At 39.2% G+C, this 144179-nt stretch overlaps 3 protein-coding genes and 1 long non-coding RNA gene across 4 annotated transcripts; 2 read left to right on the top strand and 2 right to left on the bottom strand.

The window, feature by feature from the left end:
* Window positions 1-27708: 27708 nt before the first annotated feature.
* On the bottom strand, window positions 27709-142749 carry ed (echinoid). Its single transcript, XM_064684747.1, has 8 exons — window positions 141273-142749; window positions 81800-82007; window positions 76510-76770; window positions 76203-76399; window positions 50271-52469; window positions 48938-49417; window positions 37012-37380; window positions 27709-28639 (listed from the first exon to the last, which is right to left on the bottom strand). Exons 1-8 carry the CDS (start codon window positions 141400-141402, stop codon window positions 28458-28460), a joined length of 4026 nt encoding a protein of 1341 aa, XP_064540817.1. The 5' UTR covers window positions 141403-142749; the 3' UTR covers window positions 27709-28457.
* On the bottom strand, window positions 41875-42603 carry LOC135430214 (protein lifeguard 1-like). Its single transcript, XM_064684783.1, has one exon. It carries the CDS (start codon window positions 42458-42460, stop codon window positions 41915-41917), a length of 546 nt encoding a protein of 181 aa, XP_064540853.1. The 5' UTR covers window positions 42461-42603; the 3' UTR covers window positions 41875-41914.
* Window positions 58964-59851, top strand: LOC135430211 (uncharacterized). The gene is made up of 2 exons (XR_010436579.1): window positions 58964-59247; window positions 59407-59851. It is a non-coding gene; the product is annotated as an uncharacterized LOC135430211 (long non-coding RNA).
* On the top strand, window positions 100328-101235 carry LOC135430209 (lysophospholipase-like protein 1). Its single transcript, XM_064684778.1, has one exon. It carries the CDS (start codon window positions 100403-100405, stop codon window positions 101054-101056), a length of 654 nt encoding a protein of 217 aa, XP_064540848.1. The 5' UTR covers window positions 100328-100402; the 3' UTR covers window positions 101057-101235.
* Window positions 142750-144179: the final 1430 nt, after the last annotated feature.

The following is a 144179-nucleotide window of genomic DNA, read 5'->3' as shown; positions in this document are numbered from 1 at the left end:
AATATCTCGGCCCAATAATGTCCGAATGGGAAATTTTATACCATTTTGGAGTCGTAAGGATCAGTACCATCGATTGGCATCAAAAGAATAAATATCTAAATTTTGGCGCAAATCAACAAAATGGCAAGGGGTTACATCACGTTTTTTCTCAAATTCGGGGTCGGTTCGAAAATCGAAACTTTTTTGATGATTTTTATTTAATATCTCGGGTAAATACTTTCAGATTTTGAAATGTTATACCTTTTTGAATTCGTAGGGATCCCTACTATCAATTGGCATTCAAACATTTTAAAAATCGATGGGTTAAAAAAAGTGGTTGACCAAAAACCGATTCGTTTGTAAAGTCAACCTTTTTTGATGATTTTTTGTAATATCTCGGCCCAATAATGACCGATTTGGAAATTTTATACCATTTTGGACTCGTAAGGATCAGCACCATCGATTGGCATCAAAAGAATAAAAATCAAAATTTTGGCCCAAATCAACAAAATGGCAAGGGGTTACATCACGTTTTTTCTCAAATTCGGGGTCGGTTCGAAAATCGAAACTTTTTTGATGATTTTTATTGAATATCTCGGGTAAATACTTTCAGATTTTGAAATGTTATACCTTTTTGAATTCGTAGGGATCCCTACTATCAATTGGCATTCAATTTTTTAAAAAATCGATGGAATAAAAAAAGTGGTTGACCAAAAACCGATTCGTTTGTAAAGTCAACCTTTTTTGATGATTTTTTGTAATATCTCGGCCCAATAATGTCCGATTTGGAAATTTTATACCATTTTGGACTCGTAAGGATCAGTACCATCGATTGGCATCAAAAGAATAAAAATCTAAATTTTGGCCCAAATCAACAAAATGGCAAGGGGTTACATCACGTTTTTTCTCAAATTCGGGGTCGGTTCGAAAATCAAAACTTTTTTGATGATTTTTATTTAATATCTCGGGTAAATACTTTCAGATTTTGAAATGTTATACCTTTTTGAATTCGTAGGGATCCCTACTATCCATTGGCATTCAATCATTTTCAAAATCGATGGGTTAAAAAAAGTGTTTGACCAAAAACCGATTCGTTTGTAAAGTCAACCTTTTTTGATGATTTTTTGTAATATCTCGGCCCAATAATGTCCGACTGGGAAATTTTATACCATTTTGGAGTCGTAAGGATCAGTACCATCGATTGGCATCAAAAGAATAAAAATCTAAATTCGGGGTCGGTTCGAAAATCGAAACTTTTTTGATGATTTTTATTGAATATCTCGGGTAAATACTTTCAGATTTTGAAATGTTATACCTTTTTGAATTCGTAGGGATCCCTATCCATTGGCATTTAATCATTTTCAAAATCGATGGAATAAAAAAAGTGGTTGACCAAAAACCGATTCGTTTGTAAAGTCAACCTTTTTTGATGATTTTTTGTAATATCTCGGCCCAATAATGTCCGATTTGCAAATTTTATACCATTTTGGACTCGTAAGGATCAGTACCATCGATTGGCATCAAAAGAATAAAAATCTAAACTTTGGCCCAAATCAACAAAATGGCAAGGGGTTACATCACGTTTTTTCTCAAATTCGGGGTCGGTTCGAAAATCAAAACTTTTTTGATGATTTTTATTTAATATCTCGGGTAAATACTTTCAGATTTTGAAATGTTATACCTTTTTGAATTCGTAGGGATCCCTACTATCCATTGGCATTCAATCATTTTCAAAATCGATGGGTTAAAAAAAGTGTTTGACCAAAAACCGATTCGTTTGTAAAGTCAACCTTTTTTGATGATTTTTTGTAATATCTCGGCCCAATAATGTCCGAATGGGAAATTTTATACCATTTTGGAGTCGTAAGGATCAGTACCATCGATTGGCATCAAAAGAATAAATATCTACATTTTGGCGCAAATCAACAAAATGGCAAGGGGTTACATCACGTTTTTTCTCAAATTCGGGGTCGGTTCGAAAATCGAAACTTTTTTGATGATTTTTATTGAATATCTCGGGTAAATACTTTCAGATTTTGAAATGTTATACCTTTTTGAATTCGTAGGGATCCCTACTATCCATTGGCATTTAATCATTTTCAAAATCGATGGGTTAAAAAAAGTGGTTGACCAAAAACCGATTCGTTTGTAAAGTCAACCTTTTTTGATGATTTTTTGTAATATCTCGGCCCAATAATGTCCGATTTGGAAATTTTATACCATTTTGGAATCGTAAGGATCAGTACCATCGATTGGCATCAAAAGAATAAAAATCAAAATTTTGGCCCAAATCAACAAAATGGCAAGGGGTAACATCACGTTTTTTCTCAAATTCGGGGTCGGTTCGAAAATCAAAACTTTGTTGATGATTTTTATTGAATATCTCGGGTAAATACTTTCAGATTTTGAAATGTTATACCTTTTTGAATTCGTAGGGATCCCTACTATCAACTGGCATTCAAACATTTTAAAAATCGATGGGTTAAAAAAAGTGGTTGACCAAAAACCGATTCGTTTGTAAAGTCAACCTTTTTTGATGATTTTTTGTAATATCTCGGCCCAATAATGTCCGATTTGGAAATTTTATACCATTTTGGACTCGTAAGGATCAGTACCATCGATTGGCATCAAAAGAATAAAAATCAAAATTTTGGCCCAAATCAACAAAATGGCAAGGGGCTACATCACGTTTTTTCTCAAATGCTGGGTCGGTTCGAAAATTGAAACTTTTTTGATGATTTTTGTTGAATATCTCGGGTAAATACTTTCATATTTTGAAATGTTATACCTTTTTGAATTCGTAGGGATCCCTACTATCAATTGGCATTCAAACATTTTAAAAATCGATGGGTTAAAAAAAGTGGTTGACCAAAAACCGATTCGTTTGTAAAGTCAACCTTTTTTGATGATTTTTTGTAATATCTCGGCCCAATAATGACCGATTTGGAAATTTTATACCATTTTGGACTCGTAAGGATCAGCACCATCGATTGGCATCAAAAGAATAAAAATCAAAATTTTGGCCCAAATCAACAAAATGGCAAGGGGTTACATCACGTTTTTTCTCAAATTCGGGGTCGGTTCGAAAATCGAAACTTTTTTGATGATTTTTATTGAATATCTCGGGTAAATACTTTCAGATTTTGAAATGTTATACCTTTTTGAATTCGTAGGGATCCCTACTATCAATTGGCATTCAATTTTTTAAAAAATCGATGGAATAAAAAAAGTGGTTGACCAAAAACCGATTCGTTTGTAAAGTCAACCTTTTTTGATGATTTTTTGTAATCAGAGAGAGTTCTCAGTTGAGAGTGATTGACGTGTTTTACTTGTGCTCCAAGATTTTTATATATTTTTGCGCTTAAATCCTGTTTTTTACTTCCAAATTTTGCATTTTTTGTGCTTTATTTAAAAAGCTTTTATAACTTGTGCAAAGTGTTATCTGTTGTGCAGCGTAAGTCTGTTAATTATTGCTTTTATTGAACGCGGCGTCAGTTCCGTATTGTTGTTATTGCCTGTTTTGATTCTTTTGCTTTGGTGCTCCCCTGTGCAAACACTTGTTTGTGCGTGTGTTCGCTGCTGCAAATTTATTCTTGTGCATCGCGCTCTCGCAAATTTTTGCTGTTGCTTTTCGCTCCAAACAATTTGTTTGTGTACGAATAGTATTTGTTGAGCGTTTACTTGCTCTATTCTTGTGCACTGTTTTTCGTTTCGCTCTGCGCTCTCGCAACTTTTGCTTATTCTTTTAACGCTGGTAGTAATTATGTCGTGCTGTAAGAAACCTTGCACGTTCAAGCAGGCTGATGATTCTGCATTGCCGCAATTTGTTAATTGCTGGCTGTGTGAGAATATAATGCATGCTAAATGTGCAGGTCTCACTGGGCGTGATTGCGACAAGATCGCTGCAATTGCCAAGAAGGGCTGCGGCGGCTTGCGTTGGTCGTGCCCAGAATGCATCGACAAGCAAATTGATTTCTCCAGAATGTATAAGTCTGTGAGAAATCAATTCTTAAAACTAAATAGCGTGGCTAAGCAGCTCTCGAGTAGTTTTGATTCGAGCTGTGAGTTGCTTAGCAAATATAAATTCGAGTCTCCAACCAATCGCCGGTTGGAGCCTCAATTTTTGCAGTTGCCCTCTCCGTCTGTCCAGACACCTTTGCCTGTGTTGTCCCTTCCGAGCAACTTGGATTCATCTCCAATGTTGTCATTATCGCCTTCTCCGAGCGACTACCCAAATATTACCCCAATTTTATCCCGTGAAATAGTCCCATTAGACCCTGTACCTGAACCTGTCCCAGTTAGCCAAACTGCCTCAGCCCCCTCAGCTCCTGGCCGCAAAGGTAGACCTGCGCGCAATCTTGCCCAGATTGTTAAAAACAATCATGGTGCCTCTTTAGCCCCACCAAATCCTGTTCTCCCTGCAGCCCCATCAGCGCCTACGTTAACTGTTGTTGCCCCTCGTAGGCAAGTTTTTGTGTCTCGGCTTTCGTCTGACACCACCTCTGAGTCATTGGCAGCCTATATTGCTAGCAAATCTTCTGCTAGCGTGTCAATTACTAAATTTAATTTCTCCACTCCTCGTGAAATATCATCATTCAAAATAAATGTTTCACATGATATGTTCCCAATCATTTGTGATCCCAAATTTTGGCCTCCACACATGATTGTTCACGAGTTCAAGCCAAAAAAGCGTAACCAGCCTGTCACCCTTCCAGTCCCTTCAATACAAGGTACCATTTCTGCCCCAAAAAACTAACTTCTTCTTCTGACCAAGTCTCTATTCATTATCAGAATGTCAGAGGTCTCATTTCAAAACTCAAAAATCTTTTCATGGCCAGCACTTCCTTCGATTCGGATATAATCGCATTTTCAGAAACATGGTTAAATTCAACCATATCTGATTTTGAGGTTTTTTCGAATAATTTTATTTTGCATAGAAATGATCGGCTGACTCGAGGTGGTGGGGTATTAATTGCCGTTAAAGCCACTCTCCAGTCAGAACTTTTCTGTTTTAGTACGCCTACTGACGCTGAGATTGTTTCAGTCAAGGTGTCTTTTCCTACACGGAATATTTATATTACATGCTCTTATGTTCCTCCTTCTTCTGATATTCAAGTTTATATGAAACATATTTCTTGTATTAAAGAAGTTTCTTCACACGTGCGTGATAATGACCTATTAATTGTGTTGGGTGATTTTAATTTGCCGAACATCTCTTGGTCACTTTTCACTGCCGAAAATTATTTAGTGCCCTCAGCACAGCATGACTTTATAGATTGCATGCTTGACCTTTCGTTGTTTCAAATCAATTCAATTTCTAATCATTTGAATAGAACACTTGATCTTGTATTTGTTAACGACTACCTTATTTCTAATGTATCTAGGTCCCCTCCTTTATCTCTTCCTGAGGATGTATATCATCCTACTTTAGAGGTTGCAATGTTCAATTGTAATCCTCATCATTTCGTGCTTATCAGCCAATAAGCCCCGCCGTAGCTTTCGCAAAGGAAACTATTCCTTGCTGAATCAGCTTATTTATGCAACCGATTGGTCTTTCTTATATGACTCGGTTGACATGAATACTGCTATTAACTTTTTTTATAACACCCTAAACTCCCTCTTAGATATGTGTATTCCCAAGTCAATTCCTTCGACTACCTCTTCAAAGCCACCTTGGTTTACTCCCAGATTAACGAATCTAAAAAATATAAAATCAAAATATTTTAAAAAGTTTAAAATGTCTGGTTCGTGTACTGACTTGGCTAAATATTCCATAGCCAAGTCGAATTTCTTTCTTCTGAATTCTCAATGCTATGAGAATTATCTAACTCGTTGCAAAAGGCAATTTGCCCTAAATCCAAGACAGTTTTACAATTTTGTAAACTCGAAGCGTAAATCTTCAAGTTTGCCATCTTCTTTTTCTCTCGGGATGGATAAAGCTAGCAATGACTCTGATTCTGCTAACCTCTTTGCTAATTTTTTTCAATCAACTTACTCTTCAGTTTGTCCTAATAATAATTCTTACCCTTATATTATTACTTCCTCTAGTTCTATACCTCCCCCTATTATTTCCCATTCCTCTCTCCTTTTAGCTTTAAATTCTTTAAAATCTTCTTTCTCTCCTGGGCCTGACAATATCCCTAGTTGTCTACTCAAGGAGTGTAGTTCTTCCCTTGTTTATCCATTGCTAAAGCTTTTTAATCTATCCCTCGATTCTTCTGTCTATCCATCTCTTTGGAAAGAATCTTATATCATTCCTCTCCACAAGAAAGGTGGAAAGACTGATATACTAAATTACAGGGGCATTGCAAAACTGTCCGCTATTCCTAAATTATTTGAAAAAATAATCACTTCGAATTTGCAGCATTTCTGCAAATCAGTTGTTTCCCCTGTTCAACATGGATTCGTAAAGAATCGGTCTACTACGACCAATCTGCTTGAGTTTACTTCCTTGGTAAATGATGCTTTCCTTTCGAAAATGCAAACTGATGTCATTTACACTGACTTCAGTAAGGCGTTTGACTCCGTGCACCATGACATTTTACTTTTTAAACTTGACCGAATAGGTTTCCCTCCGTCTCTATTGCTTTGGATTAGTTCTTATTTAAAAGGTAGGACCCAAAGAGTAATGCTGAGGCTGACTACCTCTAAACAGGTTCACGTTACTTCTGGTGTTCCTCAAGGTAGTCATCTTGGACCTTTACTCTTTACTCTTTTTATAAATGATCTTCCCTCTGTTATATCCCATGCCCGTGTACTCATGTATGCGGACGACGTGAAACTTATTTTATCATACACCAATCCCCTACATCATTCTCGTCTTCAAGACGATTTGAACGCTATGCAACTTTGGTGCTCGGCCAATCAATTGCATCTGAATTGTTCAAAGTGTATGTTTATGACATTTAATCGTACTACACCTTATCTGGTCAGTTATACAATCGACAATACTCCATTGCAACGTATACTAACAGTTAAGGATTTAGGCGTTCTTTTTGATTCTAAACTCTGTTTCAATCTTCACATAGATACCATCGTTAATGAGGCAAAAGGTGTACTTGGATTCATTAAACGATGGTCGAAAGAGTTTAACGATCCTTTTATAACGAAACTTCTGTACATCTCTCTTGTTCGCCCTATCCTTGAATACTGCTCTTGCATCTGGTCTCCGCAGTATAACAATAGCCAGGATCGTATTGAATCTGTTCAGAAGCAATTTCTGCTTTTTGCCTTACGAGGTTTAAATTGGGACCCTAATCTTCGGTTGCCATCCTATTCCAGCAGGCTGCTTCTGCTTAACCTTCCGTCGTTAACCAACCGTAGGACAATTCTCGGTGTTGTCTTTCTACATAAGTTGGTTGTTGGCGATATAGATACTCCTTTTCTGCTAGGGCGTCTTCAATTCTCTGTTCCGGCTAGACCAACCAGAAATTACCGCCCCTTATTCCTATCTACGTGCACAACAGACTACGCTATGCACAATCCTTTTCGCGTGCTATGTAAAAATTACAATAGTTTGCATCACGTTTTCTCTACCGAACTTTCTCTACCCCTAATAAAATCGTTGCTTTCAGGATACCTTCGGGAAGTCACTGACCATTCCCAGCTATGAGCAGGGGCATAGCTTGCCGGACAGGCTGCAAATTTTCCCCCACCGGGTCGGTGATTTCCCATTACTTTCCCAATACTATCTCTTTATCCTATCTACTTAACACTCTGTATATCTAGCATACAGTTCTTTATTTTATTAACAATCTTTTTACTTTCTTTTCTCCTATTTATGATATATTCTTAAATAATATAGCAAATTAAGATTATTTTTAATTTTACTTAAGAACACTTTTTCCTACTTACACCCTTCTTCTTAGATGTAGGCTCTAATAGCGTCACTGACAAAATTAGCTGTGAAAAGGGGCACAGCTGGCCGGACTGGCAAATAAAACACCTCCATCGGTCGGTGATGCTATTTGAAATTTGTGTTCTCTATCTAGGCTTTTAGCATCTAAATTTCATAATTGTAAATATAATGTATTGAATAATTAGGAAGACACTCGTTTTGTCGACCACTAATAAATAAATAAATAAATAAATAAATAAATATCTCGGCCCAATAATGTCCGATTTGGAAATTTTATACCATTTTGGACTCGTAAGGATCAGTACCATCGATTGGCATCAAAAGAATAAAAATCTAAATTTTGGCCCAAATCAACAAAATGGCAAGGGGTTACATCACGTTTTTTCTCAAATTCGGGGTCGGTTCGAAAATCAAAACTTTTTTGATGATTTTTATTTAATATCTCGGGTAAATACTTTCAGATTTTGAAATGTTATACCTTTTTGAATTCGTAGGGATCCCTACTATCCATTGGCATTCAATCATTTTCAAAATCGATGGGTTAAAAAAAGTGTTTGACCAAAAACCGATTCGTTTGTAAAGTCAACCTTTTTTGATGATTTTTTGTAATATCTCGGCCCAATAATGTCCGAATGGGAAATTTTATACCATTTTGGAGTCGTAAGGATCAGTACCATCGATTGGCATCAAAAGAATAAAAATCTAAATTCGGGGTCGGTTCGAAAATCGAAACTTTTTTGATGATTTTTATTGAATATCTCGGGTAAATACTTTCAGATTTTGAAATGTTATACCTTTTTGAATTCGTAGGGATCCCTATCCATTGGCATTTAATCATTTTCAAAATCGATGGAATAAAAAAAGTGGTTGACCAAAAACCGATTCGTTTGTAAAGTCAACCTTTTTTGATGATTTTTTGTAATATCTCGGCCCAATAATGTCCGATTTGCAAATTTTATACCATTTTGGACTCGTAAGGATCAGTACCATCGATTGGCATCAAAAGAATAAAAATCTAAACTTTGGCCCAAATCAACAAAATGGCAAGGGGTTACATCACGTTTTTTCTCAAATTCGGGGTCGGTTCGAAAATCAAAACTTTTTTGATGATTTTTATTTAATATCTCGGGTAAATACTTTCAGATTTTGAAATGTTATACCTTTTTGAATTCGTAGGGATCCCTACTATCCATTGGCATTCAATCATTTTCAAAATCGATGGGTTAAAAAAAGTGTTTGACCAAAAACCGATTCGTTTGTAAAGTCAACCTTTTTTGATGATTTTTTGTAATATCTCGGCCCAATAATGTCCGAATGGGAAATTTTATACCATTTTGGAGTCGTAAGGATCAGTACCATCGATTGGCATCAAAAGAATAAATATCTAAATTTTGGCGCAAATCAACAAAATGGCAAGGGGTTACATCACGTTTTTTCTCAAATTCGGGGTCGGTTCGAAAATCGAAACTTTTTTGATGATTTTTATTGAATATCTCGGGTAAATACTTTCAGATTTTGAAATGTTATACCTTTTTGAATTCGTAGGGATCCCTACTATCCATTGGCATTTAATCATTTTCAAAATCGATGGGTTAAAAAAAGTGGTTGACCAAAAACCGATTCGTTTGTAAAGTCAACCTTTTTTGATGATTTTTTGTAATATCTCGGCCCAATAATGTCCGATTTGGAAATTTTATACCATTTTGGAATCGTAAGGATCAGTACCATCGATTGGCATCAAAAGAATAAAAATCAAAATTTTGGCCCAAATCAACAAAATGGCAAGGGGTAACATCACGTTTTTTCTCAAATTCGGGGTCGGTTCGAAAATCAAAACTTTGTTGATGATTTTTATTGAATATCTCGGGTAAATACTTTCAGATTTTGAAATGTTATACCTTTTTGAATTCGTAGGGATCCCTACTATCAACTGGCATTCAAACATTTTAAAAATCGATGGGTTAAAAAAAGTGGTTGACCAAAAACCGATTCGTTTGTAAAGTCAACCTTTTTTGATGATTTTTTGTAATATCTCGGCCCAATAATGTCCGATTTGGAAATTTTATACCATTTTGGACTCGTAAGGATCAGTACCATCGATTGGCATCAAAAGAATAAAAATCAAAATTTTGGCCCAAATCAACAAAATGGCAAGGGGCTACATCACGTTTTTTCTCAAATGCTGGGTCGGTTCGAAAATTGAAACTTTTTTGATGATTTTTGTTGAATATCTCGGGTAAATACTTTCAGATTTTGAAATGTTATACCTTTTTGAATTCGTAGGGATCCCTACTATCAATTGGCATTCAAACATTTTAAAAATCGATGGGTTAAAAAAAGTGGTTGACCAAAAACCGATTCGTTTGTAAAGTCAACCTTTTTTGATGATTTTTTGTAATATCTCGGCCCAATAATGTCCGATTTGCAAATTTTATACCATTTTGGACTCGTAAGGATCAGTACCATCGATTGGCATCAAAAGAATAAAAATCTAAATTTTGGCCCAAATCAACAAAATGGCAAGGGGTTACATCACGTTTTTTCTCAAATTCGGGGTCGGGTCGAAAATCAAAACTTTGTTGATGATTTTTATTGAATATCTCGGGTAAATACTTTCAGATTTTGAAATGTTATACCTTTTTGAATTCGTAGGTATCCCTACTATCAATTGGCATTCAAACATTTTAAAAATCGATGGGTTAAAAACAGTGTTTGACCAAAAACCGATTCGTTTGTAAAGTCAACCTTTTTTTGATGATTTTTTGTAATATCTCGGCCCAATAATGTCCGATTTGGAAATTTTATACCATTTTGGACTCGAACGGATCAGTACCATCGATTGGCATCAAAAGAATAAAAATCTAAATTTTGGCCCAAATCAACAAAATGGCAAGGGGTTACATCACGTTTTTACTCAAATTCGGGGTCGGTTCGAAAATCGAAACTTTTTTGATGATTTTTATTGAATATCTCGGGTAAATACTTTCAGATTTTAAAATGTTATACCTTTTTGAATTCGTAGGGATCCCTACTATCAATTGGCATTCAAACTTTTAAAAAATCGATGGAATAAAAAAAGTGGTTGACCAAAAACCGATTCGTTTGTAAAGTCAACCTTTTTTGATGATTTTTTGTAATATCTCGGCCCAATAATGTCCGATTTGGAAATTTTATACCATTTTGGACTCGTAAGGATCAGTACCATCGATTGGCATCAAAAGAATAAAAATCTAAATTTTGGCCCAAATCAACAAAATGGCAAGGGGTTACATCACGTTTTTTCTCAAATTCGGGGTCGGTTCGAAAATCAAAACTTTTTTGATGATTTTTATTTAATATCTCGGGTAAATACTTTCAGATTTTGAAATGTTATACCTTTTTGAATTCGTAGGGATCCCTACTATCCATTGGCATTTAATCATTTTCAAAATCGATGGGTTAAAAAAAGTGTTTGACCAAAAACCGATTCGTTTGTAAAGTCAACCTTTTTTGATGATTTTTTGTAATATCTCGGCCCAATAATGTCCGATTTGAAAATTTTATACCATTTTGGAGTCGTAAGGATCAGTACCATCGATTGGCATCAAAAGAATAAAAATCTAAATTTTGGCCCAAATCAACAAAATGGCAAGGGGTTACATCACGTTTTTTCTCAAATTCGGGGTCGGGTCGAAAATCAAAACTTTGTTGATGATTTTTATTTAATATCTCGGGTAAATACTTTCAGATTTTGAAATGTTATACCTTTTTGAATTCGTAGGGATCCCTACTATCCATTGGCATTCAATCATTTTCAAAATCGATGGGTTAAAAAAAGTGTTTGACCAAAAACCGATTCGTTTGTAAAGTCAACCTTTTTTGATGATTTTTTGTAATATCTCGGCCCAATAATGTCCGATTTGCAAATTTTATACCATTTTGGACTCGTTAGGATCAGAACCATCGATTGGCATCAAAAGAATAAAAATCTAAATTTTTGCCCAAATCAACAAAATGGCAAGGGGTTACATCACGTTTTTTCTCAAATTCGGGGTCGGTTCGAAAATCAAAACTTTTTTGATGATTTTTATTTAATATCTCGGGTAAATACTTTCAGATCTTGAAATGTTATACCTTTTTGAATTCGTAGGGATCCCTACTATCAACTGGCATTCAAACATTTTAAAAATCGATGGGTTAAAAAAAGTGGTTGACCAAAAACCGATTCGTTTGTAAAGTCAACCTCTTTTGATGATTTTTTGTAATATCTCGGCCCAATAATGTCCGATTTGGAAATTTTATACCATTTTGGACTCGTAAGGATCAGTACCATCGATTGGCATCAAAAGAATAAAAATCTAAATTTTTGCCCAAATCAACAAAATGGCAAGGGGTTACATCACGTTTTTTCTCAAATTCGGGGTCGGTTCGAAAATCAAAACTTTTTTGATGATTTTTATTTAATATCTCGGGTAAATACTTTCAGATCTTGAAATGTTATACCTTTTTGAATTCGTAGGGATCCCTACTATCAACTGGCATTCAAACATTTTAAAAATCGATGGGTTAAAAAAAGTGGTTGACCAAAAACCGATTCGTTTGTAAAGTCAACCTTTTTTGATGATTTTTTGTAATATCTCGGCCCAATAATGTCCGATTTGGAAATTTTATACCATTTTGGACTCGTAAGGATCAGTACCATCGATTGGCATCAAAAGAATAAAAATCTAAATTTTTGCCCAAATCAACAAAATGGCAAGGGGTTACATCACGTTTTTTCTCAAATTCGGGGTCGGTTCGAAAATCAAAACTTTTTTGATGATTTTTATTGAATATCTCGGGTAAATACTTTCAGATTTTGAAATGTTATACCTTTTTGAATTCGTAGGGATCCCTACTATCCATTGGCATTTAATCATTTTCAAAATCGATGGAATAAAAAAAGTGGTTGACCAAAAACCGATTCGTTTGTAAAGTCAACCTTTTTTGATGATTTTTTGTAATATCTCGGCCCAATAATGTCCGATTTGCAAATTTTATACCATTTTGGACTCGTAAGGATCAGTACCATCGATTGGCATCAAAAGAATAAAAATCTAAATTTTGGCCCAAATCAACAAAATGGCAAGGGGTTACATCACGTTTTTTCTCAAATTCGGGGTCGGTTCGAAAATCAAAACTTTTTTGATGATTTTTATTTAATATCTCGGGTAAATACTTTCATATTTTGAAATGTTATACCTTTTTGAATTCGTAGGGATCCCTACTATCCATTGGCATTCAATCATTTTCAAAATCGATGGGTTAAAAAAAGTGTTTGACCAAAAACCGATTCGTTTGTAAAGTCAACCTTTTTTGATGATTTTTTGTAATATCTCGGCCCAATAATGTCCGAATGGGAAATTTTATACCATTTTGGAGTCGTAAGGATCAGTACCATCGATTGGCATCAAAAGAATAAAAATCTAAATTTTGGCGCAAATCAACAAAATGGCAAGGGGTTACATCACGTTTTTTCTCAAATTCGGGGTCGGTTCGAAAATCGAAACTTTTTTGATGATTTTTATTGAATATCTCGGGTAAATACTTTCAGATTTTGAAATGTTATACCTTTTTGAATTCGTAGGGATCCCTACTATCCATTGGCATTTAATCATTTTCAAAATCGATGGGTTAAAAAAAGTGGTTGACCAAAAACCGATTCGTTTGTAAAGTCAACCTTTTTTGATGATTTTTTGTAATATCTCGGCCCAATAATGTCCGATTTGCAAATTTTATACCATTTTGGACTCGTAAGGATCAGAACCATCGATTGGCATCAAAAGAATAAAAATCTAAATTTTTGCCCAAATCAACAAAATGGCAAGGGGTTACATCACGTTTTTTCTCAAATTCGGGGTCGGTTCGAAAATCAAAACTTTTTTGATGATTTTTATTTAATATCTCGGGTAAATACTTTCAGATCTTGAAATGTTATACCTTTTTGAATTCGTAGGTATCCCTACTATCAATTGGCATTCAAACATTTTAAAAATCGATGGGTTAAAAAAAGTGTTTGACCAAAAACCGATTCGTTTGTAAAGTCAACCTTTTTTGATGATTTTTTGTAATATCTCGGCCCAATAATGTCCGATTTGGAAATTTTATACCATTTTGGACTCGTAAGGATCAGTACCATCGATTGGCATCAAAAGAATAAAAATCAAAATTTTGGCCCAAATCAACAAAATGGCAAGGGGTTACATCACGTTTTTTCTCAAATTCGGGGTCGGGTCGAAAATTGAAACTTTGTTGATGATTTTTATTGAATATCTCGGATAAATACTTTCAGATTTTGAAATGTTATACCTTTTTGAATTCGTAGGGATCCCTACTATCAATTGGCATTCAAACATTTTAAAAATCGATGTGTTAAAAAAAGTGGTTGACCAAAAACCGATTCGTTTGTAAAGTCAACCTTTTTTGATGATTTTTTGTAATATCTCGGCCCAATAATGTCCGATTTGGAAATTTTATACCATTTTGGACTCGTAAGGATCAGTACCATCGATTGGCATCAAAAGAATAAAAATCTAAATTTTGGCCCAAATCAACAAAATGGCAAGGGGTTACATCACGTTTTTTCTCAAATTCGGGGTCTGTTCGAAAATTGAAACTTTTTTGATGATTTTTATTGAATATCTCGGGTAAATACTTTCAGATTTTGAAATGTTATACCTTTTTGAATTCGTAGGGATCCCTACTATCCATTGGCATTCAATAATTTTCAAAATCGATGGGTTAAAAAAAGTGTTTGACCAAAAACCGATTCGTTTGTAAAGTCAACCTTTTTTGATGATTTTTTGTAATATCTCGGCCCAATAATGTCCGATTTGGAAATTTTATACCATTTTGGACTCGTAAGGATCAGTACCATCGATTGGCATCAAAAGAATAAAAATCTAAATTTTGGCCCAAATCAACAAAATGGCAAGGGGTTACATCACGTTTTTTCTCAAATTCGGGGTCGGTTCGAAAATCAAAACTTTTTTGATGATTTTTATTGAATATCTCGGGTAAATACTTTCAGATTTTGAAATGTTATACCTTTTTGAATTCGTAGGGATCCCTACTATCCATTGGCATTCAATAATTTTCAAAATCGATGGGTTAAAAAAAGTGTTTGACCAAAAACCGATTCGTTTGTAAAGTCAACCTTTTTTGATGATTTTTTGTAATATCTCGGCCCAATAATGTCCGATTTGGAAATTTTATACCATTTTGGAATCGTAAGGATCAGTACCATCGATTGGCATCAAAAGAATAAAACTCTAAATTTTGGCCCAAATCAACAAAATGGCAAGGGGTTACATCACGTTTTTTCTCAAATTCGGGGTCTGTTCGAAAATTGAAACTTTTTTGATGATTTTTATTGAATATCTCGGGTAAATACTTTCAGATCTTGAAATGTTATACCTTTTTGAATTCGTAGGGATCCCTACTATCAATTGGCATTCAAACATTTTAAAAATCGATGGAATAAAAAAAGTGGTTGACCAAAAACCGATTCGTTTGTAAAGTCAACCTTTTTTGAGGATTTTTTGTAATATCTCGGCCCAATAATGTCCGATTTGGAAATTTTATACCATTTTGGACTCGTAAGGATCAGTACCATCGATTGGCATCAAAAGAATAAAAATCAAAATTTTGGCCCAAATCAACAAAATGGCAAGGGGTTACATCACGTTTTTTCTCAAATGCTGGGTCGGGTCGAAAATCAAAACTTTGTTGATGATTTTTATTGAATATCTCGGGTAAATACTTTCAGATTTTGAAATGTTATACCTTTTTGAATTCGTAGGTATCCCTACTATCAATTGGCATTCAAACATTTTAAAAATCGATGGGTTAAAAAAAGTGTTTGACCAAAAACCGATTCGTTTGTAAAGTCAACCTTTTTTTGATGATTTTTTGTAATATCTCGGCCCAATAATGTCCGATTTGGATATTTTATACCATTTTGGACTCGAACGGAACAGTACCATCGATTGGCATCAAAAGAATAAAAATCTAAATTTTGGCCCAAATCAACAAAATGGCAAGGGGTTACATCACGTTTTTACTCAAATTCGGGGTCGGTTCGAAAATCGAAACTTTTTTGATGATTTTTATTGAATATCTCGGGTAAATACTTTCAGATTTTAAAATGTTATACCTTTTTGAATTCGTAGGGATCCCTACTATCAATTGGCATTCAAACTTTTAAAAAATCGATGGAATAAAAAAAGTGGTTGACCAAAAACCGATTCGTTTGTAAAGTCAACCTTTTTTGATGATTTTTTGTAATATCTCGGCCCAATAATGTCCGATTTGGAAATTTTATACCATTTTGGACTCGTAAGGATCAGTACCATCGATTGGCATCAAAAGAATAAAAATCTAAATTTTGGCCCAAATCAACAAAATGGCAAGGGGTTACATCACGTTTTTACTCAAATTCGGGGTCGGTTCGAAAATCGAAACTTTTTTGATGATTTTTATTGAATATCTCGGGTAAATACTTTCAGATTTTGAAATGTTATACCTTTTTGAATTCGTAGGGATCCCTACTATTAACTGGCATTCAAACATTTTAAAAATCGATGGGTTAAAAAAAGTGGTTGACCAAAAACCGATTCGTTTGTAAAGTCAACCTTTTTTGATGATTTTTTGTAATATCTCGGCCCAAAATTGTCCGATTTGGAAATTTTATACCATTTTGGACTCGTAAGGATCAGTACCATCGATTGGCATCAAAAGAATAAAAATCAAAATTTTGGCCCAAATCAACAAAATGGCAAGGGGTTACATCACGTTTTTTCTCAAATTCGGGGTCGGTTCGAAAATCAAAACTTTTTTGATGATTTTTATTGAATATCTCGGGTAAATACTTTCAGATCTTGAAATGTTATACCTTTTTGAATTCGTAGGGATCCCTACTATCAACTGGCATTCAAACATTTTAAAAATCGATGGGTTAAAAAAAGTGGTTGACCAAAAACCGATTCGTTTGTAAAGTCAACCTTTTTTGATGATTTTTTGTAATATCTCGGCCCAATAATGTCCGATTTGGAAATTTTATACCATTTTGGACTCGTAAGGATCAGTACCATCGATTGGCATCAAAAGAATAAAAATCTAAATTTTTGCCCAAATCAACAAAATGGCAAGGGGTTACATCACGTTTTTTCTCAAATTCGGGGTCGGTTCGAAAATGAAAACTTTTTTGATGATTTTTATTGAATATCTCGGGTAAATACTTTCAGATCTTGAAATGTTATACCTTTTTGAATTCGTAGGGATCCCTACTATCCATTGGCATTCAATCATTTTCAAAATCGATGGTTTAAAAAAATTGGTTGACCAAAAACCGTTTCGTTTGTAAAGTCAACCTTTTTTGAGGATTTTTTGTAATATCTCGGCCCAATAATGTCCGATTTGGAAATTTTATACCATTTTGGACTCGTAAGGATCAGTACCATCGATTGGCATCAAAAGAATAAAAATCAAAATTTTGGCCCAAATCAACAAAATGGCAAGGGGTTACATCACGTTTTTTCTCAAATTCGGGGTCGGTTCGAAAATCAAAACTTTGTTGATGATTTTTATTGAATATCTCGGGTAAATACTTTCAGATTTTGAAATGTTATACCTTTTTGAATTCGTAGGGATCCCTACTATTAACTGGCATTCAAACATTTTAAAAATCGATGGGTTAAAAAAAGTGGTTGACCAAAAACCGATTCGTTTGTAAAGTCAACCTTTTTTGATGATTTTTTGTAATATCTCGGCCCAAAATTGTCCGATTTGGAAATTTTATACCATTTTGGACTCGTAAGGATCAGTACCATCGATTGGCATCAAAAGAATAAAAATCTAAATTTTTGCCCAAATCAACAAAATGGCAAGGGATTACATCACGCTTTTTCTCAAATTCGAGGTCGGTTCGAAAATCAAAACTTTTTTGATGATTTTTATTGAATATCTCGGGTAAATACTTTCAGATCTTGAAATGTTATACCTTTTTGAATTCGTAGGGATCCCTACTATCCATTGGCATTCAATCATTTTCAAAATCGATGGTTTAAAAAAATTGGTTGACCAAAAACCGTTTCGTTTGTAAAGTCAACCTTTTTTGAGGATTTTTTGTAATATCTCGGCCCAATAATGTCCGATTTGGAAATTTTATACAATTTTGGACTCGTAAGGATCAGTACCATCGATTGGCATCAAAAGAATAAAACTCTAAATTTTGGCCCAAATCAACAAAATGGCAAGGGGTTACATCACGTTTTTTCTCAAATTCGGGGTCGGTTCGAAAATCAAAACTTTTTTGATGATTTTTATTGAATATCTCGGGTAAATACTTTCAGATCTTGAAATGTTATACCTTTTTGAATTCGTAGGGATCCCTACTATCAACTGGCATTCAAACATTTTAAAAATCGATGGGTTAAAAAAAGTGGTTGACCAAAAACCGATTCGTTTGTAAAGTCAACCTTTTTTGATGATTTTTTGTAATATCTCGGCCCAATAATGTCCGATTTGGAAATTTTATACCATTTTGGACTCGTAAGGATCAGTACCATCGATTGGCATCAAAAGAATAAAAATCTAAATTTTTGCCCAAATCAACAAAATGGCAAGGGGTTACATCACGTTTTTTCTCAAATTCGGGGTCGGTTCGAAAATGAAAACTTTTTTGATGATTTTTATTGAATATCTCGGGTAAATACTTTCAGATCTTGAAATGTTATACCTTTTTGAATTCGTAGGGATCCCTACTATCCATTGGCATTCAATCATTTTCAAAATCGATGGTTTAAAAAAATTGGTTGACCAAAAACCGTTTCGTTTGTAAAGTCAACCTTTTTTGAGGATTTTTTGTAATATCTCGGCCCAATAATGTCCGATTTGGAAATTTTATACCATTTTGGACTCGTAAGGATCAGTACCATCGATTGGCATCAAAAGAACAAAAATCAAAATTTTGGCCCAAATCAACAAAATGGCAAGGGGTTACATCACGTTTTTTCTCAAATTCGGGGTCGGTTCGAAAATCAAAACTTTGTTGATGATTTTTATTGAATATCTCGGGTAAATACTTTCAGATTTTGAAATGTTATACCTTTTTGAATTCGTAGGGATCCCTACTATTAACTGGCATTCAAACATTTTAAAAATCGATGGGTTAAAAAAAGTGGTTGACCAAAAACCGATTCGTTTGTAAAGTCAACCTTTTTTGATGATTTTTTGTAATATCTCGGCCCAAAATTGTCCGATTTGGAAATTTTATACCATTTTGGACTCGTAAGGATCAGTACCATCGATTGGCATCAAAAGAATAAAAATCTAAATTTTTGCCCAAATCAACAAAATGGCAAGGGGTTACATCACGTTTTTTCTCAAATGCTGGGTCGGTTCGAAAATCGAAACTTTTTTGATGATTTTTATTGAATATCTCGGGTAAATACTTTCAGATTTTGAAATGTTATACCTTTTTGAATTCGTAGGGATCCCTACTATCAATTGGCATTCAAACATTTTCAAAATCGATGTGTTAACAAAAGTGGTTGTCCAAAAACCGATTCGTTTGTAAAGTCAACCTTTTTTGATGATTTTTTGTAATATCTCGGCCCAATAATGTCCGATTTGCAAATTTTATACCATTTTGGACTCGTAAGGATCAGTACCATCGATTGGCATCAAAATAATAAAAATCTAAATTTTGGCCCAAATCAACAAAATGGCAAGGGGTTACATCACGTTTTTACTCAAATTCGGGGTCGGTTCGAAAATCGAAACTTTTTTGATGATTTTTATTGAATATCTCGGGTAAATACTTTCAGATCTTGAAATGTTATACCTTTTTGAATTCGTAGGGATCCCTACTATCCATTGGCATTCTATAATTTTCAAAATCGATGGGTTAAAAAAAGTGGTTAACCAAAAACCGATTCGTTTGTAAAGTCAACCTTTTTTGATGATTTTTTGTAATATCTCGGCTCAATAATGTCCGATTTGGAAATTTTATACCATTTTGGAATCGTAAGGATCAGTACCATCGATTGGCATCAAAAGAATAAAAATCTAAATTTTGGCCCAAATCAACAAAATGGCAAGGGGTTACATCACGTTTTTTCTCAAATGCTGGGTCGGTTCGAAAATCGAAACTTTTTTGATGATTTTTATTGAATATCTCGGGTAAATACTTTCAGATCTTGAAATGTTATACCTTTTTGAATTCGTAGGTATCCCTACTATCAATTGGCATTCAAACATTTTCAAAATCGATGGGTTAAAAAAAGTGTTTGACCAAAAACCGATTCGTTTGTAAAGTCAACCTTTTTTTGATGATTTTTTGTAATATCTCGGCCCAATAATGTCCGATTTGGATATTTTATACCATTTTGGACTCGAACGGAACAGTACCATCGATTGGCATCAAAAGAATAAAAATCTAAATTTTGGCCCAAATCAACAAAATGGCAAGGGGTTACATCACGTTTTTACTCAAATTCGGGGTCGGTTCGAAAATCGAAACTTTTTTGATGATTTTTATTGAATATCTCGGGTAAATACTTTCAGATTTTGAAATGTTATACCTTTTTTAATTCGTAGGAATCCCTACTATCCATTGGCATTCAATCATTTTCAAAATCGATGGGTTAAAAAAAGTGTTTGACCAAAAACCGATTCGTTTGTAAAGTCAACTTTTTTTGATGATTTTTTGTAATATCTCGGCCCAATAATGTCCGAATGGGAAATTTTATACCATTTTGGAGTCGTAAGGATCAGTACCATCGATTGGCATCAAAAGAATAAAAATCTAAATTTTTGCCCAAATCAACAAAATGGCAAGGGGTTACATCACGCTTTTTCTTAAATTCGAGGTCGGTTCGAAAATCAAAACTTTGTTGATGATTTTTATTGAATATCTCGGGTAAATACTTTCAGATTTTGAAATGTTATACCTTTTTTAATTCGTAGGGATCCCTACTATCCATTGGCATTTAATCATTTTCAAAATCGATGGGTTAAAAAAAGTGGTTGACCAAAAACCGATTCGTTTGTAAAGTCAACCTTTTTTGATGATTTTTTGTAATATCTCGGCCCAATAATGTCCGATTTGGAAATTTTATACCATTTTGGAATCGTAAGGATCAGTACCATCGATTGGCATCAAAAGAATAAAAATCTAAATTTTGGCCCAAATCAACAAAATGGCAAGGGGTTACATCACGTTTTTACTCAAATTCGGGGTCGGTTCGAAAATCGAAACTTTTTTGATGATTTTTATTGAATATCTCGGGTAAATACTTTCAGATTTTGAAATGTTATACCTTTTTTAATTCGTAGGAATCCCTACTATCCATTGGCATTCAATCATTTTCAAAATCGATGGGTTAAAAAAAGTGTTTGACCAAAAACCGATTCGTTTGTAAAGTCAACCTTTTTTGATGATTTTTTGTAATATCTCGGCCCAATAATGTCCGATTTGGAAATTTTATACCATTTTGGAATCGTAAGGATCAGTACCATCGATTGGCATCAAAAGAATAAAACTCTAAATTTTGGCCCAAATAAACAAAATGGCAAGGGGTTACATCACGTTTTTTCTCAAATTCGGGGTCTGTTCGAAAATTGAAACTTTTTTGATGATTTTTATTGAATATCTCGGGTAAATAGTTTCAGATCTTGAAATATTATACCTTTTTGAATTCGTAGGGATCCCTACTATCCATTGGCATTCAATAATTTTCAAAATCGATGGGTTAAAAAAAGTGGTTGACCAAAAACCGATTCGATTCTAAAGCCAACCTTTTTTGATGATTTTTTGTAATATCTCGGCCAAATAATGTCCGATTTGAAAATTTTATACCATTTTGGACTCGTAAGGATCAGTACCATCGATTGGCATCAAAAGAATAAAAATCTAAATTTTTGCCCAAATCAACAAAATGGCAAGGGGTTACACCACATTTTTTCTCATTTTGGGGTCGGTTCGAAAATCGAACCAAAAACCGATTCGTTTGTAAAGTCAACCTTTTTTGATGATTTTTTGTAATATCTCGGCCCAATAATGTCCGATTTGGGAATTTTATACCATTTTGGACTCGTAAGGATCAGTACCATCGATTGGCATCAAAAGAATAAAAATCTAAATTTTGGCCCAAATCATCAAAATAGTAATGGGTTACACGACGTTTATTCTCAAATTCGGGATTGGTTCGAAAATCGAAACTTTTTTGATGATTTTTATTGAATATCTCGGGTAAATACTTTCAGAATTTGAAATGTTATACCTTTTTGAATTCGTAGGGATCCCTACTACCAACTGGCATTCAAACATTTTGAAAATCGTTTGGTTAAAAAAAGTGGTTGACCAAAAACCGATTCGTTTGTAAAGTCAACCTTTTTTGAAGATTTTTTGTAATATCTCGGCCCAATAATGTCCGATTTGGGAATTTTATACCATTTTGGACTCGTAAGGATCAGTACCATCGATTGGCATCAAAAGAATAAAAATCTAAATTTTGGCCCAAATCAAAAAAATGGCAAGGGGTTACATCACGTTTTTTCTCAAATTCGGGGTCGGTTCGAAAATCAAAACTTTTTTGATGATTTTTATTGAATATCTCGGGTAAATACTTTCAGATTTTGAAATGTTATACCTTTTTGAATTCGTAGGGATCCCTACTATCAATTGGCATTCAAACATTTTAAAAATCGATGGGTTAAAGTACCATTTTGGACTCGTAAGGATCAGTACCATCGATTGGCATCAAAAGAATAAAAATCTAAATTTTGGCCCAAATCAATAAAATGGCAAGGGGTTACATCACGTTTTTTCTCAAATTCGGGGTCGGTTCGAAAATAAAAACTTTTTTGATGATTTTTATTGAATATCTCGGGTAAATATCGGTATTACTGCTAAAAGAAACGAGCGTGTAGCGCAAGCTGAATTTGGTGTTTGTTAAAGTGGGTTCAGGGTATCCCCTAGTCGGGAACTTCCGACTAGAGAATCTTACTTGTTTGATTTTGTTTATGTTGTTAATGCATTCTCGGCAAAATAAAACCTTTTAATTTTGAGCGCACATTTATAGAGTTTTAATCGATGTTTAATTATATTATTTATTTTATGCTTCTTCTACTTTGATGCCCTTCAGCCGCTGTCTAATTCGTTTTCTTTAAGTCTTTTGTCGAAATGACCGCCGGCTGTTGAAGTTTCTCTAACTTTTCGTCTGGCTGTCAAGGACGGACACACGTACAGCTTGATGCGATTAGGAAAGGCGCCCTCAGTTGAAAGCCCCAACCTTTATGCAAAGCTGTACACATATGGAGACGCACACACACACGCATCCAGACACACAGACAACTTCAAAGATTACGCAGATAATTAATAAAATTAAACAGAAAAGCACTCAACGACGCCTCAAGCGCGACCGCATTTGAGGCAAGTCACAGTCACAGTCGCAGTCGCAGCCACGGTCACAGTTACAATCACAATCACAGTGACAGTCACAGTGACTGTGCGCTGCTGCGGGGCAATTGCTGACCAACATTAGGCAACCGCAGGCGAGTCAGGGATGGTTGTTGGTCAGCTCCTGGTCAGCTGCTGGTCGCATTAATTACAAACCAATGGCCGCAAAACTTGCACAAAGGATACGACTTGCAGATGTGTGTGTGCTAGTGTGTGTGTGTGTGTCTCTGTGTATTATAATGCCTGCCCTTTTGTGCCTATACGAGATTCAGACAAACCCTGTTAGTTCGTATAGGTAAATTACTTGTTCGCATCTTTAATTCGTGTTAATTTATGAAGCTCATTATGTGTCCACGGGCACAAGTTGCAAGTTGTGCGTGCCACAACGCAGAAACCGCAATAGAAATGCCCCCCAACCGCTCCGCACACTCGTGGCAGGCTGATCTCTTCAAAAAGTTGGCATTGCTGCGTCCGAAAGTTTTCGCGTAATTTCATTTTAAGTCCTCGAAAGTTGCTGGTACTCGCAACAACAACAACTTGCAATTGTTTTCGGCCATGTTTCACGTCGAGTTTCTGGCTCAACTAATGGCCTCGCTGCCACTGCTCCAACCCACTCTCCCCGCTCCGTGCTCTCTGCGCCGCTCATTATCCTGGTGATTTTTAGCACGAGTCTCGCTGCGCCGCAATTCCACGAATTTGCACCTACATATAAATGTGGCATAAATCCAATTAGGCGGCACCGGCAGCGCTTTAATTGACATACACCTCTGCCCTCCACTCACCCCCTCCGCACACCACGTGCGTGTGCGAGTGTGTGTGCTTGTGTGGGTGTGTGGTGGGCGTGGCCGAACAGCTGAAGTGGCGCTGCGGCTGGGCGTGGCACGTCTTCTGAATGGCAGCAAATGAATTGCATATGGACGCATTTGTTTGACTCTCTAATATATGAATGAATGCGACGCCGGGTTGCCAGGTCGCCAGGTTGCCAGGTCGTCGGGTCAGCAGTTCACCAGGTTCGAGTTTGGTTTGCCCACATATAACGTACAACTAAATATACATATATGCGTGTTTATTTAATGCAGCCACTGGCCTAGTTTTGTGACATATGGTGGGTCCAGCAGCTGCGGCACGTATTTTATCGACTCATTTTTGGCAATTTATTTTTATTTTTGTTTTTTTGTTTTTGGGAAATTTTTTGGCTGGATATTATTATTTTTTATTACATTTGTTTTGTTTGTGGCCAACATTGCTTGAATTTTTGTGGTTGCGTTGATTATTTAGTGCTAAAATTAATATCTGTGCGATTTCATTAAAAATCGCTTTCAAAAGAATGCACACCTGCATTTAATTATTACCTTTTAGCCAAATATTAACCATTTATTTATTTATTTAGATACTAGTGATTCCCAGCATTGTGCACATTACGTTTTCATTTTTAAGTAGGAAATTCCTTTCTACCCTGATCTTAAATTCAATCCGATATGCCCCAACTTCCCAATATCGAACTTTATTAAATGTTTTGTCTATGTTTGTTGTTTAATTCTAATATATGTTTATCGTTTCAGATTGAAGCAAAATTCGAATCGATTCTTTTTATTTACTTCCACGAGTATGCAAAAAGCCATATAAATTGAGGATCGCAGATCAACTACCCGAGATAGATTAAAGTCCGCCAAAAAAATCTAAAATAAGCAACCATTAAAAGTTCTTCTTGTATCTATATAATTTGAAGAGAAATAAATTACATGAAAAACATATCCAAATTCTTGTTTTTATTCCAACGGAAATTTTGTTAGATTTGGTCCTTGTGTCCTTTCCCAGCTCTCTATAAATAAAGATCAGGACCATCGATTGACATTAAAAATTCGATATACAAGACATTTCCAAAAATGACCGAAATGGCAAGGCATATTTGATTTTTAAATATCCAGAGTAAATATAGTCTGATTTCGGAATGATATACCTCTTCCAACTCGTACGGGTCCCGACTTTCGATTGGCATCCAAAAATCCGCATTCTAAGACTTGACCCAAAATGACAATTTTTGCTAAAATGGGGTCGGTTCTGAAATCTAATAATTTTGACTGCAATCGATTCTATAATATCTAATATCTCGAGTACATTAAGTCCGAAATTTGGGAATCTTGTTGTCAACTTATTGGCCATGTTCGATAACTTGATTGGCCACAGCTCGCATCAGTTTTATGTATAACTATTTCAGATGTGAATTTGTCAGCTAACAGCATTTGCTCATTGACATTAAATAAACAATAAGTTGCTGCTGTCAACTAAATATCCTCAGCTCTGCCTGATTGACATATTGTTATTATCATTTGTGTGGGCTCTGCCTCCCTGTAGGCTTTGTCGCATATTATTGCGTAAGCTAAGTAAAGAGAAGCTTAAATTGTGACATTATTTACTAATGAAATACCAGTTGAAATACTTGCTATTTTGACAAGGCAATTTCAGTCAGAAACTGAATTCTTATCATATGCACGAATGTACACATACATACATACATACATATATTGTTATAAAGCATCTGGCCATAAAGGTAACTAAGCAAATTGCTTTGCATCAGTAATTAATATGCTCGGATATGTCGCAATACACCTTGAATGTCTATAATAATAATCGATTTTATGTACTCATGAGTTAGCATTAAGGACACTTGTCCTTGCACCTCATCCTCCGCTTGGCCTGTCAGCTTGTTGTTGCTGTTGCTGCTGCTGCTTATGCAAACTGCAGCGTTGTCAGCGACGGCTGCGCTCGGCATTAAATTAAAATGTCAAGTGTCGTGTTACTTCCGGGCGCCAGAGTTGCCAACGTTGCCTGCCAGTGTTGCCGCTGGCGCTGCCACTTTCCGAGTCAAATTGCATGCAATAAATTTTATGCCAATCAAATGGGACGTGGCACATTATGCAGCCGGCAAATGTTGTTCTTGCAATTATTGTCGCTGGCTTTATTAATGTCGACACGCCCCCGAAGAAATCAAAAAAAGGGCTGGGCATTTCAATTCAATTTCTGCTGTTGTGTAACGATTATATTATTAAAAAGTGTATATAGATATTTAGGTATGTGTATAAACTAAAAATTTGTAAATTAAAAATGCGTACGAAATTGTTTATAAGCTAAATAGCCCAACTTCCCTGCCATTTCAAGATTTTTGTGGCATACAAAGAATGTAAGTTAGTTTTTTTATTTTTGGAAATATATTTTTAATGGATTTTTGTTTTGTTTTTGAAATTATAATAGATGTTTTTACTTATTTACAAATAATAAGTAGATGTATATATGTTATGTGTATATATAATGCTCGCATTTGCAGTGTATAATTTATATTTAATAAAGATTCTTCAAGGGATGTTCGCTCGTGATGCGGTTTTTGTTTTTATTTTTTTGTTTATTTATTATTTTTCTTTATTTTTAGATTTGTTGTGGCATTGCATTTGCTTTTAAACATGTTTCGCTTAATTAATTAGCTTACTAGTTAAATTCATGTTGAAATTGTTTAAAATTAACTACAATTTATATTTAAGTTTTGCTGCACGCTGCTTATTTACTTTGTATATCAAGTAAATATATACAAATTACACATGTATTTACAATTAATTCTTAGCTACAAAAAACGTTCTCTCTGCCTTTCTCTCTTTCATGCACTTTTTGCATTTCGTGTGCCAGCGTCAAAAAGTTGCAAAAACAAACAACGAAAAATATCGAACAACACGCGTTTAAAAACAGTTATAAAAATTTAAGCGCTAATTTAATATATATAAAAATATATTTCTATAACTTAATGTATGTAAATAGCTTTTGTTTTTTTTTATATAAAATAAAAATTTTGAATTTTAACAGAAAGCTCAGAGAACAAAACAAAATGAGTTTTTATAATTTTTTAAATTAATTTAAAGTTGTCAAGCTGCACAGTTGTCGGTTGTTTGTTTTTTTTTTCTTTTAATTTTTTTATTTAGTTTTTGAATTATTTGTAATAATTTTTGTAAAGTTTTTCTTGTTAATGATTTACTTAAAGCAATACTTTATTTTTATGTAATTCGAGTTTCTTTTTTTTTCTGTTTTATTTAAAATATTAAAACTAATGTTTAATGTAAATTAATGTAGATTTTTTTTGTGGCAGGTCGTACTGTTTTTGTTTTTTATATTTTTATATAATATATTTAATTTTTAACTAAAACATGCGTTGGAAATGCTTCTGAAGTTGTACTTTGAGGCTGAGCGCCAGCTAACACAGCTGCCAAGTAGGCGATAAAATGTATTCGCATGTTCAACTTTTATAGCCCACTCAGAAGCGCATCAAGTCAAAGCAACAATTCGCGGCCACAACTCTTAAATGATTACTTCTTATATGCTACGGTGAACGGTTGCGAAAAACACGTGAGATATATTTTTTTGTTTGTTTTCTATATATATTCTTTTTCCTTTTTTGTTTTTTTTTTTGAAATATGCTCATTTCAACATTTGATGCCTTAAACGTAAATTTCGTACCGTTTCTTGCGAATGCGACTGGGACCTAATAGCATAGGTTTTACTGTACTTAACTGTTCTATATAAGTAAGTAATTTAACATTTAGTGCATGTGTGTGAGTGTGTGGGAGACTGTGTGAGTGTGTGTGTGTGTGTGTGTGTCAACAAAGTGCTGCCACGACCTTAACTAGAGCTGTTTTGATAATGAGAAACTCGATGCCTTAACTATCGAAATATCGTATCGTATCATATCATATCATATATGTATATATCAATTCGTTGCCAATAAAACTCAACACACGTACCCTCAACTAAACTAGCATTTATCGTTATCGCATTCTTTCCCTTCGTTATCGATTTATCATACCTTCTTATATAAACAACAAAAACTCTATATAAGTATCAAAAAAATTCAAAAATGGCCACTTCTCAAATTGAGTAAAAAATTAAGTAAATAAAATTGAGATTTCGTTGTAATGCTGATGGGGAGATTTTTTTTTACCTTTGCATGATGTTGTATGATGATGGTGCATGATGTGGGGTGCGGGGCGTGTAAGGGTGTTGTATAGTTAGATAAAAGTGCCTGTTCTTCTTGTTGGTGTAGCTGTTGTTGTTGCTGCTGCTTTAGCTGTTTTCATTATTGTGTATCCGAGAGTTAGCTTAGACAATAATTTCGCGTATGACACGACGATTTCGAGCATTGGGCGTTGTCGAGTATTCGCCCTCGAAACTGTCATCGTAGCCGAGGGACATGTGCTGTTGGGGCGGCAGCACCTCATCCTGTTCCATGTGCTCCATGTTGTAGGGGTTCGGCAGGCCGCTTACGTCGTGATATGGTGAATCTGCAACGAAATTGTTCGAAATTAGTTTCAAGAACTGACCAAAAACTTGAGACTCATGCGCAAACAATTAAAAACAAAGCCAAACCGAACAGAAATACAAAATTATACCAAACAAATTATACATAATATATATATATACATATATATGTATATGCTAATCAAAAACTGTATTTTTGTTGTTGTTGGCATAAACAAACACACGATGAACTGAATTGTGGGCGGCTGTGTGGGCGTGTCGGTGTTTAAGGGACATGTAGCAAAAACTTCAACAGGCAAAAATGAAAGTTAGCAACAAAAAAAAATGCTTTTTTTTTTTGGTAAGTGGAACTCAAAATTCTTGAAAATCATCATGGGCATCATTGCGCAAGGATTCGCTGGCGTGTCCTTGGCATTAACTTACTTCAGCCTGCGCGCTCCGTTAGAGCGTAACATCCTGAATGATGTCCGCTGTGCGTAGAATTTATCAATTTAATGGTATTTGTTAATTTTATTTTTATTTTGTATATATATATATATATATTTTTGATGAGTTTTTGATGTGAGACAAAGTGGCAAAGACATGTGTGTGAGAAGAGAGAAAGCCAAATGGTTAGCGAAATTTGTTCGATTTGCATAGCTTAACTTAGGTCTAAAAGGCAGCTGTGTGTGTCTGTGTCTGTGTGTGTATGTGTGTGCTTACAGACTACAAGTGCGAGTATTTGGCCTAAAATGATTTCAAACACACGCTCAGTTTGCATACGCTCAGTTCGTTTAATCAATCAATATATGGCGTATACTTAATACCGCAGGGAAGAACATTAATAAATTATATGAGAGCATTTATCAGATCTCAAGAGAGATTAAAGTTGCAGCCTCTAATTATTTAACAACATTTTTTCTTTTCCAAGTTGAAAGATACAACTGCTCACTAAGTGTGTGAATTGGCAGCAAAACCTTAACTCAGTTTGCAGCCAGACGAATACAAATTTTATTCCAAGAATGTAGAAGATGGACTTGTTTTTAAGCTCTAGGCTTTTGTCTAATTGTGTATTGTTATATATTTCGCTTAAGCATACACGCTATCTCCAAATGATCTCTAGTTGTGAAGGGTTTATACTTTCTTTCTTTGCAGCGCTGTTTAAGGTCTGTTGGGCAATATCTCGTATTAATTAATGCTCTAATTAAAAGTAGATGAAGAGAAAGTATTACATAACTGCGAAATGCTTTATGAAATAATATGCAAGTCGTATATAGTATAGATGCAGTACTTATCAGATTACTCGAAGTGTCTTTCTAGATTAAAGATTAAAGACCCTTCGAATAATCTAATAAGTACTTCATCTATACTATATATGATTTGCACATTGTTTCTTCATGCATATACAGTTTAATACTATAAAAAAAAAGGAACTTTTGTATCGAACAGGCCTTTGCATAAGCAGCTTTTTACTTTTTTTTTTATTATTTAATTGCAGCTTTAATTTTCAGCTGGCCGCCTTTTACAATAGTTGTCGCATGCTGCATGCTGCATGTTGCATGTTGGGTTGACTAGCTACGGACAATTCCTTTAATTTGCCAGCTGACTGATTGCTGCGACGGCGGCTTTGCTGGTGGCTGTTAAAAAATTAATTACAGCTCGACGTTCGAGTTGTTGTTCGAGTTGTTGTTGTTGCTGCAACAATTGCAAATTGCAATTGAATGTCAACATTGGGCAGTCAGTGCCTGCGGCAGCTCAAAATTAATTTTCTGTACGCGGATCCTTGCCAAGTGCAGCTGCAATATGCCGCAGGCTGTTGACCGTAACTACTCCCCCACCCTACTCTCTCCATCTCCCTCTCGTTCTCTGTCTGACATCGCAATCCCGACACATGTGTAAACAGCGCATTAATTTTGAATCACAGCAGCTAGCCAGGATGACAACGGAATACATCTTTGTCTGCAAATTGTTGCATACTTAAGCGAGCGGCTGTCCTGAAAAGTTCTTTGCTCCATTGTAAATGCCACCCGTTGTGCCAAAACCAAATACTCGCCGCCAAAAGATTTGCCGAAAGAAATAAAGTTGGCGGGGGGAAAGTTCGTATAAGATCTCTGGCCTGGCTGGGCGCTTGGCATTGTGTGCCAAATCGTTGGAAAATTTATTAGAATTTGAATTTCAAAATCGAAATCGCCGCATTGCAAAGTGTTACGCTTCACCTAGCTACCGCCCTCCCCCTCTCTCCCTTTCTCTTGGCTTTTCTCTGCATCACTTTTGGCCAAATACCAATGCGTGCCAGCAGGCGCCCCGCTACCCCCATGCTTACCACTCACATGGCGCATACAAATATAAAACGGTAAATCCTTTTTAACAACTGCTCTTTAACATGCTGAAACCGACCCCGCCCCGCCCCGCTCCGCCGCCTCTTTTTGCAGCGGCGTGCGAAAATTTCTAAGCGCGTTTTTGTCGCCCATTCTGCACGGCTTTCGGCATCTGCATAAACTTGACCCAAAAAAGCAGAAAACCCGGCGGAGAAGAAAAACGAATGCTGGGATAAAAAGCAGGGCAAAAAGTCAGCCAAAGTAAAAAGCGAATCCGCTTTTCGTTTCAATGTTTTTCTTTTCTTGCCTGCCTTTTTTTTTGTATAAGAATATTCTTTAGATTTTCCAACTCTTTGGGATTTCCCTTTCGTTTTTTATTTTGGTTGTTGTTTTGTTCTCTATCGTATTTTATGGCCAATACGTGAGCTGTGCGTATTATGCGCATAACTTTATACATGCCACGCCTATCTAGACAACGCCCACATAGAGAGGTGGGCTTCAGCCGACTACTTTTTGCTGCTTTTCAATTTGCCCGTGCTTGAGCTGAGCTCTGGAATCGAATCGACTTGAAACAACTTAATCGTTTTTGCGTTAAGCATACGCACTGTTTGTCTATTTCGACATTCCCTGCAAATCATTCAAATGGGGTATATCCAGCAGGTGTGTAGTTAGGTAACAGGCGGAGTTTAGCAACTCTTATATATGCACTGTGATATACATATAGATACACGTGGTATCTGCCAGTCGGGCACTCTCGTCTGCATATATAGCCATGTGGGTCTAAGACTTAGCTATCATTCTCGTTGGCATTGCCAAAGTACAGGGTATCAGCCGGTTGAGCTCTCTCAGCTGAATCTAAAACCGAAGTTGTAGCATAATTGAATACATTTACAGGGTATCTCTAAGCACAGCTATCTGGCTCTTATTCAAATGCTTTTTTCTCGTTCGGTTTGGCCTTTTCATGCAAATTTGTTGCCCCGAGGGGCGGCCTGTCTCTCTGTTGCTGGACTCTAAGCTCGTAATAACCCATTTTTTAGTAAATTCCCCAAAAAATGTCGAAAGCAAACAAATTGCAGCCGAGTTTATCCACAAAACAAACACACACAGATAGAACAGTCGCTTATTATTGTTGCCCACCGCCCATATGCCCCTCCCCCCTCTTTGTTTGCTGCCTCACAAATCCACTTAGTGTGTGTTTAGTGCTACGCCTGGCAGTTGCCTCCTGCAGCAGCAACAGCAGCAGCTACTTGCCACACAGTCTCGACTCTCGAGTCTTTCGCCGACTCATGATTTATGCGACTCGACGCAGATACCCCAGGCAAGTGCTGGAGGGGAGGGGGAGGGGGGCTGCACTGGGCAGCTGTGTGATTTTATGGCGCTTTGAATAAGTTGTGCGTCATTCGGAGGCAACATTTATTGGCTGGCCTAAAAGAAAGCTGCACTATTTTACGGCCCACTATCAAGAGTGGAAAGTGTGGCACAACTCGAGCGAAGCGGCAAAGCAAATATATCTTTTAAGCTCATAAAGTCAAGAGTTATTGGCCATCCGATTAACCAGATTATAGGCTTAACTCTTACAATGTCTTCTTTACGCGTTTTAATACCTTGTTTGATGGCTACTTTGTGAGATTCTATGCGAAGTATAAATATATATCTTTCGTTGATATTTAGAAAGCATTTTTTTGCCACGCACAGCAGCAGGCTGCGGATAGTTTGCGAGAATCGTTATCTATATATTAGAAAGTCTTCACTTTTTACCTACTCTTAAGTTCAAATCATACCCATAGCTGTCTTTATAATCTATACTTCTTAAGGCTGCAGTTTTAGAGTCATAAAAAGCCCACAGCTAAGAAGATTTTGTTGCCTGTTTTTATATTTTGTCAGTTTATTAACAGAGTATTATTCAGTCGGTTGCAGTTTACAGAAAAAGGTTCAGTTGTTTTCTGAATACTTTTCAAAATAAGCTCTGAAAAATAGATTAAATCGCATTACTATATCGCAGCTGCTCTGTATATCAGCAAATAATCAAACGCAAACGAAAACTATTCTTTTTTTTTCTTTATGTAAACCAGCAGGATTCAGGACTTAATATAAGACACATACCTTCAGGAGTCTTGTCCTGAAATATATATTACATACAATTGTTATTTCACAGCTACAAAATCTGAATGCATACTCAAATTTGTCGCACAATCTATGCAAGCACACATCCTTTTACTTAATCACAGATCAGAAATTCTTTTGTTTTGCCAGATTTTAAACAAAATATTACTGCATTTCAACCCAAACGAGAGAGACAGGGCAGAGAGAGAGAGGGAGAGAGACTAAGAAAGAGAGAGAGGAGTAATATAAACTCTTGAAAAACTGTGTTTTCATTAGAAAAATCTCTGCTTGTTGCGTTCTCTGTGAAATCTCTTTGAAAACTTTGTGTTGAAAACTTGCTAGTGTTGGCTAACGTCACAATTGTCAGTGCAAGGGAGAGATTTATGTGTGGATATTGTTAAACTCTGGAAATATCAATATTCTAGAAAATTGTGTTTCTAATTCGAATAATTGTTGAGTAGCCTACGAAATGGACAAAGAAAAATTTTGTTTCATTCAAAGCAATGTTATCATAGCTTTAATTTATAATTTCTTTGGAATTTTAAATTATTTTCCGACGTAACGTTTTTAACTTCGACTGACATATATATTTTTTATTTGTAATAATATTAATATTTTTTTTTTAAATATTTCTCTCACAGCTTTTGGCTTTAAGTTTTTTAAGCACACAATACCAAAAAAAAAATAATATTATCATCCTTGGGGAATCATCTTTCCATCTGTTTTTTATCTTTTTTTTAATCCCCTTTTTTCGTTTTCTCCCTCTCTTGTGCTTCGCTGATTTAATGATGAATTAAGCTTCATGTGCGAAAATGCGCCAGCAACTGACACAAAAGTCTGCATAATCAATCAGCTCTACCCGCTACCCTTTTACCACCTCCCCACCCACCCCTGCACCTACCGACGGCTCCTGCTCTACAAAAATAATACAAGAAAACCGAAAACATTTTTTGCTTACGTCGCATTTGCCGCCTTTTGCTGCCGCAGAGACTTACTTCCGCCTGCTGGGCAGCACACCACCCACTGCCCCTCGCCATGGCCTCCCCCTCTCCCTCCCCCTCCACTACCTAACGCTTGATGCGGCAGCAGCAGCTGCTGTTGCAGTGCCACAAAAGTCAGTTCAGCTCAGCTGCAGCTTTGCAGCTTCAGTTGGCAAGTGTAAAAGCTTTTAAACATGTTGCCACACACTCACACACATACACGCATACACACACACATACACAAAGTCACAAACAGTTGTGCATAAGCTGACACATCAATGTAATGAAGATGTATTTGCATATTGTAGCACTGTCAATGTCCCTACACACAACAACCCAACCCCCCCCCCCCGTGCAACAACTCACCCACCCCCCCCTCCGCTATACCATCCAGCTAACAATCTCCCTTGCCCCTCCCACCTACAGACACAGCTTTTAGTTGCTTTGCTTTTGACGGCACTCGTGGGGCGTTTCCTGCTGTTGTTCTTGTTGTTTCTGGCTGCATTTTATTGACATGCATGTGGCTGTGTGCGTGTAAGAGTGTGTGCGTGTGTGTGTGTAAGTATGTGTGCGGACAACTGGGACGCTTATATGGCAGTGTGACATTTGCGAGTTGTTGTTCTTGTTGTTGCCCAATTCTTAGTTTAGCGCACAAAAATTTTTGCGTTTAACCGCCGAGTGGGCGGCTGACCTGGCAATGGGTTGGGGCGTGGTCAGTGTTTTGTTATGCAACATCAGCCGCAAAGTTGTTGTATTTGCGATACGTTTTTGCATTTTATACACACGCACGAACGCACACAGGCACACGCACATTACATTACAAATAACAAAATTTCAAGCGTGGACGCCAAAGCTGTAACAACAACAACAACAACAACACTTGCCACATCCTGTTTTGAGTCCTGTTTCGTCCTGCCGCAGGGACGCCGGGCAATAAAAACCCGCAACATAACGAAAAAAAGCCAATTTTTTTATATATACTTTTCGGGTGTGCTCGCTCATAAACCGTAAAGATAACACAAATACCGCACACACTCGGTTCACACACCCACACACACACGCACACACATACACACACAAACACCAACAAGCCGCATAGTTGCAACAACAACAAAAACATTGGCAGAAGCAATATCATCACGCATACGCCCCGCGGCCGTCCGATTGCAGTCAGCGTTCGTTTTGGCCCTTGTATTTGATACCCTGTACTCATCAAGCGCTCAACTGAAGGGTATACCGATTTTTTGCAATGAATGTTGCATACAGTATGGTAAATCTAACTGTGCCTGCATCTGAAAAGATTTATTACGAAGATCTTTAAAAATCAGTTCACATACTTTCCGACAGACAGGGAAACCTACGTAATGTTCAAATGTTTTTGAAGAAATTTCCAAAATTGAGGGATTTGTGGTATAAAAAGTTACCTTTGTATAAAAAATATTAATATATACATATGTACATTTTATATATATGTCTATTTACATATATATATATATATTAATTTTTAATATATTGGCTAGCCATAAAATCTTTCCTTTAAAGGATATCTCTTAGTTGCGCAGCATTTACTTCTTTTTGTTTTGCTTGTTTAAGCCAGAACATTTCGATTTCTCGCTTCGTTTTTTATTATTTAATATTTTAAAACACTTGCGGTCTTATTGGCAGTACAACAATAAGAAACATACACAATATAATACGCACACACACAAGCACACACACACACTGACAGCAACAGAGAGCTTCAAAAATTGTTGTTGCTTTTGCCTCGCTGAACTTTAAGCAAAAGTTGGCAAAGACTTTAAGCCGAGACCGTCAGATGTGCAGCAGACAGAAAAGAGCCAAAGAACCTAAAGGAACCTATCGCTAAAGCCTATTGCTGTGTCATGCTTTTGGATGGCGGTCTGCGTTGGGGGCGTGGCGGGCAGGCGCACTCACACACACAGAGAGACGCACATACATAATTAGCATGAGCCCGAGCAGGCGAGCCGGGTCGACGTCGGCGATATCCAAGTGCTTAACTTGTCATAACTGAAAGTCCGAGTGCAAACACACCCACACACAACACACGAAACACACACACTCAAACAACATAACACAACACACAAAACATAGTGGGTAAGTTTGACAGGCCAGGCAAGCCGAGAGGCGACCCTTAGCCAGTTGCTCGCATCCCCGCTGCAGCCACACCCCTTTTGCATGTTGCCCTACTCCAACTTTTAAGTTTGGAACTTTGGAAAGCAGTTGGTAGATAGCTCGACCCCTGTGCTTAATGTGTCATAAGTAGAACTGGAAGCGATGAAAGTTGTCAGATTTGTTTGCTCTTCCACCTTTTTTTCTTTCCCATTTGAGCTTAGCTCATCAGACAGCTTGTGCATATTATAGGGAGTCTTTACTGTTTACTCGTGAGAACTTTCATTCCTTACAAAACATATTCAGTATTATTTACTCGATAGCTTGACTAATATAAAATGGGAGTTGTAATAAAGGAAGGAATGATCTGCAACGCACGGTTTATTTGGGAATAATATTGGTTAAGATTTAGGTTCCATTTAATTTTGTTCTCTCTGTGCAACTATGTTTCTATGCCATTGTAAAGCTCTTTTTCTATATTTATATATATTTTTCTTTATATATATGTATAACCTTCTCCCTGTGTATCTTTCATTAAAGTCTTCGCTTTCTCATTGCTGCTCTCCTTTGATATATGCCTCTCTCTCTCTCTCGATCGGTATCCATTGATCATTATATATACTCTCATTATCTTTCTCACTCTATCAATCTATTAATTGTTTCCATTATTTTCATCATCATCATCAAACGATAGGATATTTCTCTCTCGCTCTCTTCCTCCACTTGAATTAACAGCTAGTCAAAATCAAATTAATTCAAGTTTTCAACCCTTTCACAGCTCTTTAAATGCTATCCAACCTCACTTATCGCACTTTCCGAGCAATTTCTTAGTATCGATAACATTGTGACACTTAAAAACGATAGCTGCTTTTATCGATAACTTACCTAAATGTTGATCGACACGTTTCTTGGGCTTCTGTACCGATGCATAGGGATCACAGCAGTAGTCCTGCCGGGACGGATTTTGACTGTTGCGCAAATTATGATATTCATCGCCCACCTGGCTGGGCGTGGCCGTCAAATGTGGATATGGTGCATAATCATCGACAGCCCCATAGCCGCCATGCGTAAGCGGATCGTAACCATAGGTGGGCTGCTGTTCCACATACTGATTGTGTGGCGCCTGGACGAGTGTCTGTTGATTTCCAACCGCAGCCGCGGACATTTTTACCTGCCAGAGCGAGTCCTGTGAGTTGACGCTGCCGCCATTATTCGAATTGGAATAATTGTTCTCCATGTAGCCCATGTTGACCCCTGTAAAAACGGATGAAGAAAAAACGAAAAATTCAATTGGGGTAAAATGCTGTAAAAACTGAACGCGAACAAGTGTCGCATAAATCTGCCACAGCATCGCATGGCTGACAGATAGATTTCTGGCGCCTGGCCAAATAAAATGCTTAATAAATAAAATTCACAGTTCAATGCAATCAGCGCGATAAAAAAAGGAAAGTTTCTTTTACAGCTTTTCATTGATTAGCACACAAAAATGATAGCAGAGTAAAAATAAAATAAATAAAATGAATTTATTAGCTGGGCGAAACAACAAGGCGTTATTAATTGTTCAAGAACATATTGCGCATACGCCACTTAAGACCTGCGTCAAAAGTCATCGTAAACTCACAAATCTATGCGGAGCACTGTCACGCCCCGCCCCACCCCTTACTCCCTCCCCTTTCAACCACTTCTCCACTGGTGCGCTGCCTTTTGTAGTTCTGAGAAAGTTTGTTGACAAATTTTTTACGAGCTACGCGAAAAAGTATCAAAGCAGGAGTCGCTCTCAATGGGCGGAGGTCCTTGTGTCCTTCTGGTGCTTGTTACGCGCCAGAACAAAGGCGTTGACAAGCAGCAATGCGCCTTGTTACAGGACCTGCCCGCGCGCCTGTCTTTGGCTTCTTTCATCCCATGCAGCAGCTCGTTACTTTGCCGGGCTGCCTGCCTGCCTGCCTGCCTGTGCGTGCGCCTTTGTTGCTCGCATTTATTATTATTTTTATATCGTGATAAATCACTCATAAATATTAAACGCACGCTTGCCAAGGAGTTCCAAAAAAAAAGCAAAGGAAAACTTTTTGAATTTTGAGTCGAAAACCGAATAATTGGTCACTGTTCTAAAAAACGTGTTCGCCAGAAATATGACATCATTTCGCCAAGTTTTACAATTGAAATGAAGAAATTTCTTTCCCATTTATTCGAGCTGATGAAGTTCCAGATTTCCTTTCGCCCTTATTTCGCCAAGTGTTTTTTTTCCTTTTTTTGGGAAATACATTTGTACCTGCCTGAATTTATAATTGAGTATAGATTTTTGTGATCAAAACGTTGCATTGATTTTAATTCAATTTTTTCTCACTTTTCAGCTCAAATTCACCTTGGATATATTTTAGTACAAAAAACCAAAGATAACAAATGTTGAATAGAATGGAATCATTTAACCCTCCACCTAAAACATTTGCTTTCAATAGCAAAGAACTCTCACTAGCTCTTTCGCCACGATTTCGCCAAAAATAGTTAAAATTTTATCACCTAAAACGTAGTTAAGTTTTTTCGTTTAACGTTGACGTTTTAAGTGCACAAATAAAAAGCTTAAAGTGGGGCCAACTTTTTGGTAACTCCTCAAAAATAAGGCCTGACCACAAATTGGCGAATTGCAGGCGAAATCGTTTTATGAGCTCATGTTCGTTGACGTGCGCCACAATTTAACGACAATTTGTGTGTTTTGTTAGCCAAAAACCAAAAGACATGCAAATATATATATGTACATAACATGTCTACGGAGTGTTCGAGTGTTGGACCGTTCCATTGCCAGCTGTTTCGCATTTCGTGTGCCATTTCCAGATTGCGTGTCGTTCTGCCGCTTTTTATGCGACATGGTGGGCGTGATAATTTTTATGATTAGCCATAAAACTAAAAACAGTAATAATATTAACTTCATTTTCATTTTCCATTCCCGAGAGCTCCCCGCTTCGTCTACTTTAACGTTCTTTGCATACATTTCCAATTGTAATTTTATGCGATATTTTGTTGCTTGTGTTCTAAAAGGCATGAAGCCCACAGAGAAGAGTAGGCAAAAAAAAGTAAATAATAAACTTTTCAATTTGATAAGCATCAAATCTGTTTGGCACAACTTTTGATTGCGCAAGTTTTCGGTTTGAATGGGCCCCAAAAATATTTGTGGACAACAAATTACAAATACAAAATAACAAATTCTGCCCAAAAATCTACTCTATACAGGAATTTTAATGCATTTCCATTGTTGTGGGGCGAAGTGGTTGTAGGCGCGAGGGGTGGGCAACGAGATGGGGGGAGGGCAATTTGTGTTGCCTACTTTTGCGGCGACGCGCAATTAAAGTTTAGGCGAAAAGTTTGCACATTGATTTGTGCAAATAACTGTTTTGTTGGTGGCATAGTTTACAAAACACGACCACGCCCACAACCGCAAGCAGTGGGTCAGTGGGCGGCTAGGGCTTATTAATCTCGCACAAGCTGCTCAAGTGTCTCTCTCGCTGGCAGTTCGGCTGCCTGAAATTCTTTTCACGTTAACGACTCTCGGCCAAGTGGCAAAGTTGCAATTGCCCCCCGCCGCAGACCGTGCCACTAATTCACTCTCTAGACAAAGTTTTCAACCGGAAGCGCTTATAATTATGCAACATTTTTGTGCAGCAGCAGCAGCGAGAGGCTGAGGCAGCCGCACAATAAAAACAGTTTCAAATGCCATTAACGGTTAACTAAACGGCAACGGGCAGGAGGCAGAGGGTAGAGGCTAGAGGGCTGGGTGCCAGTTCTTGGCCAAAGAGCGAGTTGAGCTGCCCAAAGTTGCCCCTCACTCCTTTTGAGCACCTCAAGCGCACAGGCGGCGTTAATGGCGCCACACTCCACAACTTGAAGCGCCCCCCCACGTGAACTCGACTCTAGGAGACGACCTTTGCCTGCCTCTTGTTGCACTTTTAATTAGCGTCGCGACGCAGGCTGCTCGGCATTTGGCCCCAAATGCGCTTAAATGCTGAAAGTAGTGGAACAGGAAGGGCGGGCAGTGCAGTTTAGAGCACTTGCCACCTGCGCACCCCTCTCTCCATCTCTCCATCGCCTCCTCTCTCTGCCTCTGGTTGCCTGCCTGACTGAGTTCCTGTGCTTGCACCATGTTGCAATTTCTGCTGCTGGCGGCCTTTTTGCTGTTGTAGCCAGCCTCAAGTTGGCAGAAAAGGAAAGTTTTCAGACAAGCTGCATTTTTGTGTGTGTTGCTCGGCTGCCGCTTTGCTGCGAGTTTCATAACTTTCCTGCTCCCAAGTCCTGCAGCTCGAAGCAGTGCACACAATAATAATAATTATTATTATTATAATAATAATATGCTCTGCTTGGCGCTTCTCATTCACGCAAGCAGGTCAAGTTGTGCCGAAACTTTTCATAGAATCGCCAACTTTACGGGATATTCATAATAAAAGATTATTAAATTCACTTGTAATCAACTTGGCTAAAGAAAGGCGCTTGGGGCGGCAACAGCTAAACAGGCATACAACTTTTTTTTTTACTATTTCTTTTCTTTGAGAAACGTATTGGGAATACCATTCACTTAAATTGTTTATATAGTTCCCTAATCTTTCAAAGAAATCTAGTTTGATTTCTATTTGAAAAATACATTTTCATTGAAAAGAAATGACTACAAAAGAAGAAGAAAAACTTGTTAGCGCAAGATTCGAACTAGCCAGCTTTAAATTGCCTGTCAGACAATCACATCATTATGATATTTGGGGCGTTTTTTAAGCCTGCTTTGTTTGGTTTATATCGCGAAAAACGTTCGTATACAACTTTTTAGTTGAACAACCAATCGGTTAAAAACTCATTTTCAAAGATCTTTGAAAGAATATATTTTAAACGTGCCACGAGCATGCCCTGCAACATTTTTCTTGGTCAAAATTCATGTGAAAATATATATATACATGCATGCATACATATATATACACACACACACATACACACACACACACACATACATACATAACGCCCCATTGGTGCTCCTCCGGCTCCTCAGCATCCAGCGTTCAAGCCACCTGCACCTAATTCATAGGTGAAACCCACAAGCCCTACTTACATTTTTGAGAATCGAGGAGAAGGGCAGCTTTAATAAATACGTTTTCTTATTTAAATTTGCACGACAAAGACCAATTGATCTGCTACTGGTATAGAAGACAATTTACATGCATACATACATCTATATATACGCACATACATACATATATAGACACACGCGCACACATACATACATACATACACATATTCATACATTCATTTATTCATTCATGCATGCATGCATATATATACACATGCATACATACATACATACATATATACAAAATCAATTAATCAAATATCCCATATAAACATAGGTCAAAAGTTCCCAACTCAATAACTTGGTCAAATCTCATCAGATTTGCACGAGGCTTGGCTCTTTGTTCATGGCTCTTGATCAATTTGAAGTCTTAAGCTGGCAACATTATTCTTTTAATTTATATTTCTAATATTTTGAAGAATCAAGTTCGTTTGACATCGTTGTACATTAAATTCTGTGTACTATGAACAATATATATATAGTGTATGCACATATTTGTACGCGAGATAACAGATCACAGTCGACACAATAAACCGAATATGAATATATACATACATATGTATGTTTGTCTATTCTATATACATTTATTTTATTTTGTTTAATTTTTTAGACCCACGAGTAATTTGCTGCCAAATCCACAAAAGAGTACATTTAGAAATGATATTTTTGTTATTTATAGCATTTCACATTTTAAATTCGATTATTTTCGACATTTTTGCTAAAATCCTCCTGATATTCTTTGTTAACTTTGAGCGAATGGTTGATAACGCTAGAAGCTGGTGGTGGCTGTTGCGGTGCAGGCGGATAGGCAGCTTGTGGTGCGGGGGGATACACAGCTTGTGGTGCGGGAGGATAGGGCGATTGTGGTGCCGGGGGATGGCCAGGTGGTCCATATTGAGGTGCTGGTGGTGCAAACTGGTTATAGGGTTGCTGATTGCCTGGATATGGACTCGGGTACTGGGGATTCATAGGAGCCGGCGGCGGCTGCGCATACGGATTATATGGCGGCTGCTGCTGGTTGTATGTGTAGGGAGTGTAGGGATACGGTGGATAGGCGTATGGCGGATAGCTGGGATACGCTGGATTATTGTATTTATGTTTATGCTTTCGGCCGTGACTGTGTCCACTATCATCACTGCTATCGCTGTCACTGCTGCTGTCGCTATCCGCCAGGACACTTCCGGCCTGCCAGCAAGCCAGCAGCAGGATGCCAACCAGCGTCAAGAATTTATTCATTATTTGGCAGACAGATTCAAATTACGATGCCGAGTAACCGAACAAGACTAAGTGCTTGAATTGAGATTAAGTTAAGCGAATGTCTGACGCAGACGACGCAGAATTCTATAAATTGATAAGCAGCACACGAGCATCTGAAAATGTTTGTGCTGCTTATCAATGCGAACATTTCACATACTGTCAACCAAATGTGACAGATTGTTGACATATGTTCATTCATAATCTAACGCGTACTTACAGCATCTACTAAATAGCGTCTATTCGTATGTGGTGCTTATAATAAAATTTAGTGGGTATTTACCGGGTTTGCAGAGTTCAAGTGGATTTTGATGATCAATTTAAAGGCTCCTCAGACTAGTTTTAGTTTTTTAAACTGTGATAAGTACAGCGAAACAATAATCAATGTTTTTGTTTTGCATACAATCCACGCAATTTGTATATTATACAACATATCTTATCAATTTTGTTGCCTTACGCAAACCTATAAACATTTACCATTGTCGACCTTAATGCAATTTTCAGAGTATGCCTATTAAATATTCTGTGAATAGGTGTACCCAGATCTTATTAGCTTCGAGATATACACAAAAAACAGCATTTATATATATCGATATTTATCGATTTCATGGAAACGGAGCTGTGCATCCGCCTATTTACCTAGTTAGAAGAGCTACATTCAAAATTTCAATTTCTCGAGTTCTTATAACGGACATGGCTAGATCAACTCTGCAGCTCATGCTGAGAGGGTATACATACCTAATGGGGTCGCATTTGCTTCCTTCTGCCTGTTACACACATTTGCACAAAACCTTTTCAACAATTTTGAATAAGTTCAAAGAAGGAAACCTAACCTAACAAATGGAATCTGCTCATAAATAGTTTCTTTTCTGACATTGCCAGATTTGTTGAGTGAAACAGCCCAAAAATGTGGAATAAGAAATTTAAAATTTTATATGAGAAATAAATACATCTTAATGGGCAAATCAATGCTATGGTAAACAACAAACTCTTAAGTCAGTTGCCTCAATTCTGAAAATGGGCAAAAATAAGTGAGAGCGAGAGGGAGAACACAGTGTTGCCAGACTTAAGACTGTGCATGTCAGCTGAGAAGCCCTTAAAATTTATCGCTTTAAGCCAATTGTAAAGCAGCCAAGTGAAAGTTTGTTTTTCATATTTGTTTGTACCCAGAGTTAAACTCAAAATTTGCTGACTCTGTTGGGTCTGGTCAGCTGCGGACAGGCAAGGGGGGCATGGGTACTGGGCTGAGCAACGCCTACGGCTAGACAAGCGCAGGATAACGACGACGACAACAACGAGTATGTCTAGAGGACATGTACTCCAAAAACCAAATAAATGCAAACAAATGTCGTTGTCGTTGTCCGGCTGCTGTTGCCGCCAGCCCCCAGCTCCAAATAAAAGGCAGCCAAACAAACAACACGCAAACCAAAAATAAAAAAAAATAAAAATCCAGAAGCTAAAAGCTAAAAAAGCCAAAAAAGAGGACAACAAAAAAAAGATGGCAGGAGCAAAAAATCTTTGGCGCGCTGAAATTTATGCGCTAAATAAATAAAGCCATGAACTCGATGCTACAAATGTTGTCTGGCTTGCCCGGGCGTTTGTTTCTGTGTATATGTTTCTGTGTATGTGTGTGTGTTCTGGTCTGGTTTAGAATGCAGCTAAGGCCCGCAAAGCAAACAGCCGCAAAATAGTTTTGCAAACGCCACCACGAGCACAACCATTGCCGCCACGCCCCCAAAAATGCAACCACAACCCCCGATTTGAACAACATTTTGCGCGGCAGCGTTTTAGGCGCGTGTCCAACATGTTTGTCTTGTAATTGTTGTTGTTGTTATTGCAATTGTTAATGTTGTTGTTGTTGTTTGAAGGCAGCCTTGGCCAGCTGACCGCACAATTCAATGACAAAATCTATGAGTTGCATTTGCCGGCTTTGGTTGTGCTTCAGCTTCTGCCTCTGTTTTTTTTTGTTTTGTATGCTTTGTATGCAGCGCTGTAAAACTAATTGGCTTTAAAATCTAAACACAGCTGCTGACATGGCACAGATTGCAGTTCATCGAAAGACCTGACAATATGCAATACACAATATGAAAGCCTTAACCGAAATTAATAAACTAAAAGGCGGTTTGGGTAAAGCAAAACAAGGCAGGAATAATAAGAGAAAAGGTCTAGTATACTAAAAGTTGCCTAAAGAAAGAACAACATGAACTTATATGGAGAATAACTAGAATATTTAATTTTTAAAAATTTGCATCAGAAGCTAAGCAGAAACCATAAGGTAAAATTAGAATTGATAGAAACGTTAATAGGCCTTTTAGTAATTATATTATAGCGCTCAAAACTTGAATAAAGAACTATTGTTCAAGCAGTGTTGCAAAATGCAGCACACATATTTGAGCACTGGATAAATGTGCGCTATTTTAGTAGTTTATACAGAATGTGTAAAACAGAAATTAAAAAATATATATATATTGCTAAATTTACATAATGTTTATGCAATATTTAAATTTTACAACACTAGTTGCTATCATTAGGCAAAACTGATAAAACACACATAAAAACAGGGCATAATTATTATTTTATATAATTCTGCTATTATTATTGCCTTAGCCTAAGCAATAGGTACACTCGCTAGTTATTTGAGTATAAGTTCTCGTTCTTCAGTTGCCTAATATAATATAATTATAATATCAAAAGCATAATGGGAATATATGTATATCTTTATTATAAGATATTCATAAACGTATTAAGTACAAGTACGATGCTATCAGGCGAACAATTTGCCATTAGCCTAGTGCAATTTGCAATTGGAAACGAAGCCCGCTCAGTGCTTGGTTTTCACCCCAGGTGGCAACGCCATTGTTTTTATTGTCGTCGTCATCGTCGCTGCCGCTTAACATGCAAAGTTCATTAGGTTTTTGGCCTATGCAACGATTGCGGCAATTTCGGTTGAGCTCTTAACGAGTCCAAAGTGCACAAGCGACAGCGACAAGAACAACAACAGGAACACACAACAACATCAACAACAACGACTAGAACAAAACACATTCAAATGGCATTTGCCAGGGGGGCAGCGGAGGGGGAGGGGCTTGTGGAAAATGAGAGCGCCAAAGGCAGCTTCTTATGCAGCAATTAGCGCTTACAATGAACTGCAAGCTGCAGCACCTGGAAATCTGATTGTGTGTGTGCGTGGTGTGTGTGTGTGTGTGTGTGTGTGTTGCACAGCTGTTGGCTGTCTGCGCTTTTTATTATTCATGCCACTTTTGCTGCCTGCCACTTTCACTAGCCAAATTAGCCGCTCGCGCATTTCTTTTTAAATGCAATTAAGTGCCAATGTTTGCCGGCAGGCAAACAAAAAAAAACACACCTACTTTCAGGGCGGGCACTTGAAAATTTTAATTGGCATTCGGCGAGCACTGGAAACTCGGCAACTTTTGAATGAGCCCACACAATGGCTGCCATTTGCAGCCCCCACCCTCCCCCCTCCCCTGCGGCGAGCTGTTTAGCAATTGCCAACTATCAGTTGCTACGCGAACTTGGACGTCGTTCGGCAAACAGGAAAATATTGCAATTAAATTTTTGTCCAGCAGCTTAAAATTCTATTGCCATTTAGCAAAGCACACAACAACAACAACAGACACATACACCCAAACAAACACACACACAAAAAGGAATTTTTAATTTGCACGTCATTACCAAATACACCCGGCAAAAAAAATTGTACAAAAAACAATTGGAAAGTTGTACTTAGACGAAGAACGAATATCCTTCCATGCATAAATAGACTGAATATTTTAGGAACAAATTTGGAAAAAGAAATTGAAATAGTTGAAGAACTTATATATATAACATATGTCTGGATCAAGCAAAGAAAGGGAAAGATAGAAAGCGGGATGGAGACATCGGAAAGCTACAACCTCGTGAAGTAGTCCAATTTCTAGTGCTTGTCGTTTTAAAACAAAAATTGCTTTTGTTTAAATTTTGCACCATATAATCCCAAAAGACTGTTAAGCTTAAATGTCAAATAATTAAGTTTCAAACAGATTTTGATATATATATATATATTTTTAAGTTTGGGAAGATAGATAGATTATTTAAATTAACTAGAATTCTTTGCCGGCAACTATAATAACGATCTCCAATGGTTATCATAGATCGATCTTTAAATAAATCCTAATATTTTATAGATCTGTTCAAAGAAATCGAAACCGACGAATATAAAGGCTTCCTTTATATGCGATTTTTTCTCAAAACAATATAAGATCCGTTTCAGATTTTAATAATGCTTAAATGAACAAGAAAAGGTTATGATCTACAATCGTAGCTTTGCAGAGCAAGAAGGAATTGAATATATGCTTATGTAGGGTCTTAGTTTGATATTCCTGATCGCAGTGCACAAATCTTAAAGGCTTTCTTCAGTGCGTTACACACCTTTCAGCATAATTAGAATACCCCGACTGCAGGGCTATAAAAAGCAGAGAACCTGTCCAATTTGTGCGCACCAAGTTAAAGGTTAATACCTCTTATGGGGACCCTCCTCTCCAAAAAAAATAACACAAACACACACACAAGGGATGCGTGGGATTGGGTAAGTTAAAAATAAAAGTAAACCACAACAACAATTAATAATGAATTGTGTATTGCGTATTGCGGGCAACCGCAGAGGGACCGAACGGACAGGGCTGTGGGGCAGCGATGGCGGGTCCAGTTTACGCATTCATTTTGTGCGCAATTTTCATTTGTTGTGGTGAGGGTGGGTAGCGGTTGGAAGAGAGAAGAGGCGTCACTTGAAACGACGACAAGGACGCGCAGCCAGGATGAATGGACGTGAGCGTCAAGCAGCAGCAACAACAGCAACAACAACAACAATAAATGGCAAGTATATTACAAAATGCTTCGGCGAGGACGTAAAACGTTTAGGGAAAAAATTGCTGTTTCAACAAATTTACAACGGAAGTTGAAGTGTTTTGTCGTTGTGTGTGTGTGTGGGTATGTGTTTGTGCCGCAGGTGTGTGTGTGTGTTTGTGTTTTTGCGGCTTGCACACCTCCCTAGCCTTGGTGTGTGTGTGTGTGTGTGCCCGCAGAGGCGCGTGATGAATGCGCATGGCCATCGATTTGCACTCAACTCCATTTTGCACTTTCACATTTCATGGGCTACATAATTTGTGTGCACCACTCTCCCCGCACCCACCACCTGCGCACCACATCCCGCACCTCTACTTGACCCATGGCCGTGGCGCGTCAGCACGGATTTCATTTTGTTTTGTGATGTGTTTTGCGGTGGACAATGAAAAATCACCCAAAACATTTTGCCACCAGCTTTCAGGGAGTGAGAAAGAGATGAAGAGAGAGAGAGGGGGCGGGGTTGAACGGGGAGAGTGACGGACATGGTCCGACGGAAGTATTTCGCACTTTGGCAGTGGTCTAGGTTTAGCTACACCCTCTCCACACTTTTGACTGAGTGTGTGTGTGTGTGAGTGCGAGTGTTGAAAGGGTATCAGGAATTTGTCATCAGTTTGGCACTTTGTATAAATGTTCAGAGTTTGCTGAAGAACTTGATATTAAGATATCGATATAAAATTTATAAAATTCACAGATTTAATTCAAAACAGATCAGTGATGCTTTTGCTTAGAATATTCACTGGCATTTCAGCTGCAATTAGTTGCATCTCAATTAATAAATAAATAATTACTATTATTATATTCTCTAGCTTTGCTGAATATGAAGATATGCTCATTTAAGATTTGATCAAAGTAAATTTATGCATAACTATTTGCATTTGAAATCTTTACAAATGTTTTCCTAATATTCTCTCATCATTTTCTGGTTTAATTTAGGGCATTTTATATTTTAAGCATATTTATATTCAATTTCGAAGAAATTTTTATGTTAAAATAGATCGTATTATATTCCATTATATTATATTCTGTACGTATTCGGTTCTCTCTGACTTTTTAAGTGAGCTTCAATATATTGCAGACATTCGGGCAGTCAACATTCAGAAATAAGAATTGTTATGTTGTTTTATTAAAATATTCCTATTTTATTTTAAGTTCCCATTTTTAAACAACTTTCAAGTTAAATATTTGAATCAGTTTGATATAGGTCAGTTATATATAGGTCAATGTTAAGGTTTATAATATTTTCAATTAAACGTTAGAAAAATGTCATAAAAAAATTAATAATATCCCGAATAAGTTCAAATTTCTTTAGGAATATAGAAATATATTATATTTACCCCAATTATGAAATATTGAAAATATTTATATTAAAAAAATTAGTTATTATATATCGTACAAATCTCCATTCCCATAAGAAAAGAGCGAGGCTCTTTGTTAGGGAAATTCACTTTGGGCTATCCATCAATATGTTGCTCGCCACCTCAAAACTGTTGCCCAATTTCAGCTTACTTTCTACGTATGCATGTATAGATGTATATGTGTATGTGTGTGTGTACTTACATTCATTTCCTGGCAACGTGTGTCCTGTCAAACCGGGTATGCCGGTCACACCAACAACGCCGCCGCCACCGATGCTGCCAACACCGCCGCCGACACCAACAACACTGCCACCCACATTGACGCCGACGACTCCGCTGCCCGGATGATAGCTGTAGCCATTTTGGGTCGCATAGAGAGCTGTCTTTTGGTCCTCCATGTTGAGGGCCAGATCCATCGAGTGCTCGAGGGCCTTGTTGTCCAGACCGCTGGCCGGGTAGTAGGGTGGCGGTGCCTGATTTTGTTGGGCAGCCACAATCGAGGGCCGCACCGAGTCCATTTCGTAGTCCTTGGCGGCGGCGCTCTTCTTCGACTGATTGCGCTTGCAGCGGCAGAACATGAGCAGCAGGCCGGCGAACAGTGTGAATACAATGCACGACACGATTATCGCAATCAGTGTGGGCGTGGCCAGGGCGCTAGCCTCCGCGATATACGGACGTCCAACTGCAATGAGGAGCGAGAAAGAGAGGGCGGAGCGTCAGTTGAGATGAATGAAATGAAGCCATGAAAAATGCAACGCCACTCAAGTGAATGGATGGTTGGCTGAATGCTTGGACGGATGCCTGGCTGGCTGGATGGATGGATGGATGGTTGCCAGCCAGGTTGCCTGACGATGGATGAGTGATTGATTGTCCAAGCTATTCAAGTGGCGCAATTGCTCGTAATGGCTTTGCATATAATGGAAATCGGTGCGTTCCACAGCGAGTTCAACTCGTGAATTCCATTATTCCTGATCGTGTACAACGCCCGCCAACTGAACTGAACAGTGAATAATTGTGAATGCTTCTACAGGACTTTTGACCAATGACACATTAGCTAATCGCATCTTCCACGGCCCTTTATTCGCGTCAATTGGGTCGCAGCTGAAATGTTGGCAGCTGCTCAAATGCCAGTGTTGTATAATTGACTCAATTGTGTTATTTGCGCCTTTGAATTTGGAATCAATGGATTTGAGAAGCAGACATACAATGCATAATTTACGTACAACAAATAATTGCAAATGATGTTCATTAACGTTGATCTACCGGTTCTATCATCAGCAGACCTTGCCATCGATTCTACGATTATTCCCCATAAAAGCTGTAACTTGTTGCGAATTGCAAGCGTCTATCAGCGAGTGTTGGAAACTGACTCTGTAGTCCAAATGATTCAACTTCACATTCATATTCATATTGCACTCGTTTTTCTAGCTTTCTAGAAAACTACTATTCACATAATCATTCACTGCTTATCTATTTAGCCCCTTTTCTAATCTATCCAATCTCAGTTAAGTTCAAACACAATCTCTTCTACTTACTCTCGGCATCCGTGTAGTCGCCGCAATGCTCGTGATTATTGCGCAGGCAGAGTTTCACCCGCACCACGGGACTGTTGTCGTCCTGCTCCAGCGCCAAGTTATTCAGTCCCGCATCATGTTCCTCGTCATCGTCGTTGATGGTGTGACCCAGAGCCCGTCCGCCGCCGCTGCGACGTGGCCCAATTAGGCGATCGATGACCTTCTCCTTGTGCGTGGGTCCATTGCCAGATAACTGAAGGTTGTCGACAATATCCACCAGATCCCAGGCGGCCATGGGTGTGTCGCCGTGCAGCATGGTCTCGACAACAGCGACAAGATTGAGGCAAGTGGCGCCCACATCGATGCCCAGGGTGCGTGTGCTCGGCTCGTAGGTGACCTGCAGGGGTGGCGGTATGCGGCTCACTTTAGTGGTCGTCGTGATCTCATTGGAGTAGGGTGAGCCGTTCTTGGGGTTCAGCGCCTTCACCTTGAACGCATAGCTCTGGTGCTGATCAAGCGAGGTGACCTTGCAGGGTATATCCCGCTGGCAGTCGACCTCCACCCAATCGGAATTGGCATTCGCAAGCGTTGCACAGTCCGGTATCAATTGCTCCTCTCGGGGCATGGCCACGCGTCGATAGCTGACAAAGAACTTGGTCTTGCTCAAGCCACCATCAAAGCCCGGATCCCAGCTGAGTGTCACATAATTGTGGCCCACATCCACGGCACGCAAGTTCGTGGGCTTCTCCGGCGGACCCTTCTGCTGCAGCCTGATGGGCGCGCGTATGGTGTTCAGAGAGTTGACCACACGGCACGTGTACTCGCCGTAATCCGAGTGGGTCAGCGAATTGATGCGCAACACCGAGGTGTAGATATCATTGTTATCCGTTGTGGTGCTAATCTCGTAGTGACCATCGGAAGACATCGTCAGGGGTGAGGGATTGTTGCCGAATTGCCACTGGAACTCGGGCTTGGGATAGGCTTGAACCTTGCAGACCACCTCGGCAGTTTCGCGTATATCAAAGGCCACCTTGTTGTACTGATGGAGCACAATGGGCTCGTGTTCGATGCGTAGCTGCATGGAGGAATTGGCGGAGTTCACCTCGTTCTGGTAGAGACACGTGTAGAGGCCACGATCTCCGGGCACCAGCTGATTGCCGCCGGGACGCGCCGTGCCGCGGAACTTGAGCATGCTCTGGACGGTGACCATGCCATTGGGACCCTGATCGGGATTCGTTTTGACCTCGTATAGATTCAGTTCGGGCAGTATTTCGACGCCATCCTTGAGCCATTTAATACTAGGTGCCGGCTTGCCCTTGGCACTGCACGTAACCGCATAGTCATTGTCCGCGACGCGACGGGTCATGTGCTGCTGCAGCTTGGCCAGGAATTGCGGCGGCTGATGGATCTCCAGCACAATGGTGGCCATTTTGCCAATGCCCAGTTCGTTGACCGCATGACAATGGTACTTGCCCTCATTGCCGAGATGCGCCTTCGGTATGGAGTACTGCGGACCCTGTGCCAGAATCTTTTGCCGGGAAGAGAATTCGCCATCCATGTCGCGGAACCAGCGATACTGTGGCACCGGCCAGCCGGGCGGATTGGCCGAGCAGGTTAGGGTAACGCCATTGCCGACATGCACCACAGGCTTGTTGGGCGTTATGTATGCCTGGCCGGGACGATGACGCACGAGGAGTGCCACGGTCGAGTTGCCAACGCGTTCGCTGCGCTCCTGGCCCTGACTCTGCATAATGTTGACGGCGCGGCAAATGTAATTGCCCGCGTGCTCGGCGCGCACAGAGTTGAGGGTCAAGACATCGCCATTATAGCGAAATTCTGGAGCATTCTCCTTTAACCATTCGATGGTGACGGGCGCCGGATTGGCGGTCACATTGCAGCGTATGTTAACGGTTTCGCCCTCTTCGGCCTCGCGCGTCTTTGACTCAATGACAACGGTGGGCGGATAGAGTATATCGAGTATGAGCTCCTGCTCGCCGGCCTTGCCCAGACCATTATCGGCGCTGCACGTATACTTGCCCGCATCCTGCACGCTCACCCTGTGAATGGTGTGCACCAGCGAGGAGCTAATGAAGCTGCCGTTGCGTGTCCAGCGGACATTCGGCACCTTCGGCTTGGCGTCCACATTACACTCCAATTTGGCAGTGCGGTCACGTTCCACGCGCAGCGGATTCTCTGGTCCAACCTCGACGCGGGCATAGTCTGCAAAAACGGTACGAAAAACAGGACGTGAAATTAGCAAGGATATTTATTTTGGTTTTTCTGTGGTGTGGTGGGGGTAGATTTTCTTATTTTGGCTGGCATAAATCACAGCTACGCCGGAGACGGCGCTCCAAATGATGAAAATTAATAAACACAAAGCATTTTACTCAGAGGGGGCGAGCTTAATCAGCGGCATCCAAACTTGTAATTGAATTAGCTTCAGCGGGGGCAGCGGGGCAGGCTGTAGGGATTAGGGTGTCTTCGGTCTGATTAGACACAAGAATTTGTCAATTATTAATTAAGCTAATCAAGTGTCGGAGCACTCAACTTGGCTAATGCCGCACGGCTTAGAATCATTAGCAATTCGAGAATCTGAACTCTGACATTAATTGCCGAAAGAAGAGCTTAAATTGAATTAACGCGTTGCGCAACACTAGAAGTACGTGTTGTATTACAGTTTAGAGTAATTGTTGGCTTTTTCGGACATATGCCTCAATTGACGCACTTAACAAATTATGCGACACTACTTTTCTGCTGTAACTGGAACTTATAGCTCATTATGAAGATCTTTCGTAACACTTTTTAATTTTTTTAAGCTATAATTTTGTTGGCAACACTGAATTGGCTCTAAAATAACAATAACGTTTCATGCAACACTGTTTTATAATGCAACACTTTTAATTGTAAATTGCTTACTATGTTCCCTCACCCCTTTTCTTAGCACTGAACGTGCTTTAATATAAACCAACTAACGCTTTATGCATTTTGCAACACTATTAATCGTAAATTGCTTTCATTTCATGCCCTCTCCCTGCACACCAGATAAACCGTATATCTAATCTGTGCCCTGCACTTGACTGTCATGCCATTTGCTCGACTGCAAGTCATCGTCCCTTGCATTAGCGGCTCTTAATGCACCGCAAATGCTGCAAAATTATGTGGTTTATACTCTAAAAGACCCGGCACAGACACTCCACCTCCCTTGAAAGTTGTGAGTTTAACCCTCACTTAGCTCTCTGCTCTTTGTAATTAACTGAGCCGGCTAAGTGTTGACTGCCGTCTGCCTAATGACTGTCCATAAAGTCACCAAGTCGTCGTCGTCGTCGTCGTCGCATTGACAGCCACAAACTCAAGAAAGTGGAGCAAATGCCCCTCACTGTCCCATTACTAACCGTTTAACCTACCACTGCAAAAATTATAGTAAATTGCGTGATTCTTGGCTACCTTTTCATCTACCTTTTCGAGTTAGCTACAGATGTTCTTCATTTTTAACCCCTCCCCCAAACTTGGCTCTTTGCGTGTTTATGTGCGTGTAATTACATTTGATTGTCTACCTTTGCCGTGGCCTCTCGAGAACGTCGAACCCGTTGAACGCCCCGCAATCGGAGAACCCTAGCACCGAACCGGACAAACCCACAGACGAACCATTAAGAAATTGTTGTTGTTGTTGTTGGGAATTGGTGGCCTGTGGTAAATGGCTTCAAATTGGCTTAATTGTCACTTTGTGAACCATGTTTTACACATTTGGGCCGCAAGCCCAAGTTTTCAGGCTCAATTGCATTCCGCGCATTTCACAAAGCTCATGTTGTGCAAACATTACCCAACAAATGACCTAAAAAAAAAAGAAACAAAGTAGAGCCCGGACCCGAGCCGGAGCCAGAGCCGAAGCCCGGTTGGTGTTCCTGCCTGGCGACCCGAGTTCAGAAACCGTCAACTGTTGATTACTTTAAAATGGGCAGCGGCTGCCTTCAATTATTCTGTGTAGCCACTTTTCGTGTTCATAAATAATGAACCTGCAAACCAATGCTAAGAAAGAAAAAGCGCAAATAGAAAATAGCGAACGGGAGGGAAAACAATTTTATGCGTGTTTTGCATATAAATTTCATGCTTTTGGCCGAACCTTAAATTATGCGAGCAAATAATTGAATTAGTTTTACATTCAGGACTTTTCCCCCTCGCACACACACACACACACGCCCTCAGCAAATCGTGTTACAAATATTTTCCAATCAATTGCCAAATTGTAGGCCGAGACCAGCCCCCACCCGTTCATAGGTTGCGCTTTAAAGCCCGCGCATAAAAGTCTGCTTCAATAAATGTTTATGGCCATTGTCGCTAATGTGCCATAGATGGCGCTAACGTTCAATAGCCAGTGGATAAAGTGAAAAATAAAATAAAATTAACAATTTTTAGTCGATGCTGCTGCTGCTGCCGCTCAGCATTATAAAACAGTTTATGGCTAATCCCCACGTTCAATGGCGAATGAAAATGAAATTTTCAATTTTCGCTTGGGCCCTACTAACTCAATTTTCTACTCAGTTCTGGCCACTTAATACTAACGCAATTTACAGACAGACAGAACACAGCACAGCGAACGCCTCTGCAGCTGCTGCTAAGCAACAATTAGTTATTAGCCAGTAGCTCCTCTTTTTTATTTTTGGCAGAGGGGGCGTGTCTAATTTCGTTATAGCCACGCGCAGCACGTGGCATAAAAGGGCCAAAAGGGCAACGGTTTAAGCCATGCGCTAACACCAGCCAGCTTTGCATCTCAGCCTAAGTTGATTTCGGGCAATTAATTTAATACAGCAGGTTGACTGAGACCCAAAAGAAAAAAAGGGCACACAACCAAGTAAAACAATGAAAAGTGCACTAAAAATTAGCGCTAATATTAATTTTAATTTTAATTTTAATTAGAGCAACGCGCAAAAAATAAATGCTTTTTGGCTAAAACGTTATGCGCGCGCGCTTAACTTGGCTTACAGCTGCGTGCCAAGTCCAATTTTAATGTGCGGCCAAAAATGTTGGGATAGTTGTTTGAAATTGGGCGTGGCACGCGCAGCCACAGGCCACAAATGCCAAAGTCAAAGCCAAGTTGAAAGCGAATTGATATGGCCAAGTGCCCAGACACAGCCGGAGAGAAGCAAACAACTTAACCCAGAGCCACTTGGCCAACAAAGATAAATGATAAGGCAAATGAGAGCAGAGTTCTTCTCAGACCGACTGGAGGCAGCTCCTCTTGTAACTAATGAACGCGAAATTAAAAAGTACTGAATTGAGCCGGAAACTTAACACGGAAATACAATAAATTATAGAACCACAGAATCCAATATAAGCGCATTAACCACCCAACATAAACCTTAAACAAGGTTAAGAGAGTTTATGTCGACTTGGAGTTATCCTATACCTAACAAGGTCTTATCTCGGAATTGTTAAAAATCGATATTTATCGATTATTAAAAGAAGATCTCAAAACACTGCACAAAACTGTCTTAGGTGTTTAGTCCCCTTCAGCCTATTTGACACTAAACTTTAATAAAACTATTTATAAACAGAATTCGGACATCGATATTTATCGTTTTTTGAAAAAGATTTTAGCAATCGCTTGGTAAGCAATCGCTTGGTAGACCTTGGTTTTAGTTTGAGTATTTATATAACCAATTTATTGTGCTTAACCTTATAATCTGCTTACACCACGTGATTTGCGTTCAACTAATCGGACTGATTATCGATATTAATCGATTTTCGGTCACAAACGGAAAACGTCATCATAAATTATGCTGATATTTATACAAATTTTAATTATTCTCAAAGCACACCCATTTCAAGAGCTATCCTCAACAAATATGGAAAGCAATCGATATTTATCGGTTTTAATTTGGTGATGAAACCAATTTTAAAATTATATTGAAACATGTGCCTCGACTGTCTTTAATGGTCCTGCATAAAGCATATATATAAATATTTTTACTCGATCTAAGACAGCAGATGCCTGCTCTCGCCCACAACCCCTTTGAGTACTTTTTATGAGGCACAGGGTATAAAAACCACTCGAAGAACATCTAAGAAACACCAACAAACACACAGAGAATACAACAACTACACACAATTAATGCTTTAATTCGTTTGCTTGGCAGCTGCGTTTGCCTCTAAAATGTTATTGACCTGGTTTGTCTTGAGGCTGACAGTTGGCTGGCTGCTGGCTGCCTGTGCCTGGTTTGAGGCCAGTTCCTTAGTTGGGTTTTTGGCTGGGTTTCCTTATCATGGCCAAATCGGTCGTCAACGCATCGCAACGCAACGTTGTGTGTCTCTCGTTTTGCTACTGCTACTGCTACTGCTTTCAGTTGATGTTGCCATGATTTTCATCATCTACTAAATGTTTTTCTTGGCTTTCAAGTTCTTCTTGTTCTTGCGAAATGTGTGCGAGTGTGTGTGTGTGCGTGTGTATGTGTGTGTATTTGTTAGCCAGCTGGCTTTGCCATTTTGCTGGTCTGTGCTTCAGCTCCCTACCCGTCTCTTCCATCTCAGCACAGCTCTCTTTGGCTTTTGTAACTTGTTAGTTTTCTTTAGTGCTCTCCACAAGTTCTGTTCAACTGGCCCCCGCACCCGACAGCCACTCTCTCGACGCACCGTTGGCTCGCTTCATGTTCTTGTCTTGTTTTCCTATTAAGTCAAGAATTTTTATAGCATTTAGTTGGAAAAGCTCAACATATTTTTTACCCCTACTCTCATGCCCATGCCCATGCCCATCTCCCCCCGCCATGTGCCTTGCCTGAGATATGTACGTACGCATAACTCGTGCCTGCTGTCAGCGCATTTGAGCTATGAGCTCTTGTGGTTTTTGCTTTGGCTTTTTATTAGTTTCTTGTTGGTTTTCTTCAGCTTCATCTGCCCTCCACCATCGCCGTGGCATGTCGCAAGTGGTTTAGGAACTTGGCTCTTTCTTCTATGGTCTCTAGGCCTTCCTGCCTGCTGGTCAGCTTTGACCATGGGTCATTCCCTGTCCGCCTGCCCACTATTTCAGGCTAACTAGTTACTAAATTGAGCGCATAAACTAAAACAAAATCAAGAACAGAAGGAAAGAAGCAGATGGATGATGAAGAAATGGAAACTAGTTGGTTTTGCAGCTCATAAATTACAGGAAAACATGTTCGCAGCGAGTAGCGCAAGTAGTAAACAAGCATCCAAATAGTGAGTGGCTGAGTGGCTATTTCGATAGTGTTTAGTAGGCACATTAACTCAAAAGCAAAGACAAAAGACATCAAAGGGCAAGTGCGACGACAAATAAGCAGAAGTCAAAGGGAAGTGTGTGGAAAGCTCTTGACAACACTAACAGTTAATGTTTTGCTAAAACTACTTGCGAATTATAAGTCAAAAGCAACTATGAGAAGCTTCCTGCAAGAGCAGCCTGACCGGAAGCTTTACGTTCAGCTTTCATTTGCTGCAAGTACTTACTTGAATCTAAGGAACTTTTGATTAAGATTTGACAAAGCTTTAAATTTGAGTGTCCAGCTTTAAGAACTAGTTCTATTTGATCTAGATTTAAGCTGGTGACTTTTTTAAGATTTGGTGGGGACTTCTGAGCTACGCAAGCGTTATTTCTTAGCGAAATCATGAAGATAATATATTTATGTTAAGGTTAAGACCTCAAACTAGTTTCTGAAGTTTTTAAAGCTATGCAGCTCACTCTGCCTTAAGCAATATCTCCCCAATAGGATTCCTTAATTTAAAAGATTATCTTCTAGTTTAGCTCAAAGGTTATATCTATGACAATTTTCTGCTAAAGTGCCATGATTTTCATGCTCTTTAAGCTGTGCTTTATTTGCTTTTCTCAATTTAAATGGACTTGCCTTTATCGATAATAAAGACGAACAGACCACTTAATTAATTTTGAGCAGCTTTTCTGGCTTTTGAGGCAATATCTCTTTGCCAAATATAACAGATGCAAAATTCCTTAAAAACGGGCAGATGCTGTTTAAAGATTTGTGGCAGATAAAATGTATTCAATTGGCAATCCTCAACGGAAGATAAACTACAAAGCAAATGTCTAGAAAAATAAACATTGTGCCAAAACTAAGAGAGCAAAAGAGATTTTTATCTGTGCAAGTATCCAAGCAATTTTAAAGTGGCTTTTTTTGTGTGTGCTTTACAGCATGGGCCAAAATCAAAATAAAAAAATCAATTAAATCGACTCTGCACACATATGTAAATGAAATGTGGCAAAGCTTTTAAAAAAAAAAAACAAAAAAATAAACAGCATGGAAGCCAATTCTGATAAACGCCCAAAATGCTTATTGTGCTACAATTTTTATTAGCCACAGATACAGAGAGAGAGATACAGAGATACAGATACAGATACGTAGATGGAGGCGACAATGGGGCAGGGACATAAAATGAAATCAAAAATTTGTGCCGGCCACAGCAAATATTTGGCTAGAAATGATTTATGAAATGTTTGGCTGCATATGGGCATAAATTTGGTTGTCGTTTCAGGTCATTTCGACAGGACCAGGTCCGAAATAAAAATAAATAAAAATACAAACATATGAACAACTCAGATGTAAACAAATTGTACTGTATCTGTGAGCTACAAATGAACAAATACGAGGCACAAATTGCGCTGCGAGTTTATTTTTATGCCACAATTTGTGGCAAATCAATGGACAAAAGGAAAAAATATAAGGAAAACTTTTCTACAAACTAATTTTATATGCTCCGCTTTTTCGGTCATGTTAAAAGCATAAACATTTTACAAATTTCAGTAACGACCTGGGAAAACGAGAAAAAAGGAAGCAGCAGCAGCAGTGGCAGCAGCAGCAGCGGCAGCCGCAGTCAGTGCAATCAAAGCTGCCCCAAATTAATTTAAAAAGGCAGCCACACACACACACGCACACACACACACACACACACACACACACACAAGACTCACAGAAAAAGTTGTTGCTGCCGCGCTATTTAAACAACACAAATTTTTGTAAATTGTCTGGCTGGAATTTTAATGGTAAACAAAAAAAAAATAGAACAAAAAAAACATACTAGACAAATTTTGTTGGCCCATCAACTTTGCCCATTTGGGCAGAGGCTGCTTTAAATAGGCGGCCAAATTATTGACAAAGTTTTCTTCTTTTTTTTCCACTCATTTGGTTTCTTCTTTTTTGAGCTATGCGCACACATGGAGCTGGGCACACTGGAGAGCTGAGGAACTACTGGATGCCATAGAGCAGTTGCCAGATGGTGGTTGATTCCTGACAATATGGACGTTCGCAACGAATTCATTTACATTGTTATTGTTGCTATCTTTGTGGTAGTTGTTTTTGCTGCGGCTGCTTATTTTTTTGTTAAAACTGATTCGGATCCTGAAGACATGGCATGAGCGAGAGAGAGAGAGCAACAACAACCATCCTGTCGGGCGAAACTTTTGCTTTTATTTATTTAGCTGCAGACCAGAAACAACAAAAAGCAGCCAAAGGCAAGGCGAATCGGTTGATGCACTCCCTAATCATATGTGCAATTCGTTTTTAGGGAGCTTATTTTTTGTAATTATTTACAACGAGAGTTTATACATTTTCAGAGAGCCTATAAAAGTAGCGTGTCACAATTTGTAAGAGACAAATCTTTTCATTTATTTTATTTTGTTGCAGTAATAGTTCCTATGAACAGGTTCACTTTGAGCAAGTTGACTTTATCAGGTTGAGAATTACATGCGAAGTAATTCAACAGCTAAAAATTATAATCAAATTCAATCTGAAAGCAATCTTTGTTTCGAGTGGCAAAGCTCATAACATATTCAGCATGCTTCAAACGCAAAGTCTAGGCCAAAAATGGGCCAGCGAATTTTCAGAGCCTGAGCTAGAAAAATAAAAAGCGAAAACTCGGGCAACACGTAAAGCAAATTTTTGAATGGCGTAATTTTCCAGCGAAACGAGACGTGTAGCTGTGCCAGGGCTGATGATCAGGGGGTAAGGGGGCGGCGGGCATTCAAAATGGGCAGCCACACACAGATGGTAGAAATTGCTGAAACGGTTGAAACAGTTGAGCAATTGCAGCAGTAGCAGCAGCAAATTTTTGATGCTTTGTTTAACTTTGGCATGGAGTGAAAAGAGTGGCAGAGCGAGTGTGGCATAGACTGTGCGAGCGAGACAGCAAGTTGTAGCACAGAATTAGGCGCAATACGGAATTACTTGCACAGAAATAAAGCAAATAAAACAAAAGTTTTCCACGTGCCCCCAGAGAGTTTGATAAGAGAGGCCACTACACTGCCCCCTGTCAGTCCCTTGGTCTATGTCTATAATAAACTCAATTCGCTTTTCATTTTTTTTTTTTTTTGTGGGGTGTGGCGTCTGCGCCTATCTATGCTACCGGTGGGCGGCAGTGCGTAGGCGTGGTCTGGACAAACAGTAAGTGGCATTGTCTTGGCAACTGGCGCGACAGCGTCCTTTGACCCAAATAATTAAATTCAGTGGAAGGGCGACGGAGGCGACATCCAAAGAAAGAAGACAACATAACAACAATAACAAAAACTTTGCTTTTAGCGCACGAACTTGCGTTGTCCTTGGTCTTCTTGAGCTAAACTTGTTCCCTCCAGTGCAGCAGGCAGCCAGCTGCCGTTTGCCGTCTGCCCGGGCTGGGCTGCTCTCCTGCAGCAGTGCATTTCATTTAATTTGATGTTAAATTAATTTGCTCCATTGCAGCTCTAACCAGCTCGGAGAGCAACTGAAACAACCAAAGCACTTTATGCAGATTTCATTGCCTTTGTAAATATTTAGTCAATTTGAAAAGATTTCTACCCCATCATCACCTTGTTACATTTAAGCAGCAGCTGTCTAATTTTAGTTGCTTAAACTTTTGTACCCAAGCCGACACCAGACAGCTGATTGGTTAGTTTGTGTGGCAGAGTCAGAGTCGGGGCTGTCAGTGCAGAGATACTTGAATTTAACCTAACCAGACCTGAGCCTCAGGTGAGTTGCAGACGAACACACTCGAGCGGGTGGCAGGGGGCGGCCAGAGCCAACACCTTGACAAGCTGTTTATCAAAGATTTCTCAAGAGCTCAAATGTATACAGCTATCAAATAGAAGAAATAGTTCAAACTGTTGAGAAATCATTAAACATCTTCGCTCAACACAAGTATTTAAGAAACTATTAAAGTGTAAAAAGTTCATTTCAAATATGCGTAATATGCAAAGAATATTCGTTGAATATTTTAGATGAATTTTCTATTTACGTACTTTAAGCTACACTTAAAAACTATTCGAGTTTTAGCAGTGTCCGCTTTAAGCTATTTCTGTGCAAGAAATTTGTTTATAATTTCTCCACAATAATGTTTTATACAAAGGTTTATCCTATACATTTTTACTATCAAGATTTCACTTAATTTGCACCCAAAGTGCTGCATTTGTGCCTTGACATTTACTTATTCATTTATCATAAAAGTCTAAATAAGTTATTTAACATACATAATTAGCAGCATTTTCTTTTACCTGGCAACATTCGCAACGCTGGGGCTAATGAATTTGCAAGCAGCTCTCATAATTTTGGGCATGAAAACTTTATTAATTATTTCATTCCAGCAAACTATCTAATTTTGCAACTTTTCTAATTGAATTTGTGCCCTGCTGCGCTTTTTCAACTTTTATTTTTTCAAGTGTATTTGAAAAATACAAAGTTTATCAAATATTTCCATTTCTAGTTACGGTTACCATTTTTGGTTAGACGACAGGACAAACGAGTTGTTGCTACTGTTGCTGCTGCTGCTGCATAACTCTAGGCACTTGCAACCATTCCGAACAACATGATGATGTTAAAGATGATCAACATCATGAACTTGTAGTCATCAGCATCAGCATCAAGCGTCATGTGTGGCTGCCAGAGGGCAACAATAAAAACACATCGCAGGTTGGCCCGTTGGCTGCTGTTTTTGTTATGGCAGCAACAGCAGCAGCAGCAACAGCAGCAGCAGCAACAGCAGCAGCAGCAGCGGCCGCCCCCAGCAGCACTCAAGTCAGAGCCGCGATGGTCTAACCCCACCCAATCGACCCCCCCCCCCCCCCGGCGTAGCCCCAAGCGGCGTCAGCTGCTGCTTTATAGTCACTCGCTCGCTCAATGTTATTGTTGTTGTTGTTGCTATAGTTGGAGTTGTAGCTGCTGCTGTTGCTATTTGTTGCTGCAAGTCAAGTAGAAGCTGCTGCAAATGTAAACAATGCAAACGGCAGCAGCAACAACAACAAGCAAAAGCCGCTCGCCAGCAGGCGAAATGTAAATAAAATTTTTTTTAAATTAACTGCCAGCCACGTGGCACTCACACACACATCTCCACCCCCGCTGCAGCTGCAGGAAATGTATCTACATATGTAACGTGCAATATTCAAGATTGTTGTTCATATTGCTGCCAGGGCCGAATTGTTCTTGTTGCTGTTGTTGCTGCTGCTGCTGCTGTTCGGTTGGCATTTTAGCTTTTGTAACTTGTTCCATTTGTTCTGCACTTTTGCCGTAGTTTTCACTGCACTCGCATTCGCATTCACAATATTCTTTTTGGCTTTTCCAAGAGAGAAAACTCTACAGCTACAGCAGCAGCAGCAGCTGTTGCTACTGCCGCATCCTCGTCAATAGTTTTGCGCTGCCCTGTTGCAAGTTGCGCGCCCCGCTGCCGTTCGCCAGGTTCGTTCTGCCACATTTGCCGCCTTTTTATTTGCTCTCCTCTGAGCAGCACTCGCATGAGTTGAGGACTATAGTGGCTCTATAGTCGTTATATAGCCAGTACTTATGTGCAATGTAAGTGAATGCGAAATGCGAATACCAACGCGAACAACTGCCGGCTGCTGCTGCTGCAGCAGCTACTGCTGCTGTCAATTGGCATACACTAGCGGAAGGAATAGACATCATAGCTATCTAATGTGATTGGACATAATGCAATACTGGTTGAGCAGAGGCAAGCATATGGGTACAATAAGTAAAGCTGTAAGTGCAGATCAGTTAGCAAACTCAAGAATGTATAAAGGAAGTTCAATAGTTACGCAAAAGACAATGATCTCTAAGCGCATACGTAAAAGATATATAAAATAATATATATAAGTATACTAAATATAGATCGATATTCGCTTTCGTTCTCTGAATGCTGGATTATTTAAATATCGATAAGTGTTAACTTATGTGCCAGTGCACGCTCCCCAAAGTATCTATTAATTGTAATCCCTAACCAACACTGGCTAAAAGCGTTACCAGACGTGGGCGAAACTATCAAAACCAGCTCCAAGAAGGAACATATGACTCCTGACTCACAGAATGTTAACTTTAAATCCGCATCTACTTTCAACTCAATCAAATATTTATTTAATATTCCTTCACTGAAAGAGCATAGCAAGTTCGTTAAGCACTGCGTTAAAATAAATAACATTTTATGCGCTTTTCTATTGGTTTTGCTGTTGTATCTGTGCAGCAAGCAGCTGAAAGGGGGCATGCTATGGCATGCTTGGTTGTTGGGAGCTTGAGTTCATATAGTCCGTGCAACATGTGTGCTGTAAAACTTTATAACGCCAAAAACGCAGCAAGAGGAATGTTTTTTTTTACCCTCTCCCCAACCCAAGTCCGCCGCGCGCCACTGTTTATGCAGCTCCCTTTACAGGCATAATAAATTTATATGTATACGCTGATATGCTGTAAATATTTTTCCAGTTGCCGCCCGCTGGCCAACAACAACAATGCTCAGGAATGTGCAAATTTATATTTTACTATATTTCATATTATTTTTCCTATTTTTTTCCCATTCTATATTTTATGCTGCGCTGAAAAGCGTAACCTGCGGGCATAGTTTGGCTTGGTGCAAACATTTTTGATATTTGTGCAAATAAATAGTTGAAAATAAGTTTTATATGCACACAAGTTTTAATTAGCCGGCAATTGCGAGGGCCAACAAGTTCGAATGCAATTATAACTATGCAATTAACAGGAAATGGAAGTGCAAAAAAAAAATAGGTAAAAACCAAAGTATTATAAATATTTAATGGAAAATGTTTTGCATGAAATTTACAAAATGCATTTAATATTTCAACATGAACTGAGGCGGGGGCTGCGCAAGAGCTTTAGTTAAATGTCAGTTGCATATATACAGATACATACATATATATAGACTGGGATAGAAAAGTGAAATCAAAGAAAAGCGCATTCAATTGCTGGCATAAAGTTTGCTATTGAAAAAAAAGCCCAACAGAAAATTCATTGAAAACAAACAATAACAAGCGTTAAATTGAACAACACAACAACAACTCAACTTGAATAAATATAAACAACAAAAACACGTAATCGCACTTGCTGCAGACTCAATAAAGAAACGAAGTTGTTCAGAGTTTTTCCACATTTATCAACTGTTTACACATTTTAACACTTTTGTGCGTACTTCGCTTTGTTGAATGAACTTATTAGAAGTTTATTTGAAATATTCTGGCTGGGCAAACATGGATCGTGTGTGACGACACCATGAATGGATTATCCGAGGCGCCTTTGATTGAATATTAAATATATGCTAACAAGGGTTTAGCAATATGACATTTGTAAAGGTTATCAAAGTTATGCAGCAGAAAGTTTTCAATTTGATTGCTGACGATTTATGGCAAACAGGATTGTTGACGATTGTTAGCTTACAAAATGTTTGCAAATCATTTAAAAGAAATTTAACAATTGAAAAGAGAACTTAAATTTATAAAAGCATCAAGCTGCAACCATATAAAAGACTTTTTTATATAGAATATTGAGAGCTTTTTTTGTTTATATTAAAATTTTCAGGATTTCATGGAACTGAATTATAGAAACAAAGTTTTGCATAGTTCCACATTTCTGTGGAACTCATTAACAATAAACAGAAATTAGAACAAAAACTTTTTGTCTTAAAGCCTTTGCTGTTGAATTTCTTATTTATTGAAAATTTTTTATTTGAATTTTTGTATGATACGCATATTGAAATATCCTATTAAATCTAAGGCGAACAATGTTCACGAAATTCGAGTGCCAGCTCAACATTTCGTCCAATTTGCAAAATCACGGATATAGTGCAGAGCTGCTGACTGCTGACAGGGTGGAAGGGTGGGGCATGCAGGGCGAGCAGTGGCAGCTCAGGGGAGGGTCACGCGCATTTGCGGTCAATCTTTGGGCGCCTCTCAGGTTGCACGAATGCGCCAGCTGATTTGTTGCACGCACCGCAGCAGCAGCTCGTCGACGCGTTGCGTTTCATTAGGCGCAGGGCGCAACACAAATTGGCGAGTGAATATGAAAGAAGAGGAAAAACTATTGAAATTCAAAAAGCGCTACAAGCTCCGAAATATGCCGTTGCAACGCGCGTGCCAAATGTCTATGTACGTATGTAGGTGTTTGTGGCATGTGTGTGTCTGTCGAGTCAAATGTGGCAGCAAATTTCTGTAAATAAAGCATTTTTGAGCGGCTTGTGCAAATTTGTGCAGATTGCGCAAATTGCATTGCGCTCCACATTGGGCCATATGTACATATATTTGCAGCAGTCTAAACACAGTGAAACCCCCCCTCCCCATCCCTCAAAACACACCATCCGACTCCGCGCACTCCCTCGCAGGCGCTCGCTAAAATCAAACAAATGCGCAAAATTAGCATTTTGACATTTCAATTTTGAATAGTATTGACATGTTTATGCGGTGGCGCGGGTTCTTGGCTGCCCAGAAATGTGAGGGGGGGGGGGGGGTATACATATGAAAGGGGGCCTATGGGTTTTGGCCGACTCCGATATTTGTGCAATTTGTAGCGCTTTTATTGATTTACAAAATTTACTTTAATTAGCAGCTGATATGTGATGCGACGACGGCACAGCTCGGATATGGATATGGACGTGTGTGTGTTCAGCGAGTGGGCGTGGCAGCAGCCAGGTTTACTTAGTCAATTGAAGCAATGCCGAGTTATTGCGAGTGCCGCATGCAGCAGCATTGTTGTTGAGCCAAGGCAACGCGTGCTGCTGTTTACCCTATTGACATCATCGTCAGCAACAACAACAACAACAACAAGAACAACAACAATGGCAACATCATGATCAAGCTCAATCCTCATCATCTCTGTCAATAACAATAGAGCTAAAATGTTGGCCGTGACTAACAATGCAAAGTTTGTCATGGGTTGGCTGCATATATTTATGCCTTTGCGTGTGTGTGGGTGTATTTTTGCGTATATATATGTGTGTGTGACACTGACACATCAAATAGAAGTGTACACTCGGTTGTCGTCTACCTCTGTCACACCTAACAATTTAGATATCTGGGGATTAGCTATATCTATGTTTATTAATTTTTAAGGAATACCGTAAACACTCGGGAAATGAGAACTTAATCATTTTAAATGGATTATTAAAGTGTAAGCTAAAGTACACAAGATTCATACTATTGGGAAACATTTTATAAAGAGAAATAAAAATGGAATATTCCGAAATTTTATATAAAAAACCAAGCCTTCCACTTTTTATTCGGGCTATGAATTTGCATCTGGTTTGTTATTGTGCATATCTCCAAATTACTTAAAAATTTCATTACATTTTACTCATTTAAGCTCAATATAAGCTTTAGCATTTCTTGCTTTATCAACTTCTTAGTTTATATAGAGAATTTCTTTCCTTATAGCTGCTTCATTAGCTTGTTACTTTTTATTCTTGCAAGTTTTTCTCTCCTTGAATACATTAAATTGCACTAATATTGACTTATAGCACAGCTTTACTTTTATCATGTCATGGTTTGTGATTGCAACTTTTTAAATGATCAATTTTAGACTTGTTTTATTTTCTTAAATATTTGTCGAGCTTATTCAGAGAACTCCGATTTACATTCTCTTTCTCAAATATTTAAGCATATTTGTCGCATATCTTGAAATCTTTGCTATTTGTTAATTTTTTCCATCTTTAATCTAATAAATGCTTTTATTTCAGTATGAGTCCAATTAGCTGCCCCTCCTATCGCTTAAAGTTTTCTCTTCCTTTTGCAACCTTTCCCACATTCCTCTAGAACAATTAGGTGCTGTGTTCTTGTTATATGATAACTTCCGCAACTTTTATTAGCTTATTCTCTCACATTCTCTATATATTACCTCCACCCCAATCTATTTCATTTAATTTGCTGTGTGCTCCTAAAATAGCCTTGACCCTTTGCAATTTGATTCCTTGCGGCGTCAATCAAGCAAAGTCCTGTTCTCGCACCTGCTCACCGCCCACTTCCATTAACCGAATCCGACCAGTTAATATCGAAATTAAAGCCGCCCTCAAGGCTGCATTTCGGAAATTCGCTAATGTATATAATTATTGTATTTCAATTAATTTGCTTAACACAATAGGCGAGAGAGAGAGAGAGAGAGAGAACTGAGAGCTCGGTGCGGTGTGCGGCGTGTGGCTGAATGCTGCGTAACTGTTATCGACATATCCATTTGGGCACGCCCCCTGCCCACTGCCGACTGCCCACTGCTGACTGGATGAATGGCTAATGACGAATGTCCTGGGCAACATGCGAACCGCAATTCGACCCAAGCTGACCTCAGCACGCAAGACGCCTGCCAAAATGCTTAAGCCTGGGGGCGTGTCTTGGGTTCGTTTTGCTACATTTTCTTTCAATTCGGATTTTACATGCGGATGCCAAAGTTAAACCTTTAGAATGTGACAGCCTGTGAATGCCGCAGCCATACCAACACGCCCCACTAATATGCTCAGGCCTCGGGGCCAATGCACGATTATGCGTAAGGGGCGGCGGGGGCGGGGCTGCGAGACGGGGGTCTTGAAAAAGCATCCTTTTGTTTCAGTCCCGGGATTTTAACTTTGGGGAGCGTCTGCTGGCGCTGCTCGGTTTCAGCTCACATAATGTGGCCAAACAATAAATGAAAATTGTGTGCAATTGTCGTGCCTTCATCCGTGCCACTGGGCAACAAACCCTACAACAAATTCCCAGCCCAAAGCCCCAAACCCAACAACAAGCCCCGAAAGCCCCACTCCCCTTGCCAACTCACAAAGTACTTTCTATGCTCTTACAGTCCAAGTTGTTGCCATTGTTGATTGACGCTCATTTTGTGTGTCTGTCTGCTGTTTGGGTAGTAGTATACGTTTCCTGATACCCTGCACATATAACTTTGTAAATAGATCAGATATTATTGATTGCAAAATTATTTCTCAATGCCTGTTAAATGTTTGTGTAATAAACAAACTTTGTGAAATCTTTAAGAAACTTTCAATTTCTATATCTAGAAATGCCTTTTACAATCCTTATCTTTTTTCATATATTTGGGATAAATTAAATTTGCATTTATATGCCATTTTTTGTATACTACGAGACAGAGTACAGGGTATCTTTCAGTAGTATAAACATATTAGTTCCTGAAACAACTAAAATATCATGTTAGCGAATCTGAAGAAGTGTATATGATACAGATACAGGGTATCTACGAATGTGTCCATTGTAATATGCTCTTTATATTGCGTGCTCATATGAGAGAACAAATTTGGGATGATATAAGGCCAGTCTTACCATTTGGATTTTGTTTTACATAGCACCAACTACAGGTCATATTTAGGTCTAAATACTTAATATTATGAAGAATCTGAATCTGAAGAAGTGCGCATTATAAACATAGCTCATGTGCACTTCTTCAGATCCGCACACAGGGTATCCTTAAGCGTCTCCCCTGTCATGTATCTTCTTTTTGGGAGTACCATCCATTATATCCATTGTGAGTTGCATGCATGTCTCGTGACACTTCTTAATGTTAGTGTCACGATAGAAAGCACTACATCGGACAACGAAAAAATATACAGCAAAAAATATGACGAATATAAAGTGGAATTACTGAAAAAACCATTGCTAATATTCAAAATTTGTGCAAGGGTTTCCAGTACATCGAAGTATACAATTTGTTCTTGCTTCACTTATCTTTTTCTCTGGAGATTAGCATCAGGTAATGGTAAAGTCTCAAACGTTAAAATGGATGAGTCTCATACACACAATTACACAAAAGAAAGAAGAGTCTAGGTATGGCACCAGTATATAGGTTATCGATATTGGCTATGTGTCTGTTAAAATAGTGTTGCCAGATGGAAATTGTATTTTATTTTCGCAATTTAACGAATACCAATCCTTATATTAATTTCATAAATGAAAATAAATAGATTTAATGGTTCTCTCAAGAGTTACGCAATTAAAATGGCAGAATATTAAAAAAAAAAATATATTGCTTAGTTTTCACATTTAGCATGCCCCACTGAATACCCTTTAAAAGTAGCTGATTTTTGTCCTAACATTTTCCCATTTTGTACCAGTGTCCATTATTAGTTCCTCGCGTGTCTCGTTATCCTTTTTATTTGAGGTTTGCTTAATGTCAACTAAATAGCAAAGAAACACACACACACACACACACACAGACACACACAAACACATTGAGTGAGATGACAGTCATGCTTAGATGGGCATTGACATTGGGGTTAGGGGTATTCCGTTCATTGTTTCATTTTTGCCAAGCCACAAATGACTGAGGCCAGCTGCTGTGTGTGGGTAAGTTTGTTGGCTTGTTCAGATGCCACACACACCCGCACACACATACTCACACTCAGCCGGACTCATTTCATGGCTTGTTGCCGACTATTTTGCCGTATTATTGGCGTTAAGTTGCCAGTTACCTATGAACCCGGCTACTCCGACGGAGTTGCGGCTGCTGCTGTGCTCCATCTGGTCGCTGGCTCTTATCTGGTCGCATTATCATCATCATCTTCAATTTAATGCGTGGCAGACGACGAGGACACTCGACAATTTTTGTTGTTTGTTCTTTTTGTCTTCCTGCTGCAGCGCTTTGTTTTTGCGGCTATGTCCTGGCAGTCACTTCCTGCTGCCATTTGCCAGTTGGTGCTTCTATTCTGCTGCTGCTGCTTCTTTTTTGTTTTTTTTTTTTTTTGTACTCTATGTAATGCCACTTTATATGCCGCAGTTGATGCCTTTAGAGGCTTTTGTGTTTACGCCATGTTAAGCCCGGGAATCCCTAATGCCAAAGGACATCGCCAGCCACTCACGGCCTCCATCACCTCGCCCCTAACTCGCTGTCACCCTGTCTATTGGCACATGTGTATTGGCATTTGCTTCGTTGATTTTCCACAACATGCTGTGCCTATTTGCCTAGTTGGCCTGTCTTCTAACCCCCCTCCCAGCCTCTCTCGCTCACGCCGCGCTGCTCAGCCTGGTGTTAAGGTTCAAACATGGCGCAAGGTCGTTTCAACCAACCGAAGCGGGCAACATTTACATTTACATTTCCATCTCCCGCTCTACAGCATCAGCTTCAGTTCCATTTCCATCTCTATCCGGAACGTGCCCGGGCTGCCTTTTTATGCATGATCTCATCGCTGACTGGCAGCGGAGGGCTGCTCGGCGGGTCAACGGAGCGTTCGACATTTCTCCTAGGGCCCCCCCCCCCCTTCCCCACCTCTACTGCTGGTTTCTGCACTTCCCTCTTATCCCGATGTAAATGCTTTTGGGCTCTTGTGAGGCAGGCCAGACAAAAGTTAATTGCCTGACATTAAACTATGAAAATGATAGGCGCCAGGACACAAAACATGTCCTCCGGGAGCTGACACAAACGCATTGTCAATATTTTCCCATGTGTCTGACTGTAAAATTTTTGCTAAGCTTCGCGCGACTTTAAGCACCTTCAAGTCCTCGCCAAAACAAAAAAAAAAACAGAAAACATTTGACAGCAACAACAACAACATTCAGTGGCAGGGTTGTCGGCTTAGAATCAAATCTAAAGTCATGCAGGCAAGCCTCCTCCTCTACCACTGACCCAATCCTCGCCGGCAGCTGTCTGGTGCTTGCCCGCTTTGCAGCGCTTGAAGGTGGGTTAAGGTGCGCCCAGGTGAGATCCGATTAGGCTCATCAGCAGCATGCGCGAGGGCAGGACAATAAATTAGCGTTTCACAGCTTAAGCCTGGAGCAAATGCGCACTGGGTAAATTCTAATGCCAGCGGGCAAGCACGTAAAACACCCTAAACTCTGAACCCAGTAATGTGATTTTTTTCTTACACCCGAGGCTAAATCGAAATAAACGTGGTTTAAAGCAGTCTGTCGACCAGGGATTGGCCTCTTGGCAATTGTAGATTTACTCTGATTGAAGATGTACTTCTGAGCACCTAGTTGAACTCTAAGCGATGCAAATCAAGCTTAATTTGTGAAAGGAAATATAATAATAAGGTCTATGCTGTTAGAGCCAAGCAGCGCGTGCGACGTTTACGAATGCCGCAGAAAAGGAAAATCACAAATTTGTATGCCACTCATGCAGAACGAGACGGAGAGAGTGAGAGATGGACAGAGAGTGAAATAAAATATGTTAGCCCAGGCGATTGTAGTCTATCATAGCCTAGCCAATTTAATATATTATAATGATATATCTATTCTTATCGATAGTCGATTCTTATCTTCTGTTTGTCCTACTATCTGACTGTAAATTTCTTCACTTTTCTTCAATATATATCCTAACCACACTTTTCTATTACGAACTTGTACATGCACCTAATATATCAGCAAAAACTTTTTCTATCAGTTTAAAACTTGTAAAATATAATTGTTGCGACAATTAATGCATATTCGTTGTGCCGAACTCTAAATCAGATGAAAATGAAAAACTAAATTCTACAGATATAAATTGGAAATATAAACCTACTCCATTTAAAACATTCGACAAACACACCCACTGAGCCACATATACCCGCACTAAGTACCCTTTAAAGTTTCAATTTTTCGCGACATTTTGTCATTTTGTGGTTATTAGCAGAGACTGCTTAAGATTTGCCACGGACGCCTGCAATTTATTGCCCGCAATTTGGGCAATTTGACTTATTGCAGGCGATTAGACAAGGAGTTGGTGAAAGGCGCGTTGCCAGACTGTGTAAAGAAGGGCAGACTGTGTTGCCAGAGTTGATGTAGGTAAAGTCTCGTGCAGCTGACTAATTTGTGTGTGAATTCTTATTGTCGAACGTAAATCAGAAAATGGCAACTGTTAAACGAAGCAAAATAAGGGAAAATGGCGAAATGGGTAAATTGGAAAATCGAAAAACATTTCCTGTTGAAACTAACAATTAAATTGTTTTTGATTTAATTTGCCAGGCAAATGCTGAAAATTCTGTTGACTAAGCAAACACAACCGCAGAGGCTACCTACGAAAGGATGCTCCTGGATAAATTGAACAGGAGGAGCCGCAGGCTGTTTGTGTGCTGCTTTTGGCCCGCAGCACACAGAAACCGCAAATGCTAGACATCCTGCCTGTGGGCGAGGACTTTTGCTTTTGATCAGCTTCCCGAGGCTTGCTTAAAAATGCATTACTTTGCACGTCCCTTAACCTTAGGTGGAGGTTGACCGCAAGTGGAAAATCATAGCCCACATATCGGACATTGGCTGGACATTGCCAACCCTCGACCCCCCCCCCCTTTTCTTTCACCGCCTCTGCCACGCCCCTGTTTGCTGTAATTACTTGTGGCACCTCTGCGGTTTGCCTTTGTCAGCATCTTTTTGGGTTTCTGCTGCAGCCTTGAGTATTTTTTATTTTTTGGCTATAGGCAGTCGAATTTATGTAGGCCAATTGACCTATGACCCCCCGCAGCCCCGCAGCCGAGCAAAACACCCTTAAATGCCAATTAATAAACATTCGAATTACAAATCGTTGCGTTTACTTTGCGGTTGGCGCTTATTGCAAAATATTTCTAATTATACATTGTGTTCAACAATCTAAACATAACAAATAACAACAACAACAACCAATATAAAATATAATGCGGCTTATAAATGCAAATTAGCTGTCGGGCATTGCATGTGGGCGTGGCATGCGGTTGGGCGTTTGTGTTTTAATTAAACCGCAGTCGCATCATTTTAAAATGCGCCCACTGAATAAATTCATGTATTTATTCACATACACTCATACAACACTCATATAAACACTCATATGCTTCAATTAGCTCAATCAGTGTGAGGGCGTGTGCGGTGTAGGCGATAGAGGGGCGGGGGTGGCGACATATGGCTGGCGACAGCCAGTGTGGGCGTGGTCCAGTTCTCAAAAAGAGTTATGCACGTAACGGCGGCTAATTAGCGACATTTATGCGACAGGTCAGACAGTTGCCCGTTGTTGTAGTTGTTGACATTGTTGTTTTTTATATGGCATTGCGCATACGACACGTGGGAGCTGGCCGTTGAAGATTGCGTGTCGGCGTTTTAGCTATGCATAAACCCATTTAAAGTTCTACAACTACAACTTTTTTATAAAGATATTAATTGGTTTATAAAACGAGCGCAGTCATAAAAAAGAGAGACATTAAAACTTGAGCTGTTAACAAACGGCTGACGTGACCAAAATGCAAGTTGAACAAGTATTGAAAAGTTCCCAAAACCAGTGTTGCAAACTATACAAAAGAACTCTACAATGCGACAAAGTGCCTTAGAGATGATATAGACAAACCATGCGAGTTGTTTGTTAAAGAGAAATGTGTTTGTTATTTAGCATAGGATTAAACAAACGCAACAATTACCAATTACTTAGGCATACCCTAAATATGTTTGCCAAATCTGAACAACTTTGAATCATATCGTATCGTATAGCTCACAGAGGAACAAATGGCTGTAAATTGTGTTTGATGAACAGGCCAAGTAATGAATCATTTACCACATCTGACATATAGGCTTCGGTAACCCGCAAATAGCTCTTCTCGCCTATACACTTTCTCGAAACGAATTGAGTTTTATTTCAGGTCACAGTCCCTGAATGGTTAATCAATGCCTCGTCGTTCTGCTCTACGGTTCAGGCCCAAAATGCATGCAAATGCAATTAGCGCGCAGAATAAGCCACAGCAGACAGTCAGAGAGGAAGGGACAGAAGGGGAGGGGCACCACCCCATGCACCAGCAGTGGAAGCATCGGCGGGACAGCTTTAAACCTGGCTAACTGGCTAATTACCATGTGCGATGTTCTTGTGGTTTTGTATTTGAATTAATTACACATTTGATGGTTGACCTCAGATGTGTTGTTCTCGTTGCTGCTGCTGCTGCTGGCTGCGATTGTCGTGGCAATATTTTAGGTTTTGGCTTTTGATTAGCTCTAATAGCGCGATGGGCGTAGTGTGCCGGCTAATGCGACGTTTAACTGCCACTTGTTGCAACAACAACGATAACTTTGTTAACCACACATAAATTTCTGTTCTAATTACTTGTGTTCGCAGTCAGCAGGTCAACAACGTCAGCTTCGGTTTATTTATGTTGGCTTTACTTAAAGTTTTACACTTGGAGATAAACAGATAAACGGCGTAGAAAAAAACATGAAAATTAATATTAAAGCTAAGCACGAACTTTCGTTCAAGAACTTTTTGAAGCTAGATATGTTTCACTTGCTTTAAGAACGATTCACGATTCAATTCAAGCATTTGAATTCTTGTTTTAAGTATTTATGTATTTATTTTCTATTTTCTATTCTTTCCTTCGAAATCAAGACATTTTTTCTTTTAACTTAACAGCAATTGATGGCAACAAGAGCCTGAATTCCAGCCCGTTCATACTAGTATTTAGAATAGAGCTTTTCTCTAAGTGTACATATACATTTGATTACATATACAACATATCTTAATGTGTATACATTAGCCCGTGTTGTTGTTTAGGGACTCATCTAAATGGCTGCGGCTGCTGCTGTTCTCCGGCAGTTTTAACAACGCTCTAACAAATGTGTCAGCATTTGTCGAGCAGCTCGTTGCAGCCGTAACAAATGAGTAGTAAGTGGGAGTTGTGGTGGGTGGGTCGCTAAATGAGGGGCAAGCCGGGGCGGGGCGGGGCGAGGCAGGGCATGGCTGCAATGTCAGTGGTCATGTCTGGTGGTCACTTCATTATGCAGCTATTTATTTAGTTGTTGCTCATTGTAATTGCCGAGCAATGCTAATTAGACGTTCCCCAACGTTGGCCACAGAGGTCAACTAATGTGACACGCCCCCAGCCAACAGCCAGGCAGCTGCCACTTCCACTCAAAAGACAAACTGCAATACCATAATGAATAGCGCAGCAAGGGCAGGGGCGAGTGCGGGGGCAGGGTTTACCCGGGAGGCAGTTTGCAAGTTAACAATTAGCTGCCTTTGCTATATTTAGAAGCAATTGCAAGCCGAGTTCAAGTTAGTTGAAATAATGTCAAAGGCATTTGTCAGCATAACAGATCATAGTTTTTAATCAAAGAAAATGAGAATGGGCTGGAGCAGAGTGTGAGAAAATGGGGAGAAAACAAGTGAAGAATCGGCAACAAAATTAATTCATTTCGTCAAGCTTTGCTCTTTGAAGTTCCGCTTAGCTTTTAAGTATTGATAATTAATATTAAAATGGAAATCAATATTGGCATGCATTAAGATTCTCAAGAACCAATTAAGTTTATTTTTAAAGAAATGCATAACACCTTAAACATGTAAGCGAACCTGCGTAATTTTTAAAAATTAAGGACTTTACGAAAAACTAAGCTTTGAAAGCACATGAAAGCTTTTTTTAATTAAGCCAATAAAAATAAAAGCAATGAAAAATAAAAAATTACCATTACTGCGATGGCGTTTTTTTGAAAGCTTTAAAATAATTAAAAAGCTTCTAGGAATCCAAATTAGATTGATTAAAGCTTAAAGCTCTTGAAGATCATTCTCGCTATATTGAGTCTTTAAAGAATGTTTTAACTTTTCTTCGGACTCAAGACATCCAAGGCTTAAGGTTTAAAGTCTTCGCAAATATAATCTTGTAAAATATCAAGCTGCATGAACTGATTTATGATGGGGTAAAAGTAATTAATTTAGGCAACTCGAGTTTTTTATATTGCCAAATATTATTCTATTCCCAGTGTACAATTTTAAATATTGACAAGTTTGGTCTGCCGCTGATTAAGCCTCATTTAGAAGTTGGAGGATATAAGGTATATGCAGATAGAATTAAATCGGTACTCACAGTTAACATTCAATGTGGTTGTCGCCTCCAGGCGTTTGCCCTCGTTCATGGCGCGATTGCGCACCACACACTTGTACTTGGCGCCATCGTCTTCGCGACGTGGTGTAATCGACAGCGTGGCATTGGTGGGTTGATCCTTGGTGCCACCGCGCAGCACAGTGGCGGGCAGCGGCGAGTTTGAACCCTCGCGGTACCAGCTAAATGAGTGAAAGAAGCAGAGAAATAGAGATTGAAAGGTTGGTTCAGGCAGTCATATAAACCTATATACATATATATAGAGCTTATGTAGATAATCCCCAAAACGTACGTTATGGTGGGATCCGGTGAGCCGCCAATGCTGCTGCATGTCAGCTCCATGGGTTTGTCCTCGGTGGCAACGGCAATGCTGCCGGGCGAGATGACGGGCGGATGTGGGGGCGTTAGGACGGTGAGATTATGAAATTCCTGATGCACATCGGCACCGGTGCCTTTGGCCTTGATGCGGCACTCGAAGCGTCCATTGTCCCGATTATAGGAGACATTCTTGATCTGCAGATCATAAATGCCGCGCTCCGGTTGAAAGTCGAGTCTGCAAATGATACAGAAAATAATAGAAAATGAATTAATTAAAAATATTTGTATATACACCAATTTTATAAGTATTTTTTCCGGGAATCAAACGGCGATTCCATTTGAAAATTCAATTTATTTTATTTAAAAACTTGGCCAGTGCTCGCCATGGGCGCACACACCTCGCCCATATCGGCTGCCCTTTAAGAGCCACAACACTAATTGTGCTAATATTGAGTTTTTTGCTGATGTCCTGCTGCGGGTCCTGACTGCTGACGACTGCTGCCGTACGGGCCCGCAGGTGGTTCAACTTTAAACGATTCGCAATATAAATAAATAGCAAATGTTAATATTTGAGCTGGGGCTGTCAATGGCAGGGGCAAGGGGCGTAAGGCGGGGCGTGTGACAGCAACATAAATAAAATCAACGTTCAATAAATGTTTGCATATTTTCCTAGACGATGACTTCGATTGACGATAACGATGACAACGGTGAAAAGTTGGAAGGTTTGGCAATTGCGGAGGGTTGCCAGACGTTAGCAACCGATTGGTAAACAAAATGTCAACATTTCTGCAGTTGTAATTGTTGTTGCTGCTGCTGTTGTCGTTGGGCTTGAAGTGTTTTCTTTCTGCTGTCAATTTAATTGCCAAGGCAGAAATTTAAGTCCACATTTTAATTGTAAATTTTGTAACTTTTCTTATTCCTAATTGAATTTCTATATTTGCTAAATGCTTGGGAAAAACAAACTCCCCCATAGCCGGATAATCAAGAGAAAATCAATCCAATTTCCCAAAAGTTGTCTCAATTTTTAGCTGCTTCAATTTGTTGTAGTTGCCAAATGTACTTATTCTGAAGAAATCCATTTAAGTTCAACAGCTTCGGGTATTATGATGCGATGAACACAATTGGGACGCATAAAAATGTGAGGTGTATGGAATATGTACTGGAGTGGATGATAGGAAACAGAGTTCGTCTTGACCTGGCAAGGTTTTCAGTTCAAAACCTACTATATTGTGAATTTAGTTGAAGCAAAGTTAGCCATATAAATATTTAACAAATTTATTAATATTAAATATTAATTGGGCGTCGTCAGATGAGAATTCTACTAAACAGATAGCAGATTATTTTTCAACTAAAGCGGCTCCTACACATTTACTATTTTTATATAGTTTTGTTTAACTTTTATTATATTATAATTTATAAATAAATATATTTTTTTTATAGTTTCAATGCTGTATTCTATATTACATAGAGCTTTGTAAGTACGCGTAATAAGCTCTATATTCTTTGAATCTCTCGTATTTATTTGAAATTTAAACATATTTCAATTATTCCTTTTCCTATGTGCTTTATATGTATTTGTGTTAATATTCAAGTTTTCCCAAAGAACTTGTTAAACATGTTTTTCTGCTAGTGTATTTAGTCTTCGGATAATTTATCGCTTTTACTGTGAACTGCTCTTGAATTTTATTTTACTTGATATATATTTTGGCAATTTTTTTTTTACAATTTCCCCAGCACGCTGATTATTTCGTTGGTTGTCCTGGACAACTACTGAAAATTGATACGCAGCTGAGGAGCTGCCACCGTCCACTTGGCTGGTCAATGGATCGATGGCTGCGACGCAGCGACTACGCAGCAGTTTATTAAATTGGCAAACAAGATGCTGACCCCTCCAGAGCCCCCTTTCCCATTGGCGAACTATGAACTTCATTTGTCAAGCACAGCTCAAAGGCAGCGAAGTGGTGTTTGCCAAGTGCCAAGGCGTGACTGGACATTGAGGACACTTGATAGCAGCTCGACACATCTCATTTGGCGTCTAGACGCATTTTATGGCTTTAATTGACAATTCACTCAGCAACACAGCAGCCGCTCCGCACTCCCCCCTTCTCGTACTGCGCCCCACGCTAATTGCTGCAAGCCGCAAAAACACGCGTCAGCGGAAAAAGAATTTAATTTGTTAGACGAACGCGTTTACCGTACAGTAAAACCACAGCAGAGCGTGGCTGGCAATTTGGCCAAAAAACTCACAAAAAAAAAATAAGGAATTAAACTATGGAAAAAACCTCTAAATAGAGAATATGCAAGAAGAAAAAAAGAACTCAAAAAACAATGTTGACCCATAAAAAAAAAAGGGAAAAAATTATTGTAGCCAGGCAAATTGACTCAATTCTCTGCAGGCTCTAGCTCGTGCGTCCTTCGTCTAGTTGAATCTATTTTTCAACTTTTTTTTTGTATTATTATTTTTCTATTTGCCGCGTCGTCTCCAGCGGCCGCCATAGCTGCTCATTTGCAGCCTGAGCTTGGGGACAGGACAACGGGCCAACAGGATACAGATAAAGTAGAAAAAAAGAAAAAAAATGGTGCAAATTATAAAAATTGCTGGCAAAGCGCAGTTCTCCACTCATCGCCTGCCTCTTGGGGAAAAACGCGAATCTTTCGTAGAATGCAGCAAGCGTTCGCTTAAAGCATTTAAAAAAAAAAATGGCGCGCGTGTCGCACGTCCTTGAGCGCCAAAAGCTCCTGCGGGATTTGTAGTATAGCCCCTGTATTATTATTTAATTTTTTTTTGTTTTTCGAAATAACCGCCCCATTCTCCTGGCCCACGGCAGGCGGAGAGCTGTTGCTGCAATTTTCTAGTGTGCCATTGCCGGAGGCGTACTCTGTCTGGGATTCGGTTCGTTGTGCTCGGAATTCCAATTCGTTTAGCAGATTCCAATGCAGATTCGCTTCATCTCTATATATATATATATATATATATATATATATATATATATCTCACGCCCATATCTCTTTTGCTTTTCTGGCCGTCTATTCGTTTGGCGCTAAACGTTAAACGGCCATTGCCGCAGCCAATTATTTGGCAATGGGACATTCCGGTACATGTTTTGGTTTCAGCTTTCAACTCAATTTTAATGTGTGTGTTGTCTACATTTTGGATTGTGCAGCAAAAAGGATGTTCCAGCAAGTGAAAACGACTGCATTTCGAGAAGCTGACAAGAGTTCTAATAGAGCGAAAATATCATATGTTTTTCAGAGCTAGTTCTAATTTTTAACTATTTCCAAAGGATGTTTCAGAAATAAAAAATTTCTTTATTTGAAAAATCGATTTGAGATCGATAAAATATAGTTGCTAGCAATAACAGAGCTATAAAAGAGTATAGGCATCATGTGCATATCAGATCTAAATCTAGCATATGATTTATTCTCAACTGTTTTCGAAGGATGTTCCAATTTAAAACGTTCCGAAATTGTTAAACAGTAGCTCAAAAATGTATCGTAGATGTTTCAAAAAGAGGAACCTGCGAGAAGTCAGGCAGATAATTGTATTAAAGAAATCTAAATAAAGAACTTTGCCTATATAAAGAACTTTTCGCTGCGCATAGATGTTATTTAAGCGATCTTTACTTGCAGTTCCATATATTGAAAATGCCTGAAATTAAGATAAGACCGATCCTATACCATGAACAAGTAAATACATATATATATATATAGCATGTGTATACATATATATATAGAGGCATATCTATATTTGCATTCTATTTTAAAGTGCCACCCACACTTGATTTACTTAAAATGATTGAAATTTTAAGCAAATTGTTGGCGTTTTTATGGAGATTTGTTGCGATTTACTGAGAATCACCAATTGGCAGCATGACTTGCATTCCGAAATGGTCGGCCAAAAATTTGTGTCTGCGTCTGGCTCGTTAAATGAAATGTTTAACGATATATTAGCTTCGGGCTCCCTGAGCTGCTATGCTCTGCTCTCCAGTTTCTCTGCGCTGCCTGTGGGTCTTTATTTTGTTATGCCATTTTGGAGTTTCGTTGAACCCAGAAATCGCAGCGGCCTTTTTGGCTAGCTGCGAAATTTGCAGTAATTTCACTTTTGCAGCGACAGATACACAGATACGGATACAGATACATTAAACAGATACAGATACAATTGGCGAAATATAGAGGTATATGGGGAATGCCTTGGTTAGGACGCGGTTTGTATTATGTTTGGTTGTTCTTATTGTTGCTGCTGCTGCTTGTTAGCTTTCGGCACAAATTGCAGTAAAAATGTATTTTACAATTTGCCTGGGAACTGGGCCTCGACCCAGCGAGTACTACGTTAGCATTGCTTGCGCTTTTTTTATGTTTTGGATTTCTATTTGCTGTTTTGTTGATTTGCTTTTATTGTGCGAGTGTACACACACTCACACACACTCGCACACACACATATAGCTGGCAAAATGTCCGACAGCGCTGCCTGCTGTTGGGCATTTCATTTGGCAGGCAAACGCGATGCATTTTGTGGCCTCGACTGGGCACTTAAAATTTATGCGTTGCCACATAAAGAAGGCAAAAGAAGCGGCAGCAGCGGAAGCAGGAGAAAAACAGAAAACGAGTCAAACCAAGCGATACATTAAAAACAGGCCGAGTGCGCAACGAGAGCCGGAAGCGGAAGTCGAGGCACGAAGCAAATAAAAATACAATTGCAAAATGGCGCGAACGAGCGGACGAGCAGGCGCGCGGGCAATGAAAATGAAACATAAACAGACACATATGAGTGAGTGTGTGTGTGTGAGTGGATGTGTGAGTGAGTGTGAGTGTGTGTGGATGTGAATGTGCGAGTGTGTGTACCTCATAACTGTGCGAATGTTTAACACGCGTCGGCATTGACATTAAGGATTAAGGATATGGCCAGAACAGTTGGCTGGCCAACTGAGCCGCTGTTGCGACCCGTTTAAATAGCCAAGAACTTGATTTTAATTAAGTTCCCAGACACAGAGTCACATGCATAAATCGCATTACATATATGTATTTGTGTGTATGTGTGTGTGTGTGTGTGTGTGTGTGTGGGGATGTGCGACATTTAATTAACTTAACAAATGGCAAAGGCTGACATAACAGGATAACTGCAAACAGCAACAGGAACAGGAACTGGCACAGCAATTTCCACAGATTTTCATTGCTGCAGTTAACTACGGGCTTGACGCACATCATCGTTTTATGCGCGTGTGTGAGTGGATGTGTGTGTGGTTGTTAGAGCGGGTTTTACTCACCTATAGCCGGAACTCAACTGCACTTCACCAATGGCTACGTTGTCAAATTGCGCCGGATTCGATATCGAACGCGTCCAAAAGAATGAGAAATCGTTTGCCTCATATTTCTCGGTGAAGCGACACTTCAACACGAGATCCGCGTTCTCGCGGGTGTCGATGGACTCATCGGCCAGGACCAGACAGCAGCCGCTCAACGTTGTTAACAGGACTGCAAAAATAGACAAATTGATAGAAAATATAATTAAAATGTTGGTTTAAAACGTTTACTTGCTAATTTATAAATGAGCAGCAGAAGAGGACAACAACTAAAATAATATTTACAGCTTTACTGAGAGTGCAAAATTGAAATAAGCTACATTTTTTATATTTAAAGGTAATTAACAGTAAAATAAGAAAAAATTTTACGGCTGCTTTTTATGCATTTTATATATTTATAAATTTCCTTTTATGAAAATATTTTCTTCTATAAGTGTAGCTGTAAATTTTATAATGAATATTTTTGTCATTCAACTAAAACATTTCATTTAAATTTAATTATTTTATAATATTAATTTACATAATAAATTTAATTTATATATAATTTTAGATATTATCATTCAATAATGTTTAACATATCTTTATAAAATTATAAATTATTTTATGACCTCAAAACTACGAAAACTTTTCAATAATCTTTTAATCTTTTAATAAATATGCCAGAATTTATTTAAATAAAATTCACTAGGCTCAGCACATTAAATTAATATTATTTTATTACCTCATAATTTATATACATGTATATAATTTAATAAACCCAACATATAAATATGATTAACATTTAAAATCTCTTCGAATGTTTAATTCCTAACGTACAATATTAAACTATGTATTATACCATTTTTAAAATTCCTTTTTTTCTGGAAATTTTTGTATGCATATTTAAAACTTTATTTTATATTTTTTGATGGGCGCCACAAGAGATTGACAACTTTTCAATTTTGTCGAACATAAGAAGCTTTCCTGCTGGCCCCCACACACTCCCACTGGTCCCTTTTCAAGCTGTTATTACCGGCGACTTTCAGAACCACAATATTTATTTAATTTTTAATAAACCATTATAGGTAAGCCTCAAACGCAGTCGCTCAACTTGTCAATGCCGTCAAGGTAAAGTACAACAACAGCAACAAAATAAATAAAAAAAGAAGTAAAAGAAAATAAAATAAACAATTTTCGGTGCAACTTTCTTTTTGTATGATGACGACTAAGCTCCGCCAGCCCCAAAAGTCTCTGTCCTTCACATTACAAAACAAAAAAAAAAAAGAATGGAAAGGAAAATAAGAAATCAAACGACAAAGTTCTCAAGTCCCCAGCACTCGGTACATACATACATAGGTGCGTGCGTGGCCCCGTTCTGGCCTTCTTTTCAGGCATTACTTTTACTTTGCTGCGTAAATTTCGAGTTGAATTTATGTCCGCTTTATATTTGGCATCAAATATGCATGAGCCAGCGTTTAAGCCAGTTCCAGTACCAATTTCAAGTAGCGGCGGGCAATAAATTTGTGCATTTGCTGCCGACTGTCGCCGGCATGTGCTAAATTTAAAGATTGTTTCAATTGGGTGGCAAACTGGCAGTCAGGCAGGCAGCTAGTCAGGCAGACGGACGAGCGGGCGGTCTGGCAACTCTAGGACGCGCTGTTCGCGTGTCGAGTGTATCTGCGGGCTTGCATTCACATTAGGGCCAATAATCGTTAAAATCCGCAAAAGTTATGCGAGACACAGCCATGAAAATCGCATTAAAATTAATTTGACAGTCGTCTGGCAGCGTCTTAGCGAATTGTATCTAAGTAACATGCCGCCAAGGTGGCAACTCTCACGCCATATATCTGGCTGGACGCATCAGTTCTCATTTTTTGGCGCTACGAATTTATGTCAAAAGTTTGGTGTGCCACATAAAATTGTGCGCTCTGCCATCTTTTTTTCCTCCTTTTTTTTTGCCCATTCATTTATTCTTACCATTGCCATTAAAGTTACTTTTTGGCGCTGGCCTCGTTGAGATTCGCTGCCGCTGCCGCAGCCGCTGCCTTTGCCGTTGTTCCTTTCACATCGTCTGTCAACGCATTTTGTCTGCTCATTTCGCTTGACTGCCTGCTGCACTGCCCTCTTAGTCCTTTAGTCTTCCATTTTGCAGTTGCGTTTCTAATTAAAACTTTCAAGTCGACAGCGGCGTCCAGGCGTCCATTCGCTTGCACTTAGGCAAATTGCCAGAATTACAACGACAAACGAATTGTTGGCGCTCAGCAAGTGCACTCGTTGCTGGACGATGCTCACTACTCTTTGTCTATCATTCGCATTATTGACATTCGCTGCGTGCAACTAGTTACATTTCTCTCGCTACTCAGTTCTGGTCTTATACTGCTCGCTGTTATACAAAGTTACTCGTTGCTAACTACTTCACCCTTGTTGCTTGGCACTCGTTACTAGCTGCTTACCTCTCGCTGCTCAGTACTCGCTGCTCAGTACACGCTACTTTCTACTCGCTGCCTGCACACATTTCTGCACTCGCTCTTTGTTCTTCGTTTACCACTAGTTGCCTTGCATTCGCTCTTTTGCTTTGCACTCGCTGCGTTCTCCGTTGCTTTGTAATCCCTGTTGTACTTGTTTATTATTACTCGTTGCTTAATACCCGTTCTTAAAAAGCCTCTTTAGTGATCTGCTTGTTTCGTGCATAAACGCTCGCTGCTTTCAACTCGCTGCTCTGTATACACTGACAGCTCTAATTTTTTTTTTATTTTTCGCTGTTTAGCAACCATAGCTTTTCCTATTCGAGGCCATCATACGCATCACTCGCTAATCTGAACGCTCGCTACTCCTCGCTCGTTGTTATATATATCCATAGCCTACGCTTTTGATTGCTCAGCTGACTGATTACACATACGCCACGTGTATGCGCGCACAAATATTTACGCAAAAAAATAATAGGACCAAACACAATTCTGTTTGCACATAAATTTCGCGGCTGACTGCAGTTTGGCATGTAAATATTGACATATGCAAAAATATAAGTAAATTTCCCGAATGCTATCAATTTCACATTAATTGACATGTACATATATAGCGATACACAATGCCAGCCCAGTCCTGCCGACCAGCCAACCAGCCAGCCAGCCTGCCAGTTTGTGTTGTTGTGAATGACAGATCTCCCGAGGCGTAAAGAAGCCCGGGGTGGATGGTTTGTTGGATGAGGACGAGGCATGGAACGTTTGGCCTGTCATTAAAAATTCACGAAAAGTCGTCGGGCGCCAGTTAAGTGCAGTTAATGAGCTGGCAAACGGTAAAAAGGCACTTGCAGCTAATTAAATTATCATTATACAAAATGAAGTCGAAGAAAAATTTCTTATAATTGCTGACGGGGAAATTAAAAATAATAAAATACCAAGAGGCGCGCTGGCAAAAGATGGCGACCAAATGGCTGCGCAGGATACGCAAATGAAAAATTCAATTTCCGGTGCAAATTTGCAAAATTCTCATAATAGAAAGCACAATATAAAAAAAATGATGAAGAAAGGATGTGCCCTTTGTACATAAAAAACAAGTAGACTGAGGGGGCTGAAACGTAACTAGAAGATATCCGCATTAAGCTGCCTTTTTTCTATTTTCGAGCTTTCGAAGGCATTTCTTTACAGAAATACACAGGAATGTGAAATATGAATAACAAGTAGAAATTCTTAAAGCTCTCATGCAGAAATCAATTTAAGTTCTGCAAAAAGCTGACAACGAGCCAGCTAAAGGAACTCCACAAAGGACACAGAAAGAATGTTGCCAATTACCTAAATAGAATAGAATACATAATTCAAGAACTTAATAAAAGTTGTCTAGATTGTTTTCTATGAATACTAGAGCTCCAGGCTGGCTTATTTAAAAAGAAAACTCAATATCCTTAGAATCAATCAACTTTTGTCCCAGACATTTTTTTAATGCTTTCTACATTAATAAGTGTATTTTAAAATGTCTGCTTGTATTGTGCTTCCCAGTATTTTGCGTGGCAGAAAATTGTAGTATACTTTTAGGCGTTTTCGTAGTAAATATAATAAAAACTTGTGTAGACAACATTTTGAAACTTTGTTGAACTTTCATCAAGATTTTGCTTAATAATTTTAGAAGTTTTATAAACCAAATTGATTTTTTGTAACCCTGCAGAGCATATTGCAATATAATTCACCACAGATAGTTCCCATGAGAACTATATCAAGTAGATTACTACATATCAAATAGTGTCTATGGGAGCCATAAGTTAAATCCGATGAATCCCAAAAGTAAATAATCCTTATCAATGTTTACCAAACAAGAGCCTACCTACCAAGTTTGGTGTATCTAGCTAATATAATCTACGAGTTATGCTTGGTGTATCTAGCTAATATAATCTACGAGTTATGCTTAATAAAACATATCTTGAAATATTTATCGATATTATGCAAATGGAGGCAGGCATAGGAGAATATATCTGTACCATAATGGCCATTATGGCCAGTAAGAAGACCTGAAAAGCTTAATCGAAATGCAGATTTAAAAAAGGCCTCAATAACAAATTTTACACAAAATCGCTTCATTTCTCAATGAATTTGGCTTGACTCTCAAAGTCGGTCAGCAGTGGGGAGACGCTGCAACGGACAGTTGTGTCGAAGGGGGTCTGCCAAAGATCAGAGTCTACAGTTTAGAGTCTAGAGGCTAGAGTCTTCCTTTCACACGTCTGCTTTTGTTGGCATAGTTTGACACTGCTCAAACGCAATTATTACGTGAGAATTATATTAAAATGGAAACAATGGAAGGAGGCGGGCGAACAGGCCACTGCGGTGCGGTGGGGCAAGCTGGCTAACCAAATTGCAGCTGCCAAGATTGCCAGCAGCAGCTAAAAGTGGGCGTCTCGTGCTGTGCCGGCTGCAGTGTGTGTGCGAGTGTGTGTGTATGTGTGTGGCTGCCTTCAGGCAAAAAAGAGCAGAAGGCAACACGACACGAGGCAAGCGAGTCGAGCTGAGGCGAGGCAGAGCTTGTAGCTGCAGGCACACACGCGCACACACACGCTGGCACAACAACAGGCACACATACACATACACGCAGGCGGCACTGAGTGAGTCGAGTGAATTTGCTCTTGTTAATTGCATGTTCTGCATATCACTTATAAATGCACCCACACACTTGCTGTGTGGCAACACTTTACACTTGCAAGTTTATACACACACCCACACACACACACACACGCATACATACAGACCCACACACAAACTCTGGTAAAAGTTTTGCCATAATTGGATTTTCAAAGTTAATTACCAGCATTGAATTTGGCCGTAAAACGTAAGAACACACCAAACAGTGATTGTGTGTGTGTACGCGTGTGTGTGTGTGTGCGTCTTGTGTGTTTGAGCTGCGCTCGATTACAATGTAATTTGGCATAGATTTTTGCCTTTTAATGGCCCCCAGGCTCATGCATTGTCTTTGATCTAAGCGAAAATAAACCCAATCAATGGGCAGCTGCAAAATTTGAATGCCAGGATGGACGCCTGTCTGTCTATGTGGTGCATGCAACGTTATCCTTGAAGAAAGCAGCACGCAATACACAAAAGCAAATGGGATTATGTCTTATTATTATTTGGCCAGCGGCAATAAATCTCTCTTCGACTTGGGCAATGCGCCAAAAACTTTGCCAATTCAAATCTCTGCTTAGACCGAGTGAGAGTGTGTGTGGGTGGGTGTGTGTGTGTGTTTGGGGTGTCTTTAATGTCTTTTTATATGTATGCAGCTGCCTTTTGGCCAGGCACAAAGCGACTCAAGTCCCGGCGAATCGAGTCGATAAAAACTGCACTGCAATGGCGCGCACATAAAATGCAACATAATTTTCTTATGAGCTAGGTATGTGTGTGGGTGGGTATGTGTGTTTGTAGGTGTATGTGCCTGTGTGGGTGTAACAATGAATGTTATCTGTTTAAGCTGCGCCCGTTTATCCTGGCAGCAGTCGCAGTCACAGACCCAAGGAGCTGTCTGCCGAGGCAGCAAAAGTCAACGAAACGGAAGAAGATTGCAATTTAAAGGCCATGGCTAATGCGGGGGAGACAAGCAGCAGCAGGGTAGTTTTAGGGTGCAGCAAACGTGTTTTTTTGTTCTGTGTGTGTCTGCAGCAGCAGTAGAAACAGCAGCAGCAGCAGCAGCAGCAAAAATATTGATGGCCATGTTGTAAGTTCGCTTTGGCAAAAGTAAAAGCCAAGAAGAAGCTGAGCAACTGGCAAAAGGTGCGACCAACTTCAAGCATAGGAGGCAGGAAAAGGGGCGGGGGTAAGAGAAAGAGCGAGTGGTGCGGTGGGAAAGAAGTCGGGGCGGGAACAAAACTGACAACGTTTAAACGAAGATGCATTTTAACCTATTAGGCGACAGACGTCAAGCGAGATATAGTCAGGAATTTCTTCTCTTTTTAACTGTCCAAGGGAAAATATTTAGTTATAAATGTGAGAAATATGTATTTCTTAAAATTTTTTATTATTGTATTATCGAATGTCATATAATAACTTTATTAAACTTAGTTGATGTTAATTGGCAAAGTGAAATAAGGTTTTAGGACTTTTCTTGGAATTGTGAGAACAATTTCATATTAGAATTGTCAGTTAAAGAAATACGAAAATATTTATTCAGACAGAGTTGGATATAAAAAGTAAGAGAGTAAGATAGATAGATAGAGGGTAAAGATTGGATGATGAAAAGAAAGAGCGGACAAAAATATATCTTCCAGAAAGATATTATAGGAAATCAGAAATCAATAATTACGATATTAACGACAACTGTTAGAGAGATTTATGGAACTTGTTTCTTATAAAATTTGTAACAAAATTACATAATATAATCCATTTCGAATCAAAGCAACCGACAATAATGTTAAATCAACTTCTGCACAAATTTCCACTTACATGTCAAAGCAATATCATGAAAAATCCTGAATCTGAGAATTTCAATTTTCAACCTCATTGATTGACATTGGAATCTCAAATACAATTGAAATTTCGCAAGAAAAATGAAAAATTGATTGCAGTTTGTTAATTTAACTAAAAACTTTAAAACCTTAATTAATTCGGTTGGAACAACAGCAGCTGCTTTTGAGAAGTGAACTTTTAGTCTGATTTTCAGCTGACAACAGCAGCTGAGAAATTGTTCGTTCGCTCGACTATCTGCTCTCGCATTATCAAAACTATTTCGCAAGTGTAAACAAACAAAAGTTTTGCATCTGTGGACGCGGTCTCGCACCCTCGCACCCTTGCACTCTGGCATTCAATGGGTTAAAGTGGGGAGGCGGAATCTGCCAGATTGCGGTGCCCAGATCTTTAGATGCATTGCGTCTGGGCCTGGGTCTGGTTAGGGCATGAACTGTGCTGGGTTGCGGCTGGTTGTTCTGCTAGCTAGCTAGGTGCCGTTATTTCATTACCACTTTTGCATGACAATGCAGAAAAAAAACAGCGGCAGGCAGGGTGTGGGGGGGGGGGTTGAGAAAGCTGGCGTCCCTCGTCGAACTGCGCACTGATGTGCTTTGCTCTGGGCACCCAAAAAACTCAAGACTCAAGACTCGTGTGTCGTGTCGAGAGTCAAGAGTCGAGTCGAGACTTGAAAACTTTGCAACATTGCAGCAGCAGCGCGTTTTTCCTCTTCTTTTTTTGTATGCAGCGCCGAAACGGGCCCAAATTGCTTTGGCAAAAGTGGAAAAACCGGTCCAAGTTGCAGCAAAGATACACACATGATTTCAAGCACACACACACCACACACACATACACCCATTGCTGTTGTTGATAGTGCGAATGTGTGCGGTTAACATGGCTTAAGAAACTTTTGTGGGCTGCACTCCGTACTCCGCCGGTTGGAAAAGTTTTTCTCTGCTGGCCGCCTGAGTAGCAACAACAGATAAGTTGCAACTTTCAAAACTTGCCCCCAAAAAATGTTTTCTGTTTTCTTTACATTTTCGAATTGTTGTTTTTTCGTTTACTTTTTCGCTTTTTGGTTGTTTTTTTTCCTTTTTTCGTGCCATGTTTACAAGACGCCCTCTTTTACAGTGGCAACAACAAAGCAAATGCAATTTTTTGGGTTTTTTTTTTTGTATTTACTCGGGCAAAAAGTTTTTGCCACCAACACTTGTTGAGTGGCGCGAACCACGAGGACGACTAACGATGCAATTTTTGTTTTGTAAATTAACTGCAATTTTTTTTATTTATTTTCTTCTTTTTTTTAGTTTTTGGCAATTTTTGGCCATTTTTGCGTAAAGTTAAGCCGCTCAAAGGCGCAGCTCACGTTGAAATTTTTATGCAGTTCGCAGGTAGTATATGTATATTCTGTCAAGAGAGCTATAAAAAGTATTTTATTGTAGCACAAACAGCAGGAATTTGCTAAATATACGACTTTGCATACACTGTCATTTAATAAAATTAAGAAAATGTCTTTGCTAAACGAAATATTTATAGTTTTGTATGTGCATTTTTTATGCCAATTAATTAAATGAAATGAATGAAGTGCTTGAAGTATTTTTTAAATATTTGACTTACATATTTCATATTTTACATCCTCATTCAAATAAATATTCGGAATATCCATTACATATACAAATTAATTCAGTTAGTATTCAAAGTATTCATTAATTATTCGGACTAACCAATTCATACTCAAATTAATTTAACAAATATTTTAAGTACTCACAACATTTGTTATATATGTTTTATGAATATTAGATAATTCCATTACATATTTTTTATGTTTATTCTTTCTATAGGGTTTAATGTAATATTTACAATTTTCGAAATATTTCAAATATAAATTCAACATTCAAAATATTATAATACAATTAATTATTTTAATAAATATTCAAAGTTATTTTTGTATACATTTTTTTTAATATTCTGAGTAATCGCGATGTATTTGAAATTTTCCGGTCATTCATATTTATAAGATTTCTTCTACAATTACAAATAATGTCTAATTGGAATTCTTGATTCGTATTCATTTAAGTCGAACAGCATTTTATAGAGCATTTGACAGTCGAATGGGGTCAATGGTAGCGCGCTTTGGCAGCTTTTCGTTTATTATCCCGAGTGTATTTGCCCGGAATTCCACTTGGTTGTGGCATCCACATGCATGCTTATGCTTGCAACCGCACCACCCTGCCACGCAACATCAAACACCACCCAAAACCGTCTCCCTGCAGTCCAAACTTTTGCACTCAACGGCAAGCCGCCAAAAAAAGACAAACAAAATAAATAAAAAAAAAGGAGTGAAAAACGCAGTCAAAGAACTTTTTCAAACGCTTTAGCTGTTGATTTGTCTTCTTTTTTTTTTTTTTTTTTTGGTCAGAGACTTGCCCAACTCATATGCCACGCCCACCAATCCTGCAGTCCCTATTCCCACCGCTGCTGTGTCTTTTTGCGCTCCTCAGCTGTATCACTCGATCAACAGCGCAAAATTCAATTTCACTTTTGGCACGCAAAAAACTTTTGACTTTTGGCGCTTCTCGCTGGGGCAGGCGGCACATCACTTATCATATTCCAATTGCCCGCCCCAGAACCATCAACCCCTCGCAACCCCCCTGGCCCAACCAAGCAGGTGGCGCGCAAAAGTTTTGCTTCAAATAAACTTTAGACTTTAAGACCAAAAACCGCGTCGAAATTTCATTTATAAAAATTGCATTGCAGCTTCTGCACAAAATTAACCAAAAAAAAAAAAAGAGGATAAAAAAATAGTGTTAGAGGAGTGGGATTAGATTGGCAGGGTGCGGGGGTAGCTGAAGGCCTTACAGTTTATTACAATGTGCTGCTGGCGTTGCAAATCCCCTGATGCGCACATACAGCATGCAGCATGGAGTGGAGACAAATTTACTCAGTGAAAACACCCAAAGGCAATCTGTAAGATACAAAAGTATCTTTTGCCAGCTGCGGCGACGCATTGCTCGCCTGGCCCAAAGTAATGACCAAAGCACGAGCTACAAAAACAAGTTGGCTGTTGCTGTTTTCTTTTTTCTTTACGCCCGCTGGCCACTTGAGAGGAAATATCTGAGCATTTCGAACATTTACGCTTCATCGATTGTGGACCAAGTTGCGCCGGCTAAGAAACAAGAAAAAAAAATAGCCAGTAAAGTATCTGCCAGATAGAACCGAGTGCGCACAAGGTAGCAAAGTTTGCTGGCCAAACAAATAAACCACAGAGCTACAGAGCTACAGAGCTGTCCCTCCCGTCAACCGCCCGACCCGCTACTGTCGTCGTGGCTAAAACTTTTGTTTGCCCAAGTGCAGCGGGCAAAGCGATAAAAAGCCACAGCACGAAACCTAGTTGAGCCACTGAAGAGGAATTGGACGGGACGGGCGGACGGACGGGTTAGCCGGGCAGGCTGGAAAACTCGTTGGGCTGACCGGGCCAAGTTTACGAGCAGCTTCAATAGCCACACATTTGTTGACAGATCAGCGGGGCCGGCAGCGGGTGTGGTTACCGTGCTGCGGGTGGCCGGGGGGGAAGGCGGTTGGCAGACAATTTTCTCATTAGCAGCTGGCAAGACAGTTGAGCAATTGACACACGGCTAATTCAAATATATTTGCAACATCGATTTGATTGATAACAAGCAGCAACAAAGAATGAAAAGACGAGCAAAACAAGCCAAAGCGTAGTCGGGTGTGCGCGACTGGAAGATGCCCTGTACACAGCGCTTGACTTGTGTATGCTATAAAAGATACTTCATACAAATGTTTGTTGTCCAGCTAATCAACGAGTTATTTAAGAAGAAAATCGATATTTATCGATGATTTGTGTATGGAAGAACATATCGATAAGAATAATGATACATTTCTTTAGACTATATACTTCATATTTCATCTCTCTTATAGTTACCTGAGACGGAAAGACGGACTTGTCTCGACTTAGCTCAACAGGCCTTCTTCTGCCTGTTACATACACGTGCACACAGCTAATATCTCCTTCTTTCTTAAACATTTTAAATTCTCATAGAAAATAGCAAGCAGAGTACAAAGCTGTTTGGCAGCGCAAAAGTTCACTTCAGCTGCCAATTTGGCAATTTGTTTGTTCGAAAATAATTTGCAATACTCATCGCAGCGTCACCAAGGACGGACCATGCCCCATGCGCCACACTTGCTTGCAACTTCATTTTTCATATGCTCAATGGGGCATGCTGTTAATTGGCAGCTTAAGCAAGGCGCTGAGCTGCAGCTGAGCTCTGCTGAGCTGCAAATGAAGCAAGCGATAATCGACAAGAAGAAGCAGCAGCAGCAGCCAGTTGAGCTTAATGAGTGCCCGAGTCAGAGCGAATGGCATTTATAATATTAAGCATTAAGTGTAACTAAATTGTGCAAGTGCTGTTCTACAAGTTGTTCATGAATTAAAAACTAATCCAAAGATGAAGGAATGTTAATAATCGTTTACAGACTAAAATATAAAACGAGCAAGAAAGGCTACATTCGGCACGCCGAATATTTAATACACTTGTGGACATTTGCCACCGATCTTTCCTATATCAGCTATATGATATAGTTCTCCGATGTCTCCTTCTGTGCGTTGCACATTTCATATCAATATAAAGAGTAAAATATAAAAGCTGTAAACAGTCTCCGCCCAAGTTTATAAAGAGATATCGATTTGCCGCAAAAAACCCTAAAATAATGCATATCAAACATTTTTTATCGGCTTTCAAGCTGCTTTATAAAGTGCTTTGAGTAATTGTTAAACTGAATAATAGGATAATTAAATATGCTAAATTACGCAACATTTTTTAAGTACGATTTTGCACACATATAATAGCAATATGCTAATGAGCTCTGTAAAAAAAAAAATGAACGAAATTTCGCGGAGGAAAATGTCAGTAGTTCGCTTAGCCGGAAAATGTGCAAATTGTGTTTTTATGACATTTACAAAATTTATGTTAAAAATTGTTTTTTTAAAGAACTTTTTTTTTTTATTACTTTGGAATTGTTTTCTGGATATTTAATGCTGAAAAATTGCACAAAAAATATACAATTTATTTTTTATAAATATAAATTGTTCTTCTTCTTTTAGGCCATCTCATGTTTCGTAACGCGATTGTCCCGCTGCGACAATAATAATAAATATGTGAATAATATTAATAATAATATATGCATTCATCTGTTTCGCATTGCTTGGCGCATCTGTTTTTCGGTTTGCATTAATTTGATAAACGTTGCGCAAATAAATTATCTACACACTTATTTCTTCTTCTTTTCATTTGATAATTTATGCATATAACAAGAATTTCTCTGCTTTCAATTAAAATGTTTAGCGCGAACCCCCGAAATTTTTGCAGCTGTTAATATTATAATAATTTTATGTTTCTTTTTTGTGGGCATGTTTCAATTTTTTTTTATTGCGGCAATTGGCAAAAATCAACAACAAAAGCGCCAGACGAAAAAAAAAACAGCTTAGAATATGCGTGTCTCACAATTTTTCTTTTTGCGTATGTTACACGAGAATTTTCCAATGTTTTGCGTTGGCTGCTTTGTGCTGGGTTTTTCAAGCTTTTCTCTTTATGCTTTGTCGGCCACAAAGGACACGAGACACGTCGTGTGCTAAGCAGCAGCAGCAGCAGCAGAAGAATCAGCAGCAGCACAGGAAACAGGAAAAAGGAAAAATCACTGGCAATTTGCATAAGATACAATTGAGTGAGTGTCGTCGGCGTTTTTCTTTTTTATTTTTTATTTTCCTGCGCATTATTTTGCCTTTGTACGCTCGTGTAATGAATTATCATATTTCATGTGGCTGCCACACAAACACACACAGCACACTCACACACACACACACGCACACTCCGAATGTTTGCATTCAAATTTGTGACCCATTCAAGGAATATATGTATATACGTATGTATTTACGAAGCCGAATGTAACATTGGGTAACATGGCGCCCAAGCCGCAAAAAATGAGTTACACAAACGAAATGCCGCAAAGTATGCAATAAAAAATACAGCAAGATGTGTTAGATCTGCTTTGTGCGGGTTAGTGTTGACCGAGAGCTACCCTGTAATGCATTCAAGCTAGCAACTTGAGAGCTAACACTTGAGTTGAGTTCCTGTTCTTTTTATTTACCAAAAATGTCTTATGGCCCCGCATGACCGTTTGCAAATTTAGTGCAGGGTATCGCAAAACAAAAAGAGCAGCACCAAGAAAATACACAGCTACACTACAGAGTCACAGATGATGTAAAAGAGCAGATGGGCTGGCGGCGTAAATATAATTCATGAAAATAAACGTATATCTAAAATAAAGCGTCGCGGCGAGCAAAGTCGAGTGTTGAGATTGAGCAAGGAGCAAAAGGCGCAAAAGGAGCCGAAATGGAGTTGTTTTGGGTGCGGTTCGTGTCGGGCTGGCTGTTGATTTGGGTCGCGGCAAGGACTTAGCAGCTAAGTCCACAGTATGGCTGATGCAGTTGCTGCTGTTGTTGTCCAGTTTCTGCGGCATCTTGGCAAGAAATGACAGTAAAAATATGTCGGCCAGCTGCCCCAATAAAGCAACAAAAGCAAAAAAAAAAAACCCCACAACAACTGTCCATCTGTTTGTCGCCATTCTCAGCTCTTTCACTGTCGCTGTCACTTTGTCTGTGGCTCTTTCTCTTGAAATATGCTTTGCAGCAGCTTTTATAAACTGAATGTCCACTGTCCACTGTTTGTTGTTACTGTTGCAGTAAGCGCTTGTCGCTGAGCATTTCATTCATTTGTTTTGCGGTTTTGTTCAGCTGACGGCTTTCGAGCTGCACTTTTCCTTTTGCTGGCTTTTCCATTATTGTTATTATGATTTCTTTTCTTTTTGCTACAACGCGATTTTAATTTTTGTACAGCTGCCACGCCCACGCTGCTCCAGCGCTGTTGCCCTCATGTTTTGTTAGCATTTTCATAAATTTTCACAGCTCTCTCAGAGAACCAAAGCCTGACTCTGACACTGGACAGAGATGGGGGAGGACGGACGTGGCGCAGACCACAAAGCATAGCCCAAGCGGCGTGGGTTACTCATGTGTCATGAGCGCTGACTGGCTGGACCGCCCCCCCCCCCCCTTCCTCAACCATCCACTCCCTTTACTGACTACCCCTCAACTGCAGCTGGCTTGGAATTACACGCTTGTTACTCATGCAACGGCGCTGTTTGCCTCGTGTTCACCTCGCGATTCTGGTGAACAATTGCCAAGTCTCAAAAACGTAAAACCCATGTGCGCGCGCGGTCTGACAAAGAACAGAGCCAAGAGCGAAGCTCAGTGGCGTGCGGGGCAGGGGATTGGCTTGTCGCGGAGTTGAAAGCCGCAGCGGCAGTTGCAGTTGCAGTCACTCGTTTGCAGCCTTTCGATTTGCAAATTGCATAACAATTCGCCAGTTGCCAGTTGGAAAAACTTTTCAAGTGAGTCGCTGCCATGTGTTGGCCAAGTGGGTGGGCCGCTGTAGATGGGAGGGAAGTGGGTGGCACGGCACGGCTCATAAAGCCACAGACTTTTAGTTTAAATCTGGTTGAATTAACGCTTCAAGAAGTTTAGCTTTAAACTAAAGCAAGTTTAAACTGAGAAGAAATTAGATCTAACTTAAGCTGAATTTAAAGTGGTTCGGTTCCAGAACCAGTTCGGCTTATAAACTGGTTTGAATTGATGCAAGCTTTAAATAAAAGGCTAAACAAATGTGTATTCATGCAACAAAAAAAAAAACTGACATGTTACGGTTCAGGTTCAGGTTCAACTGGAGTGCAAACTCGTTCAGGTTCTGAACTAGGTTTAGGTTCAACTGAAGTGCAAGATTGTTCAGGTTCAGAACTAGTTTAAAAGAATGCTTTGTGAGAATAATTTGGTAAAAAGAAAGGGAAATATACGGTACGCTTATATCAGAATAGTGAAAGATCAACTGGAACCGGTTCATTTGAATCTTTTAGAAAACAAAACAATGTTTCATTTCAAGAACCAGTTCAATTATGGTCTACAAGCATCAAAGATGCTCGCGTTTTTTTAAAAGTAGCCACGTTCAAATTGATAAAGAGGACAAAATAAAATGAACTGGATCATGAGCCGGTATATTTCCACTCAACTATTTGCGGCATGCGCATTGAATTGCCAGATAAATTGTATTGAAAACAAATCAAACTGAAGCAAATTTCTATCAGCTTCGGTTCAACTGAACTAGTTCAGCAGAGTCACTTGGCATTGCGCTGGCATTTTGAAGCAGTATAAAAGCAGCGACATAATCAAAAATAAACACGCCACGCTGCACATTGCGTATACGCAATGTTGCCCCATTTTGCAGCACAATTTTTCATCATCTCAACTTAACTAGGTGCAACCCCGACCCAATACGCCGCAACCTCTCGCTCGTACACCCCCGTTGCATTTTTATGTTAATTTTAAGTATTATTGCATTGCAATTTTAAATGGCAAACATTTTGTAGCTGTCAGCGGAACAGTAGAACTACTTTTATTTAGGGGGTACCGCTGTTAACACCACCAACCCCCCGCGGCCCGTGCTGTGCTGGTTTGCCCAGTCTCCAGCTTGACTTTTATTATATTGTACAATATTTTAATGCAAAATGGAAAAAATTACTTTCATTTTCCTCGGAATTGGTTTTACAAGCAGCAGCAGCAGCAAAAGCCAAGTTAAAAAACTTTGAGCCAAAACAAGCAAACGGCGAAAACAGCGCGCAAAAGTTTTTCTGCTTCTTCGTCCTTTCCTTTTTTTTTAAGCAAGTGAAAAATGCAACAGTAACCCAGCAATGCCCCCGGTGCGCCGGAGTCCCTTACTCCAGCTGCATTACAACGCTCAGCTGGGATTGCTTTAGTCCCCCCAGCTCCTATTGTGAATCCGCCCGCGCTCTCCGTCGCTCTCTCGTGCAATATATGCAATGCAAAAGTTTTTAATTTAGCGCCAACTTAACGCTGAGACTTACAACGCAAAGCAGCTGGAAGAGAAATGACACAGGCAAGGGGAGGGAGGTGGTGTAGTTGTTGCTAAAATATGCTTTAAAAAATAATCAACTTGCTCAGATTGCAGCCAGCTGGTTCTGCTTACGCCCAAGAAATGGTCCATTTCCTTGGCCCAACTAATTCCCCAGCTGCCTGACGAGCTTAGCCCAGCCAAACCTCTGCCCACGCCGCGCAATTTCGATAGCCCCCTTTTAGCTGGCGCCTCTGATGGACTGGATGCAGTGATGCCTAAGAAGCAGCCAAGCGCATTTCGTGCGTAAATCTGCCTGGCCAGAAATGGACAGCGCCAACGGCTTAAGCCCACGTCAGTGCTGCTCGCCTCTACTGCCACCCAAAGGACCCCCAGACGGCGGCCATCAATAGCTTAGGATACGGCAAAAGGCATTTCGAAATCCGAGTGGCAGGCAACATGAGGCAGCTGCTGCCTGCCTGCTGACTGCCCGCTACTTGCCCCAGCATGAAACAGCAGCTTGAAGCTCACTGAACCAGCCACGCATCAGCTTTTGGTTACAATTCTCAACAATGTGTGAGCTTTGTGTCAGGCTGCACCCTTAAATAATCATAAGAGCGTCTTTGACCCTTTTACAATAAATAATATATACAAATATGTATATATAATAATAATGTAGGCTTTTGCATTAAGTGGAGCCGAAGGATTTGCAAAGTCAGACTGAAAGTTATTTCTGCTATTTAAGCTTAATTACTTATAATTACATAAGTGTTTCCATTTGTCGGTAACAATTGAAAGGTATTCCTTTTATTTAAGCCTAATTACTTTTAATTACTTAAGTCCGTTACAATTAAACAAAGTATTGAATCCCAAATGAATTACTCAAAAAAAATTACAGGCACATAACTCTGCTTTAATTACTTGAGTAATTACATTATTCCATTGTATTTCCTCAATTTATTATATTTATATTATTTAGAATTATATGTAATTGAATTGTTGCGGAACAATATTTATTACAGACAATTACTTCTATAAAATAAATATATGTATATATATATATATTTTTCAGATTTATGTTCTTTAGCCTTTAGACAATTACTGAATTAATTTCATACTAATTACAAGTATTGAAGTAGAAAATGAACAACCCTTAGTTCATATATATAAAATAAAGCCAATTAAGTTTTGACGTTTAACTTTAACTCTAACTTTTAACTCTTGCATTTAGAGGTCGGCAAGCTTATGAACTTTGTAATCAAGGGAATACCTATTGTTTTGATATTCTTAAAGTTAGAGTGAGAGTTGCTTGATAATAATCAAAGGTGAGTTGTTTTTGCCCGCTACTCCTTATAAGCCCCGTATGCTCAACTTGTATCCTTTCACACTTCCTTTCAGTTTGCAACAAACATAAATCGCTCAACTCAAATCGAGTTGAGTTTTCGTTTAGTTTTTGCGCACCTTTAAACTTTAACTAGTTCAGATGGCGTGAGTTTTTTAACGCCCGCAATATGAACACAGACACTGCAGTGGGGGTTGGGCGGACAGCGGGGACAGTTCGGGTCAGCGGATCGTGTAGTGTACAAGCTGGACGGGTCAGTTGGTCAGAGGCGGCGGCGGCGGGGGTTCTGTGTGTGTGTGTGTGGGGTGAAATGCAGCCAACTTTTATTTTGTTACATCGCAGAGCGACTCGCGTGTTGTTGTTCGTCGTGTTGTTGTTGCTGGTCATGTTTTTCTACAATGTTTTTTTTTTTTTTTTTTGTTATTGTTATTTAACCCTTGTCAAGTCGCGCAGCGGCCCCAAAAAAATGTGGGTCACTTGACGCACAGCAACAGCAGCGAGCAGCAGAAGAGCTGCAAACAGGAGCTGGAAAATTTATTGTGCGTCGTTGTCGCCGCCAGTTTTTAGTTTTGGTCAGAGCTTTGGCTGCCAAAAACTGGGCAACAACAACCAGAACAACCAGAACAACAACAGCAGCAGCAATGTTGATGTTGTCGTGCATTTGCTCCAGTTTTAGCTCGATTCCACCCCCCCCCCCCCTCACACACACAAGTCCCCCCCGCTGCTGTTTTATTGAGTGTCTGCGTTTTGGGGTTTCCAGGCAAATAGGAAGTTTATATAGGTTGACAGCTATTCGGTCTATTCCCGAGCCGAATTCTATTTTGTTTTAATTTATTGAAGCACTTTTGAAAAGCGCGACATTGTTGACCGGCTATATAGATAATATTAATAGCTCCAACTGGTCAGCCAAAAGGTGATCGCCTCTAATGGGCCCCCTTCGCATCGGGACGCACTGATAGCCCCTCGAAAAACATTTGCGTGAAAGATGTCACGCCGTAAACATTGTTTATTGAACCATTAGGAAAGCGATAGCCTACCCTCAGACAATCTCGGTAAGGCTGGCCCAATAAAATGCTGTGACAAATGCTCAGCCGAGCCGTTGATAATATTCGGGCCCAAAGTGCACTCAATAATTCTTAGCCAATCGCAATCTTTGCCTAAAAAAGGTCCAGGCAAATGATATGCAAGTGTCGCATGATCATAACTCAGCAACTACTTGGTTATTTGGCTTAAATTTGGTATGTAGATTGGCTAAGTAAATACTCGACTTAAATTCAGTATAAGTCCTTGCTCTTACTGTCATACTTATGAGAAATAGAGAAGTTGAGTAACTTTATCCATATTAACACAAGCTCCAATGGCTTCGATAATGCGCAAGCCCAGCGCTAGTGTTATATTCTTTCATGGCTCGGGCGATACGGGCCCCAATGTGCTGGAATGGGTGCGCGGTTTGATTGGCAGAGACTTCAACGGCTCGCATATTAAATATGTATTTCCCACGGCGCCCATGCAAGAGTATACGCCCTTTGATGGCGAGATGTCTACGGTGTGGTTCAATCGCGAATCCGTTGATATTGCCGCCGGGGAGGATCGGAGCAGCATGTCGCAGAGTTACGATATAGCCAAGCAATTAATACAGCATGAAGTCGATCAAGGCATACCACACAGTCGCATTATTGTCGGTGGTTTTTCGATGGGTGGCGCCTTGGCGCTGCACACGGGCTACCACGTGACCCGGAATTTGGCTGGCGTATTTGCACATTCCTCCTTCCTCAATCGCAAATCGGTGGTCTATGAGTCGGTCGAGGCGGGATCTACGCTTCCAGAGCTTTGCATGTTTCATGGCGAGGATGACAAAGTTGTCGAGTTTCAATGGGGTCGCGAGACGTTTGACAGATTGCAAGAATTGGGCGTTATTGGCACATTTACGAGCTTGAATGATACGGCACATGAGCTGAAGAAGAGTTCAATTCTGGAGGTTGAGCAGTGGATTCTTAAGAAGTTGCCCTAAGAAGCTAGCATTTCAATATAAATCACTTTTTCAACACTGTTCTTCTAATTTCGCCTGGGTTATTTGTTGGCTTACGGTCAATGATCCGTATATGGAATTTGTTTCAATAGAAATTGTTAATAAAGCACCTGCTGAAGCTTTAAAATAATAATATAAAATATAATATTACTTCCCTAAAATATTCCAAGTCATTTTGCCACACTGTCAGACTTCTTTTCTAATTTATGTTGTTCACAGTCATGCGTTTCTTTTACTTTCTAGATATATATTTCATTTACTTTAAAGTACATTTTAGACAAACGATATCTTGAGCAAAGTCTTCAGCTATTAAATATTTATGAGGGTATTTTGCAACACTGCCAACCTTTTGCTATTATTTTTTGTTATATTCATTTTCTGAGCATTGTCTTCAGTTTCTTTTGCCTAGATATATACGAATGTATATTCTGGAAATTGTTTTAAACTAAATTTAAAATATTTACCTAACCTTGAATAAACATTGGCTATTTTCGAACACTGTTTTAGAATGGATTCATTTTTGTTTACTTGTCGTTTGCTGCAGTACGGTGCTCGAACACTATTCCTTTTTTGTGCGCATAGCAAATACCAATTGAGTAATGCCCTGGGCAACTGCTCTGCTGCTGCTGTCCCTCCCCAGCCTTCCCCCCCCCTGCAGATGCTGCCCGCACGCCCAACAACTCATTTGCACCAGCTCTTCCTCTATTTATACACTTCAGCACCTGTTTAAATAGCCAAGTTTGTTGCACAGCTAATTAAGTCAAGTTTATGCAAAGGGGTTTCACTCGCTTCGTTTTCGCACGTTCGCACCTGGCGTCCCTCTTTTGCTGTTGGCCCCACCCTCCGCCCTTCCAACGCTGGCCACCCTTCGCTGTAGCCGTTGAGCTGCTGTGAGCTTCTAATGCCTTTGTTTTCCCACACATTGGCCCCAGCCAGTGGCAGCAGTCGAGCTGTTAATGTTAAGTTCTGTTGCAGTTCAGTCCTATCCACTGGCCTCCCTCCCTTCCGGCCCCTTCATTGCTCGGCACTTCCCTCTGTTTTTCTGCTTCCATTGTAATGTGTAAATGAGCCAGTTCTGATGAGCTGAATTGAGTTGGAGCCCCCTGCTCGAGCCTGGCCACAATGACACTGATGGATTTGCTGTTAATCAATATGAAATGAGAAGAGCAACAGCAGCCACCAAACAGTTGCTGCCCCACTCATGCTCGCCCGCCTGCCTGTTCGCTGTTGCAGACAGCCACGCCTCCATTTCCCTCATTGCACAGCTTTAGCTTTTTGCCGCTTTGACGCTTTTGGCCAGAACAGCTGAATGAGATTTCACACAACTCCGTGTTGCCCTTTGCCTGACCTGGCATATAGCCAGAGTTTTTTTTTGCTACTGTTATGTGTGCTGAGTGTTGGTTAACGTACATTTTCATTTTTTTTTTTGCCAGTGCGCTTAACTTTTGTTTTATGAGAAAATATTGTACAAGTTTTTTAATTGCTTTTACGCTTAAAAAACACGCAAATTTTGCCATCGAATAAGTCGTGAGTGTGTGTGCGTTTGTGTGTGTGTGTAAGTGTTGAACAACAACTTTATTTCCATTTCGGTTGCATATTTGGCAACACTCGGGAAAAAACTATGCAGAAAAGTTAATTTCTGCACAAAAATACTTTTTGAAGCAATTGCCAAGTAAAGTTTATATCCTGTGTGTGTGTGTGTGTATGTGTGTGTGTGTAGGTATGTGTGTGTGTGCGCGTGTGTGTGTGTAGATGTCTCTGAGTGATTTATGATTACAAATGGAATTTATGAACAAGTCACATAGCAGACAATTCATAAATATTTATAAATTGTGCCAGCAAAACCGAAACAATTAACTTAATCGATTTGTGGGCGAGAGTCGAAAAGTAGGCAGAGCTGGCAACAACAAACGACAGTCGATTGATTACTTAAAAATTATGTGTGAAACCCAAAAATAAAACCAACAACAACAACAGCAACAACAAAAATCGTTGAGAACTTTTGCTGTGAAGTTTTCAAATTAATTCGTGTCTTTAGGCAACCGCAGCCGAAACTTTGGAATTGGCAAGCGCTTGAGAAATCTACGTAAAAGAACAATAAATAAATTCAAAAATAGAAAACAAGGTTAATCCCCAAGTGCCTGATTAGTAGATACCCTGTATTGTACTTTTACATGCAACGTACCAACACTTTCTGTTTTCCGGCGTTTTCTCACACTGTTTTTACACTATTAGAAGATGGCTCTCAAAGGCGATACGCTTCACGTAAGGCTCGCTTGAGCGCTGATAAAAAAGCCCAAAACAAGCCAAATTTTCTTCTATATCAATTAAAAGATTTTTCTGAATTTTATTGTCCTTCGCTTTCTTCTTCAAGCACATGCAACCCTGTTTACTCACAGTGTTGTACAGGGCATAATACATTCAAAACATAAAACAGTCTTCAAGGCAATTAGCATATGTCTGCCGCATACATCTTGTATCTGCGATCAGCGCGCCTCTGTGTGTGCAAGTGTGTTTAATTTTAATTGAAATTCATTTACATTTAAAGTCAAACAATTATGCGCATTTTCCCAGGCTCCAAAAGAAACAATTTGTAAATGATGATGCATGCAAGATAAAACCAAAGCCAAAAGCAAAAAACGTATGTTGAAAATTTGCATAAATTAAAATACCGAAGAAAATAACAGCCGAAACCGACAAGAGATAAAGAGATGCTAAAATATCTATATCTGTGGACGCTTAAGCTGAATGTCGCCTCGTTTATCTACAGACTTGGTCAATAATGCATTATGAGCTGGCCAACAGATGCTGCTGGTGCCACAGCTGAAGGATTATAATGCCGAGGATTTGTGGGCAAAAAACATTTTGCAGATGCTTTTACTTGGGGTCGTTTGCGCTCGTCCGAGTAAATGTTTTGTATATGTTTGTAATCTCGTAATCGATGCAATTTATATGAAAATACTAAACAAATTGCATAAGAACACACACAAGACACACACTCCTCTCTCTCTCTCTCTCTCTCTCTCTCTTACGCATATCTGTGTAATACAATCAAAAACTTTGTTAAGCGCATTATGCATGCCTCGACTGGCGAATTGGGGACGGGCAAGTGGTGCGGGCATCTTCAATGGGTTTGCCTGACCAATGGCAATGGCCTTTTGTGTGCTGCTAGCTAGCTGCTCATTGTGCATGAAGTTTACATGAATTTGCTTGAAATTGTTTGCCCGTCCGCCTTATTGTTGCCACACATGAATTTCATATATAATATAATTTTTTTGCCCTCTTTGTTGCAAACTGAAATGGAAAGTGAGACGGGGCGTGGCTGCTGGTTACATGATGCTCAGCTAAGCAAGTGCGTTGAGCAAAACTTCCCAAACACGTGCCTAATTTTGGCACTTTAAGTTACATATTATTGTGCTCGAGTTCGAACTTGGCTGCACAGATTTTGTACGAATCGCACGCAAGAGTTGGCCAAAACTCTGCAAAATAAACACCCTTTAGAGTTTTAGGCTAAGTCCACACATCAATTTGCATGCTAAACTGACAAGCTGAGCACAAGCTTTAAAGAAAATTAAACAAACGGCTCAGATTTCTGCACAAACTATCAAATTTGTCTAAGCTTTTAAGACAATTAAATGAAATGTACATATTTTAAATATATAAGAGCACGGGCTTAAAATTTTGTATGTGCAAACTTATGTTGCACAAACTTTATAAAATTGCAAGTATATGCGGCACGCCGAAGATTTAATACCCTTGTCAACATTTGCAGATATGTGAGCAAAGTGAAGCTCGTCAATGTTAAGTTTGGTGGAAATATCTTAGAAAACATAATATTTTGCCATACAAGAACCTAATTCTCGACTGATCTTTCCTATGGCAGCTATATTATAATGTGGTCCGATCCGGCTAGATCTTTCATATGAACTGTGGATGCTGATCTAGAATATATATACTTTATGGGGTAGGAGATATCTCCTTCTATGCGTTATATTTTTCATTAGAAAATAATAATACCCCCTGCTAGGCTATAAAACATGCTCTAGAACTCTAGAACTTTGATTTAAAAAAAGGGGGCAAAAAAAAAAAATAACCCAAAATAAATATGCAAATCAACGAAATTATAAAGCACAAACGAAACGAAGCTGATTTGGTACAAATCCTAAATAAATGAGCTAATGGCAAACAGTTTTTAAAGTTTTCGGTTTTCAGTTTGAGGAGGGGGGGGGCAAATAAAAACTGAGTTTTGGGCAAATATTTGCTGCAAACATACAGAAAAGTGCCCCGGCAGCAACTGGAAATTGTTGGCCAAGCATTTATTTTCACTGGCAAATTAACTGCTGCTTCTTCTTCTGCTTTTTTTTTTTGTTGGCCCCTTTGGGAGCTGGCACGTTTAATTGTGCGTGCACAATTTGCACACACGCACACACAAAGTCAATTTAGTGTAAAATTTGAAATGATTTTCACTTTTTTTTTTCTTGCCTGCAAACCTGGCCAAGGACAAAGGATAATCCAGCAGGGAGTAGGGCAGGCCCATAAAAAGGCAAAAAGCTTTAAACATGTGTTTGTCAACTCGCAAATGAGTCGGCGAATTGTGCATATGACACAGAACGTTGTGTAACTCAGAAAAAGATACTTTTGAACAAGATGAGTTCGCGGAGCAAAAGTAAATAAATGAACTTGCAAAAAAGCAGAGAAAACAGCTGAATAAAAAACTCAAAATACAAAAAACAGAAACAGAACCGAAACAAGACAAAAGCAGCCCACGAAAACAAATGAGAAATTGCTCAATGCGAACAAAAAATTGTTAAGTAAACAAGTGAAAAATGCAGAAACTGTTTGATAAGAAGAATGAAGAGCGGGAAATGTAGGCAAAAAAACGAACGAATTAAAGTCGCGTACAAATTGCTAAGAGCCGTACAAAAAATGCACGAGTTAAGAATGCCACGACTAGCAGATACCCTGCATGCTTCCAATTATCAAAAATTTCTCGTAACTGCAAAGATTTGCAGAGTAGCTTTCAAGACTAAATTATATTATTAGTTTTATTTATGGGGAAACTTAAGTTTTTGAAACTTTTGTATTGGTTAAATGTCCTATATTCCCCTTACATATTCTATTATTTTTTTTAATTCCAGATATTGAAAAAGAGTTTCCATTTAATTTTTACCGATTTTTTAGGTTTTTATATAATTAAGACAGAAATATTTCTCATTTAAGAAATATTCTATATTCTTACACTTTTTAAATTTGTTTTCTTTCTATATTTTTTTTTTTGCAAAATTCCATTTTTTTATTTTATTATTTTGAAAAGAACAAATCGTTTATTCACTTTATTAAAGAGATTTTGAAGGTTTATATTCTTTTGTGAATCCTCCAAATATATTGGTAAATGCTCTTGAAAGACTTTTAGCAACCATAATTTGATTAAAACTATTTCAATGATTAAGCCGAGCCATATTGGGAACATGGTTTGCCTCCCACTTCTAAAATTAGTTTATTTTTGTCTAAAACTTAGTCTTATATGTTTTAAAACTATTAACTAAATTATACCTATTTTTGGACAAAAACAATCCGAGTAGAGGGTACAAAATGCTTGCACACAATAAAAAATAAAAACAGAAAGAAAAAAAAAGCCTTTTCAAGCGCAATTAAAAAATGAAATAAGAGATAAAAACAAACAAAAAAATTCCATGTTTTTGTTTTGCTTTTCGTTTCGTATGGCTAGAAACGTGCTGTGCATGCAATTGGCGAGTGGGCGTTGCACATGGTTGGGGCGTGACCAGCTGCACACACATGCAACAAATTGCAAGCAGCACGTCGCAGCAAAATGATAAACAGAATCTATTGCATACTTTGTGGCGCGGCCAGACAAAAACAACAACAACAGCAACAGCAACAACAACAACAACAACAACGGCAACAAGGAGTACATTGTTGATAAGGCTCAGGCAGCAGACAAAGTTGCCAGGGTGTAGGTAAAATGGACGGCATGCTGCCAGGGTTGTCATCATCAACAAAGTAATCATGCGTGACGCCCACCTCCTAGGCAAAAGTTTGCCCAGCTGGCACAAGTTGTGCCTCTTCTTTGCCTTTGCCTTTGCATTCTTCTCCTTCTGCTTCTTCTGCTGCTGCTGCTACCCGCTGTCTTCTTCTTGCACCCAATGCCAGAGTTGTTGCTTGTTTCATATTTTACGTTTTTGCGTGCAAAATTTTATTATTAAAATGCAAAATTGAAAATGGCTCCGACGTGCTGCAGCAGGCGCTGCCGTTGCGGGGCGGCGTAACAAAGCGAATGCATATGAGCGATGCGTGACAAGAAGAAGAAGAAGAAGAAAAAGGAAGAAGCTCGGCAATAGAAAGTTGTGCATAAAGGAAGTGCGGCGCAGCTCCAAGAGCTGCTTTAATATTAAACGGCATAAAATGAGGGAGACGGAGAGAGGGAGAGGAAACGAGTGCTCCCAAAAAAATAATGTGGCAACTCTGGCAAAAACGCTGCACATGCTTTGCCTTTGATTTAATTTCAAGTTTCAATTTTGCGGCACACACCAGGCTCAAAGTAATATTAAAATTTACTTAAACTAAGCACACAATTACAATACACTTACGCGCTCTTATACACACACACACATTAAGTTTTATGGTGCGATTTGGGTTTTGACTAGAAGAATATAACCGTAAACGTTGCTTACCTGCAAATAGAAAAAAAGAGAATACGTAAGTAATTGGGATCAATAAAGAGAAGCAAATAAAAGTAAAGTAAATAAAGGTTAAAGAGTACAAGACTATGAGTTACCCTGTAGATGAATCGCTTGACTATATATATAGCGAAATGATTAATATGTATGTTTGTATATGTATATGAAACTTTTCCAAAGCCCTTTAAAAACACAGGGTATACGAAAAAATCGGTATGCAGCTAACTGTTAGCGCTCTTTGCATTTGCAATTCGTTAAAAGATTAAAAAGCCACAAATGGAATGAAGAAATGACAAACGAAATGGCTTGAAATGGAACGAGATGAAATGAAACGTAATGCGAAAGGACAAAGTAAGCAGCAGAGCGGCGTTGGGGAGTGTAAAATTTCATTTAATTACATAAAATACGCAAAGCGCTTAGCGGCTAATGTGGATAACAAGAGCGAGAAGGCGGCAGGCAATGGGAGCGAAAGAGAAAAGACAAGTGACTTGTGTGTATGTGTGCCTGTTTGTGTGCTTGTGTGTGCGTCGCTGCTGACATTGAACAGGAAGCTCAGATTTCACATTTCACATGCAGCGAGAGGCAAACAAAAAAAGACAACAAATTCAACTGGCAAAAAATGTAATGGGAGACAAGCAAAGATGATGAGACAGAAGTACTTAGAGAGTGAGCGAGAGAGAGGGGAGTGTGGGGCAGGGCTGCACCCATAGCTATAGCGGCTAATAATGACGTTTATATGAGAGACAAGCAATAGCAGCAGCAGAAAACAGAAGCAGCAGCAAAAAGCGCAAGGGAATTATGAATATGCATAAGGCAGGAGACAGCGGCAGAGAGGGATGGGAAGACTGCAAGGCAAGGCAAATGAAGAGCGCAACAACAACAAAAATGCAAGGCTGAAACAAAAGACGAAAAACGCAAAAGGAGACGTAACGAGAGAGCAGGCAAAATATTTCACACCCAAAGCGAAGAGAAGAAGTTATGCATGCATATAGCAAGTGGGGCTGGACAGCTGGAGGGGACGGGTTGGGGCACAAAACCACCTGAGGCTATGAACATTTTGCAAACGCTGCAGTGGGCAGCGGCTGACTTCAAGGCGGCATTGTTGTCATAACTGAGGAGCGACAATCGGAGAGAGCAGAGTCGGGGCGAAGGCACACACATGTCTGCGGGCGCACTTGTCAATGTGAAGGGTTCGATTAAATGCGGGTGCGAGGAGCGAAACACAGTTGAAAAGAGCGAGACCGAGAGGGGGAGAGGGAGGGCGAGTGGAAGAATTGCCTAGCGGCTGAATTTGCATTGAGGCAAACGCTGCCGCTGCTGATGACAAAATGATAAGGGCCGGAAATTTGCAAAGATGGTGGGCTGAAGCGAGAGGGGCACAGAGGCAGCACAAGTGTGCGGCATGCCAAAAGCAAATAACAATGAAGACAACACACATACTGGCTGAAGATGAAGAAGAAGCAGCAGCAACAACAGCAGCAAAAGCAGCTGCTTTGGCAGGGGAAATAGCTGCAACTGAAAGATGCTCGTAATCTTCTAATCTTATCCCATGGAGCTGCTGCATAAATATTGTTGCAACAAATGAGCCAAGCATCTCACTGAAATGCGTGCTGCACAAATGAAAATGCCCAATTTCCGGTGATGCAGCAGCTAGAAAACTTTTGATAAACTGAGATTTGGCCTAAAGAAAACGAAAAAACAAATCAAAATTAAATTAAAACCGAATCGAAGCGCACAGGAAATGAGAACAAAGCAAACAACATAATTTGAGCTGAATAAAGATAATGAGGAAAAAGGCTAATACGATTAGACCCAAAAGACATTTCGAATGGGTTGTAAGTAGGTATTACATTTGACATTAGCTCGGAGACCATATTTAAAAGCTAGAGTCACGCACCTTAAAGTGAGATTTGGCAAGAATTGGCAATTTTTTATACTTGGCAACACTGGCGATTATATTTTTAAGTTTTTCATGTAATCCAATCTATTTTTTTAATTAAACTAACGCCAAAATAGTATGTTTATTGTAAAATGCTTATATACAATCGAAATTTTGAAGTGTGCTAATTATTCAGCGTTATTCGACACTATACTTTGGTAGATATGATAGTGTGATCATCTATTTACGACTTATAATATAAAAATAAAAATACTAATGAAAAATAATAATATAATATTAAAAAAATAATTTTTTTGGTAATCGAAATCGTGAAGAGTAGTTATTGTTAATCTTTATACAACACTATTATTTGGTGGGCGAGATAGTGATTGATTAATAATAATAATTTTAATAGTTGTCATTATCCATTGTTATTCAACACTATAATTTGGTAGGAAAGATAGTGATTGCGTGTTACAGCTCAAATTTAATTCAAATTTATTTATTTATTTTTTTATTTTTATTTTTCTTAAAATTAGTATGATTTCCATCTTTGCCCATATTTTTTTAAACTCTAAAGATATTCCTCCAATTTAAATTGAAATATTTCGAACCCTTACACCATATGTATATATATGGAAAGTACCTTTTGCAATATCTTTATTTATATATTTAATGCTTATTTAAGGCTACTTAAGTTGGGTCTATGCCACACTCAGCACATTACTCAATTCTTTTTATATAATGTTAAAAAAAAAAATAGGGGAAAAAACTCGCGCCGGACTAATTTGCATAAAGGCGCGTCGAAAGGTTTTGGCATTGATAGGGACCCGAATAAAAATAAAGAAAAGGGCATCCGTTCAACAAGAGGCCGGCCGTCTTATAATGCATGCGGCAAATATTTGCGGCATTGACGAGTTCCTGGAAGGGCGTGTCGCGAAATATATATAAAAAAAAATTGAGAAGAAAAAAAAGCCACTTAAAGCTGTGGCAGCAATGGCAAAAAAAAAACCAGATGATAAAGCAGTGGCAACAACAAGCGGCATGGGGCAGCCAGAAAAAAATAAACGGCAGATGTTTTGCACGAGACTTAATTACACTCGACTCTCCGTTTGGCGGCGCTGAGATTGAAGGTTGAGATGCAACAAGAAGAAGAAGAAGCTGGAAACAACAAAAAAATGCGACGCTTTAAATGCCTTCAGCAGCTGCACAGGTAGAAAAGCTGCTGCTGCTAAATGCAACTGCAACTGCAACTGCAGCAGACGCCGGCGACAACAGCAGCAGCAGCAGCAGCAACAACAACAACGACAACAATTTATGGCATCTGCTGGCATTTTGTTAGCTGCTTCTTGTTTGTTGTATTTTTTTGGTTAGCGGCTGTTGAACGTTTTTTAGGTCAACGAAATGCCAACAGAGAAGATGATGCGAGCAAACATAAATAAGGAGAAGAGCAGGCATGTAGAACAAGAGAAGAAGAGGGGGGAGGCAACAGAGAGAGGTGGGAAGATGCGGGGAGCCATGTGGTAGGTGGAAGACAGGTAAACAAAGCTAAAACGGCGGCCATTTTTGGCTTATTGTTGTTGCCTGCCTATGAAGCTGTGTGCGGGAGAGCGGGAGGAAGAGAGAGGGAGAGGGGAAAGAGTCGGAGTCAGCGCGGCAAGCTGTGCGGGGCGCAGCTGCGATAAAGTCATTTGCATAGTTCTTTTGATAGCCAGGAAAAAAAACAAACAAAAACAACAGCAAACAGCATCACACCTACAAAAAGCAAAGAGAGAGAGGAAGAGAGGGAGAGGGAGAGCAACAAAGATCTAGCTGCAGAGCGAGATGGGGCACGCTGCGATAACCTTTTCAAATCAAATTAGAAATGTAAAGAAACGTAAAACAAAAGACGTACCAAAAAAAATAGAAGAATTTTGATAAAAAAAAAAGAAAATAATTTAAAAAAAGGAGGCTAAAACAACAGCAGCAACAACAGAAAGTGGCAGCAATCGAATTTAAAGCTGGGAGAAAAAAAACTGGGCAATAAAAGGGGCATATTTTCAAATTGAACATCAAAGTACAACACACAGACGCCCTCTAGCGCTCGAAACAGCAGAAATAGATATGTTTCATATGATTTTCTATTAAAAAAGATACTTTAAAGCACTTAAACTACGGGAAATGTGAAGAGAGCGGAAGTTTTAAGTTTGGAGAGAAGCAAAAACGCAAAGAAATAAAAAAGTAAACGAAATACAAATATTTAATAATTGATATGAACAAAATTAATAATAATAATGGTTGCAGAGAAGCAAAACAAGTAAACAATACAAATGAAAATTTATACAAATTGAAATAACTATAGAAAACATAATAATAATAACATTATTAATAATTATAAAAATAATATGAATAATATAATAATGACAACAATAATAAGTTAAATAATATTAAAAAAAAAAAAACAAAAATAATAATAATAATTAACAAATACATTAGAAATAATAGTAATGGTTAAAATAATAATAATAATAATTATGATAATGACAGTGATAATTATAATGATAATGATCAAATTATTGATAATGATAATAACAATGATAATGATAATGATAATAATAATAATAATAAATAAAACTAATAATAAAAGAACTATTATTATTATATAAAATTATTATTATTAAGAAAATTAATGAATAATATCCTCACTAAAACTTGAAAATAAAAAAAGCAATAGGAATTGTCCAGATTTTAATGTCAAAATATATATTGAAAAATAATAATGATTTTTTTATTATCTAACAAACTTCAGAATATGCCAAAAAAAAAACGGCACGCAAACAAGCCATCTAGCAACAGAAACCATCGAAAAACCCTAAATTTACAATAATCTATTGACAGTTGATGAAGGTAGTCAAAGGCAGGCCGCCGACTTCAACTCAACTGCTCCAATTTCGCTAATTGTTTATGTTTTTTAGTTTATTTATTTATTTTTTTTATTTAATTTAAGTCCGCTTGTCAAATTTGCTGCCAATTTTTGAAGTCTGTTAAGGCAAAAATACCTTGTTATTTCTTGGGGCTGCCGCACAACCATTCAACCTGTCGCTGCAGAGTCCGACATCATCTCAAGACCCAGCATCCGCGTCCCCCCTCTATCACTATCTTCACCCTTTTCTACATTCGTGTCTTGTAACAATTTTCATGACGTTTCGTGTTACGCAAACAACAACAACGAAAATGTTGGGGGACAAATGGAACCCATTCGATACGATATGACATATAGATATGTTTGGGGCATTCATATGGAGATGATGTTATTGTTGCCCAGGGCAACGCACCGGTTTTTATTTTTTGTTTATTTCTACCCCCTCCACAGGTTGTTATGAAATCGAAGACAAAAGCGCGGCTTTGGCGCATCTCAAAATATCTTAAGTTTATAGATAGGTATAAAAATAAAAGAGGAAGGGGCAGGCAGCAGACCGAGCAGGTGTTATGATTATTATTAACATTTTTGAAGAGCGTAGCGTCGATGATCATTAAAAGAGCAGCGAGCAGCGAGCAGCAGAGCCCAAAAGCAGCTTAAGGTTAATTAGTCATATTTAGATTTTTATCTACTTTTTTTTTTTTTTTTATTTTGAGACTATTTTTGGTTTAGACCTGGGCTCTAATGGGATTTGTATCGAATTATGCAAATGCTGATAGGCATTTGATAGGCTGCCCCAGCAAAAACAACAAATATACAAGAAAAGAAAATTAGCTCAATAACTGTCCCCGTGTGTACCAAGAAAAAGTTATGCTAATTACCACAAAAATTTATAATTTATGCGCCCAGCGGCAGCATAAAATATCGAACAGCTACCTGAGCGAACGCTCAGGTGCTTGGGTCTACCAGGAAAAGTCTCTCAGCTATTGATTACAAATTGTTAAACAATGAGGCGTGTTATTTTTTCATTCTTATTTTTCCGTTTCTATCTTTCTGTTTGCTTCTTCTTCTGCTGCTTGGGTTATTCTTTGGGTGCGTGGCGCCCCCTGTTGTTCGGTTTGCGCAAAGGTGTCGCTAAAGTCAAGTGTTTATCTTAGCATTTTCGCACCCGCAAGCCCTGGGTCCTGGCGCCTGACCGAAATGCACACACACACCCCCCATACACACGTACACACACACACACACGGAAATCTCTTGAAATCCTTGCGCTTCATTTGCGTTGATTTTGTCGCCTGCGCCGGGTTGCTGCTGCTGGTTTTCCTTTTGCGTTTTCCCAGCTCACGCTTTCGTTTTGCATTTGCGCTCTAAATATTTCCTGGTAGTCCTTGGCAAACAAGCCTGCGGCCCGAGTTTTCAACCGACCGACCGACCGCCCGCCCGCCCGCCTCCACACTCCTCCAGCTTCTTGCACCTGCTGCTCGCTGGGCAAACGCTGCTCTAATTTTGCGCTTCCTTTGTCGCTTCAGCCAGGACGCAAAGCAGCCGCAGGCTCTCTCCGCAATTTCCACGCGTGGCGTCCGCTTCCTGGCGCATCCTGGCTGGCTGGTTGGCAGGCCTTGCCGTCGCCTTCATCGTCGTCGTCGTCCTGGCGCGCATCCTTCGCAGCCAGGCGTTTACATTTAATAATTAAAACGCCACCGCAGCGTGCAAATTATTAAAGTGTCAACGCAGTCGCCTTCAAGTGAGCCACAACCCGACCGCCCGCATATCCCGCAGCTGTCCAACCCACTCGTTTGGTAATCTCTCCCCATCCCCCTCCACAGCAACCGGGCACTCCTGTGTCATTAGAGACCCGGCGTTTTGTTGTCCTTTGCTTAGCCGCAATTTTAACGCCTTTTAATTATTTTTGTTGCAGTTGTTCTCCCTCCCTTTCACCCCACCACCAAAACATTTACAAATGAAAATGCCGAAAATCCTTTTTGGGGTTTTACTTTCAGCAGCTCCTGTGGTGCATTTGTCCAGCCTCCAACTTTCCAACTGTCCAAGTGTCCAACTGTCCAACTGTCATCAGCTGCAGCTTTGGTCGAGTTAATTTTGCTGACTGTGAGAGAGTGAAATGCCACGCCTTCTGCGCCCCTCTGCAAATTGCAGTTGGCACTTTGCTTGATGATTGTTGTCCGCTTTATACCCTATAGCAGCCACAAGGGTTAATGTTGCCTATTTTGGGCTTGGCAGCTAAGATTCTTGATCTTGAATTGCAAACATAAGGTAAATGTATAAATATTCTACGTTGCGAGCTGTCTTTTAAGAATGTCGCACAAAGCAGAATCGAAAATTGAATGCTCTCACACGAAAGAGAATCAGGGAGAGGGCGAGATAGATAGAAAGAGAGTGAAGGAGACAGAGAGAGAGAGAGAGAAATAAAGAGAGAGAGAGAGAGAAAGAAGAGAGAGAGAGAGAAAGAAAGAGAGAGAGAGAGAAAGAAAGAGAAAGAGAGAGAGAGGGATAAAAAAGTTTACCTAAAATTTGAAGTACTCGTATTTGGAATCTCAGGCTTTTGTGTGGATATGGTCTTCTCATACCTGAAGATCTTAATAGTTAATGGGCAGAATTAATATAAGTAGGTTGTATTTACTAGAGCCCAAACTAACAATATTAATATAAGCACAAATACTTTTAATTTTGAGATGCCAAAAAACAAACATAGCTTCGCTTTTATCACCTTTTACTAGCTCCTATACTCAAGTGGCATATTATTTTACTAAGCTTGGCTCAAGCTTCTATTCAAGTCTAATTTACACCGTATTTCCAAGTCGTTCAACGAAGATTTCGTCATATTTTCTGGGTCTTTTCTCGCGTTTGTCTGGCACCTCAGATGCACCTCTTACCTGGCTGGGTTTTTTCTTTTAATATTTTTATGCACTTTACACACACACACATGAAGGCCCTGAGACTGGGTAACTTTTGCAGCTATCTGCCACACACTTTCCCAGTCCCCATACCCCCCATTCCCCCGCACCCAATACCCCGTTTCCAGTTCCCGGTGCCCGTTCCCATTTCGTTTTTTATGCATAGCGAAAAGTTTTCTTTCTTTGTCAGCACTTCAGTGCCACGCCCATTGCTTCCTACCACCCACATTGCAAAATTTCTTGTGACTTGACATGGTTTCCTTTTTGGCCGCCTCTTTATCATTCATCTCACCGGTAGCAACTTTTTGATATATGTACATATACATACATATACATATATATGTATATATATATATATATATGGAGTATATCTCGAACTCAGGCAGCTGCCTTTTCACATTAAATTTCAGTTGCCAATTTTAGTTTTTTAATTAAAAAAGTCGAAAAAGAGTAGTGGAAAAAAACTGTGGAAAAAGGCAGAGAAATGCGCAGGTTGCTAATAAAATTCAAATGAATAAATGAAATAACCCAACTCGGCTATTTTTTTGGGAGCAGGTGAAATTCTCAAAGATGTGACTCATTAACAGAGCTGCATTAACAGCGCAACGGGCATTAACAGAGCGCTGTACTTTTAACAGTTCACATACTTAACATATTTCGTAATTTCTTTGTGTGATTCATCAAAAGACGGAAATGTTTCTTTAACTTTAGCTCGTATAATACAGGTATTATTATTATTATGGAAGTGTGCGCGTGTGTGTGTGTTGACACATATAAAAACTTGATGAAATTTGTCTGAGTAAGCCGGACAATATACATATGAAAAGGAGGCCACAAATTTGGCGCAACTTTAGCACTTGGAGTTCGCGTTTAATAGCTCTCGAATTCTTGACATCACGGGTGTGTGTGGTCTTAAGATTATAAAAAGATAAACTAATATAAACGAATTTTTGGAAAGTATCTAAGATTTCAAATTATGTATTCAAAATATTTCCCTAAAAGTACTCTCATCTAACACAGAACTTAAATATCTTGCATAGAAAGTTTGTTGAGTTTGAGGCTTTATTAATGTCGATTTGGCTGACGTTTTTGTTGTTGCTGTTGTTGCTGTTGTCACTTATTGTTGACTTTTGTGTGCGTCGTGTTGCATGTCGCAAGCTGCAATTGACTCACAATGCAAAAACTCAATTTTCGCATGGATCTACAAATGCTTCTAAACGGGTTTCCCTCGAGTTTTCTGCTGCTGCCGTTGTAGTTTTCATTATAATTGTGTTTGTGTGTCAAACTGTTGGCAGTTATGCGATTCACACACACACACACACACATATGTACAGTCACACACACAAGCACACCCCAATGCACATAATGCAGTTGCCATGGCCAGAGAAATTTTTTGGGTTTGAGAATGAAAAATGAAGAGGGAGGTGAAGGAAATGAATGGTTGTGTATGAATGTGTGTGTGTGTGTGTGAGAAATTCGTCGTCGTTCGTCTGCTTTGTGCCTAATGACATTTGTACATACAAGAAGAGGAAGCAGCAACAAGCATGTGAGACGTCAAGCAACAACAACAACAGCAACAACAAGAATAATAAACTGATTTTCAAATTGTTTGGTGTGAGAAAAGCGAAGCAGGGAAAACATTTTAAAAGCATTTTCTAATGTTAATCTATGGCAACAACAAGCAGCAACAACTGCAAAAACAACAACCAAATTTGCACATGCATTAAATGCAAATATTGCTGTTGCAATGCTTCCGCCTCCCCCCCATGCACTATTCCCCGAAAGAAAATAAACTAAAATTTATAGAGGACAAAAAAATGAGGCAGAAAACATGAATTGAAATGCATGGGCAAGGGGCAGAGAGATGTGTGCAGGGGGGGTTGATTCGGGACGGGCCAATAAATACGAAGTGCGTGCATTTTGCATTTTGCGTATTTTTAACAAAAGAGCCGTGCCCACAGGCGGCCTAGACGCGTGGGCGTTACCAAAACTGTAAATTATCGAGTTTATGTGGCAAAAATGACAAGCAACATGCAACACCACCCGCCCCAAACCCCGCCCGACCGCACTTCAACCAACACTGCAAAGCGGCAGCAATATTGCAAAAGGACATCAAGTGTGCTGGCTGCCACAGATCCCAACAGCCCCCGCCCCCCCGCCGCCCCCACCCTGCTATATGACACTCATGCTGCATGTGACATTTGTTTGTTTGTTGCCGCGACCAACACAACAACAACAACAACAACAACAGAAACAATTACAACAAATAGTTGCAGGCAAATTGGCAGGCGCCCATTTTGGGCCCATTGAAAAACGCGACACGCATTTCACGAAAAAAGGGGAACCCATTTATGAGTGGGCGTGGCCGGCCGCCGCACTGAAAATTTGTGCATGAAATTGCGGTTTCATATGCGGCCTGGGCCCAAGTTCGTTTCGCTCGCCGCCATTTTGTGCCACAGCGCAAAAATGGCCGCAAATTTGCAGCGACAGCAGCAACAACAAATATGAAATTTGCATGAGTGTGCGTGTGCGTGTGTATGTGTGTGCGTTGACAAGGACGATTTTTCCATAATTATTATGATGATGCTTGGCATTTGGCAAACATGCAACAGAGACGACGGAACAGGGCAAACAGGCAGACAGAGCTGAACAGAACAAAACTGAAAACTGAACCAATGGCCAACAGATGAGCCATTTTATTGCCGCTGCATTTGTGGCCTGTGTCTGACAGTGGGTGGCAGGGGCGGCAGGAGCGGCAGGGGTGGGCGAGTAGGGGGAGGGGGCTGCATTGCATGTTGCTGTTGTTGTTGTTTGAGCAGCGAACCAGCCACAGGGCAATTGCTTATGCGCGTATATTGCATCATGTGCTGAGCACTGCAAATTTTCAACACAAGAAAAGAACTAGTTCCAAGTGAGCAGAAATGTGGAAGTAGTAGGAAAGTTCACTTGGGCTATCAATATAAACGTAATAGTAAAATAATATCAAATGCACATTGCAAAAATAATAAAACAAACCAGTTCATATTGCGTGCATGATTTAATAAATTATAAAAAGAACTAGTTGCGTAGCTCAAAAGTTTACCCAGGGAACAAAAGGAACTGAAGGGTTAGGTGTCCCTTAAATAAGTTTTAAAAATGATTAGTTCCACAAAAGAAGATTAAAAATGGAGCCAGTTTTTATAAATTATACTCTTGTACGTTAATTATAAGTGTTCTTCAAAATCGTACTGAAAAGAACTAGTTCCACAAAAGAAACACTTAAAAAGAACTAGTTCGAATTGCTTCAAAAAAAAATTAATTATTTAGCCAATTTACTAAAAACTTTAAGCTCGGAAATAATGTTTTATGCCCAACGACAACTGCTTCACAAAGGTCATAAAAAGAACATGTTTAAAGTTCTTTGAAAAAGAACTAGTTTGCAAATGAAGCACAATTTGGCTCCATACCGAGACGAAGGTGCAGTTGCCATAGATAGCCTAACGGGAAAATTTGCATAATTACAAAATGCACATTTATGCGCAAGAACTAGTTGTGAAATTTGAGCTACATAAAGGAACCAGTTGAGTTAAATTCTAAAATGCTCAAGCAAGTCTCAATATATTGCAGCTTGCATTGAATTCAATAGCCAATTTCTTGAATTCTGTTCATTTGCCTTAATATTATTTTTACGGTTCAGGTATTTCGATACATGGAACCTGTTCCAGGAACTAGAGCCATATCCATACCCGAGTGCGTGAACTACGTGCTGTGCATAAAAATTGAATCAACCCGGTTGACCGGTAGCCTCGTTTAGTTTACCAGAGCCACGCTGCCAAATCGGAGGGGTCGAGGAGGCGGGTTCATGCTGTTGTCGCCTGCGGAACTGAAGCTCTTAATGGCAAAAGTTGAGTGCGCCGCTTTGGCAATTGGAATACGGGCAAAATGAGGGCTATATAAAATAGGGTAGAGGGCGGGAGTTGGGAGCTGCGCTCCGGTTGCGTGCGGCGTCTGGTTTTGATTTGAAAGACGTCAAAGTGCGGAATGCAGCGACTGGACAGCTGGACGGACGAGAAAGACAGACTGATGATAACTGTTTACTGATTGCAGTTGGCGAGATGAAAGCTGGGAAAACACGAACCGGGAGATGGGAGCTGCGAGCTCGGAGCTGGGCGTGGAAGAGAGCTCTACGCACTGAAACCGGACAAACGTTGCGCTAATTATTGCGCATCATTGATTTTAGCTGAGCGAAAGGGAAGAAGCAGCAGCAGCAGCAGGAAAAGCAAATGAGAAGCATGAGCTATCAATGACAACGACTGTGTGTGTGTGAGTACAACTCGCGCTGTGTTTCAATTTCGAAATACAAGCTTTGCAACGGAAGGCTAGGGAGTGTGTGTGGCATGCATATGTGGCATGTGTGTGTGGCGTGTGTGTGCGGCAGACAAACAGCAGCTCATTCGTTTGTCATGAATGAAATGAGCTTTTCTCGATGAGTCGCCGAGTTTTATGCCAAAGTAGCAAAAAAAAAAAAGCGCCGAAAATGAAATACCCTTTAACAAAACATGTATGCAAGCAAATTTATACAGATCTTTACTTGTTTAATAAATATATGATGCGTATATGATTATTCCTAGCAGCTATATAATATAGTTGTCTGATGTTAGGAGCCCAGTAATGCTCGTAGTTGGATAGTTAGAAGAAAGTTGTAGGAAACAAATAAATGTTCTAACAAAAACTCAGATGTTTTCCATAGACAGCTATATGCTATAGTGGATGGCTCGGACCGACTACTACGTATACACTTCCTGCTGCATAAAGGCACATATATATCAAGATTTATCGAGAAATCTCCACTGACAGCCAATTTCATATAGTTGCAGACCGACAGATATAGACCCTTTTACTGCTGCAGACCGACAGATATAGACTCTTTTACTGCTGCTTTACAAGACCTTAAAACTTTTATAGATTTCAAGCTGTCTTGTCTGTTACGCATTTCGTCACAAAATGATGAAGCCCATTGCAAGTGTATAAAAAGTAACACACATCAAACAGCATAATGAGATTTTTCAGTTGGAGCAACTATCTCCTTCTCCTCCACCTCCTCATCCCCCTCGCACCGGGCGATCTCTTGTTTACAGTTGATTAGGATTTTAGCCAATTACAATTACATTTGGAGCAGCTGCTGCTTAGCGACAGCCACAACAAACGATTTTCACTTTCTCACTTTTTAAATTTTTGTCTACAATTTTATTTTTAATTTTTTTTTTTCATTTTTTTTCTGTGTAATTGTCGAGTTTTGTTTGGTTTGTTAGTTGTAGCTGATATTATTTTTATGTTGGCCACATTTAGTTGGCCTTTTGGCCGCTGCAAATGCACTTTCTATTTTACTTTCATTCGGCGAGATGAACAGAGAGAAGGCGAATCAGCTCACAAAACTGGACAAAACTGTCACAAGCCGCGAGTTTTTCATTTGATCCCTCGAGTTGCACTCAAACTTTGGTTCATTTTCATTTTGGTGGATTCATTAGACGAAAGCAATGTGAAAAAGTGGAAAACGAATCAACTTACTTTTGGGTTGGGGTCTAATCAGTGAAAGGTCGGGTTATGCGATCATTTATTCGATATGTTGGAACTTACCTAAAATGAGAGAGAAAGATGTGGGAAAAATATTTAGTAATTAATTGATATATTAGAGAAATTATAAAGAAAACTATATATATAATGATCATTAGTTAATTGCTAGCGGGAAGTAATTAAAAGCTTTGGGGAAGTAAGCAATCAATCAAACGAGTGAGGCAATTTAACAATCTATCAATATTTTATTTTATTTTATGATTTCACAAAATCCATAATCTATAATTTAAAAGTAAAATAATATCTTATAAGGAAATTAAAATAAAACATGTGTTGGATAGTTTGGAAACATGTGCGGATTTTAAGCCTAGAGAGAGCATAAAAGTAAAATAATATCTTATAAGGAAATTAAAATAAAACATGTGTTGGATAGTTTGGAAACATGTGCGGATTTTAAGCCTAGAGAGAGCATAAAAAATTTCACCCTATAATATTTTTATTTTCCTGAAATATATTAATTATAATTAATTATTTTTTTTCCATAAATATATTAATTTTAATTAATTATTTTTATTTTTTTCTTTAAATTTTCTTCAGTTTAAAAAAATAAAACATTAAATATGAATATTGTTTTTTTTTTTGTTATTTAATTAATTTATTTAAATATATAATTTAAAAAAAAACCCCTCTTAACGAAATTTTAACTTTTTCGAATTGCAATTAAACAAATTTATATTTTGTATTTTAGCTAATTATTCAAAAATGTAATTTTAAAAAATTCTAAGTATCTTCCATTTGTCTCTTTAATTTGCTTCTCTGACTGTATGATAAAATTAAAACAAATAAAAATAATAAATTTGTTATTATTTTTAAATTTTTATTTATTTATTTAAATTATTATTTAAAGGAAAAAACCCTTTCTAAATGTTGCTATTATCGAGTTGCACCTAATCAAATTTAATCTTATTTAAAAAGTCAAAAAACCTAATCTCATATTTACAATTTTGCTTTATTCATAAACAATTAGCAAATTAATGTGAAACTATAATTCAATATCTTATTCATTTGAATCTGTTCTTTGTTTAGTTTTTATACATCCTCCGGTTTTCAGTTTTAATTTTTATAGATTTAACAATCACAGAGAACATAGTTTTAGACACGTGTTGTTGTTTTATACACAATTTGAACAATTTTTGTTTTTCTACTTAAAATTCTTTAGCCTTAGCACACCAACAGCTCCCCCCCCCCCCCCCCCCCCCCACCCTCTCACACAGCTTGGCCCAATGTGCTGGCTATACACAAAAAAGCAATTTACCAGCAATTTTCTCAATCAAAAAACGTGAAGGCAACTCCTCGCACCAAACAGGGGAGCTTATAAATAGCCTCTGACTGAACAGCAACTATACAACTTGAGGCAGCAACAATGCAGCCAACTACAACAACAGCAACAACACACCCCACCCCCTCGACACATTCGCCTGCAGCAAGTTGCAAGTGCCACCCGCTTTGCGGCACATTCCTCAATCAATTTCGTTGGCTGCTGCTGCTGCTGCTGTGGCTCTGGATCTGGATCTGGTGCTGGCTCTTGCAGCTTCTTATTTACTTTGCATTAATTAAACATGCTGCCACCTACTGCTGCCCCCTTACCCCTCCCGACGCCCCCGTCTTGCGAGCAGTGTAGATTTTTCATTGGCAACCCCGGACGTACCCTGGGCAATAGCAACATCTGCAACAATCTTCGTTTTATATTTAAATGTCTGTCGGCAGACGCACGTGCAGCAGTTGCCCCTGGCCCCGCCACGCCGCAAAAACCTCTCTGTCTTTCCTTTGGCTCATCCGCATTCGTCTCTGTCAAGTGGCAGTGCATCAGCTGCCTCTGTGACCCGCTGCCACGCTTCCTCTTCCTTTTCCTCTTCATCTGCCACCAACAACCCCTCTCAGGAGTCGCCACAGTTTGTCATTGTAGCAATTTCAATGTTGCGCTTGTCAATTTCGCTGCTGCGGCTGCATCCTCAGCTAATACACCAAAAGTACACGGATCGGGCGGAGAAGGAGCGAGGGGGTGCGGCACCATCGGCGACAACGACTGATGGCACACTCTACTGTAGGCTATATTCTCTTGACACTATCCGCCTACTTTTTCATCATTTTTCAAGTCTTTTTATACTTTTTTTTTTCTCGAGAAAATTGTCTGCCACTTAAAAGTTGTTGAGTTCTGTGCTTTTCCCCGAGGATTGCTTCATCATATTTTTAATCATGGGGCACTTGGTCTTAATTTCTTTACCTTGACATTTGGCTGTGCGAGAGACTTGTTGAAAGCGAGAGAGCCTGTTAAGAACTTCTTGTGATGGGGCGCGATATCTTACGAAGAGTTTATGTTTGTCTCCTATGCAAAGGAAAACTTGCTGCAAAAACTGCTGATGAAAGTTTAACTCTTGTGTAAGCATTTACTTTTTTGCTATAGAAGAAACTTTAACTCGAACGAAATTGCTCGCTTACAATCAAATATATACCGTAGCATGCAAGAACTTACTAATTAAAAGATTAATGTATATCCCAAAAGGGCAATCTTTTTATCCCCATCTTAATTATAACCCACTGAAAATGGGCATATTGTATTGGTGCAGATGTATGTAACAGGCAGGAGGAAGCATCTCCGAGCCCATAAGGTGTATATATTCTTGATCAACATCACAAGCCGAGTCGATCTAGCCATGTCTGTCTGTCTACATGTAGGAGCGCGTCGATCTCAGACCCTATAAGTGCTCGACCCTTGAAATTTTGAATGTGGGTTATCCTAGTTTACTTCTTCTCTGTCTCTACTAGACCAACTCGTACTCATACATAATTCGCTTCAATGTTGCTCAACCAACTATTCCTGGCATAAACCGTTCCGGGTGCTCTGTGTTGATTACAACAAGCATTGCAGAGCATTCTGCTCGAAGTCTTCTCTTCCTCGTATAAAGTCATCTATAGTCATCCATAGAAATACTCTGTACAAATATTATTTATTTTCTAATTAATATGTTTTATTTTTATAAAATTTCCCAACTCAAATTTTCGACCTATTCAAAATCAAAAACTAACAACTAAATTTACCCATTTCTTCGCTTAAAAACAATATTAAAAAATGTGTTTGAAAAAAAGCTTCCCCTGGCATTTGGCGTTTGATGATGTTGCCGAAAAAGCGCTGCCTGCAACATGCGCTGCGGGCTGCAACATTTTTTGTTGTTTGTTTGTTCGCGCAGCGGGCGCTGGCTGCGACGCAGCGCAAAGCGTTGACTGCACTCTACGTGACTTGGGCTTGATTTATAGCTGTGCAAAGCGAGTGGCATAAATAAATAAAAATAAGAAAACAAAAAGAAGAACGAGCGACTAAATTGTTCGCCAGTTTATCGCAAAGAAAAGTACCAGTAAATGTGCGGGAGGGCGGGCAGCTTTTCGCCCCACTGTGCGCCGCATTTAACCCGCCTGCTGCCGCGACACTTAAAAACTCATTAGTCGCGCAGCCGCCACCCAAATCCCCCCACAAAATAGTGAAGCTCTTGCCTGCAACTTGTTGCGTCCATTGGTCACGCCCACATACACACACACACACGCGGGGCGCAAAACCGCAAAACAACAGCTGCCCAACAGTTGGGCAACTCTGTCCCCCCCCGCCCCCTGGTTGGCAGTTTGTCATGCCCGATCCGAAATCCACTTGTCAAATGCATGCGACAAGGCGAGTCGCCACCAAAGCGTTGAAGGAGACGCCGCCTTCCGCGACATCGTGAGCGCCACGTCGACTTATGAGTGTCACAACAAAACTATTTATTTTGCCCCGGCTTTCAAGTGTCTTACCCCCTCCCCCCACCATCCCACCCTGCCACCCCGCAGCTGTTCATTTGATGGCACTCGAGTTGCCTCATTTCTTTAAACTCAACGCGAACGACATTGAAATTAAATTGTCTGTGTTGAGCAGGGGACGGGGAAAAGGGGGGCCGAGTGGAGGGCACGAAACGGGAAATGTGTAAAGAAAAACTGCAAAGAAAAACTGCGGCACTTTGATGTTGATCTTGGCTGAGGTTAATGATTGCACAAATTAATTGTGGCTATAAGTTCAATATAATTAAGACATTTCTAAATTGAATTTCAAGACGAATTTTAATTTAATTAAAGCAGAAAGACTAGCTAAAATCGGACTTTAAGTTGTAACAAATTGTATTATGATTGATATAATATTAAATTATGATATATTTATTATAATTTAAACATAATTAAATAACAATTTAAGTGCATTTTCGTTACTCTCAAAGTATATAAGCTCTAGTGTCTGAGCGTGAAACTAAAAAGCGGGCGGTCGCCCGTTCGAGCCCAGCGGCAATCTTTAATTCGTATATTTGTTTACAAACAAAGTAACGAAAGATTAATGTATTTTAACAATAATTATTCGAAATGCACATCAAGAACAATTTTTGTATTTAATTTAGCAAATAAAAAAGCAACATAAAAAGTTCTAGTATACCCATTTTTAATGGGTTCCGGGTATTAAAAATGCGGAAACCTTTCAATTTTAGGCAGTAAATAATATTCTTTAAAGCAAGTACTAAAGACACAACTTGAACGAATAATAAAGCAACATTCATTTCTCTTTCAACTAGTTTCAGTTTAGCTCAGTTTCTCTTCAATGCATATGCCATGCTGAGCAGGTGAGAAACGTTTCGTTTAAATGCAACTGCGTCAATTGTTTGTGCACCTTTGCCTATGGCAGCTGCAACAAATTAAGTTCTCGTGCGGTCTTTCTGAGTGTGTGTGTGTGTTTAGGTGTGTTTGTGTGTACATGGGTGTGTGTGTGTGTGTGTGGCAATAAACCCAATTTCAGTTTATAAGTACGCGAGTGCATACAACAATTTAATGCTTTTGTTTATTGTTGTTTCTGTTTGGGGCTTTCTCCAGCGACTGCCAGCTGAAACGCTGTGTCTTGGGCAAGCGCTGGAGTTCATTTGAATTTTGTAACTAGCCACAAATGAAGCGCATAAAAAAGCCAACACAACACGAGACACTTAAGTGGAGCACCTCAAGTTGCCACATGCTAATTAAGCAGCAGGTGTGCCGCTCGAAGGGCGCGCAGGTGAGAGAGAGAGAGAGGGAGATAGATAGAGACAGCAACAGCTAGCAGTCGCTGACATTCATCACATCAGCCAGCCACACGCCTATAAACCCCCGCTGCCCCTTCCCCACCGCACAACTCGTATTCAAATATTTACATAGAAAATATTTTTATATATCCATGTGCCACAAAGGGAAACAGCAACAAAAACAACAAGAATTTTTTAGTATTGCAGCAAACATTAATAAAAAATAAAAAAAATAACGCAGCAATTCAAACTATGCTCCATTGTTGTTGTATTTGTTGCCTTATTGTTTATATGTATTTTTTATACATTTTATTATTGCTCGCAGCGCTAAGTGCGTGCACAAATTCACACTGCAAATTGGCAGCACTCACAGCGACAGAGACAGCCAAAGAGAGAGAGCGAGAGGGAGAGAGTGAGTCAGAATTGAAGAAATTATGAGCGAAAAAATATTTGGACGATGAATTAATTAGCAGTATAGTGCAAATATTTTATTTCATAGCGCCAAGCTTTACGATTGATCATAAAGCAAAAAATAACTACAACAAAAAAGCCCTTATAAAATCAGTTGTATCTGTATCTGTATCTGTATCTGTATCTGTATCTGTATCTGTATCTGTATCTGTATCTGTATCTGTATCTGTATCTGTGGAATGCCGAAGTAGCTTTAATGGGTGCTAATAATACAGTATATATATATATATATTTATACATATATAAGGTGCACTTCATATTCACAAGACAGTCGAGGTAAAGTTTTGAACTTTAAAATAATAGTGTTCTTTATTTTGTATAGAACATTCTTTGGCATTTCGCCATATCTTCACCAAATCTCCTCTCCTAACATATCTGCAGGCCCTATAAGTAGGCGAGTATTTAATCTCTGGCAAGCCTAAGCTTGGCGTTCTTCTTGTTTTTGCATCATTTAGCAAGCAACGCATTTGTTTCTGTTTCTGAGAAGTCAAATCTCGCACTATTTTATAGAAAGCCTTGCATTTTTCCAAGAAACAACTGACCTTTTGCAATTAATTTCTTTGATTCATATTGATAAGACAGCTTTGAGTTTTGCAACGCAAACAATTTTTAAATAATCAATATATATATGTACTATAAAATACAGTACATACTCATTCCACTTTTAATAAGCAAAAATTCTTGGAATATTGAGCTAAAGCTCAAAGACAATCTCAAAGCGACAATCTTTGTATTAACACAGCTATCTGTCTAGAAAAATTAAATAAAATAGACCAAGGTAACCACAGGCTATGTTAAAGAAATAGATCCATAAATTAATAAAAATACAAAAGATAAATATTGCAAAGCAATTGGTGCAGTTGCTGCAAGGCATTTAAAACAATTTCAATTGCAAGTACAAGACAGACAGAAAATGACAATATCAGATTAAATAAAAGTTATTGTGTGAAATCCATAAGAAGAAGAAGAAGAAAATCCATAATAAATACTAAATAAATAATCAACAAAGAGTCTAAAATGGCCATTAAATGCTAAGCTATTGTTGAATATGTCAGACTTGTCTTGCCCTGCGTCTAAAGGTAGTTCATATAAATACATGCAGGCAATATTTTTTTGCACTTTTGTCTGGCATAAATAAATAAATTAATATGTTTATTGTTGGCATTTAAAGGTAAAATAGCGATAGAGGCAGGTGGGCAAAACCAGTTAACGACAATTGCAACGATTGAAATTTATACGCTTTATCAAATATTCATGTAAACATGACAAACAAATGTGCAACGGCGACAACAACAACAACAACAACAACAATGTGCTATAAAGCTGTGTAAAATTAATTAAAATGCATTTCATTTATGAAATTTAAAATGTCATTTTTATTATTATTTTCATTCTGGCCTAGCAAATGGGCAGCGGGGCGTGGCCAAGCACAATCAGACACACAAATAACATAATAATTGAAATTAATTAATATTTAATATGCTGCACTGCACATTTGAAGTTATTGCACACTAGATGGCGCCACCAAAGTCTCTCGTTGTCTCTGCCTGCCTCTTGTTTTTGCACGCTGAAGAGTGCTTAATTTATTTGCCATTAAGTATGTGCAAAATTAATGAAATGATTTGTCACACGACATTCGCAAACTGACAGCACAAAATCCAATTCGGAATGTGTTAATCAATTTCTTTAAGAGTTGATCCCTGCTGGGGCGCCCCTGGTCTGTGTCCCTGCTCGGGGGGCTGGCCAATCAAGCGTGGCACAAACGCTAAAATACATTGATTTTGTGGCACTATTAAACGCATTTCGAATGCCTAAGAAGCACGCTAACAGCAGGCAGCAAACATTGTGGGTGTGTGTGTGTGCAAACCGAGGGAGGGTTGCCTTCACGTCCTTGACATATGAGAGAGCAGACAAAGCGGGATTATGCTGGTTAGCAAGGCAAGGCGGGCAAGATAATGACTATAGATAGAACAGATGGATGGCTGCTTAGATAGACATCAGGCCAATGCCAAAGCCAACACACACACACACACACACACACACACACACACACACACACACACCCACAAGCAAACACCAAGTCAAAGCCAGAATTGGGGACAGATTGAAATCAAAGGGCATTCGGCCACTGAGTAACGAGGGGCATATCGATGACTGCTGCTGCTGCTGGTTGCTGGTTTGCAGCAGCTTCTAATGGCAATTGACATAATTACGCGAAGTAGTTGCCGCGACACGGCTAAAGGTAAAGTTCCTATACCATATGTATAAATATATATATATGTGTTTATATATGCGCATATATACTTGGCCGCATTGACAGTCGGGCCAAAGTCAGGCTAAAGTCGCAAGCGCGAAAAGTTTTTAAACTTATTACCGCAAACGCCTTACAGTTAATACACTTAAATTTTTGGGCAAAGGGGAACGAAAGAGGGAGGGGTTTACTGCCTAGGCAGCTCAAGACTTTAAGCAGCCGCTGGCAATGACTTTAAAATTTATTGCCAAACACATTTACGCAAATGTCGAGGATATTATACAGACACACACACACACACACACACACACACACACACAAGCTAGAACGAGGGCCGCTTAGTAGCTTATGCGTCCCTGCTATAAAGCAATGACATTTAACCTACTGGTAAAGTTCATGTTAAACTTAAATTTAAAGTTTGCGAGCTTGCTTTTGTCTCTAGCTACTTTTTTTTTATGTGTTTCTATTATTTTCTATCTATTTACTGGAGTATTCTAGGTAGAAGCCCTCGCATTGGCACTCGCTGCGCGTGTTAGTCATTGCAAATAGAGAATTTGTTTGGGGTTGGGCAAGTTTTAGGGTCGTGGGTCTATGGGGTTTTTTCCCTGGCACGTTGGGCTAGGGCAGTGTGTAATGAAAATTACATGCGCCGCAGGCTAGGCCTAAAAAACTTCTAAGCAGCAGTCGGCAGCAGTTTTCCGGGCCAAATGTTTGTTAGGGCCGCCCAATACAAAACAACAACAACAACAACAACAGCGAGGAAAAGAGGCAGCAACCACACAACACCAAACAGCCCAACAAAAGCGTAAACCTCACGACTGTTTGACTTGTGTTTGTTTGTCCTTGAATTTTCCTTTTGAAAAGCAGACGCCACAGCTACCATTTTCCCCCCCTACCCGCCTAAGCAGCCCCCTCTCCTAAGCCATTCAGTTATTATTACAAGCACATTTTCATTGCCGTTCTGCGTGATTCTTGGAGCTGAGCCCGGATTGCGGAGCAGCGCGGCGCGGCGCGGGAGGGCTTGCTTTTGGTGGCGCCGCCAAACGCTGGAATTTCTTTATATATTTAGAAGGCAGTCAGTCGGCAGCTCAAATTGATTTTCCCTCAGCTGCGCTTCGTGCCGCCAGCTTTGGCTCACGATGCGGCTCAGTTGTCAATTGAATGATTGCGTTTTATTTGCTTTACTTTTACAATTTGCAAACGCAACATCTTCAGCCCGAGCCCAACACCCTCTAGACAGCATCATTTGTCAGCGTGTTCGAAATTTGACAGGTGATTAGCGAGGCAAACATTTAAGGGCATTGCACTCGCGGCGAAAGTTGATTAAAAATGGAGGAAAATATTTTAAGGAAGTTGATTTTCTTCTTGAATTTCCTGTATAGACATTTAAAGCGCAAGGTTCTGCTGAAGTTTCTCCAAATTTGCCCAAGTTTTCTCTTAAGTTATGATAAAGAGTTTATCCCATCTTTAGAAGATTCATGTTCAGTTCGATTAACCCTTAGACAAATCCAGATTTCTTCTAATTCTCTTCTTAGCATATTAAATTTAAATATTTTACCCCTAAATCATCTCCTAATTATGCATTTTTCACTTTCACATGACGGTTGAGGCTTCATTTTTATTTCTAAGAATAAACTTTTACAAATTTGTTCTGCAATTAATTGCATTCGCGCCGGAAGACAAACAACCCCTGGCATAATTTCTTTACTACCCCACCAACCATAACACCCCCCCCCCTCTTGACACACCCCACCACCCCTTGGCGAAAAACCAACAAAATGAGCATTTAGCATTTTGGAGTATAGTAAAAAGCACAACAAAAACAATAAACAGCCCCCGGCAGCAGCTGACAACCCTTGCCGTGCAACGAAATCAGTGCAGCCCCTGCCCCCTCAACCCCTCCCACACCCTCCCGCTACCCTTAGTGAGTGCAATCCGCATTTTCGTCGTTTCGTTACTTTTGCTTGGTTTCTCAAGCATATCAATTCACTTTTGCACCCTCCCTCCCCTAAGGGTTGCAGCTGCAGCGCCCATTTAGCTGCCTCGTCTGCCGCACGCAACTTCTGCGCCTTCTCCCCTCGAACTTGCCACTTCTTTGCTTCTATCTCTGTCACTGAGCAAACAAAATGTAAAGCAACATTGTAAAATGAAAAGGAAAAATTACACAAAATGAACTGTAAACCTTTTTGGCACGCATTGTTTTTGTCTGCACTGTTAAATCAAAGCCGACAACAAGAGGGTTGCAAAACGGCAGCCCCCTCCAGGTATAACATCTGCGCCCTCCCCCCTCTTTGAGAGTGACACGCCCATGAAGAAGAAAAATAAAATTTTACGCTATGCAAAACATTTTTCTAATCAAACATTCCATTTCATTTGTTGAAATGTCCAACAACAACAAGAATAAAAACAAAATAAGGGGCGGTGTGGGTTGCTTGGGGTTGGCTTTTCAGCAATTTTAGCCCTTAGCCGAGGGGTTGGGCAGCAGTTGAATTTTGTTGTCGTCTCAAGTGTAAAATTCATTTGCATTCACAGTCGTCACTTGGTTTGTCGCATACCGCAGCCCCCCCTTTCCACACACCCCCAACTATGACAACCCTTGCAGCTTCACCCTAAGCATCCAGTTGACTAAATCCCTTGCCCCTGGCAGTTTTTCTGGTTTGCTAATGCGCATTTAGTCGGAATCAATTGATGAGAAATACCTTAATAAATCACCGAGAACAACAAAAAAATAAAACTACCCCCGCAACCCAAACAGCATCCGACCACCCCCTGAAATGCACAAAGCAAGTGGTTTATTAATTTCGCCAGCAGAGTGCATTTTTTTGGTGTAATTGATTTCACTTTGGCCCCAGCGCAAAATTACCAGACACGATTTTTTAATGCCCAAACTTGTGAAAGAGGCAGCAATAAAAAATAAGTGTAAAAAAGTTCGATTTATGCGTTTTTATGCCCTGAACCCATTTGTAATGGTCAAAAGGGTATATTGGTTTTGAGCAGATGTATGTAACAGGCAGAAGGAAGCATCTCCGAGACCATAAAGTATATATATTCTTAATCAGCATCAATAGCCGAGTCGATCTAGACATGTCCGACTGTCTGTTCGTCTGTGCATTTGTCGTTGGTCGCCAAAGGTCCAGGGTATCCCCTAGTCGGGCACTCCCGACTAGAGCACTCTTACTTGTTTTTATTAATCATTTCTCGGGAATCGCTCTGCACGGTGCAACGCCCAATCTTTTTTTCGTTGTTGCTATCAACCACTGTTTGGCCGTTTGTTTTATTAAAAAATATTTTTATTTTTTTTTTCTTTTATTCCATTTTTTTTCTTTCACATGCAGCGCTCAAAATTTTCATTTTATTGAGTTTCATTGAAGCGCATAAAATTGCAATAAAAGTCTATTCATGGCATAATGCGAGTCTGCATCGGAAAAGCATCCCCCCCCCCCACACACACACACACACACTCAGCTCCGCTCCGTCCCTCCTCTTACCCCCTCACAACGCTAACTCCATCTCTCAGCTCAAATATACACAACATTTTGAATAATGAATGAAAATTAAAGTCCAATATGCGTTTAATTAAAACTTTAAGCACAGCCAAAGCGAATAAAGCTGGACAATGAGCAAGGGGGGGAGGGGATATGGCAAAAGAGGGGGTGCATAGGGGTAGCTACACCACATAGGCGGTCAATACACATCTTTTTTTTAAATTTTTGATTAATTTTTGGCGTTCACAATTATGAGTTCATGTCGAGGGTTAAACAATTTAAAACATTTCGTAATGCTTCGTTATGAAGCAGCAAAACTAGAGGGGAGAGGTGGGAGGGGGCTTTTGTATTTAGCATTAATTATGAAATATGATATTATTTATGGGACTATGGATTATGATCATGCTAAGTTGAAAAGTTCAACGAAAAGACGGCGAGAAAATTAACGAGACCATTAACGAGGGTGAAAGAAATTTTCCAAACAGTTCTCTTTAATCTTCAGCTGGGTTGAAAGTGCAAACGCATAAGAGTGGAATTTAAAATAAGTCGATTTTTAAGCAAAAGCCTTAAAACGAACAAGTTTTTAGCTAAAATTTTAAACTAATTTGAATAGAATCGTAAGAGAAATGTTTTCCACAGGAGCAAATTCTAGATGTGTTTTGCGTAATTCGAGGATTAGGTTTTTTAAACAAATTAAAGAAGCTTTCTAGCATTCATCAAGTTAAAAAATATAAATGAATTTATGTTCTATCTTTATTTTTATTAATTTTTTTATATATAAAGGCAAAAGACAATATGGAACCTTAGATCGCAACGCTATGACAGTCGACAAGGGCTTGGGAGTCACCTTGAAAAGTTTGGCTCTTTGAAAGTCAAATTGGGCCCAAACTTAGCCAGCTACCTAGTTGCCAAATCAATGTCAAGCTCAAAAAACTTAACCAGCGCTGGTCGAATGAGGCCCAACGAGAAGGAACGGAAAGTCCGCGGAATGTCTGCTGAAAACGCCTGCGGCAATGCAGCGAGGACTGCAGATAAAACGAGTAAAACGCGGCTAAAGCGAGCTCAAAGCGTAGAACAAACGGACTGTAGAGAATGGCTGAAGGATTGGCCTAGATCAGAATCGCAGGCAAAGAGACTTGGCCAGCAAGCCAGGCAGCCTGCTCTTGGCCATAAATATTAGCAAGAAAAAAAAAAACAACAACAACAAAAACTGAAACGTGCAACGTGGCGTGGCACAAGCGGCAGCTGCGGAGCTACATGAAAAGCAATCAGTGTATTGACCACAACAATTTTGACATGTTGCGCATACAAATTAGAGCAGCACAAGTTAGAGGCTTGCGGGCGGAGGGGCAGGGCATCTGAGGCATAGCCCCCCAAAGCCAGGCCCGAAAGCCAATCCCAGGGGCGAAGCCAAAGAAGCAGCTGCAAAACGGCAAACAGAAGCCGCAAAAGCGACAAGCGATGAGCCCCACACAACACAATGAAGAGTGGGCAGCAAAAAAAAAAAGATAAAGAAAGAGCGCAAAAAACAACCGAAAAAGAGAAGAACGCAGCAAAAAAAGAAAGAGCAGAAAGTGTTGACCAAAAGGGGCACAGAAAAAGCATGAAAAAAAAAATACAAACAAATATCAAGTTCTACAATACGCAGACAATGATACACTTTAATTAAAGTGCCAGGCAAATCAAACATAACGAATAGGCAATACCCTAAAAGAGACTTGCAAATTAAGCTAAAAGATAAGCCACATAATAGAGGAAATTCATTTCAAATAATATCTGGTGAACATTTTGAAATTTTTGCAGTCAAGTAACCAACATAATCTTTTTTTTTCATGAAAGTTAAATGTAAGGTAAGACTAGGATAAAGATAAGACAAATAACTTATTTAAGCACTGGTTCCTATCAAATATAATATAGTCTTCAACTAACGCTGTAAACTTAGCATTAATGTTAAATTTAACATTAACACTAAATGAATGATTGGATGTTATAGAAGCTGGAGAAAACGAATAATACTTTTTTTTATAGGTTTCGTTTGATTAAAATTCCTCTAATTGGCCAATATATACAATATACATTCGCTAACTCCATATTGTATAAATGTATATGCTATTAGTTATGTATTATTTACATTCCCCTCCCCAACCAACATTAAGCCTTAAATTTCTCTATTCGCCCAATATTCCACAAGATTACGAAAGTTCCCTTAGTTATTTCTTCATTTCTTCAGATTCTTCTTCTCAAGATTATTTTTACTCGCCCAATATTCTGCAATAATACGAAAAGACTACTTTTAAGATTCTTCTTTATCGCTCAATATTCTGCCATAATAAGAGATAGTTCTCTACATAGAGCATGAATGCAGATGAAACCCCAACATGAAATCTTATCTATAGAGATTAAAGTTAAACCCAAGCCACAGCTGTACAGCGATAGAAGTTACACCAGCGATTTATAAAAAAAAATCGTGTGCTACAAAGCGAACTATAAAATCTAAATACCCCAAACGAAATCTCATGTAGACAGAACAATCGAAGCGCCTGCTGTGAATCGATGATGACTTTCGAGTGATGTCTTGTCTTTGGAACGAAAAGCAAAAAAACGGCACTCAGAAGAAAGACAAAATGTTGCCAAATTGGCAGAGGTAATATATCACAACTGATGCATATAAAACAACCCCCCCCCCCCCCCCAATCCCCTTCCACATCACGCAGGCACTCAAAGCCCACCTGTAAATGCTAATGGCTAAAAATGTGGCAAACGGTAGCCAAAAGCGTAAAACGGGAGCTAAACTAGAAAAAAGACAGCAAAATAAAAGAGACATTCCAATAAAAATGTGCGACGCAATTCAATCAAAATGTACAACGGCAACACTAAAAGGTGTGACCAGAGCGGGAGGGAGACAGAAAGGCGGGGGAGGGGGAACAAGCTGTGGCTGAGCTTTGGTCAAAGCGAATGCCTGCACGTTTTGTTAGCGTTTTTGCGGGCGTTTAAAAACGCGCGTCACGAATGTTGCAATGCAAATCGCAAAATACGATAAAAACGCAGCGGAAGACGCAGCAGCAGATAAAAAAAATAAATTAAAAGAACTGTGTGCTAGATATGCAATTAAAAGTTATGCACAAACGTTGAAAAATGTTTTAAGCAAATTATTATGAATACGCAAATGAGTCACAAAGGGGCTGAACTTAAGAAAGAGGCGTGGCTAGCAAAACAGCAAACGTGTCTCAAAGCGCGCTCAACAAAACTTTAGATAAAGCAATGAGACATGCTAAAGAATAATATTATATATATATACATATAAACGATTTTTACAAGAATATTGAAACACGCAAAACTTGCAAACAAATGCAAAAATTTTTATTTTGCTGTAACCAAAAGCCGACAGAAAACCAAAAAAAAAAAAAATGGTGTAAAAATAAAAATGTATATAAATTCGAGCCAATGCCGAGGTCGTTCGCAGCAGTTGTCCAAATTTAATGCTCAGCAAATGTTATTGCATTTTTATAACAAACCTTTTTGTTTTTTCATGCAACAAAAGTTTGCAATTATTTTAGTTCTTTTTTGCCAGTTCTTATTGCACGTAGTGTGTGTGTGTGTGAGTGTGTGTGTGTGTGTGTGCGTCGTTTGTTTAAACAGCTGCCAACGAGTTGAAAGCAAGCGAGTCCCCTACACAGTCCCCACACTGCTGCCTTCCCCTGCCACACCCCCCCCCCCCCCCGTCACCAGCAAAAAGAAAGGAACGTGTGTGCCTGGTGTCGCATGCATAAACATAGATACAAATAACGGTATTCAAATGTATATCAGTGTGGTGTGCGTGTGTGTGTGTGCACACATAAATTCCACATGCCAAGCGCCAAAAACTAAAGTGAGCTCTGCCCAGAAACTGGCTCAAAGTATTATCAGGCCAAAAAAGTTTCAAAATGCCAAATGCAATAAAAAACAAAAACAACTCACAGGAGATTAGAGAATCTCGCAGATGCTAGGGAGAGTATGGAAAGAGAGAAAGGGCAAGAAGAAGCACAGCCTAGGTTATGGATATAGCCAAAGAGAGAGAAGGGAGAGAGAGAGAGAGAGACCAACCGAGATAAATAGAAAACTTCAAAGAGCTGCATAAGACGCCATCTGGCGGCGGTAAAAATTAAAACGAAATTTTATCGATGAAAATAAAAACGTATGCAAATGCTGGAAAACCAAAATTACGGCATTTAAAATGTGTTATAAATAGAACTTTATGGGCATCTTAGTGGCACGATTCCTATAGGAAAATAGTTCAAGCGAAGTTAAATAGATCAATATTATTATTAAAATTTCATCTAGAGGCATCTTTCAATTAAAATAGATTAGCTGTAGCAGTTGGTCAAATGTCAAATATTAATAAGAAGTAAATTTGAAGAAACTTTCATTCGAAAAGTTGAACTTGAAAGGAATAAGAAAATTTGCAGAAATTAGAGACTTTCTTTAGAGAATTTACTTTCTCATACTTACAAAACCTCAACCTTAAATCTGCCTTAAAAACACTTAAAACATTGTATTCAGTTAGAATAGACCATAAATACTTATATTCCATACATAACGGAAATTGCCCGGCGTTGCTCGTGTTAAGTTTTGTGCTTACAATTTTAGATACAACTTAATCACCCAGTTCCTGCCCATGAAAAACTTAATGTACCGTTATCCAGTCAGTCAGGACAAACAATTTGATTTATAGAGATAAAAGAGCCGAATAAAAATATAGAAAAAATCCTACAAAACTCAATAATCTCCCAAAATATATAGCATCCAGCTGAGCTCCTCATATTGTTTTCAATATTTTAAAGAAATATTCTATCGTGCTTAAAATTTAAGCACAGAAGAGCTTGAATAAATATGGAAAATGCTGAAAACTAAAGGCGTGACTTTGATTGATGGATGATGTACGAGCATATAAACTGCCCATAGCATACTGCATATATATTTAGTATATCTGCGTTATATTATTTTATGTACAAATTTATAGATATATCCTTTTTTTGGTATTTTTATATTTACATAACCCAATTTTGATTTACTATTTCAAATGCAAATTGTCAGAGAACTTCAATTTGCCCGAAAAACTAAAACTAAAACGGGGTTTGCAGAAGGGGTGGTAGGGGGGGGGGGGGGGTGCATCAGGATGTGCGGGGCAGCTGGTGTGGCATTTGCTGCTGTTGCATTTGTGAATTTTCCTCGTTTTTCGTGGCATTTCCGCCGCGTTTTGCACGTAAATTTTCAAACAAACAAAATATTTGTTTAATTTATTTTAATTTCAAACTTGCAGCAGTTGCTCGTTTTCCACTTTTTCGCCAAAGCCATGCAACCGAGCGGTATAAAGGGGGCGCAGGGGGGGGGGGGGGAGGGGGTAAAACGTGCGCCGCAGGCTGCACGCGTGTGTATCCAAAGGATGCGCTAGGACTCAAAAAACAAAAACAACAAATGCGAGAGCCAAAACTGTTTTTTGGAAAAACGAGCCACAATCATAATTCACGCGCCTTTCGCGAGCGTAAGAGGGAGGGGGAAAGGCAGAGAGGCAGAGAGGTACAGGCACTTGGCCAGGAAATGAAATGAATGTGGGAAAACTCAAAGGAAAAACGCAGCGGGACAAAGCGAAGCGAGCGGCAGGTAGAAAATAAGAATAAAAAACCGAGGCATAAATAAAACAAAGCGCAAGCGACAACAACGAAAAATAAGAACGCAAAGGCACAAGAATAAACATAAAAACCCAAAAAGGAAAATGGGAAAACTAAGTGAAGCGACGAGGCGACGCCTCTTAAGTATCCTGTCTTGCCGTGAAAACACAAATTGAAAGGCACTTTAAGGCAGAACGAGATGAGCGAGCAGCAAGAAGAAGCAGACGCGACGGAAATTTAAAGGAAAACTATTTATGAAGTGTGCGCAGGCATGTGTGAGAGTGTGCAAGTGAGTGTGTGCAAGTGTGTGTGTGCTTAAGGCACACAAATTGTAATTGATATTCATAGACAGTTAATAGCATTAACTATTGATACGAGCCAGAACAATTGACCGCGGCGCAAAGGCTATTTTCCGTGCATTTTCCACAGCCCGTTCAGTTTCAGCTCTTCTAATGGCTTTTTAATTATTTCGCGCAAAAGTGTCTTTCGCCGTTGTTTTGTCGCCTTTTTGTGATATTATGCGCAATTATGCCCTAACAGAGGGTATTGTGATCTAGACATCGCATTTGATCTACAAACTAGAGAAGAAGCGAGCGTCGATCTTCAATTGAAAAAGGCCGCAAAATCAGCTTGATGAAAGTCATAAAAATTGCCTGAAAAAAGTTCGAAATGAAAAAATATACTACCAAGATTTTGTTTAAATGCTAAAACAGCTTATCTAAGTCCAGATCGTCTACAAACCACGTCCCCAGATTTTCGCTGTGTTTAGAGAGCTTATCTAAGCCCAGATTAATAATCCTCTATATAATATTGAATTCTAATTATCAACTATATAATATATATCTAATCTGAACGTTAAGACAGCTTATCTAAACCCAGATATAAAACCATCCATAAAATATTGTATTTTATTTATTGTTATAATAATATATATGGCATATATAACAATATCTAATTAATTGTTCTTTTTATATAGATAATATCTCAAACAATATCAACCCTTGTCTGGCAGTGTATTTAACCTTCGACACCTGAAGCATAACTGTGCTTTCTTATTATGAATACCCTTTGCTCTAGCAGTTGGTTTTGACAGTCAAATAAAATAGTGCCCCCAGAGATCGTTTACCGCTAAAGTTCCGCAGAGAGTTCATTGATTTTTGACTCTGCCCTGGCGACAAAAAGCTCAGAGAAGCAGGGCGAGGGGCTGCGGGTAAGCGGGTGTGTGTGTGTGTGTGTGTGTGTGTGTGTGTGTGTGTGTGTCAGAGGTCCAATTAAAATGTCAAATCAAGACGTTTTATTTATTAAATGATTACACACTACAAAACATAAACACAAACGCGCGCGGCAAAGGTGGGGGAAAATAAAAGACTCGGGCGCTATAAACTTTCAGTTTGTGCCGAGGGGGGCTACTATCAAAGGGCAACAGTGGGCGCAGGGGGAGCAGGAGGGGGGTTGCGGCTACTAATGGCCCGCCGCATATTTTGTAGAGTGTCAAAAGATTCTTGTGTTGGGCATTGGGAATTGCTTGTTAAACGCTTACAAATTGAAATTGTGTTGATTGACTGATTGATTGAGTGATTGAACGATGGAGTGCAACTACTTTAAGGGCGGGAGATGGGTAAAAGCGGGCAGGGGAAGGGGGGCACAAAAGTTTGTGTCACACATAAGTTTAGACCAAAAATGGTCCAGCGAGCGAGACAGCAAGTGAGCGAGAGCGAGAGAGATAGAGGGAGAGCCAGTAGCTGAGCGGAGAAGTTAACGACTAAAGCCAACGGTAAAAACTGTCAATGAACGACAACAGAAAAAGAGAAGAACAGAAAAAAAACTTAACGCCAACGTCAAAGCAGCAGCTAAAAACTTGACTTAACGCAACGTGACGACAACAACAACAACAACAAGAGCAAAAACAACAACAGGTGCACACCGGAAGTGGTGAGAGTAGGGAAGAGGGAGTGTAGTTGGGGGGAAATGATGCTGCGAGGAAGCTGTCATAAACAAAACTTGTCTGCGAAATGGGAGAAAAAGCAACAACAAAAAATGAAAATAAAACTAAGAAAATACGGAAATAAAATTGAAAAGTGGCTTAGAAAAAATTTACAATTGGTTTAGTTCTTGTTCTCGATGTTGGCTTTTCAGGTGTCAAGTCAAGAGAGTTAATTTCGATAGAAGATATAACAGATAAAAGAGAATTGAAGCTGCGATAAAGCTATTCCAGATAAAACAACGAGATATTAAATACAATTTGGGAAAAAGTCTTATAAAAGAATTGCGAAAAACTTGTAAGAGCGGAACTTGATAAAATTACAAGAGAGAAAGATAATTATAAAGTGAGCTGCTGCTTCGACTTCGAGTAATATCAGGCTATAAGTATAGAAATTATTGGCTAAAAGAAAATATTATGCATTCAAGCAGGTTATAAAAGGGATTCATTAGATCTTTAGACGACGGGCGCATAAATAATGAAGTGGAAATAGAAATTGCCGGAAATTAAAATCGTTAATTTCAAATATTTATTTATGGTCATTTTTTTTTAGGAATTCCGGAAGTGCGTCAACACTTAAGAAGGACGCATTCCCCTACCAGACAGTATAACACCCAGGCAAATAGAATTGTAAACAAATGTTTTGTCCACACGACTAATTAATTATTCATATGTATAGCATTATGTATTCATAAAGCAAATTGATTAATTGAAAACAGAAATTCAATTAAATGAAAACAGAACGCAGCCCATTAAATATATTAATAAATATTAAATTCGAGACTTTTCATAAAATATGCCACTTTTTTTTTATAAAATAACTAGCCAGACGGCTACATGAGATGGCAGTAGAGATAAGCTGTATAACACTTTTAACTCAAAGTTAATATCTCCCTTAAAAATTAGACTTTTCATAAAATAACCCATTTGTTATACAATGCCCGGACTGCATGATCTTTAAGCAGAGATAAGCTGTATAACACTTTTCACTCTGTTAATACAAGACTTCACATAAAATAATCCCTTTCTTATACAATGCCAGCAAAGATAACATGTATAAAACTTTTCCCTCTCTGTTGAGATATTACCTTAATATTAAATATGATACCTCTCCGTTTGTTGATGTTGCTGCCCAACAACATGATCTGCCAGCAAAGATAACCTGTATAACACTTTTTAATCCCAGTTCAGATCTCTCTCTCTTATCAAGTCTCATCTTTCCCCCACTCTCTCCACCTGCTTGCTAATCCCTTATTGCCTTTACATATTTCAATTCGCTTTGCTTTTACAAACGCCTTCCAACTTACCGATAAAAAATAATTTCCAATATGTTTGCGCTGTGCTGTTGCTGCTGGTTCTTCTGCTGCTTCGCTTTGTTGTTGCTGTCGCATTCGCTGCGCTTGCTGCTGCTGCTGTTGTTGTTGTTGTTGCTCTCATCTTGTCGTTTTACTGTTTTTGTTGTTGTTCTTCTTATTGTTATTATAAGCGCTGCGTTTATCGCTGCAGCTGCAGTTGACGCTTGTCTCGGCAAAAAGTTTTTGTTTCCAATATATTCGCACTCTCTTAAGCGAATCGTTACGGTAAAAGTTCAGCCGCTGTCGCCTGCACTCCTTCACTCCTCTCCTGCTGCTGGTCTAGCAGCGCGCTTCACAGCAGCGCCACATTGCGGCCAAAAATGTTTTTAACACAATATATATTTTTGGAAAATAACGAAAACCGAGTTGGAAATTAGAATCAACCAACAACAAAAAACACAACTAAATTCAAAATTCAAAATGGCGTCGCTTCTGCTTGCTCTTCTTGTTGTTGCGTGCGGCAGTTCGGTTTGTTGGCCCTTCAGTTGGCCAGGTCTTAAACCTCAAGCATTTTCTTTGCCTTTGCCTGCACTTTACGCACACACATACACAAGCACAAAAACACGCACACTTTTTCACTGTTATAATCGGCCGTTTGCTTTGCGCGCTCTTGCTGCTGCTGCTGCTGTTGTTGTTGTTAATCAGAAATCACCAATGTTGTTGTTGTTGTTGTTGTCGTAGTTGTATGCAGGCGACGACAATCGACGCTTGAAAGGTTTCCAAGAAGCAGCTACGCACACATTTGCAGGTAACACTCATATACACACACACACACAAAACCTTTTTTATGTTGGTTGCGAGACGCGCGCGGCTACTGCTACTTCTTCTTCTTCTACTTTGTCTTACACTGCTTATGCTAGCTGTTGTTGTTGTTGTTGATGTCTGGAAACCTGTTTGACAGGTAAGAGAGCTGCGCTGCAGGCGCAAGCAGCTCGGCGTCAGTCGAGATCAAGCAAAACTAATGATGCCAAAGCCGGCGTCGTCGACTTGAACTGCGCAACGTTGTTGATGACGCAGCTGCGGCTGCTGCTGCTGCTGCTGCGCTGCTGCTGCTGTTGGGTTTGCTTGGGTTTGATTTTCGTTTGGTTTGCTTTGGTAGCTTTCGTTAATAGTTTTACTTTGTTGTTTTTTGTTTTTTTCTTTCTGCTGACTTTGGCACTCTATGCAACACTAACACAGAAACACACACATACACATACAGCCACTTGTAGTACCTTTTGTTGTTGTTATTATTATTGCAATTAGCTAATTTGCTATGGCTTTTAATTATTTATTTAACTTTTGCACATATGTTTGTTTATTTCTTGTAAACAATGCGAGTGGCAGCTGAGTCGACGCGACGCAAAAATTGTTGTTTGTTTTTGTTGTTGCTTGCAGCTGCTAAGCCCAGCGACAGCGCGACACGTCTGTTCGTAGCGGCAAACGAAAAGAGAATGAGTAATGTTAACGCAAACGAATTGACGAAACGAAAGATGTAAATGGCATGCGAAGAGCGTCAAACTGTATACAAAACGATGCGCTCTTTCACATTGCACAAGCAACTTAACAGCGCGCTCTTTGCGCGGCGCTCTTCAAGCAAAACAAAAAACTTGTTTTAGTTGTTCTGCAAGCAGCAACAGGCCAGGCCAAGCGATCCAGGCAAAAAGAGCGCGATCTGCTGGCTTTTAAAGAAAAGCAGTTAATATTAAAATAATGCCAAATTGATATATAATTTTATATAATTGTTAGCAAATGTTAAGCTACTTTTGGTAGCTGCCCCGAAAAAAATAATTTAAATAATAAGTATTTACTACACGCTTTTTTAAAAAATATTTTAAGCCAATTGCAAAACTCAGGAGTCTTAATGCTAACAAGATGTGTTAACAGTCGCTGTTATTTGCATTTGTATTGCCTGCTTTTAAGCAGACTTCGGCAAATGAAACGACGAAAGCGAAACGTTGCCGCAAAGAGCGCGTTGTTAAGAGCGCGGCAGCGTTAGCAGCTTAACGAAATGCACAAACTTAACGAAGCATACAGAGTTAACAGCGCGCGCTCGCTCTCGCTCTCGCAATCTCTGTCAACTAACAGGCATGTTAAAAGGCATAGCAACACGTAGCGTTTTGCGCGCGTTTTGCCAGCGTTTCTTAAACTTGTTTCGGCCTGGCCAACAAGTTTGTTAGGAAAAACGGCGCAGAGGAAAAACCAGTTGCTTGAAACTTGTTGACTTGGCCTAGCTGAAAACAGAAAAAACCGCAGCGCAAACACAATTCAACAACGTTCAAGCCAAGCAGTTGCGGCCCCACTGCGCAGGGGCAACGTCTTGAAGTGTATGAAAGGGAGAGGGAGAGAGAGAGTGAGAGGGAGATGGCTATAGCTGCCAGTTGGCGCTTGGGGCAGTCGCTTGTAGAGTTAAGTTTCGTTAAGTTTTACCGATCGCTCGCGACGAGATCTACTTTTAACCAGTTTCGCTAAGCGCTATGTGTGTGTGTGCCTGTGGGTACATGTGTGTGTGTGTGTTGTTTCTTGCTGCTTGCTTTGTGCAGCTCTTTTAACGTTCTTTTGCGCTGTCGCCAGAGTTCATGTTTGCTTAAGCTGCCGTTGGAAGTGGACACCCCGCACGCCCACACACCCCGCTGCCCAACAGCTAACCAGTTTGTAAACTTGTTCTGAGCACGACAAAAAGCTAAAAACTATGACACTAGCCAGGCACGCGCTTTGCATGACAAATCGCAAGAGTAGAAAAATGAAATTCAAATTATTGTAAATATTCTTTTTTTCTACGCACTTTTCCAATATTTATTGAATTTATCGGCCGCAGGCGACGTTTGCCTCTTCTTCTACGGCGGCGACTCCTGCGGATGCGACAGGCGTTGCATATAA

The sequence above is a fragment of the Drosophila montana genome, unplaced genomic scaffold, assembly GCF_035044405.1.
Source record: "Drosophila montana isolate Dmon_TW-CO22-7 unplaced genomic scaffold, ASM3504440v1 contig_2_1, whole genome shotgun sequence".
Taxonomy (NCBI): Eukaryota; Metazoa; Arthropoda; class Insecta; order Diptera; family Drosophilidae; genus Drosophila; species Drosophila montana.
The sequence above is the reverse complement of the archived record's forward strand: the minus strand, read 5'-3'. Positions and strand labels throughout refer to the sequence as shown.

Coding starts and splice junctions, on each gene's coding strand:
- LOC135430214 (XM_064684783.1), bottom strand. CDS start 42,460: ATGAATAAATTCTTGACGCTGGTTGGCATCCTGCTGCTGGCTTGCTGG.
- ed (XM_064684747.1), bottom strand. CDS start 141,402: ATGAGAGCAACAACAACAACAACAGCAGCAGCAGCAAGCGCAGCGAAT. Junction 76,400..76,509: donor TCACCGGATCCCACCATAAC/GTACGTTTTGGG, acceptor TCACTCATTTAG/CTGGTACCGCGAGGGTTCAA. Junction 37,381..48,937: donor CACGTTGCCAGGAAATGAAT/GTAAGTACACAC, acceptor CCGTTTTTACAG/GGGTCAACATGGGCTACATG.
- LOC135430209 (XM_064684778.1), top strand. CDS start 100,403: ATGGCTTCGATAATGCGCAAGCCCAGCGCTAGTGTTATATTCTTTCAT.